We start from the raw sequence: 144,179 nt of genomic DNA, 5'->3' as shown, positions 1-144,179 counted from the left end.
CACTTTTTCCCTTTCTTCTTCAACGCGAAAGGTTACTATGAAGAAACCCTTCGAGCATAGGTGGATCTGGCAGTTTGTTGTCCAGGCCATGTGGATCCATTGATACAAAGCATCCGCCTTAGGCCAGAAACCGTTAAATCTACAAATAACGGCCTGTTTTTGTAGATCTGAGAATATGCACTTTACCTCTGGGATATCCAGCGGAATGGAGGGGCTCTCTGGTACTTCATCCACGATATACTGCCCTGGAGGTATATTAACAACTGCATGTTCTTTCCCCTTTTGAGGTTCTTTCCCTTTTGCTGCGTCGCGGTAGGATCCTGTAGGTTTTGATGTAGATCCCTTAGATCCACCTCGCAATCGGTGATTGAGGATAATTGTTGAATCCTTTGCAACCTTGTAATGCTGGATAGTGTGATGTTCCTGCAAGCAGACCCCAGAAAATATTAGGATTTGGAGTGCCACTGGAATTCCCAATCTGTTCTGGATCTCTTTTTTTAGCTCCCAAATACTCATCTGTTCCCAGATCTTCACACAAATGTGTCTGCCTTCTGTAGATCTGATGAAGATTTGTTTCAAATCTGCTGTATCTGCCCTGCTCAAATCCTGTTTTTCAGATTTGTAATCTGGATCTGACAAAATATCATTTTGTTTCTGCCTATCTCTGTCCAGATCTGGTTGATCCATCCCGAACCTACCATGCGGAGCCCTGATCTGCTCTACAGAAGGCGGATGAATCTCAAAACTCTGGAGGGCCAGGTCCATATTCCTTACCCATACTTGATCTAAGATCAGCCCTAGATCGGCAGATCGGATCCATGTTAAAGGCATCAATAGTGTGGCAGATCGGACCCGTAGTATACCAAGAAGGGGCATATGAAAATGCAGCCAGATCTGTTTTCCATTGACGCAGACAGGGCAATCTATCCAGGGTACATCGCCCACGTGGGAGGCTGTTTCAACCGCAGACGGAGTGAGGGTCGAAAGATTTTTAACATAAAACCCCGACCAAAGAAGAGGGGTGCCCAACGGCGCCCTCATGAAAACGCACCGTGCCAAGAAAGGGGTTAAGAGGCCCAATACCTGTTTGTTTTGTTTCGTTCCCTGGTGCACCTTTCCGTCATAATTCCCGGGCCAAGTCCTGTGGCCATCCTTGGGCGCTGTGGATGCTGCGTCCCGGCTCCAAGCCGTTCCTGCATCAAGCGAAACCGTGGGAGCGGCGGCGGCAACAATCTGTCCTGCTGAAACCCTACGCTTGCATACACCAGCCATCGCTCTCCCTCCTTTTCTTCGGTTCTTCAAACTCAATATATCGATGTGTTTTAACTTAATGGAGTAAAAAAATCTCCATGATTTAGAGAGTTGTTAGGGAAAGAAAAATGAAAAGCATAACATAATGGGGAAGATACAAATAAATTTAAAATATATAATGATATTATATGAATTTTCCTCAAATTATTTAAAGAAAATGATATTTTTAAAATAAATAAAATAATTGATTATCAAATATAATTGATTATATATATATATATCTATATATATATATATATATATATATATATATATATATATATATATATATATATATATATATATATATAGAAAAGTGGAAGCTGGGCATAGCAGGACTCGAACCTGCGACCATTAGGTTAAAAGCCCTAATGCTCTACCGCTGAGCTACATGCCCCGAATGATTCTGAATTAGTCCGAGCCTGCTTACGCATCCTTTTAGACCATTTATTAGGTCTACGCTGGTACCCCAGCTTGGGTGTATAAAGTAGCCGTAAAACGCACGCAAATAGCCTTTAAAACAAAATTCCACGGGGCTCTCGATGCATGCATCTGGGAAATATATCTATATATATATATATATATATATATATATATTTTTTTTTTTTTTTCATACAAATTAATTAATTTACACCCATAAATAAATAAAATCTTATCTCTATTTTTATATTTTCAGATGTCACAAAATATCAAAGGTTAGGTTGTATGTCGATTGTAGAGGCCACTGGATGAGCCCCTTCTTTAGTTGGCCCATTCATATCTTCAGAGCCCTTTCTAGTTTAGTAAGGCTTCTTTAGTTGAGATCTCCCTGTGACATCAACTTGGGGACATTTGGTCCCATGTACTTCCTTCAATAACACTCATTGTATTAACCACTACCTTCGTATTTCAAGCAGATATGTATATGAGACTCTTTTATATCATTGTATTACTTTCTAGCCCATTGATGCATGCACATAATGTATCATGTACTATTTTTCTCACACCCAAATTGTTGGATGCACTATTATTATTGTACTGAGTTATCTTAGTCGGTATGAGTATGCCTCCCTTGCCTCATTGAGGTCATGTACAAATAATAAAGGAGAATTTTCTTTGACCAATAAGTTTTGCCTCCTCCAGTTATATTTCTTCCCTATGCTGCAATGGTTCTCTCATTCTTTCTCCATTTGACTCCCCCTTTGGTTTTTGGTGAATGTGAATGTACAATGAATTTTGGTCATACGATGTGCTCCTAACAGTCATACATTGGGGAACTATCTGTTATCACCTTTAAAGTGACCAACTAGCCATTTTCCACTAGGATGATCGAAATACACCATGTACTATGAGTTTTACACATTAAACCCACTTTCACCTTCAGAAATAATTTAGAGAACCATTTTTCCTAAAAAGTTGTCTTTAGTACAACTTTTTGGACTTTTCAGTGCCAAAATCTAGCGAACAATTTGAAGTGAAATTTTGATTTGTGTTATTTAATTTGATTTTCTAACTGTATATATGGATTCAACACCTTGAAAAACCCCTAGGGAACTTCGATTGTACAGGGATTACCCATCAAGCTTGTGATTTCAATAAATTCCTGCCATATTTTAGAGAAACTAGAACCGAAAAACCCAGCGGAAAGACTCCCAAAAAGTCACACTAAAGACAACTCCAATTATTTTTGCTTAACCACTTGAAAATAACCGAGGAATCCAAATTGTTTTTGCTTAACCACTTGAAAATAATTGAGGAACGAATTCAATTAATTTCATGTTATTCTCATATTTACCTATTTTTGTGAAAATAATTAACATATTTTCACCCATGGAAAGGAATATTTATTTTATTTTATGTTTAGCATTGATGAGGTTATTATCATATTTACCTATTTTTGTGAAAATAATTAACAATTTTCACCCATCGAAAGAAATATTTATTTTATTTTATGTTTAGCATTGATGAGGCTGCATTATGTCCATGTCCAAGAATAACACCTGAATAGGGTGGGGAATTGAACTAGTAATTTAACATCTAGGAGTGTCTTAAAAATGCACTCGATCGCCGTCTATCTAAGACCCCGTGGATATCCATAGGAATGATTAAATAAACCAATGTTTATTTATTATTCCTTAAACATTTAACCTTTATCCCTTGAAATAACTATTAAATAATTATTTCTAACACATTTTGACGGCATTACCCATAAATAATTAAATAAATATTATTTATTTATTATTCCTCATTTCTTCGTGAAATAATTATTAAATGATTATTTAATAATTATTTCTAACTTGCTTTGACCATATCTTCTTAAAGTAATTAATAAGTCATTTTTATATATTAATTACTTTAACAACTTTTCTTAATTAACTTAATTAATCATTATTTTTTTAGTCTCTTCAATAAATAAAGGTTTTTCACCATTTCATCAATATTTTCCTATCCTAAATATACTGATAAATCTTGATTTGGTCTAATAATATTCTATTATTTGATTAGATCTAGATCCATCCTAGCATTTTATTATAAATAGAGAAGTTTCCCTTCACTCTCTACATATGATCATTATCATCATCGTTAATCTAATATTTTTACTTTCGAGCTCCCCTCCATGAGTTCAACTTCCATTCTCAAGAGAGAGAAATAGCCAACTAAAGTGTAGGGATATCAAAAGAACCCTCTTGTGGATGAGGGCTTTAGAGACCCATGTCTACATTCTTCTTCCTATGTGAATATTATTAATAAAAAATGTTCCTTTCCATTGGGTGTTATATATGCAACTTTGGTATAGAGATCTTTTGATCTTGCTGTGGATGAGGGCTTTAGAGACCTGTGTCTACATTCTTCTTCTTATGTGAATATTATTAATAAAAAAAGATCCTTTCCATTGGGTGTTATATATGCAACTTTGCTATATAGATCTATTGATCTTCTTAGTTTCTTTTGCAAGTTTATAAGTGTTTTATGCAGATCTAAGGATTGAAGCTGAAGATTATATGGTTTTAACATCTTTTTCTACTCTTTTCTTCTTGTTAGGAGAATACATCACCAACCATATAAAATTATATTTTTTACTCTTCTGCTTAGATTTACATCGAACAATCCAAGAGGAAAAAGTGTCTATAAAATAAATCCATAACCTTCATAGCTTTCATAAGGTAATGGTAAGTGATAGAGATCCAAAGTTCACAGGAATTTTTTCTCATACTCAATCACAAACTCTAAGTCTTAGAGCAGAGAACTAAAATAATTACATGAAAATTGCAGTATGAGAAAATCCACGAGGGAAAGCCTTTTGAGCACAATAAATTGAACATCTCGATGATGTTTAGCCCACATATGGTGTGTGTATCTATATATATATATATATATAGATACTGCCATGTTTAACAACAAAAGAGTGGAAAGAGACTGCCCACACTAGGGAAACCAGTCCAAAACTATAAGAGTTTGCTGCCCACGCAGGGGTAATAGCCTGTAGTGCCAGAGTGGAACATTTTTTTGAACAATCATCAAAATTAACAACATTGCATAAAAAAAACACCATAATAGACCCATAGTATTAGGAGCCGGGAACCCAAAACCTGAAAAACATTGACCAGCTAGGTGTCGTTAGGAGGAGAAGGTTCTTCCACTATTAGACACCTGTACGCCTCCATGTCATCTTCTGCATCATGTTTGTCTCTCGGAGTTTCTTCCATGTTCTTGAAGCGGCCTGGATTGGTGCGTCCCTTTGCTGTTTCTGTGCGTCCCTGAGCTGCTTTTAGGTGCTTTTCTCTTGCTGGTGGTGTTCTGCGCCTGAGTATTGTGGGCTGGGTCTTCAGAGTTTTGTGGCTCCTCTCTAAATGCCACTGAGATAGTCGCTATTATGCAGAGACGTTCCAACGTGTAGCGAAATTGAAATTGTGCAGAATGATTGGGCTGCGAAGATGATATAGAGGCAGCAAGAGGCTGGGGAGCAACATCAACATGCCAAGGACCTGAAGTCTGAGCCCACCCCCGACCGCTGCGAGTGGCTGGGTAGCGTCCAGAGAAATGAGCCCTCGAAGGGGAGGATGAGTCAGAGGGGGACAAGTCAGAGAGGGACAAGGAAGGGGGTGATCTTCCTCTGCTACTACCCCTCCTGCAACGCATTCGATGATGTAGACGAGGCATGCTCACTTGGGCAAAATTGAGTGGAAGAGGACGAGAAGGAGCAGTGCCAAAGAATGAGTGGTCAATGGGAACAGAAGGACCTGTAATCAGTGGTTCAGAGCAGAGATTCAAGATTGAAGAACCAGTGCCTAAGATTTAAGACCGAAGAACTAGTCTGTAGACAACATAGAAGACTCTGCGATAAATGTGCACCATCCACCATCTCAATGCAGCACAGAACTTAGCAGCGTCTCCCCGTTGTCATGCGCGAGCTCGGCTCTGCAGCAGCAGGGAGACAATTGCAGTTCAGAGGAGGCGGAGCGGGGGGAAGACGGTTTGAAGAGGCCATCTTAAAAACCAAATTGATGAAGCCTTGACCCGCGCAGTTCATTAATGTGCCATTAATATCGGCGGTGGCTTTCTGTATATGCTTCTGAGTGGAAGCGTGGGTGGCTAGGTGGCCTCGCCACTTGCCAACCCAAGGTCGCTGCATAGTACCTGCGTGCCTAAACACCCGCATCCAGGAGTTGAATTCTATTACATTAATATACATAGGTAAATGAAAATGTATTTGTTATTAAAAAAGAAGAAGGTATTAGCGAGGGTCTTTACTTGTGTTTTAATGAAATAATGGGTGAATGCTAGTAAATAATACTGAGATTTTTTATGCTAATTTCTTGTTCTGAATGACATATGAATTCCTGATTGTTATGTGCTAATAGATGGCCTAAATGGTCTGAATTTGAAAGGGTCGTTAAATCCCTGTTTGAATATAAATAACTATCAGAATCTACCATGAATATATTGATACTAGGTCTTGGTATCACGTGTAAGAGATTTGGAAGGATGACCAAGGCTGAGCTACAAACCTGTTAATTTTCATTTATATGTACATGTCAACATGGTCGAAAGCTTAGAATAAATTCACACTATGTTCATATTAATAATTTTATTAATAGTAAACAAAAATTACACCTCCATACTCCATATGCCATTAACACTACTGTGGTTACTGTAATCCATATAGAGATGTCAAAGGGTATTTCCTTCTCCCACTTTCCATTATTTTCATACCAAACATTTCATCAAAAGTCACCAAAGTCTTCAAGGTTTTGATCCTTATTGAGTAATATTTGTCGAGATAACCACCTATATGGTTCAAAGTTTAAACCGTGACTTCATAATTGTTTTTAATTATGAATAAACAAACTCGAATGTTTTAGTATATATATATATATATATTATTAATTTATTAATTTTATATTGGAATATATATATTTTTAACTCTCTGTTAAAACATTATCTAATATTTAAATATAATTGTTGAATATTATTCATTTTTTTAATAACCATATTAAATTTATTTTTAATTATATATTTACAAATATTCAATTCTTATTATATTAATTTAACTAATTTAAATTCAATATTATTTTAATTAAAAATATTAATAAACTAAAATAAAACATAACAAAATAATAATAAATATATTCAACTAATTTTTAACGACTAATTCCTAAAAGCCAATTCTTAACAGGTAACTCTAGAACCATATGCATTCTTGCTATTTAAACATTCTGACTAAGTGATTTTTTCTCTTTTGTCTTTAGGATAAACCATGGTTCAAAACATCGACCAAAAACTCATGATGTGATTAATCCAAAAGAATTTATCAAAATCAGTATGAATCACAAAAGTCTAAAATCAAACATGTTTTAGGTTTATTAACCGTAAATTATGATTCAAAATAAAATATAACAAAATAATAAAAAAATTAATATGCATTTTAAAATTTACTTTCACGTGATAAAATGAAAATTTAATATTTATTTTATTTAACATAGTTATCTAGTTAATTTATCTTAAAATTCAATCTATTTTATTTATATTTCTTTTTTAACATATTTATATTAACATTTAATTTATTATTTAGGATAAACTAGAAGTCTAACACTAATGTTTGCAGACATTTGTTTTATGCATTTAAGTTTACAGGTAGTTTTAATTGTTTTTTAAATTTATTATCAAATTCCGTTTTATATCAAATAAATGTATATGTAATTTATTATTCAATTCTTTCAATATCAAGGTGGTTGGGGCAATACATTATTAGAATAGATAATTTCTTTTTTAATTGTTTCAATTTTATTTTAATTAATATAAAAAATTGATCACAATTTTTGTATGAAATAATATCTACTTTCCCATGTATTAACATGGTACTAGAAATGATCATGGTTTCGTAGCAAGTCTCCAATTTGCTACAAATTTTCTTGCATGTGGTTTGGAAGCTACCAATTGAAGTGTAAATGACATGTGATAGAACAACTTCTATGCAAATAAGTCCATTCTTGTTTGAATCTCATGAGGCTGACACATTTCATTAAATGGAGAGTGAATGAACTATTATTATGAAGGATGGGTTGCAACTTTGTTGTTGTTTGATACAAACTTTGTTTGTTATACAAACGTCACTACCATCACCATTATTTTGGTTTACATAGAGATAGAAATATGTGTAACCCAATTAACTTCTAGAGCATGGGGCTATTATCATTGTAACATGTCAAAAATATAAAATGTGTCATTTACCATGATGTTTCTGACTCATTGGAAGATTATGTTTATATATTATAAATAAAGTTAAATTAGATCACCAAATTCCTTATGCATTTGTTCGTTTGGTTCCAAAATATATTGTTGTAGCTGAAAAGTAATATGATAATATTATTCAAATCAATTAGCTATAGTATTACAAGTAACTATTATTAGTATTAGCCACAATAATATAGTATAATGTAACATTTAACTTTTATTGCCAAATCCATGACAAAAATGTTTCTTCACATTCCATAATTTTTGTGTAATCATAGTGTTTTTATTTATTTGAATGCAAAATATAACCTCAATGTATTGAGACATGTTAACATAATGGAGTACAAAATCTCCATGATTTAGAGAGTTGTTATGGAAAGAGAAATGAAAAGTAAAACGAACTTGGACATACAAATAAATTTAAAATAATAATGATATTATATGATTTTTTCTCAAATTATTTAATGAAGATGATAATTTAAAAATAAATAAAATAATTGCTCATCAAATATATATATATATTTTTAATGTTTCATATATATATATATATATATATATATATATATATATATATTATTTTTTTCATACAAATTAATTAATTTACACCCATAAATAAATAAAATCTTATCTCTATTTTTATATTTTTAGATGTCATCAAATCACCTTCGAAATTTATATGCCCCTCATAGGAGTTCATAAAAATGAACTTTGATGGCGTATCCAAAGGTAACCCTCGAGAGGTGGGATTCAGAGGCATCTTTAGAGACTACCAGGGCCAGGTAGTCCGATTGTTTGCATCAAACTATGGCATTGTGATTAACAATGAGGTGGAATTCAATGCAATTAAACATGGATTATTAATCGCAATAAGGGAACAAATACAAAAACTGGTCATTGAAGGAGATTCCACCCTGGTGATAGACACCATAAAAAAGCTTCATCAAGGAGCATACTAGGAAAATATAAGTAAGAGTTGGAGAACAATGAGGTTAATCCAGGAAATAGGAGACATTATCTCAGACGTAGAATACATCATTCTTGTACATGTACGATGCTCAATTAATGTAGCTATTGATTTTCTGGCTAATTGGGGGTGCAATAACTCTAGAAAGGATCTGGACGTCTCCGGGGATGGGGAAACCCAAGATGAAGGGATGGCGACCTTGCTGGAGATTCTGAAAAGAGACATGAGTGACAATCAGGGCCCCCGATTGGGGTGTGACGGGAGGAAAGACCCTCCCAAGGATCGAAGTAATAATTGAATGGTTGTGGGGCAGGGCAACTGGGCGACCCACCCAACGCCTCCACACACTCAAGGTATTAAAGGACATGACGTCCCGTAACCAAGTGGCAGATCAAACCTCGGGCATGGTAATATTAGTTTTACAAGTGGTGAGTCTGGCCTTTCGCATGCAAACGTTATTGGGGTTTCACCTCTGGAGCTGTTGAGCGGTGGTAAAAGTTTCTCATGGGATTGGAAACCTGGGACACAGCCTGAGCACCCAAGGTGACGTTAACAACACGATGACAAGGCATGGCTACATGTATGTATCTTAGGCCTTCTTAATTCATGAAATGGCAGTCTTGCTGCAAGGAGTGAAGCCATAATGGTAGGGTTTGGTGATGTTATTGCATGGGCTAATTGGGATTGGGTTAAGTCTATCATTGTTAACATATGGTATGTCGATTTTAGTCTTTTATGGAAATCTACTAGCCCGGATGGGCATGTATGGGGAGTCGGGGTCTGTAACTAGTACTCTGTTTGTAAATTCTGTTAATGAATCATTTAACTCTAGGCATCTGAGGCTTGGATGGGTTTGGGGTCGATTAGAGAGTCTGAAGTTTTTTGGAAATATTCTGGCCCAGAGGGGCATGTATGGGGAGTCAGGGTCAGCAACTAGCGTCCGATTTGTCAATTCTATAAATGCTTGATTTAATTCTTGGTGTTTGAGGCTTGGATGGGCCTAGGGTCTATTAGAGAGTCTAGGCGACGTAATGTATCTGAGCCATTTCAATGATATGGTGAAAGTCGAGTCTTCTTCCATACCAAAGGCAAAGGCCGAGGGTGGCGGGGTTCTAAGTGTCTTCGTTCCTCAGAATAGGAAATGTGGAACCAAAATTGTCACCCACAGGAAATATATGGACGGTAAAGTTTGCATTTGGCTGAAATATTTGAATCAACCATCTATGTGCACCACCATTTCAGGTTTACCTAAACTTCAAACTCCTCCAACTCCTGCACTGCTGGTCCTCTCTAAGGTGAGGGTGCAAGAGGTGCTGCAGTCGTTGGGAGACCTAGTCTAAGACAACATGGTGAAGGTAGATCCTAGCGCGTGGGCACTGTCGCGACAACAATCAGAATAGTAGCAAAGGGAAAGCGTCACTGACTTCATCTAGTAAACCCCAACATAGAAGAGGTAGGAAAACAGGGGAGGAGAACATGGAAAATCTCTTGCATGCTTACAGTGTTGGATCCTCGATGCAAGTGAAGTCCGAAATTTCGAAATGATAGGCAGAATTGAATTCCAAGGCGGCAGAATAACCGATTCCAATAGAGGAATGGGCACCTTTGATAATGGACCTTGGACACACCCGTGAAAGGCTGACTCTATTCAAACAATCATTCCAACTATATTGGGTAATGAAGAGCTTACTAGTGAGAGCCATATTGGAAACCTAGAACTTGGAAGGCCCCCACCAAACCCAACAAGTTGAGCCGAGTCTCAAGGACATTCAATGGGAAATACAATAAGTACAGGTCCAATTGTACCATCAGAATGTTCGCCTTGGCAGCATGGAAAAACAACTACAAAGTCTGCAAAAAAATGAAATTCTAGGGACGAGTGCAAAGGACCCTACCCTGGTAGCATCGTCTGATGATTGACTACCGGGAAGTCATGATATTTCTTAAAGTTTCTTATGTCTTTTGTTTTTATGATCTCGTCAGATAACATTTACATTTTCAGTAGTAAATATAGATGGGTGATAGATATGGTAGCTTATAAATATTGGATGGACATACTCAAATTTTTTATGTTTTGGATGGCTTTTGATGTTGATCGGTGGCCAACAGACCTAGTTTCCTTTGGGTAGGTTGAGGCCATCGGCCATATACTTTGTAACATGCTTTACATATGATTAATATAAAGGTACTCCCAAGCTTACAAAAAAATATATTTTCAGATGTCATGAAATATCAAAGGTTGTATGCCAATCTCAGAGCTCACTGCACAAGCCCCTCCTTCAGGTGGCCCATTCATATCTTCAGAGCCCTTTCTAGTTCAGTAGGGCTTCTTTAGTTGAGATCTCCCCCTGACATCAACTTGGGGACATTTGGTCCCATGCACTCCATTCAATAACACTCATTCTATTAGCCATGGACTTCGTATTTCAAGCACGTATGTATATGGGACTCGTTTGTATCATTGTATTACTTTCTAGCTCATTGATGCATGCACATAATGTATCATGTACTATATTTCTCTCACACACATTTTTGGATGCACTATTATTATTTGTACTGAGTTATCTCAGTGGGTATGAGTATGCCTCCCCCGCCTCATTGAGGTCATGTACAAATAATAAATGAGACTTTCTCTGGCCAATAGGTTTTTCCTCCTCTGGTTATATTTTTTCCCTATGCTACAATGGTTCTCTCATTCTTTCTCCATTTGACTACCCCTTTGGTTTCTTGTGAATGTGAATGTACAATGTATTTTGGTCATACGATGTTCTCCTAACACTCGTACACTGGGGAACTATCTGTTATCACCTTTAAAGTGATCAACTAGCCATTTTCCACTAGGATGATTGAAATACGCCATGTAGTATGGGTTTTACACATTAAAACCCACTTTCACCGTCATAAATAATTTAGAGAACCACTTTTCCTAAATTATTTTTGCTTAACCACTTGAAAGTAACAAATGAACCCATTTAATTAATTTCATGTTATTCTCATATTTACCTATTTTTGTGAAAATAATTAACATATTTTCATCCATCCAAAGGATTTATTTTATTTTATGTTTGGCATTCATGTGGCTACATTATGTCCATGTCCAAGAATAATACGCAAATAGGGCAGGGAATTGAACCCATGATTTAACATCTAGGAGTGTCTTAACAATGCATTCGATCACCGTCTATCTAAGACCTTGTGGATATCCATAGGAATGATTAAATAAACCAATATTTATTTATTATTGCTGAATCATTTGACCTTTATCCTAATTATTAAATTATTATTTATTAATTATTTCTAACACAATTTTTTTTTTTTTTTTTTACTGAAACGGGTATATTTTATTATAAGGGGTTTGGTTGGGCTAGAGCCTAAACAACCAACGCTACACAACATTTCCATACATCTTAATTCAGCTTAATCTACTCTTTAACTTGAATTGAGGAATGCATGATAAGATAGGGCTATTGTCGTTAATATTGAGATCTCTCGATGCTAGGAGGTATCCTTTGTTTGCCATTACATCCACTTCACTATTCAAGCTTCTGAGAATGTGGAAAATTTTGAAGGAAGTGAAGTCCTGCAAAATGATGTTTAGCCTTTTTAGAGACTTGTTGAGGATGGTGTTGTTGAACTGGTCCTTCGAGTTGATCTTCTTGATGAGAATTTCTAAATCTTCGAACGCTTGACATTCTTTAATGCCTCTATCATAGACAATTTGGCAGGCTTTTTTGAGTCCAAGAAGTTCTGCCTTGCTGTTTGTACGAGGACCAAACCCCCAACAGAAGCAGTCTTTTCTAGAGTTGTCGGGGAGTAGATAACTCCACCAGCCCCTGCAGCCCCAAGGTTACCCTTGGAGGCACCGTCAAAGAAGATAGTAGTTTTATTTTGGGACCTCCACCATACTTGAAAGGTATCATCCGGTTCTCTAATTCTCCAAGGTGGATTGGGAAGGGGAAGGATCTGGGCATTGCCTTTAGGGTGAGAGCTATGGAGATTCAGCCAGTTATTTTCAAAGGGGGGGAGAGAGGAGTCTGATTTATGAGATTGCAGTAGAACATATTCAAGGAGAAGTGATTTTTCCTTGGTAGTTGATTTTGCAGGATTACAAGGAGAGTTGTTGAAGGTCAAGACGTTCCGGGCGATCCAGATTTCCCAACACACAAATTTGGGGATGGAGTGCCAAATGTGGTACCAGAGTGAATTGATGGGAATATTATGAGGATAGCTTTGGAACCAAGAGGAGTAGAGATCAACCACGGAGCTATGCTGGGGATGGTGAACCTGCAATCTGAGAAGAATTAAATTCCAAATCTCTTTGGCAAAATCACAATCTATGAACAAATGAGAGGTTGTTTCTCCAACATTTTTGCACATCACGCATCTGTGTGGTCCTGTTATGTTTCTTTTTAACAAATTATCTCCTTTTAGCTATTTGTTGTGCATGAGGATCCAATTTTTTTTTTGTTTTTGTTTTTTATAACTTTGGGAAGCCCGGTGATGTTCCAAACCTATTTCCAAATGGTGGGAGAGCAAATGGTGGGAGGGCAATATATCCCATTGCTAAGGTGTAAGAGCTGGAGCCGCCCCATCCCCATTTGTCTGGGATATCACGATGAACAGGGGCAACGTTCATGAGAAGCGGTTTGAGCAATTCAAGTTGACTGTGTAGATGCCCTGGCACGATTGGGAAGTCCCAATCAAATTAATTCCCACTGTTGTCCCACACAGAGATGTTAAACGACTTACAAAATCCTGCACTGAGGATCTAGCCACTTAGCTCTCGGATCTCGTCATGGGAATTGAGAGGAGCACAATTCATTATGCGGTCTTCCCACAGTAAATTTTTTTGCCATTACTAGGTATGTGGTACAGATGATTCCTGAAGCTGCTGATATTATTTCTGCAAAGATTCCATGTTTGAGTGCCTGTGGGGGTATTGTCCGCTGATAAATGCCTGAGAGAGATCCCCTGCGCATATTTGGTCCTGAGTGTTTCGCTGATAGGATGTGAAGGGTCAGAGTATATTTTCCAAAGGAGCTTGTAGCCAAATGCTAGATTAGAGAGGGATGGGTCCCTGATCTGGAGTCCTTCGTCCACTGTTGGGCGCTTAACAAGATCCCAATTTGCCAAATGCAGTTTTCTGTGATTTCCTTTGCCTCCTTTCCAAAGAAAATCTCTCAAAAGACCAGAAATTTGTTGAATGATATGTTTCAGTGCAAGAAGGAATGAGGCTTGGTAGATGGGGAGGGCAGATAAAACTGATTTTAATAATATAGTTTTCCCTCCCTTGGTAAGCCAATAACCACCCCAAGAGATGATCATGGCTTTAATCTTGTTGATGATGCCATGCCAAAGAGTTCTATTGTTGACTCCAGATGTGAGAGGTAAGCCAAGATATTTGATGCTGTCCCAATGGGCAAAAAACTCAAAGCCAAGAATCTGGGCTATGTTGTTAAGACTATGTTGGTTCAAATTCCATTCGTAGATATAACTCTTTCTATCATTTATCAGTGCTCCTGAGGCTTTGCAGTAACTTTTTGGAACCGTGTCAAAGGAGGTAACTATTCTGATAGAGGCTCCGCCTAATAGGAGAGAGTCATCTGCAAAGAGTGCATGGTTTATAAGCTTTAGAACATTCGAAGTTCAAATTCCAGGGAGTCCACCAATGTTCATTTTTGCAGCAAGATTCCTGCTAAGAGAATCTGCCACAAGAATATACAGGAATGGGGATAACGGGCAACCTTGCCTCAAGCCACGATAGAATTGGAAGAAGGATGCTGGGCGACCATTGACCAGGGGAGAAATCCAAGGATTTGTGATGCAGGCTTTGATGAGATTGATAAATTGAGCAGGGAAGTCGAAGGATCAGAGAACTTGGAGGAGGAAGGAGTGATTGACCCTATCGAAGGCATTGGCCACGTTGAGCTTGATCAACATCCCATTTTCTTTCCTTTGTTTACTGGAATGGATAGCTTCCTAAACTTGAATGACGTTATCCAAGATGTGTCTACCTTTGAGGAACCCCCCTTGGGGACTAGATATTAATTTGTCTAGCAGGGGTTTGATTCTGTTTGCAAGGATTTTGGCCAAGATTTTGTAGGAGGCATTACATAGGGAGATAGGCTTGAACCTGCCAAAAGTTTCTGGATTGACCTCTTTTGGGATTAATGCTAGGAAGGTTGAGTTGATGCCTCCCCCAACCTTAGCTTTACTAAAAAATCCATGTATCATTTTCAGTAGATCCGTTTTGATGATCTTCCAACAGATTTTGTAGAAGTGAATTGTGAAGCCATCTGGCTTGGGTGCCTTGTCTGATTCCATTGCCCATATAACTTTGATGATTTGTTCTTTAGATAGAGGTTTCAAGAGAGTTTTATTACCCTCTTGATTGATGAGATGGGGGATGTTGGAGAGGAGATCTTTGGTGTCTTCTAAATTGCCTTCATTCCCAAGCCCATAAAGATTTTTGAAATGATTTTCAGCTGCTATTTTAATTTGATCAATCTTATTGCAGATCTGTCCTTCTTCATTCTTGATCTCAGAGATAGGGTTTCGAGATAGGCGGGCTTTTTACTGGCGATGGAAGAATGAAGTGTTTTGATCTCCTGCCTTGAGCCACAAACTATGGGATTTGAGTTTCCAAAACTCTTCTTCCCGTTTGAATGAGTGGTGGGCATTTCTTTAGTGAGCAGACTCTTTATTTAGAATTTCAGGGGTGATGTAAAGACCTTCCATTCCCATTTGCGTAGTTTACAATAGCTGAACTTCTTCATTTCTCTGATGGGAGAGGGATTTGGGGAGGTTTCTTAGCCACTCTTTTAAGGCTTTTTTGGTTGCTTTTAATTTTTGCTCCCAAACATAGCTTGGGGATCCATTGATAGGGGTGTCCCATGTAGATTGAATTGTGTCTAGAAGGCCTTCTTTTTCAATCCAAAGAGGACTGAATTTAAAGGGGATTGGTCCAAGATCATCCTTAGGAGCCATGAGGAGTAGATTTGGCTGATGGTCCGAGGTGAGTTTGGGAAGAATTTTTGTAGAGACAAGAAGATTTTCCAGTAACAAGGAGCTTTGTAGTAGGAATCTATCCAACCGGGCAGATATGTGGTTAGTCCCAGTTCTATTATTGGTCCAAGTATATTTGCCCCTTACTGGGGAAAAATCTAGAAGGTTCCTTTGCTGCATTAAATCTTCCACCAAAGGTAGCAGTTGGCCTCTGGTTTTGTTTCCCCCCTTTTTTCGTTTGGCTTCATGACTATGTTGAGATCTCCACCCAGGATGATGTTTTTGGGGGAGTGGAGGTCTAAAAATTTGGAGAGAGAGTTCCTGCATTCTCGTTTTTCAACATAAATGACAGGAACATAGAGATTGAATAGGGCTATAGTTAACTTACTTTCTAGATGCTTGAGCTCGGTAAAGATCCAATGTTGGGTCTCATGAGAGTTAAGCAGGTGGAAGTGATCTTCAGACCAGAGAGTTGCAACACCTCCTGAAGTTCCCCTCGAGCTGACTGCTTTGCCTGCATTCTTCTTCCATTTAGATTTGCTGATATCCATAAGGGCTTGCCCTTCGATTTTAGTCTCTTAGAGTAGGAGGATATATGAGGGCTCTATTTTTAAAAGATTTTGAGGGCTTTTATTTTTGGTTGGGTCCCCAAACCTCTGCAGTTCCAAGAGACTATACGCATTATTTACCTGGCGAGGGATTCATCCCTTGGAAGGTCTTTCTTTAGTGTTTCTCCCGAGTGTCATTTCTATTGTGGATTAGCTGCCTTTCATTTTTAGGCGTTCCGCCTCCTCTTCCATGACTACTTTGTGAGGCTTCCTGCCTACTCTCTTCGAGGGCCTCTCATAGATCTCTTCCTTTGAGGTGTCAGAGGGTTCTGCCACTTTTTTCTTTGTTATATCTGCATACGAGGGGATAGAGGGGCTACCATGAGAGGCACTAGGTGTGGCAGCTCCACCTCCATCTTTGTTAGCTTGAGGATCTTCAATTTGAGCCGAAGTAACCAGATTTGCTTCTGGAGGATTTGGTGAAGAGCTTCCTTTGGGATTTGGGTTCTCATCCGGGGCCTGGGGGTTCCTTTTTTCATGTCCATGTTCTTCTGAGTTGTTCCCCTTGTTGGGTCCTTTTCCAGCTGCTTTTGCATGTCCATTTTTTTGAACTAAGGTCCACTGTTCTCCCTTTGATTTATCACTCTGTTCTTCAGATTTTTTCTTGCAATATAGCGCAAAGTGTCCATAGCCATGGCAGTGTCTACATTTAAAAGTAATCTACTCATAGTCCAGCTCTTGAATGTGAGACCATCCGACGACCGTGAGTTTTATTGCTTCTAGTAGTCCTTCTTCCAGATCTACTTCGATGCACATTCAGGCACAAGAGTACTGGTCTTTCCTGGCAGCCTAATCGATGTATTTACCAAGGGAGTTGCCAATGATCTGGAGAGATTTCTTATTCCAACAGTGCAGGGGAAGGTGGGGAAGGCACACTCATACTGGGACCGCAGTGGGAACATCCTGGGTCAGATCAAAGTTTGGAGACCATTTGTTTAGATATAAGCCTTGTAGCCCCATGAAATAGGGCCCGTTCCTGAAGATGAGGCTCCGATCCTTGGCAGATTCAAACACGAACACGAAGAAGCCTTTGCCTACAAAATAAGATTTGATACCTTCCTTGATCAACAGGGACCAGTTTCTCTTGATCCAATCTTCAGCTAATTTGGGCAAGGGCCAGAGGCCATTAAACTACCCTATGAGGCCTCGATCAGCAAGATTTAGTGCTGAGCGACAAGTTTGTTCCACAGGGAGGGCCACCATGGGAATGCAGTCCTTCTTTTTTACAAATTTTTGTTGCTGTGTAAAGGGGGCCGTTTGCCACATGCAGCCACCATCTTCTGGAAATCGAGGAATTCAGGAGGGGGGGGGGGGTTCCGAGCCCCCATCGTTGGTCATGGCTGTCTGGGAGGGCGCACAGCTGCTCAGTTGTGGGCATGCGTAGTGCTAGCGCAACGCGGTAGCTCGAGGGAGCTAGTTACGATATGATATATCAATATTCAGATTGATTGACTATTTCTAGCACATTTTGACCGCATTACCCAGAACTAATTAAATAAACTATTACTTATTTATTATTCCTTAATGTTTACGCATTTCTTCGTGAACTAATTATCAAATCATTATTTAATAATTATTTCTAACTTGCTTTGACCATATCTTCTTAAAGTAATTAGTAAGTCATTTTTATCTATTAGTTAGTTTAACAACTTTTCTTAATTAACTTAATTAATCAATATATTTTTAGTTTGTTCACTAAATAAAGGTTTTTTACCATTTCATCAATCTTTTCCTATCCTAAATATAATAAAATACTCATAGCCGATAGACCTTGATTTGGTCTAATAATATTTTATTATTTGATTAAATCTAGACCCACCCTAGCATTTTATTATAAATAGAAAAGTTTTCCTTCACTCTCTACATATGATCATTCATTATCATCATCGTTAATCTAATATTTTTACTTTCTAGCTGTCATGTTTAGCTTCCATTGTCTTTTTCTATAATCAAGAGAGAGAAATAGCCCAATAAAGTGTAGGGATATCAAAAGAACGCTCTCGTGGATGAGAGCTTTAGAGACCCGTGTCTACATTCTTCTTCTTAGGTGAATATTATTAATAAAAAAATTTCCTTTCCATTGGGTGTTATATATGCAACTTTGGTATATAGATAAAATAAAGCCATAACCTTCATGGCTTTCCTAGGGTAATAGTAAGTGATAAAGATCCAAAGTTCACAAGAATTTTTTCTCATAATCAGTCACAAACTCTAAGTTTGAGAGCAGAGAAGTAAAATAGTTACATGAAAATTGCAGTCTGAGAAATCCATGGGAAAAAGTCTTTCGAGAACCATAAATTGAACATCCCAATGATGTTTAGCCCACATATTTTCCATACTTTTTTGTAATGCCCCGGGATAAATGTAAATATTTGACTTTATTGTGGTAAAAGAAAAACTGAATATGGTATCATTATCTGTTTGAAATTTAATAATATTTTTTTAAAAAAAGATAAGAAATGTTTTCTTTTAAGAGCTGGCAACTTCTCAAGGAGGAAGTTGGGGAAAAAGATAGTTGCTGTGATTGCAACCCTAACTACCTCCCCTAAATGGAAGGGCTTCTAGAGAAAAAGAGGGAAAGGGGGGAAAAATCTGTGCTATAGGGACAGGCAGAAGAAAAAAACAAAAAATGGCTAAGTCTGGTGATGACCAGATAGCCAAGCACTAAGTGCAAGCGTCTTGCTGCGGACAGTGGTCCTACAAGAGAGCTAGGGCGGAGATTTTGGTCCCAAAAGACGAATCTCAAGGATGGGTGGTCACTCTGATTCTCATATCCATACCAGTGAAGCAATGACGTCCCAATAGAAGAATGGGCTCGAATGCCTTGTAACATAGAATATCAGGTTCTTATAATAGATGTGGTTTGTGTACTTGGAAGGGAATTGATAGTCTGCAACATTTTTTTTTAATAATATTTTTTAGTTATGAATGGATCATCATGGCTGTGTCATATTTCTTGTTTGGGGAGAAGAATCTCATGAAATCCTCCTTCAAGGAGGACCCCCCACCTACACACACACACACACACACATATATATATATATATATATATGCACAATATAAGGCGTGACAAAATATTTTTCCAAATTACTTGAGAGAAATGCATTACAACATTATGTAAACCCCAACACACAATTATATATATATATAAATATACAGATATACATATAAGCAATATAAGAGACAAAATAATTTTTAAAATTAGTTGAAAGAACCACATTATAACATTAGATAAAGATGAATGAATTGCCACATTGAAGAAAATAGAGAGAGGTCTGTACTTGAAACATGGGTCGTTTCATTAATTGAAAGGGAGTGTTGATCTTCAACTTTATTTTATTTTTTATAATCTTCTTGAATTCTCACCAGACCATTGTGACTCTCTCCCCAAACAATTCTTTTAGCAAATCATCCCTCCATTTCTTCTCCATTTAGCCATTGAGATTTGCTACAAAGCCACTCTTAATACCTTCATAATACTATAAACACATGGCTATTACTAGCCCTCCTCCATCCCACACTCATTCAATTCCCTTCCAGGGCTCAATGGGGTTGTCATTGTGTCGTAGTGGCAACAACCACCCTCCAAATTTTTTCCTTAGCTTCGTTTTGGAGCCTCGCTACCAACCTTTCACAATACCTTGTCTTGATTTGATAAGTACACAAGCTTCAGTGTTTTTCTAGTACAAAGAGAGCCTGTCGATCAAAGCTTGATGTGTTCCCCTCACAGGTTGTTCATTCGGACTTGGTCCAGCTGAAGGTTGAGCACCTCCCCCAAGAAATTGCACAATTCTGGAGGGAAACAAGCCTTCCCTCTAGAAATTGTGTTCTTCTATTTGGAAGCCTGTTGGGCTCCAGAATTGCGCAATCCTGCTAGTTACACTTCACCCAAAAAACTACGCAATCCTTCCTAGCATGCCTGCTCAGCCCATGAATTGCGCAATCCTAGGTAACAGTCATATGCTCTGCCCAGAAATTGTGAAAATCTCCTAGGCAGCTAGCCCAACTCCCATCCAAAAATGCACATTTTCTCCCAGCAGTTGAGCAACCTCATGCATGAGGAGTTGGGTTGACCAGCTCCACTCGAGACCAAGGAAACTTGACTTGCATGCATGGCTTTCTTTTTATTGGAATAGCAAAAGGCAACATGCAAAATGCATCCCTTGATTCAGGGAGCTATTTTTAGAAGCCGAAGGTTACATGAAAAGTTCATTTTAGAAACTTTCCTCCAAGTGTCACTTTTTCCTAGATTTGTGGCATGCGCGTCATGAGCTCAAACTTATTTATTCGACACATCAGAGCTCATTCTTTCACATCGATCTTGGAGCTCTGACATCCCACAACACATCCAAGACTCTTCAACACATCTAACTCAGTTATTCATGGGTAAGTGGTCTCAACTTGTCTTTTTCAACATTTCTGTCACTTTTTGTGTTTTTGCTTGTGTGAGTGTTGTTTTCTTGATTTCTTTGAATGCTTGCTGTCGTTTACATGCATACTATCTTGTACTAGCACCGTTTCAGTTTTCGTTGCTATCTCACTATTGTCACATGCATGAAACTATTTTGCACGAATGGTTGCCAATTCAGCGACTTGCTTCACCCACATGCATGTTGATTTATTTACTGAATCTTTCATTCAATGTTTGAATTCACGATCAATAAATTTTGCTTTCACTTAGTGTCACCATGCATTCACTTTCAGATTTGCTTTCAGTTGCTTGTTAGTGGATCTAGGCAGCCTTGGCCTGGATTCTACCTCACCATACAACATTGCACAACCTGGAGAAGGAAGGCTCTGTCTTCCTCTCTAGAAATGCACATTTTTTCCAAGACACTATCCTCTATGAATGTTTTGAACATTTATGAAGGACAATGACTACTGGCCCAAAAAATTGTGAAATGCAGTCCCTAAGCCTGTAGTCATTGCCAGCTGGAATTGCGCATTGTGCAATCCCAGCAGTCAGTAGTCAACCTGGATTGTGCATTGTGCAAATCCAGCAGCCAGTCTTGCCTCCCAGACAACCCAGACTTCCTTTTGCACAGTGTTACACTAAAAAATGTCACCATGGCTATTTACAGTTGGTATGGCTCTATCAACAGTCATACTACCCTCTTCAGCAAGTCTTATGCCTCTGCTATCCATGTCAAACTCCAAGAAAGAGAGAAAGTCTTTATAAAACATGTTTATCTCTGGGTACGCAGGTTCTCTCAAGCCTTGCCTGCGGGTACGCACCTTTTGTTCATAAGGTCTGCGTCCAAGGACGCTCTGTATCTAAAGGGGCAGGTGCGTCCCTCTGAAAAGGTTAAAATGCGCAAGTTTTATCTTCAAAAACTTACTTGTGGTCATTTCTAGAGCATTCTAGAAGGTTGTTTGATGTGTATTGAGCGCCTCCAGATGGTTCATGCACTCCTATCAAAGAGGAACTTATCCCATCAATAAGGGAGTGATCCCATCCAAAGAGGGGACTATCCCATTGATGGTGGACCTGATTAACTTCCTCTTGAGCACTATAAAAAGAGGCATTGAGCCAGAAGGAAGAAGGTTGAAAGCTATAGATTTCTAAGGGTAAATGCTGCAGGAATTAGGACTCCCATTTAGAAGCTTGTGAGGAGAGATTGTCATCTTTACTTGTTCTATTTGGAAGTGGGTGAGCTTTGTCAAAGTAGAGGAAGACTCTTGTGGACCCTGGAAGGAGCTTGCACAACACCAAGGCTCAGGTTGTAATGGTTCCTTTTGATTACCTTTAATGCAAATTGGTCCATTCTTCTCAATAGCTTGTTGTTAATGGGTTATTTCATGTACTTCTTGGTCTATGTGTTGAATATGCTTTGTTTTATGTTATAATCAGGTGCTATTTAATTGTTTGACTGTTGGTGATTGCAGGTTTTGGAGAAAGGGAGGAGCTCATCCGGATCAACAAAGTTTGGACTTCTACAACAGCGTTTGGACAAAGGTAAGAACGAAACACTTGATTTCTCATATCATAACGTATGTTTAGAGAAGGATAGCTCCAGTTTGTTTTGTTTGTCATTAGAATGTCTTAGACTTCTAGGAAGGTCAGCTGTGTCCGCACCCTTGACTGATTCCGTGTGACACACAGTTATGGCAGCCAGTCACCCAGCCTCCCAGAAGAAATTGTGCAATCTTTGCCTATCATTCCCCAAGTATGTGTTAAGTCATTCCCCAAATTTGATTTGGTTTTTGCTGATTGATTTATTGCCATGCATGTTACTTTATATCCAGATTTTTCAGGTGTTCATTCACCTCTTAGCAGGACATGATCAATGGCCTCCAAGAGAGTATGATAAAAGGACATAGACGGAAGTGCAACTAGAGCAGTAGTTGATCAGGTTTCCACGTGTCTAATAATCTATGAAGATACCAAGCTATTTCTAGACAAGGACATCAAGCTGAAATGGCAAGAGGTCAAAAGAATTTGCAGGCACTTTTGCAGAAGAACTCGAAGATGGTCAAGTGTATGTGAACATTCACAAGTCTGCCTTGTACCAGATTGCATGCAGATATCCCGCGTTCCCATGTGCAGACATAATACACTAGATTGTCTCGTACACTGATCCCGAGACGATGACTCTAAGAAGTGTCAGCAGGAAAAAGCTTGCCACCTTATGGGCACATGATTATGATGAGATGTATCGGATGTCAAAGCCGTGACTAACATGGAGACTCCTTTCAGCTTACCCAGCGGTAGTTCCAATTCCAGGGACATTTTGAAGAACTAGGTAAAGGATTCGACTAGATTCAGGACGAAACCCAACCAAATCTATAAGTCGAAGATACTGCGGAAGGTGTATTAATACTTGGTCATATTTTCATGTCGACTATGTGGCCAAGAAAGCACGAAAACCTTTCCTCAGACTTGGGTGATCATGCTGGACCAACTGGCCAGAGAGGGTAAACCATGTAACTGGTCCGGCATGTTGGCTCATCAGTTGAAGGAATAGGTACTAAAGGCTCGAAAATCACCTAGAGGAATGAAAGTAGAGATCAACATGTCCACCTACATCTTAGATGCAATCTATGCCCGACAGGAGTTCCCGGGCTTAGAGTGGGCATGGTCACCGATGGAGATTGCTGTGAACACATATTGTAAGTTGTTGCCTGAATGCAACTTTAGAGGAGTAATCACATAGTTGTCTGATCATTTTGTTACGCCAGTTTGCAAGATGATATTCAAACAATATCCACCCTGCATGTTGAAGGAAGCAATGGAGGCACTGATAAACATCGCTAATTGGTTTGCCTCACCGTCCAACACCTTCATACGAATGTTCAGCGCAGAGAAGTCTCCGCATGTGCTACCGAAGTTTGCCTTAGACATACTCGTCATGCAGGAAGTAACATATCACACCTCGATAGGATTGACTGCTAGATTGCACTGGAAGAAGAAGGAACCTTGGCCCTCTCTTCCATTGCAGATTGGGTTATACGAGATCTGAAGTATCAGGCAAGCGGATGTCGAATCAGAACTGATGAATAAGTATCCATTCGACCTCCGAAGCTACAATCCGTATGACCCACATTGTATTGTGAAATATCATTGCACGAGAGTGCTATTTAGTTGGATCCATGGGGCATTTCATTGGGTCGAGGAGACCCCATGGATATATTGCTATAGTTTCTCGAGACCCAATGAACAAGTCGGCTTCGCTGTGGAGTGGTTAGCGAAGCAACATGAAGCAACATACTAAAGAGCATAAACACTAGCAGTAGTAGCAGCAGAGGCAAGCATACCAATGTGCAAAAAGGGCAAGAGGAAGATTGTCGATCGCATGGAGGAAGAGAAAAGTTGCAAGTTCCGAGCAAATCCACTTGTGGAGAAAGCAACTATGGCTATAGAGGCTAAGAGGCAACAACACGACAAGTGAATCGTGCAAAGACAAAGGGATAAGAGAATAATGGAAGAAGCAGAGAAGGAGTTGCACGAGTTGAAGGGGCAACTCTGAAAGGAAAAATAGCTGCATAAGCAGGAGAGGGAAGCGCAACATAAATAGGTACAACAAGGGGTGAAACATGTGCAAACAAATGAAACAATGCTCGTACAGGTAGTGGATTCATCAGAACAGCTGGCATCAGGCAGACATGGTGAACCATCGCAGGAGCAGGACTTCGCCTATGAGATAGAACAAGCACTTCAAAAGTTGGATACGGATATGGAGCAACGGGAATTGGAATAGGACATCGATCTCATGCCTCACTAGCAAGGGGTCGACTTACCCACTTCACCGCATCCAGATGATGAGCAAGTCTCAAGTGACCAAGGAGGCACTGAGCTCCTTGGATATTGGCCGGAAAGAGAGATGCACAACATCTAATTCGATGAGTCTCAAGATAGAGTTGTTCAGTCTCACAGAGTGTCAACTTTAGAGGATCATACATCTCCTGTGCAAGTTGAGGAACGAGTGAACCTGTCTGATGTGCATAAACATCCAACAACATTGGCCGATGCAACTAGAGTGTATGTCGAAGCCACTAGCTCAAGTGTTCACTTTCTGATAGCTGAAAATGAGCGAATGGATAAAGAACTTCAGACGACCAAGCAAGGAGGAGAGTTGATGATATCGTCCGCCTGAGCTGAACTAAAGAAGGAAATACTAGATGAAGTATTGTCCCTTGACACAATTATGCGAGCATTGTAATCCAAGTTTGGCACCTTGCATAAGGAAGTCTTCCATCTCAATGAATGGCAATAGTGATGTGCTAGAAGAGCACGTCTCTTGACAAACTTGCATGCTGTTGTTGATTACATGCAAACATGGATGATGAGATACAAGGGAGCCCCGCTTCAATTGGCTAAGATGATGAAGGCCAATGCGGTTGAGCTGAAGGCACGTATTCAGAGTCAGATCCAGAACTATGAAGAGCTCTTGCAGCTCATCACTAGTATACAGGCTTCCCATGCATGTGTGTTTAAGAGTATGGATGTTGTGGTGCGCGCACATGTGATCCCATCTATTGGGACTCTCACCCAAGAAAAGATAAAGTGTTATGAAACCAACTCACAAAAAGATAGAAAATATAGATGAACGCCTTAGAAATAAGCCTCTTCGAGGGAGCACAACCATTTTTTTTGCAGAACTTGGGAGATTGAACGGCAGCGGAGTTGGCTCGAATTTTAGGGTTTAGGTCTTCAAGCCTGCAGAACCAGGATTGGAACTGGAAGTGCACAGAATCATAATAGCAGAACTGCACAGAAGAGGACAAGGATTGACCCAACAAATGGTAAACGGGGGGTCCATTGGGACCCCATCCTTCAGACAAATAGTCATGTAGAAACAAGCAACGCAGGAGGGAGTGAAGATAATAGGGTATGGAAAGCTTCAGCAAGAAGACGGTACAGGCAAGGAGAAGAAACAAAAGGAGAACAGGGAGGAAACCAGAAACCCAAGAATGAAAGGAAAAGAGAGCACTGGAAAGGCGAACAGCGAGAAGAAGGAAAACGTAGGGCAGAAACACACAATCCAAAAAGATAAACAAGCAGAGGAGGAAGGGGAATGAGAGGAAGGGAATCAACCAAAATAAGAAGAGGAAAAGGGGATCGAACCAAACCCCAGCAATGATAGAGTAGCACAAGGAGCATGCAAACCCAAAAAAGCAGAAGCCCTAAGAATAGTGTTCACGATCTAGAGATACAAGCCTACAGAGAACATATGTCCAAACATGTATTTATCTGCAAGTTCATGGGACTGTGGCCAACAGAAAGAGCGTTATGTCAATGGATCAAGTAGCAATGGAAACCCAAAGGTGATGTTAAAATACACCTAGAAGCGAAAGGTTTTTTTACTGTTGTTTTTACGAAGTTAGAGGACAAGGATAGAGTATTTGATGGGGGATCCTTCTTCTTCGCCTCAGTAGGTCTCTACATGAGACCTTGGAAACCCAACTTCATGCCAGAAAGAGAGACTTTCACACAGGTCCCAGTGTGGATCCGCCTTTTCTCCCTTCCAATAGACTACTGGGGCTTTTCAGCTCTAAAGCAGATAGGGGATCAACTAGGAACTTTCATCAAAGCCTCGGAAGCCACGCTGCAAAGAAGATACACTTCTTGTGCGAGGATATGTGTGGAGATGGATGTTTCAGGAGCTTTACACGAAGGATTGTGGTTGGAATACAGGGATGAAGACTATTTCCAAGCCATTGACTATGAGCAAATCCCTTTCCGCTGTAGAAAGTGTCACGAACATGGACATTTAGTAAGAGAATGTCCATTAAACAAGACAGGGGAAGAGCCTAAGAAAGAGCAAGCAGTAAAGAGCAAGGATGCCTTCATAAGACCAAAAGCAAGACAAAGGGAAAATAGAAAAAGAACAAGCAGAACAGGTTTAGCACAAGGCAATACCAGCAATGCCTTTGAAATCTTAGAAACAGATACGGAATCAGAAGAACAAAATAAGGAATCAAATACTAATGAAGGGAACAAAGAAACAACAGATCATACAACCAAAGAAGGGGAGGAACATCCTCTCAATGCAGTAGTTCAGATGCAGGGGCCAACAGAAGAGCTAGATGAAGATGCAGATATGCTAACCAGTGATGGTGGAAGTGAGGAGATGGAGCTAAATGAGGTTTTAGAGCAGGAAGGGGTTAACTTACCAGTCATGGCAGAAAACTGGAAAACTCAAGGAATAGAAAACATTTCGGAAGAGGAGATTAAAAAGATCAATGAACTATTCATTGCAAGGTAGAAAGCAGAGCTGGACAGGCAAAATAAGAAATTAGGCATAGCGAAAGGAATAGGCAGCCATTCAAAGAGCCTTTTATGCACTTCAACCAGCTCGAAACAGAGAAGGAAGAGAGGCCGCAGAACAAACAGTGAAGTACTGCAGGAACTGGGTATTTTAATGTTAAACTTTGGTAAGATGAAAGCTCTGGAAGCTTTCCCTCCTTACCAATAATTTGTCTAGTTCAAAATGAAAGTTATATCATGGAATGCAAGAGGGCTTAATAGCCAAGCGAAACAAAGACTCCTAAAGAGAAAATTCCAAAAAGAGAAACCAGATATCATGTTTGTACAGGAAACCAAGTGTGCTAGCAACAACATGGTGAATATTAGCAAAAGGCTTGGCAAACACATAGAATATATGGAAGTCGCCAGTCAAGGTTGGGAGGGAGGTTTAGTAACTCTATGGGACTCCCGTGTGATAAATATCCTCTCAACAGAAGCAACAAGATCGTTTATATCCATGGAAACCCAAATGATAGGTAACACTGAAACTTATTTATGCACAAATGTTTATGGGCCTCAAAAGCTAGAAGAAAAATTCTCATTTCTCCACTCTCTTTTAAATCTAAAGCTCAGATATCCCAGCACGAAGATCATCATGGGTGGAGATTTTAATATGATAACCTCACTTTTGGAAAAGAAAGGAGGGATTAGAAAACTCAATAAGGATGCTGAGGTCTTCGCTGATTTCATTGGTTCTGCCAAACTAGTGGACATCCAGCCAAAGGGTGGAACTTTCACATGGACTAATAGAAGAGGAGGTGAGAAACATATAGCCTCTCGTTTAGATAGATTTCTTATTTCTGAAAGCATACTACTAGAAGGAATAATAGTGGAATCTGACATTCTTCCAAGTGGAGGATCGGATCATTGGCCAATCTCTCTGGTAGCTGCCATCCAAGGAACCCCCAGAAACAAGCCTTTCAGATTTGAGAAATTTTGGTTGAATCACCCTAATTTTATTCAACTGGTGGAGAAATGGTGGCACGAACCAATGGACATAAGAGGAACCAAAATGTATAAACTTCAAAGCAAATTAAGAAACATCAAAAACAAAATCAAAGAGTGGAATGCAACTGAGTTTGGGAACATATTCAAGGAGAAAACCATAATAGAGGAAAAGTTAGAACAGATTCACAAGGATTGGACTAGTGGGAATAGCAACCAGGACTCAGCAGAACAGGAAAAAGTCTTGATGCAACAGTGGCAGCTCCGCTGTCAACAGGAAGAGACTTTGTGGAAACAAAAGTCCCGGATACAATGGCTAAAGGAAGGGGAACAGAACACCAAGTTTTTTCATAGGTCAGCGCTGGATTACAGAGGGGCCAATAAAATTCTCTGTCTCAACAATGAAAAGGGGGAAACTCTCCAAAGTCATCAAGAAGTAGCAACTCTGCTCACAAAGCACTTAAATAATATAGCTTAGGAGCCGAGAGTAGACAGAACTGAAGCAATTGAGGAACTAACTCAGGCCATTCCTAAAATAATCACCAATGAGCAAAACCTAGCTCTTAGTAGGGAAATCTCATTGGATGAAGTGGAAGAAGCTGTTAGGAGCATGCCGAATGACAAGGCACCTGGGCCTGATGGTTTCACCATCAACTTTTATAAAGCCTGCTGGAGTTTTGTTAAGACTGAAATATGGGAAGTAGTGGAAGATTCCAGGTGCTCCAGCTCCATCCTTAAGTCGCTAAATTCTACCTTCCTCGCTCTAGTTCCGAAAGAAGAAGAGGCCAACTCCCCAGAGAAATTTAGACCTATAGCCTTATGCAATGTGATATATAAAATTATATCTAAAGTTATCGCCAACAGATTGAAACCCATTCTTCCTGGCCTTATCTCGGAAGAGCAGTCGGGGTATGTTGAAGGAAGACAAATTTTGGACAATATTTTACTAGCCCAGGAAATGGTTCACACTCTTCAGACCAGGAAAATAGCAGGAATGTTGATGCAACTAGACCTATCTAAAGCCTATGATAAGGTCAACTGGAACTACCTTGAAGCCATATTGAACGCTTTTGGCTTTGATAAACATTGGATTAAATGGATACTGGCCCTGATTAAATCCACTAAATTTTCTATCCTGGTCAACGGCTCCCCTTCCGACCCTTTCTCTCCCTCCCGTGGAATCAGACAAGGAGACCCTCTATCTCCTTTCCTTTTTGTTATCCTAATGGAAGGTCTGAGCAGACTCATCCGCAAAGCAAAAGATGAAGGAAAAATCAAAGGATTACAGCCCCTACTTTCAATTCCAGCGACTACTCACCAGCAATTTGTGGATGACACAATGCTGCATGGGACGCCGACTGTCAAAGAAGCCATGGGATTTAAAAAAATTCTAAATCTCTTCAGTGAGGCCTCAGGTATGGAAATTAATCTTTTGAAATCTACTATATTTTTTTTCAATACACATTTGGCCATTCAAAAACATTTATCTAGCATTCTAGGCTTCTGTAGAGGTAGCCTCCCCTCAAAGTATCTAGGTGCTCCCCTTACGGATAAACCCTGGCAAAAGAAACATTGGGAGAAGATTCTGGCTAAAATGGAGAAGAGATGTCAGCACTGGACTCACAGAGCCCTCAATTTCGCTGGGAGATTAGTCCTCACCAAAGCAGTATTGCAAGCCATTCCGCAATACTTTCTCTCTATTATCCCTGCCCCAAAAGGAGTCTTACAACAGATAAGAGTGATCCAAAGATCTTTTGTTTGGACTGGCAATGCAGAAAAAAAAATGGGCACTAGTGGCATGGAATAAACTTTGCAAATCTAAAGATTTAGGAGGCTTAAATCTAGTGGACCCTTCTACGATCAACATGACTTGTGGGGCCAAGCTTTGGTGGAGATGGTTGAAGGAACCCAATCTCCCGTGGGCTAGACACTGGAAGGAAAAGTATGCCCCAAAGTGCAACATTTAGGATCTAATTAGGTTGCAGGAGGTTCCTGAAGGATCTCCTATTTGGAACTTAGCAAGAAAAAATCGCGACATTGTGCAGGATCACAGCTTTTGGGAAATTCGAAATGGGGAAACAACTTTATTCTGGGAGGATGCTTGGCAGCAATTCCTGAAGCTTGAAGGACCAGAGTTTGCAACCCTTCAGAGACAATGTCAGGAGAGGGGAAGAAACACTTTCCATCAGTACTGGAATCACAGTAGTAGGGACCAGGAATGGAGAGATTGGATGTTCAACGACACTGAGAGTTCAATTGAGGGAAATAACAAAATAAGAGATCTGCTCAACCTGCTAAACAAAAGGAAGATAAGGAAAGCTGATGAAAAAGACCAGCTAAGATGGGGCATGAAAGGTAGTGGCAACTTCACACTCAGGGAAGCCAGGGATCATCTCAAAAATCCAGAGCAGATGGAGGTGGTTCAATGGAGCAATAAGGTTTGGGATTCTCTGTTTTGGCCTAAGATTAAGACCTTCCTCTGGCTCTTGATGCGAAGGAAAACCCTCACTTGGGAGAATCTCTGCAAGAAAGGGTTTCATGGCCCATCTAGATGCCCCATGTGCAATTTGGATGAAGAAACGATGAATCATCTCTTCAATACTTGCGATTGGGCTTGTCACCTATGGAACTGGGCGGAAAACATTATGCAAAAGACAGATAGAACCAGGGACTCTATCCAGGACACCATCATGAATTGGCAGAGCAATTATTCAAGTAATTCAAGAATTAATAGCATATGGAAAACCTTGCCAGGATTTATAACCTGGACCATTTGGAAGGAACGGAATAGAAGAATTTTTCAGAATGAATATAGAGACATAAATCATTCTCTAGATACAATTACCCAAAATGTAAGACAATTAATCCTGGTAAGATGCAGAGCAGAACCAGATAACCAAGCTTCGGTTAGAGACTTACACATTTTAAAAGCTTTCAAATTGGACGTCGGCAGAAGCATGGTCACTACGAACTGCCAACAGGAACCGAACACCGCGTCAATTGGCTGGAAGTGTCCACCTTTAGGCTTTCTCAAGCTGAATTTCGACGGAGCGTCCAGAGGTAATCCAGGTTTGGCGGGCATCAGGGGCATCATAAGGGACAGTGCAGGGGAGATTCAACACATCTACAGTAGAGCCTTAGGGGAAGGAACAAATAACGAGATGGAGTTTGCTGCCATGGAACAAGGACTCAGAATCCTCAGAAATGCACAAGTTGGCGCAGCGATGGTTGATGGAGATTCAGAGCTGGCAAGCACAGCGGCAAGAAAGTTTTATGTGGGAGCTAAAGCAAGCAAGGTTACTAAACATTGGAGACTTTCCAAGGTTACAAAAAACATCGCAGTTTTTTCTGGGGGAGATGAAAGGTCTGATTTTTCAGGCTGTGCGACGAAAAGCTAATATGGTTGCGGACCATCTGGCGAACTATGGAATTGAGCACCCAAATACTATGTGAGACAGCTGTTGGTAGAATGTAGCCTGCCCGGAATTAAAAGAAAAGTGCACCTAGCTCTCCAGGCAAGATTTGGGTGACGATGAATGAGAATGATATGTGGGAAGGCTATAACGACGTCATACTATGATGAGACATGTTGGCAATGCAGGCACCATTAAAGATTGGCAGAGGAAAGAAGGACAAGCGAATCCGGCGCATTCATGGCGTGAGAAGAAGAAAGATGGTTTATTATCAGGTATGATTAATAAGGATATGCGCCGCCGACGCCATGTCAAGGAGTGGGACACTTGGCAGACGCTGAAGTAGGAGAGAAAAAGTGACCGTAAGGGAAAGAATACGAGCCACTACCAAAACAATTCTCCATCACGCAGAAGTAATTATGATATGACCTACAAGTTGCAAAGGAAAAGGCGGTCTTCAGCCGGTAATCTCCCAGGAAACTTCTATTTAGTAACAACCAAAGGCGGGGGCAAAAGCATTGTTTTATCGTGTTATAGGCTAGAACCCCTCTCTTTTGCTGAAAGTACTCAGAACTATACAGTGAATGAAAGCACGATCATGGCAGGGGAAGGTAGTCGTAACGCCTCTGCTAATAGAGATCTTAAGATGGCCAGAGAGATGTATGAAACTCGCACGTCGCAGAGGAATAAGCGAAAGATTAACGACCTAGAAGCTATGGTAACTGAGGAAGAAAAGAAGCTGAAAGAGAAAGAAATGGAAGAGGAAGTAGACTGGCTCCAGGATCCAGGAACTGTCACCACGCGGGCTATCCAATTTGTGAGGACACAAGCTGAAATCTGGAGAATGAAAAAACTGTTAGCAAAAGCCTTAAGCATGCAGGGCAACTATGCAGAGCAAATGCGTAAGGTCCAACACATCACTGAGGCTAAGTCTGAGGAACACATAGCGATTTTGGAGAGCCTGGAATTCAAGATAAGCGCGCTGGAGCAACAAGTAGATATCATTACAAAGAAGCTCACGGTGTTAATCAAACTCTTAAGGCAAACCATTGGTCAGGATGCAAGGCAGGTCGAAAACCAAAAGGAAGAACCGACGGGCGATTATCAAAGCAATCATCCCAAGCCTGCGCAGGCATGAGTCTTGATGTCTGAATTAGCTCCGGAAGCATCCAGGAATTATTTTGTGCTCAAGATGTAATGGAGCTGGTTTTTGCCTCAGCTGGTTTTTGGGTACATTCGGCTGGTCTGTTATGGTCCTTTATGCTCTGCCGGTTAGTTGGTCTGTCGCTGCTGATGTCTGTCTGCTGCCTCAGTTAGGTAGGTGTTTAGTTGTTTGTTTTAGTAAAGCACTTTTGCTTTTCCACCTTGAGTGGTGTGCTCGTGGTAGTATGGATGTCTCTTTTGGTCAATTTTGGGGTTGGGCTGGCAGTCTGGCAACCCTCTGTCTGCAGGAGTAGACTTTTTGTACTACAAATACTTCTTTTTAATATAACAAGCTGACTTACACAAAAAAAAGCCTCTTCGAGGGGGCAACCTCCTTTACATTACACAAATGAACAATTATTAGATGATACAAATGACAAGGCCTCCTTTCTATATGTAGGAGTCTAAGGGGTCATAATATAATAAGAGCCGACATAACAATAATAATGTAAGGGCACAATAATAACAATAGTGGGCTTCTATGGGGCACAATAATAACAATATGGGGACTACATGGGCACAACAATATAATAAAGGGGTTGTACTAATAACAATAAGGGGTTACACTAGTAGTATAGAGACCTAACATGCCCCTCTCCTTCAAAAAGTGTTGTCCTCAACGCTTGAGTAGTTCTTGATGCTTCTGTATAAAATTCTTGTCCTCCAGGTTCTAATATGATTTTTCCTTACTCGACAAGTTATGGCAATATTGTTTGAATTGGGATCTTCTGCAACTTTTAAATGAGTGGCCACACTTCTTTGTCCTTCTTCCATTCATCCCTTGCATCGTTTATCCAATCTGGTTGGATAATAGAAATAGCACAAAAAAATGCTTCCATGTCCTCATCCTTTCTTGAGAGTGCATATGCAACAACATTTTTCTTCTCTTTTTTGTAGATGATTTCAAAGTCATAACCCAACATATTTTTGACCCATTTTTTCTGTTCCTTTAAAGATAATCTTTGTTCTAAAAAGTATTTAAGACTATCATGATCCATTTTTACCTTGAAGTGTCTTCCCATTAGGCAAGGTCGCCATTTCTTAAGTGCATATAGTATTGCCAACATTTCCTTCTCATAAATAACTTGCTTAATATGTAGCGGTAAAAATACCCAATTGCCTACATCAAAACTTCTTTCACTGTGGTCTTGATTTGCCTATTGTTTCATTCGATTCTGCACCAAAGTAGTGTTATCCTTTAAAAGTTGGAGAACTCGTTGTTGATGCTTGATGTGATCTTTCATTGCTTGAATCTTTTTCTTCTTGATATGTCCTTCTATCTTGAGAGTTTGAGGAGTGATAATTTCTTCCAATGCATTACAAGATATGGTCGGATTCATTTCTTGATGATCGATGTGATCTTTCACTTCTTGAACATTTTTCTTCTTGATATGTCCTTCTATCTTGATAGTTTGAGGAGTGGTAATTCCGGCCAATGCATTACAAGATATGGTCGGATTCATTTCTTCTTTCTCGATGTGATCTTTCACTTCTTGAACCTTTTTCTTCTTGATATGTCCTTCTATCTTGAGAGTTTGAGGAGTGGTAAATATTGCCAATGCTTTACAAGGTATGGTCGGATTCATTTCTTCTTTCTCTGGGGTTGGTTCCCGGTGTATATCCTCTTCTTTTTATGTTTCTTGATCATTTTCTTCCTCCTCTTCACAATCAATGTAAAATAATTTCTTCTCAACACACTTATGACCTTTAATGTATTTGTTATCATAATTGTAACAAAGTCCTTTTGTTTTTTTTTTCTTCCAATTGTTGTGGTGTCACCCTTGTAGGTTGTGGAATGCTAGGAGAAACAACACTTCCATCTTTATAGTTGTGGGGGGTAGAATTCCTTGTTTCCATAATTTCGGTTTTAATTTTTCTTGCCAACCTAAATGCCTTCTCCAATGAATTAGGTTCCCAAAGACGAAACTCATGTTGAATGTTATCCTTTAAAGTCCCTATGAAGACATCATTCCTTTGCTTCTCTGGAATATCATTTACCCTTATATTCAAGTTTTGAAAGTCCTCAATGTGCTTTTCCATTGAACCCTTTTGTTTGAGATTTATCAATAGGCTAAAGAAGGTGTTTCTCTTTGTATCCTCATAATGTGCTATCATTTCCTTCGTGAAAATTGACCACGTGACAAGTGGTTTACAAGAATAAAGCCCTTTATACCATAAAAATTGATTTGGTTCTAAATAATTAGATGCAATACATACCTTTTGTAATAGTGGTACACCATGTCGATCAGAATATTTCTCCATCTGTAGTATCCAATTTACCGGATCCTTGCCATCAAACTTCCTCATCTCACTTTTTCTTGATTTTGGGAGCTCGATTTTGAAATGACTGTAACTTTGTAATATCTGATCTTCTAGTTCTAAAATCATGACCTGAATTAGCCCTCTGTGTCCTCCTTCCAACGCCACCAGTCTATCGAAATTGAATTCTCCAAGAAGGAGTTATACACAATCTCCCAAGATGACCTGATTATATACATTTTCAAAAGAGTGAACTTGTATGACTTCCACGTGTCACTGTTTTGACCTTTTGATCTGAAAAATATACATAGAAAACTACAGTTTGTCCTATTTCTATAACTTCTTATGATATTTCAATCTGATGCTCAGAGAGATAGTTATGACAATTTTCCCTAGGTCCCTTGTTTAGGATGTAATTCGGGTGTCTTCCAAAATCCTAACTTCCTTAGATCATATATTTTCAAATATAGTGAGAAAAGATGTGAAATTCGGGCCCGAGATTTAGATCGATGTCTTCTCAAATGGGTTTCTTTTTTAGCTTCTGAAACTTCGTATCAACAAATTTATATCGCAAATTCAACGATGACCTGTTTTAGATGAAATTTTGGAACTTGGAAAAACCCTAACTTCCTCAGATCATATCTCCAAAAATATAGCGAGACAAGATCTGAAATTTGGACCCAAGGTTCAGTGCAATTTCACCTCAAATGGGTTTTTTTTAAAGTTTCTGAAAGGTTGCAGAAAAATAGTTATAGTGAAAAGGCCACAATGACCTGTTTGGAGCAGCGAAACCATAGAATCCAAAGCTCTAATACCAAATGTTCTGAAACCAGCTTACAAAAAGATAGGAAAGATAGATGAATGACTTAGAAATAAGCCTCCTCGAGGGGTCAACCTCCTTTACCTTACACAAATGTAAAATTCGTGGATGATACAAATGACAAGGCCTCCTTTCTATATGTAGGAGTCTAAGGGGTCATAATATAATTAGAGCCGACATAACAATAATAATGTAAGGGCACAATAATAACAATAGTGGGATTCTATGGGGCACAATAATAAAAATATGGGGACTACATGGGCACAACAATATAATAAGGGGGTTGTACTAATAACAATAAGGGGTTACACTAGTAGTATAGGGATCTAACATAAACGCACAGGTCTAAATAGAGCTTGACTCATACTTCAATGAGTTGATGCACATTGCTATCAGCCTAGACTTGCCCATCAATGCAGACATCATGCACAAGTATGTTATTGGTCCGGCTGCATTGAAGACAATGATGTGCATGCTTATAGACGAGTTGGACAGAGGAGCCTAGTCAATGTACCTGGATGCTATGGAGGCAAGATTCAAGTTCCAGAAAGATGTCACCTTGGAGCACAAGGATAACATCGTGGACTACTGATCTTGGCATCAATATGTTACTGTTGATTAGCGCAAGGATGTTGAGGAGTTGGACTTCCATGGTTTTCTAAGTCATAGTGATGTCTAGCATGGCTTGCTCAAGCCATTTCTCTCACATGGGTACATGTGAATTGTAATGTAATGTCTTGGCAAGTGTAAGTCAAGTGTTGATAGTGGGATGTAAAAGTAATAGAGTAGATGAAGACTCATGAGGGTAGTTGAATTGTCACAAAGGGGAATGTTAAGGGTCACCCGACCCCTTGCTATAAATAGTCTCTCATAACTCATTGTAGAGGCTTTTGGTCAGACAAGCTTCCGATAAGACTATCTTGGAGAGAGCTTAGACAGTATTGTAACGAGCTTTGGCTTCTCCACTGTGTAGAGCTAGTACATCTCTTTGGAGGAGCAGGCGGTTGTAGTTGTAACGTTCCACTATCGGACCTAGTGGTTGGACATGGATGTATTGTATGGCCGGAACTTGCACTTCTAAATATAAAAAGAGCCAACACGTTTCATGCATATGTTGTATTGCATTCTATGCTATCTGGTTTACTCTAAATGATATATGTATTAGTTTGCTTACACATGCATGTATAGCTATCTGTGTATGTATGTATGTACGAATCATTCTGAAATGTGTTGTTGGTTTAACCATCACTTTGGATTGCTTGCTAACTATCCTTCCATGTTGTGATGTATCTTTGCTTGTGTGTTCCCTTCTCATTTGCATGCTATCATAGGTTTCCAAGGGGTGCACTCACCTCAACCCCGTGTGTTAGAACCTCTCATGTACCTTCCTTGGCTCGCTACAATTGTCACACCCTTGCTACCAACAGAGTTATCTTACTTACCTCTATGTGAAATCACGGTCAAGGCATTACAATACGACCCACTGCTGGGACTCCTACACTAAACAGTTTGAGGTCAAATTGGGACTTCTTACTGGGGAGATCCCCTGACATGTTGGCAGGTCTAGCACTGTCAACATTTCTAGTGCTAGAAGGAGGGCCCGATGATGAGATGTGTCCTCTCATATTGTTTTGAACCTTTTCATTTCTATCATGGATTCTTTCACTCTTCTCCCTCCATGTTGTTTTTTGAATCATGAAGATGTCACCATCACAAGGGAGTTCTTTGATCTCTTGTCCACTTACATGTATGATGGTGAAGGCGAAGTGGCCTGGCCTGAGTTCTTACATGACTTTATTTCCATGCTTGATGAGGAATATGGGTATTTTGATGAACATGCCAGCTTGCTGCTTGCATACACACTTCACAAATCTCCACTTCGATGGCTGTGCAGCCTACTGGCTAACAACGTGCACTCACTTGAGCACTTTTGTGATCTTATTGAAGAAACTTTCTATCATTTTGATCCAGACCATCTTGACCAAAAACTGTTACAACAACGGAAGGCTCCTCATGAATCAACTATGGATTTTTGGCAGCGCTTCCGTGACTTGTAGTTTGAAGCTCCGAAGAACCAACTGAAATTTTTCTATCTTTGCGACTCGTTCGAGTATTCTGTTAAGAAATCTGCTCATACAAAGAAGAAGTTTGAAATCAAGCCTCGTTCAACATTCTTCAGTGATGGAGCTAGGCAATCCCAGACAGAGATGGTCACTGTCACAAGTGACTGTCTACCATCCCCTCATCAAACAGCTCCACCACTGCAAAGTGATGTTGAGGATCATGCTCACACACTTGTTCAGCTGTCACATCCTCCCAACATCACTTCACTTAATTTTCGCGAAGATTTGGTTGTGAGTTCATCGAGTTGTCACATGCATTTTGTTCCACAACCTCCATCTTCGCACTCGGTTGTTCCTCCGGATGATATTGTCTTGTGTTCTTCCATTCCGGACTCTACACTTATTGTGAACAAGGAAGAAGCCACTAACGGAGTTGGTGTTTCATAACCAACATGCGTTGTCGTTCATGAAGAATGTGAGTGGGATCTTGAGCATCAACACTCGTGAAGGATGACTCCCTTCTGATTGAGCCCCCTCCATTATTTCCTGACATCTTTGGTGAACCTACCATCCATGATTTCGCATGTGTATCTTCATCCACGGATGTAACCATTGTTGATCAGTCGCAAGACACATTGGATGTCAGTCCATCATTCGACAATGGAGAGGATAAGTTATTCATTGAAAATCCACTTGATCTTTCATTTGTCTTTTTCAGAAATACAGAGGATGATTTTGTCTGCTTTTCATCTACCCCTTTGTTTGATTCATTAGATCATGAGGATACCAATGAAATCATTGATTTTCCTGATCATGGTTGTCGTGATCCATTTACCCCTATATTCGATCACAATCATGATCCTATCGCAGTTGATTTTTCGAAGCCACTGATCTATGATGATCTATCTGACGATGAAGTTGAAACACCCAAACTTTCGAGGTACTTCAGCGCAAGCTAATGGTTATGTTAGGTCCTTGCTCTCTTGAGGTTAGTCTTACTTTCGATCAGGAAACTGTTCAACCACCCACGACTCCTCATCACTCATTTGTATGCATTGAAGATTAATCTCACACACAGATCATACTTCCTCCACTCGAACTACATGATCCTATTGCTCATGCATTGGAGGAATCCTACATTGTAAGAACACGTGCATGACGCTAGTTGTATTTGTTTATTTCGTTTACTTGAATGGCAAAGTCAAGAGTGTGCATATGCCTCAAAGCTGCACGTACTGTCACATAGCACCATGATAAGTCCACGGATTGCTTGTCATGCGCTTGCACTCACTTATGTCCTGTGGGCACTTTGAAACATGAAGTGTGTTTGTCTTCATTGTTATATATTTCTTTCTTGCTGGTTCGCACAACTGGGTTGCTCGCAGACCAAGCCTTCACCAACATGGCTCAACCAATGCGCTAGTGGCAACATTGGAAATATCACTTCACGTGATCAGGCCCATGCATCGTTAGTTTAGGAGTAGGAGTAGTGTTTGCTTTCAGCTGGTTTTATTTCATGCTTGTTTTCTTACTTGCTTTGTTTGTTGGTTTGTCTCCTTGCTTGTTTTCTTACTTGCTTTGTTTTCGCTTTCACTTCTGCTTCTTCTTTGCTTTGTTGTTTATTGTTTGCTTGTCTCCTTCGTAGGTTAGTTTTGCATGAAACCATGTATGACTCTTGAAACAAGCTGGGTAAAGTGCAAGAGGCCTCGTACAACTATCAATACTTGGTTATCTATCATCCTACCTCTGTATGAAGAACTTTTTACTCTTAGTCCATGATACATTGATGGAAAATATGTACTGTTTGAAGTGAACCTTGGTGAAAACACAACACTTGCGTGCTAATTAGTGTCACCTACTCTAGTCGGTTGTTTTTGGGTTAACCCTTGTTAGCTCAGTCAAGTAGGGTAAGGTGAGGGGGAAAACCTTCACAGGCACGTCAAAGATATAATAAACTAATTCTCTGCTAGAACAACCTCTTCTACTCTCAATAATTTAGGATCCCTCTTCTGCTTATGAAATGAATAAGTGCTATGCATAATTGAAAATATGAAAAATGAAAAAATGAAAAGGGAAAAAAATCAAAATAAAAAATGAATAAGGCGAAAGAAGAGAAAGGATTCTTGCATAGAGAGGTGATGCAAGTAAATCCACCGTGGTACTGACTAGTCTCGCTGACAGGAGAGCCATGCTTGTGTTCCTATGTGACTCCGTCAGGGTACTGTTTAGACCTGCTGGCAGCGGAGCAACACCAGATATGAAACTAGGACTTTGACGACTATACTACTTGTGCACCAATATACCCCTCAACCCCAATCGAAACAACTGTGTTGCCTTAGCTTGGAATGTTTGTCAATCGACCAAGAACTTGACATATGCTACATCTTACAATCAAGCTAGTGTGAAACCAAGATGAATTGAGAACTGAACAATACTTCCGAAGGTGTTATACTTGCTTTTCACGAACAAGGTCCATTTAGAGAGTTGGAGTTCTGCCAGTGTGTCACCAAGTGTTGTAGTGGCTACAGCCACCCTCCAAAATTTTGCCTTAACTTTGTTTTGGAGCCTCCCTACCAACGTTTCACAGCGCCTTGTCTTGATTCATCAAGTACACAAGCTTCAATGTTTTTCTGGTACAAAGATAGCATGTCAATCAAAGCTTGATGCATTCGTGTCACAAGCTTTTCATCCGGAATTGGTCCAACTGCAGACTGAGTAGCTCCCCCAAGAAATTGCGAAATTCTGGAGGGCAACCAACCTTCCCCCCAGAAATTGCGCAATTCTATCTCGCAGCCTACTCGGCTCCAGAATTGCGCAATCCTTCCAGTCAGGCTTCACCCAGAAAACTGCGCAATCCTTCCCAGCAGGCCTGCTCTGCCCAGGAATTATGCAATCTTGGGCAGCAGTTAGCTGCTTTGCCCAGAAATTGTGGAAATCTCCTGGGCAGCCAACCCAACTCCCACTCTGAAATTCACATTTCTCCTAGCAATTGAGCAGCCTCATGCATGAGCAGTTGGGTTGACCAGTTCCACCTGGGACCAAGGAAACTTGACTTGCATGCATGGATTGATTTTTCTGAGAATAGCAAAAGGAAAAATGTAAAAAGCATGCCTTGATTCAGGGAGCTATTTTTAGTAACCAGAGGTTACATGCAGAGTTCGTTTTAGAAACTTTCCTCCAAGTGTCTCTTTTTCCTAGATTTGTGGTAGGCGTGTCATGAGATCAAACTTATTTATTCGACACATCAAAGCTCATTCTTTCATATTGATCATGGAGCTCTGACATCCCACAACACATCCAAGGATCTTTGACACATCTGGCTCATCTATTCACGGGTAAGTGGTCTCAACTTGTCTTTTTCAACATTTTTGTCACTTTTTGTGAGTGTTGTTTGCTTGATTTCTTTGAACACTTGCTGTCATTTACATGCATACTATCTTGTACTAGCACTGTTTCATATTTCGTTGCTATCTCACTGCTGTCACATGCATGAAACTGTTTTGCACGAACGGTCGCCGATTCGGCGACTTGCTTCACCCACACGCATTTTGATCTGTTTACTAAATCTTTCATTCAATGTTTGCATGCATGACCAATCACTTCTACTTTCACTTAGTCTCGCCATGCATTCACTTTCAGATTTGCTTTCAGTTGCCCGTCGGTAGGTCTGGGCAGCCTTGGCCCGGACTCTGCCTCACTATACAACATTGCGCAATCTGGAGAAGGAAAGCTCTTTCTTCCTCTCTAGAAATGTACATTTTTGCATAGACACTCTCCTCCAGGACTGTTTTGCGCATTTCTGAAGGATAGTGACTTATGGCCCAAAAAAATGCGCAATTAAGTCCCTGAGCCTGCAGTCATTGCTAGCTGGAATTATTCTTTGCACAATCCCAGCAGTTAGCCTAGATTGTGTATTGCGCAAATACAACAGCCAGTCTTGCCTCCCAGACAAGCTCAGACTTCATTTTGCGCAGTTCTGGCAGCCAGTTACCCAGCCTCCTAGAAGAAATCTCATAATCTTTGCCTATCATTCCGCATGTATGTGTTAAGCCATTCCCCGAATTTGATTTGGTTTTCACTGACAGATTTCTTACCATGCATGTTGCTTTGTCTCCAGACATTTCAGGTGTTCATCTGCCTCCTAGCAGCATAGGATCAATGGCCTCCAAGAGAGCAGGATCAAAGTACACAGACAAAAGTGCAACTGGAGTAGTAGTTGAGGAGGTGTCCACATGTCTACCAATATATGAAGATACAAAGTTGTTCTAGAGAAGGACATCAAGCTGAAATGGCAAGAGATTAATGAAGCATTTGTAGGCACTTTTGCGGAAGACCTCAAAGACGTTCAGGTGTATGTGAACATTCACAAGTCTGGCTTGTACCAGATTGCATGCGGATACCCCGCGTTCCCATGCGCGAACATGATACATTGGGTAGTCTCGCACACTGATCTTGAGATGATGACTCTAAGCAGTGCGAGCGGGACGAAGCTTGCCACCTTCTGAGCACAGGATTATGATGAGATGTATCAGATGTCGAAACCTGTGACTATCATGGAGACTCCTTTCAGCTTACCCAACAACAGTGCCATTTCCAGGGACATTAAGAAGAATTGGGTAAAAGATCCGGCTAGATTCAAGATGACACCCAACCAGATCTATAAGACGAAGATACTGCAGAAGGCGTATCAATACTTGGTCATATTTGCATGTCTACTATGTGGCCAATAAAGCACGGAAACCTTCCCACAGAATTGGGTGATCACGCTGGACCAATTGGCCAGAGAGGGTAAACCATGTAACTGGTTCAACATGTTGGCTCATCAGCTAAAGGAACATGTATCGAAAGCTTGACAGTCACCCAGAGGTATGCAAAAAAAAATCTACATGTCCTCCTACATCTTAGATGCAATCTGTGCCCAATAGGAGTTCTCGGGCTTGGAGTGGGCATGGTCACCGATGGAGACTGCTATGAACACATATTGTAAGTTGTTGTCTGATTGCAGCTTCAAAGGAGTAATCACACGACTGTCCGATCATTTTGTTACCCAATTTTACAAGATGATATTTGAACATGATGTGCTCTACATGTCGAAGGAAGCAATGGAGGCACTTATAGACATTGTTGATTGGTATGCGTCACCGTTCGACATCTTCATATGAATGTTCAACATGGAGAAGCCTCCGCATGTTCTACCAAAGTTTGCCTTGGACATAGTCATCATGTAGGAAATAGCATATCACATCTTGATGGGATTGATAGCCAGATTGCATCGGAAGAAGAAGGCACCTTGGCCCGCTTTTCCGTTGCGGATTGGGTTATACGAGATTTGGAGTATCAAGCAAGTGAATGTCGAAGCAGAATTGATGAAGAAGTATCCATTCGACCTATGAAGCTACAATCCGTATGACCCACATTGTATTGTGAAAGATCACTACACGAGAGTACAATTCAACTGGATCCACAGGGCATTTCATTGGGTCAAGGAGGACCCATGGAGATATTGCTACAGTATCTCCAGACCTAATGAATAGGTTGGCTTCACTGTGGAGTGGTTAGAGAAGTAACATGAGGCAGCATCTCAGAGAGCACCAAAACCAGCAGCACTAGTAGCAAAGACAAGCATACCAGTGGACGACAAGGGCAACAGGAAGATTGTCGATCGCATGGAGGAAGAGCAATGCTGCAATTTCTGAGCAAATCCACTTGGGGATAAAGAAGCTATGTTTATAGAGGCGAAGAGACAACAACGCGATAAGCGAATCGCACAAAGGCAGAGGGATAATAAAAGAATGGAAGAAGCAGAGGAGGAGTTGCATGAGTTGAAGGATCAACTCTGGAAGGAACAAGAGCTACGCAAAGAGGAGTGAGAAGCTCAGCAACAACAAGTACAACAAGGGGTGCAACATGTGAAAACATATGAAACAATGCCCGTACAAGTAGTGGATTCATCAGAACAACTGGCATCAAGCAAACATGGTGAACCATCGTAGGAGCAGGACTTCGCCCATGAGATAGAAGAATCACTTCAACAGTTGGATACAGATATGGAGCAATGGGAATTGGAACAAGACATCAACCTCATTCCTCACCACTAAGAGGTCGACTTACCCACTTCACCGCATTCAGATGATGAGTAAGTCTCAAGTGACCAAGGAGGCATTGAGATCCTTGGAGATCATCCGGAAAGAGAGATGCACAACATCTCATTTGACGAGTCTCAACATAGGGTTGTGCAGTAGCACAGAGTGTCAACTTTGGAGGATCATACATCTCCTGTGCAAGTTTAGGAATGAGTGATCATGTCTGATGTGTGCAAACATCCAATAGCCTTGGTTGATGCAACTAGGGTGTACGTTGAAGCCACTAGCTCAAGTGTTCAATTTTTGATAGCTGAAAATGAGCAAATGGCTAAAGAACTTTAGACGACCAAGCAAGGAGGAGAGTTGGTGACAACGTCCGCCCGAGCTGAACTGAGGAAGGCAATAATAGATGATGTATTGTCCCTTGACACAGTTATACGAGCATTGTACTCCAAGTTTAGCACTATGCATACGGTAGTTGTCCATCTCAATGGATGGCAACAATGATGTGCTAGAAGAGTACGTATCTTGAAAAACTTGCATGCTGCTATTGATTACATGCAGACATGTACGATGAGATACAAGGGAGCCCCGCTTCACTTGCCTAAGATGATAAAGGGTAATGCAGTCAAGCTAAAGGCACGTATCTAGAGTTTGATCTAGAACTATGAAGAGCTCTCGCAACTCATCACTAGTATACAAGCTTCCCATGCACGTGTGTTCAAGAGTATGGATGTTCTGGTGCTGCACATGCGATCCCATCAGTTGGGAATCTCACCCAGGTGAAGATAAAGGCACAGGTCTGACTAGAGCTTGACTCATTCCTCAATGAGTTGATGTGCATTTCTACTAGCCCAGACTTATCGATTAGTATAGACATCATGCACAAGTATGTTGTTGGTCCGACCACATTGAAGACAATGATGCACATGCTTACAGGTGAGTTGGACAGAGGAGCCCAAGCAGTGTAACGAGATGCTATGGAGGCAAGAGTCAGGTTCTAGAAAGATGCCTCCTTGGAGCACACGGACACGATCGCAGACTACCAATCTCGACATCAGTATGTTACTGTTGATCAATGCGAGGATGTTGAGGAGTTGGACTTCCATGGTTGTCTAAGTCATAGTGATGTCTAGCATGGCTTGCTTAAGCCATTTCTCTCACATGGGTACATGTGCATTGTAATGTAATGTCTTGTCAAGTGTAAGTCAAGTGTCGATAGTAGGATGTTACAGTCATAGAGTAGATGAAGAGTCATGAGGGTAGTTGAACTGTCACAAAGGGGAATGTTAAGGGTCACCGCACCCTTTGCTATAAATAGTCCCTCATAACTCATTATAGAGGCTTTTAGTCAGCCAAGCTTTCGATAAAACTATCTTGGACATAGCTTGGACAGTATTGTAATGAGCCTTGGCTTCTGCACTGCATAGAGCTAGTACATATCTTTAGAGGAGTAGGCGGTTGTGGCTTTAATATTCCGCTATCAGAGTTAGTGGTTGGACATGGATGTATTGTATGACTGGAACTTACACTTCTTAATATAACAAGAGCCAACACATTTCATCCATATGTTGTATTGTATTCTATCCTATCTGGTTTACTCTAAATGAAATATGTATTGGTTTTCTTACACATGAATGTATATCTATCTGTGTATGTATGTATGAATCTTTCTGTAATGTGTTGTTAGTTTAACCATCACTTTGGATTGCTTGCTAACTTTCCTTCCATGTTGTGAGATATCTTTGCTCGTGTGTTCCCTTCTTAACTGCGTGCTATCACAAGTTTTCAAGGAGCGCACTCACCTCAACCCTCGTGTGTTATAACCTCTCATGCACCTTCCTTGGCTCCTTGCAGCTGTCACACCCTTGCTACCAATAGAGTTATCTTACTCCTCTTCTTAGAATCTTTTTACAATTCCTTTGTGTGCGAAATTTATAAATCTCTCTTCACACCTTCCTGTGTGTCGCAAAATTTATATTTGTTTATTGTTTGTCTGATTTAGAATTCAAGATTTACTGCTTAGTATAACTTCTAAGTGTTCACTTTTCTAACAATAAAAAGTCTCTATATTTTTTTACTAAGATCGTTTTGTTTCATTTAGTTTTGGCCTAATTTAGAATTGAAGACTTCCACTTCCACTTCTTAGAGCTTGTTTTTGTGTGCACTTTTCTATTATTAATTTTTTTTAGTGTGTGTTTTTCCTAATTTAGAACTCAAAACATGCCACTTATTAAATCTTTTTTCGTGTCCACTTTTTCTAATTGTGAGAACGCTTTTATATTTTTTATTAAAACGGTTATGATTTTTTCTGAGTTTAGACTTCTGTGATCCATAATGTTTAGAAGAATTTTTTTCTTTTGGAGAGATCACATCGAGTAATTTCTTGGAGCCAACGTTTGGAACCCTCGACTATGGTTCATCATCAGGGCAAAGGTGAAGTATCTTATCTAACATATCAAAATAAAAAGAAATCACACGTTCAAAACAATCGTTATGTATTGAAAAAAATAAAAAAATAAAAAATTATATGGAGAAAATAAAGGAAGTCAAAAGTAGGATCAATACAAATTATTAAAAATGGGATCAATGAAAAAAATAAAGAAAAATAATATAAATAAATAAATGAAAACAAATTATAATAATACAAATAGATGAATAAATAATAAACACCACATATGCATTGAGAAGATGGATAACAATTTGAATAGGTATGAAGGTTGAAAAATTAGCTAGTTTTTTTTGTTTTGGAAATTGCCTATTTCTTTAGTCTCCTTTATATTTAATTTGATTATTTATTCATTTATTTGTATTATTATAATTTACTATTATTATTATTATTAATTTTTTTATTTATTTTTATTGATCCTCTTTTTAGTAATTTGTATTGATCTTGCTTTTGACTTCCTTTATTTTCTTCATATATTTTTGTTTTCATTTTGTTTTTATTTTATATTATTTATTTATTTTTTTCTTCAATACATGAGGATTGTTTTGAACATTTGTTTTCTTTTTACTTTGACTTTATATATAAAAAAAAGTAATTAATTTTTTTTTTACTTTTTGACTTTCTAACAGATGAATTTGTTTTCTTTGAAGCATTTACACCTATATATATATATATATATATATATATATATATATATAGATATTGTTAATGTTAGATCAAATACTCCACTTTTGCCTTGATTATCAACCATAGTAGAGGGTTGGAAACATTGGCTCCAAAAAATTATTTGATGTGATCTCTCAAAAAGAAAAAATATCTTCTAAATGATTATGATTTTTATTTTACCAAATTAATATGTTAAGTTGCATTACTTTAAATAGATATTTTAAATTTTTGATTCAAAAAAAAATATTTATATGAGAAAGCAAGATATTTTAATACTACAATAAATGTTGAAAATGGCAACAAGAAATGCTAAAAATAACATTGCTATAAATAACATTTTAGGATATACTCCAACTCTCTCGGAAATAGCAAAAAATAGAAATGCTAAAAATAGGATTGCTATAAATAGCATTCGGGATTGATTCCTATTTTAGTTAGTCCCTGAACTAAAATAGAGAAGTAAAATTCGAATTTGATCTTAACAGATATTTCTAAAATAATTAATTAATTTATTTTGAGTTAATTAGTTGTAGAAAATCAAACATGAAGTCTATGTGGGGACATGCAACAATTTCTCCATTGATTGAGGAATTTATCCCTCAGTTAAAGAGATAAGGATGAGTTGTAATTAGTTAGATCAGTTAACTGAGTTAAGTCCAGTTAGATTAGTTCCAACAGTTTGTGGAATTAATTGTGAGTTTAGTTAGTTAATGATTGCATGCATGTAACTATTGCTCTCCAGATAACCGAATATTCTCTCATAAATAACTCATGCATGTCAGTTCAGTCAGAGACTCAGTTGAGATCAGAGGAAGGGACAATGTACTATCAGTTGGAGGATTTTTTCTATATAGGAAACTCATCCATGCAGAAGGAATTATCTCCTTCAGGATTGCGTAGTTAGATCAGAGGTTAGTGAGCGTGTGAAGAAGCCAATTCACTCAGGTGGCAACACTGGACCCGAAGGAAAACTGCGCAAGGAAATAGGAGGCTTGGAGGGCAGAGGAGAAGGTTTCTAAGAAGCCTTTGGCTGTCTATGAGCAGCAGTTGGATTGCAGAGAGAGCGGGATAGCTTGTGAGCTGATTCTTTTTGTAATCTGAACATATTTCCACTTGTATGATAATACAGATTGGGGTTTTAGGCTGAGGCTTTCCCCGGGTTATTTCTTCTGCGTTATATGTGATTGAATCTTCTTCTCTGTTATATGTGTTCTATTTGATCTTGCTCAAAATCGATTAAGCTTCTGCAAGTTTGATTGTAGAAGTAGATTAAGAATTTTGCTTTAGTACATTGCATAATCAGTTTAATCTACGGTGAAATTTCTACATGGTATCAAAGCAAAGGTGATCAAGGCGAAGAACAATATACAAGAAGGGAGGAGCTTGAAGTTTAAGGTTCTTGAATATAGAAATCAAGTTCTTATCACATCTCAATTTCACCAATGGCGTTCAACGGTTTAAGACTTGAATATGCTCTTGATGGCAGTTCGAATTATACAACATGGAAGGATCGCATGGAAGCAGTATTATAGGATAACGATCTAAAGGAATTCATTGATCAATAATTCCCCAAGTCGACTGATGCTACTGAATTGGCGGAATGGAAGAAATGTGTGGCTAGAGCAAGGAGAATCCTTCTGGAGGGAGTTCGAGACCACATCGTCTCAAGTTTCCATGGGAATGAGACATCATTTTCGATGTGTAAAACATTGAAAGATCTATATCAGAATAGCAGTGATTAGAGGAAGCTGGTGCTGAAAGACAAGCTTTGGAAAATCAAGTGTGAAAAGGGCAACACGATCTCTACGTATCTGAACAAGCTCACCACCTGCAGGGATGAGTTTGGAAGCGTAGGGATCACGACTGTTGATGATGACATGGTGAGTCTTGCACTCCTCGGTCTTCCTAAGAGCTAGCATAGCTACTAAGGCTCTGTTAATGGAAGAGAAAAATTGATAGATTGGGAACGACTTTGGTCGGATTTGATGTAGGAGGAGATAAGAAGAAGCACCAGAGATGGATCCTCATCAAAGCAAGATGATGAGGAAAATCTAGCCTTAGCGAGTAAGGCGAGGAAAGGAAAAGGGAAGGCGTCCCATCCCAAATTTGGTTCTTCCCATGGTGGGAAGAAGTTTGACAAATCGAAAGTGCGATGCTTTCATTGTCATGAAGTGGGCCATTTTGCTACAAATTATCCACTGAAGAAATCCAATATGGGATCTAAGGAAGGATCTAAAGGTGAGGCATTGACCTCACAGTTTGAGTTGGATTTCACCCTCTTCGTCATGGTTTCATCCATGGTGGGATGTGGTTGGTTTCTTAACAGTGGAGCTTCTTTCCACATGACCGGCGACAAGAGTTTGTTCAGTACCTTAGAGGAGAAAGATCTCCAGACACTCATAGTGATGGGTAATGATGAAAAGTATAGTGTCTTAGGTGTAGGCACGGTTGCTTTTCAGAGGGAGCATGGAGCTTGCATTACCTTGACTGATGTCAAGTATGTACCAAGATTGAAGAGAAATTTGGTGTCGATCGCAATGCTAGAAGACAAAGGCTATGATGTAGTCTTCAGTAAGGGAAAGGTTTTCCTTTGACACATCACCACTAGGCAGGTGAAGCAGATCGGTTCACGAGTTAAGAACTTGTATGCTCTTGAGGTTCAAGATGCATGCAAAGCCTTGAGGAGCAAGGTAATTGTTGGAGACTTGGTGGTTGAGAGGGAGAGTAAATTACCTATCAACATGCAACCACAGAAGAAGTCTCAGACAATTGTGGAGGAGCCACAATTAGTGAAGCAACTTTAGGAGGTTGTGGAGCAGCCACAACTAGAGAAGCTAAGAGGTGATCAAGTGGAGGCATCTACTCATGCAAAGACCTCCAGTAGGGGGAAATTTCGAGCCAAGTGGGCAAAGGGATGACATATATCCATACCTCCAAGTCGGAGGTGGGGCAATGTGGAGTGGCAGTCCCAAGAAGGTTGGAATAAGGGCAGGATCATTGAGATACCCAACCTTTTTGATTAGACCTTGCTACGGGAGCCCCGACGAGGAGTAGCAGGACTGGCTGATTGGGTAGAGACGAATGCGGATGGAGTGGAAGAGAGAGCTACAGTGCAGGAGTCCTAAGACAGTGCAGAGCTAGCAGGCTGCAGTAATGTGAGAGGCACATGAGTGTTTCACTAGTGCAGGATGACATAAAGAGGTGTGCAACGATGCGAGATGCAGGAGTTGTTGCAGCAGCGCAAAGGTCAGAGAGGGAGCACTTTTCAGTGACAGAGGGAGCTTCAGCATCAGAGGGTGTTTCTAGCCAAACATGGAGGTTAATTGGTAGATCAATTACTTACTTCTCAGTAACTGAGTTGCAGTGCAGCAGTGAGCATCACAATGCAACATGATGAGAGGAGGTGCAGTGCGGATGCAGTGGTGGGAGATAGGACCAACAACAACACAAATGCAGTAGGAGGAATCAATGTGATTGATGCAGTCAGAGATCAAAGTGACAAAGGCTAGAGCAGTCAGATACTGAAGATCACAAAGGTGCAGAGTTTTCAGTCGACAGAAGCAATAACAGTAAGAGACTTTGATGACAGAGGCATCATTCTGATTCAGGTTGGATATTTTTTGTTTCTAGAGTTGCTGGAGCAACAAAACTGGAGAAAAGTGTTGGATGTAGAACATTCCAAAGGTTCAGGATCAGGTTTGAGTTGAATGCATTTCTTGTTGAGAGGGAGTGTTGAAAATGGAAACAAGAAATGCTAAAAATAGCATTTCAGGGTATACACCAACTCTGTTGGAAATAGAAAAAAATAGAAATGTTAAAAATAGCATTGCTATAAATAGAATTTCAGGATGGATTCCTATTTTAGTTAGTCCTTGAACTAAAATAGAGAAGTAAAATTTGATCTTAGCAGCTGTTTGTAAAATAATTAATTACTTCATCTTGAGTTAATTAGTTGTAGAAAATCAAACATGAAGTCTATGTGGGGACATGCAACCATTTCTCCATTGATTGAGGAATTTATCCCTCAATTAAAGAGATAAGGATGAGTTGTAATTTGAGTTGTAATTAGTTAGATCAGTTAACTGAGTTAAGTCCAGTTAGATTAGTTCCAACAGTTTGTGGAATTAATTGTGAGTTTAGTTAGTTAATGCTTGCATGCATGTAACTACTTCTCTCCAGATAACTGAATATTCTCTCATAAATAAATCATGCATGTCAGTTCAGTCAGAGACCCAGTTGAGATCAGAGGAAGAGACAATGTACTATCAGTTGGATGATTTTTCCTATATAGGAAACTCATCAATGCAGAAGGAATTATGTTAGGCCCCTATACTACTAGTGTAACCCCTTATTGTTATTAGTACAACCCACTTATTATATTTATGTACCCATGTAGTGCCCATATTGTTACTATTGTGCCCCATAGAAGCTCACTATTGTTATTATTGTGCCCTTACATTATTATTGTTATGTCGGCTCTGATTATGTTATGACCCCTTAGACTCCTATATATAGAAATGAGGTCTTTTCATTTGTATCATCGAAGAATTGTTCAATTATGTTATGTAAAGGAGGTTTCCCCCTCGAAGAGGCTGAATTCTAAGGCGTTGATCTTTTTTTCTATCTTTTCTTGAGCTGGTTTCATAACATTTGGTATCAGAGCTTTGGGTTCTAGGGTTTCGCTGCTCCAAACAGGTCATTTTGGCATTTTTGTTATAATTTTTTTTCTGCGACGTTTCAGAAGCTAAAAAAAAAACCCATTTGAGAAGAAATCGCGCTGAATCTCGGATCCAAATTTCAAAGCTTTTCGCTCTATATTTTCAGAGATATGATCTGAGGAAGTTGGTCTTTTTGTAGACTCCTGAATTACATTCCAAACAGGTGACCTGGGGAAAATCATCATAACTTTCTCTTTGAGCATCGGATTGAAATTTTGTAAGAAGGTACAGAAAGAGGAAAGAATGTAGTTTCTTGTATATATTTTTCAGTGCCAAAGGTCAAAACAATGACATGTGGCACTTCATACAAGTTTGCTCTTCTGGAAAGGTCTATAATCAGGTCATCTTGGGAGATTGTGCATAACTCTTTCTTGGAGAATCCAATTTGGATCAGACTTGTGGCATTGGAAAGAGCACATAGAGAGCTACTACAGATCACAATTTTAGAACTTAAAGATCCGAAATTACAGAGTTATAGTCGTTTCAAGATCGAGCTCCTAAAATCAAGAAAAAGCAAGATGAGGAAGTTTGATGGCAAGGATCCGGTAAATTGGATACTTCAAATGGAGCAATATTTTGATCTACATGGTGTACCACTATTACAAAAGGTATGTATTACATCTTCATATTTAGAACCAGATCAATTTTTATGGTATGAAGGGCTTTGTTCTCATAAACAACTTGTTACGTGGTCAATTTTCACGGAGGAAATGGTAGCACATTATGAGGATACAAAGAGCAACACCTTCTTTAGAGCAACACCTTCTTTAGAGCAACACCACAACAATTGGAAATGGTAAAAGGGCTTTGTGACATAGTGGAAAGAAAAATTATGGAAACCAGGAAGCATACCCCTCACAACTATAAAGATGGAAGTGTTGTTTCTCCTAGCCTTCCACAACCTACAAGGGTTACACCACAACAATTGGAAGAAAAAAGAGAAAAAAGGCTTTGTTACAATTGTGATAGCAAATGCACTAAAGGTCATAAGTGTGCTGAGAAGAAATCATTTTACATAGAATATGAAGAGGAGGAAGAAAAGGGTAAAGAAACATCAAAAGAAGATGATATACGCCAGGACCCCACCCCAGAGAAAAAAGAAATGAATCAGACCATATCTTGTAAAGCATTGGCAAGAATTACCACTCCTCAAACTCTCAAGAGAGAAAGACATACCAAGAAGAAAAATGTGCAAGAAGTGAAAGATCACATCGAAAAAGAAGAAATAAATCCAACCATATCTTGTAATTCATTGGTTGAAATTACCACTCCTCAAGCTATCAAGATAGAAGGACATATCAAGAAGAAAAATGTTCAAGAAGTGAAAGATCACATCGAGCATCAAGAAATGAATCCGACCATATCTTGTAAAGGATTGGAAGAAATTGTCACTCCTCAAACTCTAGAGATAGAAGGACATATCAAGAAGAAAAAGGTTCAAGCAGTGAAAGATCACATCGAGCATCAACAACAAGTTCTCCAACTTTTAGAGGATAACGCCACTTCGATGCAAAATCAAATGAAACAACAGGTAGATCAACATCGTAGTGAAAAATATTTTGATGTAGGTGATTGAGTATTTTTACTGCTACTTCTCAAGCAAGTTATTTATGAGAAAGAAATGTTGGCAATACTACATGAACTTAAAAAATGGCGACCTTATCGAATGGGAAGACTCTTCAAGGATGAGGATGTGGAAGCATTGTTTTGTACTATTTCTATTATCCAACCATATTGGATAAACGAAGCAAGGGATGAATGGAAGAAGGATGAAGAAGTATGGCCACTTATTCAAAAGTTGCAAAAGATCCCAATTCAAATAATATTGCCAGAAATTGAAGAGGAAGGAAAAATCATATTGGAACCTGGAGCAGTCACAGAAACAAGAACCCGACAGCTACGAAATCGATCAATTTCAGAGTATCTCATCAAGTGGAAGAACTTACCCACTGAAGATTCCATATGGGAGGACAAGAATTTTATACAGAAGCATCAAGAACTACTCAAGCGTTGAGGACAACGCTTTTTGAAGGAGAGGGGCATGTTAGGCCCCTATACTACTAGTGTAACCCCTTATTGTTATTAGTACAACCCACTTATTATATTGATGTACCCATGTAGTGCCCATATTGTTACTATTGTGCCCCATAGAAGCCCACTATTGTTATTATTGTGCCCTTGCATTATTATTGTTATGTCGGCTCTGATTATGTTATGACCCCTTAGACTCCTATATATAGAAAGGAGGCCTTTTCATTTGTATCATCGAAGAATTGTTCAATTATGTAATGTAAAGGAGGTTTCCCCCTCGAAAAGGCTGAATTCTAAGGCGTTGATATATCTTTTCTATCTTTTCTTGAGCTAGTTTCATAACAAATTATCTCCTTCAGGATTGCGCAGTTAGATTAGAGGTTAGTGAGTGTGTGAAGAGGCCAATTCACACAAGTGACAACACTGGACCCCAAGGAAAACTGTGCAAGGAAATAGGAGGCTTTGAGGGCAGAGGAGAAGGTTTCTGAGAAACCTTTGACTGTCTATAAGCAGCAGTTGGATTGCAACAGGATAGCTTGTGAGCTGATTCTTTTTGTAATCTGAACATATTTCCACTTGTATGATAATACAGAGATTGGGGTTTTACGCTGAGGCTTTCCCTGGGTTATTTCTTCTGTGTTATGTGTGATTGAATCTTCTTTTTTGTTATATGTGTTCTATTTGATCTTGCTCAAAATCAATTAAACTTCCGCAAGTTTGATTGTAGAAGTAGATTAAGTATTTTGCTTTAGTACATTGCATAATCCGTTTAATCTACGATGAAATTTCTACATAAAATAATATTTTCTTAAATTAAATATAATTGATTTATATACTATTATTATTTATATTATGATAATTAAAATTATATTAATAATTTATTGAATTATTATTAAAATAATATTTATTAATATATATAAAATTAAAGTTAAAATTTAAATATTATTTATAGATACATATTATTAGTTTTTAGTGGACGAAAATATAAACAAACTTCAAAACTGAAATTAACCATTAATTTAATGATTAAATGTTTATTTTTAAATAACATTAACCGCTTTTCAATTAACCAAAAAAATAATAATAGCTTTTCTGTTCAAAAAAGCATCTATAATCTATTTTTGCATATTAAAATTAATTTATACCTTTACATGCATTGGTGTATTAAAGTGATTGTTCCCTGTTTATATATAAAAATTAAATAACTTCCGGTTCGTCTAGATTTTATACCCTCCTTTTGCGTATCTATTACCATAAGTTTTATTAAAAAAAATTAACTTATTTATATTAACATTTAATTTATTACTAGCGAAAAACAACAAGTTTAAGTCAAAGTCAAACACTATGTCAATGTTGGCACGTATCTGTTTTGGGCATTTAAGTTTATAAGTAGTTTTAGTTGTTTTTAAAATTTATTATCAAATTTTATTATAAAATAAATCTATATCTAATTTATTACTAATTCTTCTATATCAAGTTGGTAGATCAATAAATTATTATTTTTTTACTAATGGAATCAATAATTTTTTTTTTTTAATTATTTCAATTTTATTTTTAATAAATTTAAAAGTTCAACACAATTTTGGTATGCAATAATATCTATTTTCCTATATCAACATATTATATTAACATGATACTAGAAATGATAATGGTTTCGTAGCAAGTCTCCAATTTGTTACAATTTTTTGTGCAAGTGGTTTGGAAGCTATCAATTGAAGTGTAAATGACATTTGATCGAACAACTTCTATGCAAATAAGTTATTTGTTGTTTGAATCTCATGACGCCGACACATTTCATTAAATGGAGAATGAATGAACTGTTATTATGAAGGATGAGTTGTAGTTTTGTTGTTGTTTGATACAAACCTTACTCCCACCACCATTGTTGTGGTTTACATAGAGATAGAAATATGTGCAACTCAATTGACTTCTAGAGCATGGGGCTATTATCATTGTAAGATGTCAAAGATATAAAATGTGTCATTTACCATGATATTTTTGGCTTATTCGAGGATTATGTTTATAAATTATAAATATAGTTAAATTAGATCACCAAATTCCTTATGCATTTATTGGTGTGGTTCCAAAAAATATTGTTATAGGTGAAAAATAATATGATGATATTATTTAAATCAGTTGGCTATAATATTGCAAATAACTATTATTAATACTAGCCGCAATAATACAGTATAATGTAACATTTAACTTTTATCGTTAAATCTATGACAAAAATGTGTCTTCACAGTCCATATTTTTTGTGTAATCATAGCATTTTTATTTATTTGAATGCAAAATATAACTTCAATGTGTCAAGGTGTTTTAAATTAATGTAGTAAAAATATTCTCCATGATTTAGAGAGTTGTTATAGAAAGAAAAATAAAAAATAAAACATAATTGTGGACATACAAATAAATTTAAAATATATAATGATATTATATTACTTTTTCTCAAATTATTTAACGAACATGATATTTTTAAAGTAAATAAAATAATTGGTTATCAAATATATTTATCATACAAATTAATTAATTTACTTCCATAAATAAATATTATCTCTATTTTTATATTTTTAGACGTCATGAAATATCAAAGGTTGTATGATGATCACAGAACCCACTGCATGAGCCCCTTCCTCAGTTGGCCCATTCATATCTTCAGAGCCCTTTCTAGTTCAGTAGGGATTCTTTAGTTGAGATCTCCCCTGACATCAACTTGGGGACATTTGGTCCCATGTACTTCATTCAATAACACTCATTATATTTGCCATGGCCTTCGTATTTCAAGCATGTATGTATATGGGACTCTTTTATATCATCGTATTACTTTCTAGCCCATTGATGCATGCACATAATGTATCATGTACTATTTTTCTCACACCCAAATTGTTGGATGCACTATTATTATTTGTACTGAGTTATCTCAATGGGTATGGCTATACCTCCTCCACCTCATTAAGGTCATGTATAAACAAAAAAGGAGACTTTTCTCTGACCAATAAGTTTTGCTTCCTTCGGTTATATTTCTTCCCTATGATGTAGTTCTCTCTCATTCTTTCTCCATTTGACTCCCCCTTTGGTTTTTGATGAATGTGAATGTACAATGTATGTTGGTCATACGATGTGCTCCTAACACTCGTACACTAGGGAACTATCTGTTATCACCTTTAAAGCGATCATGATGCAGGTACAAATAACCATATTTCAAACACACACATCAAACTAAAAACCAAACACGGTAGGTAGGCATATAAACTCATAAATAATTAATTATTAAACAAAATAATTATAGGAGAACTATTGGCCCAATTATTGGCCTCTTCATTGCTCACACTCACTCACACAGTACATGCCTTCATGCCTCATAGGCTCACCTCAATTTATACAAATGGATTAGAATCCAAGTAGGTTCTAGAGACCTAAACTAACTCCCAAAATATCTCTCATGATCCCTAACATCTCTTATCTAATCTCTTATCCCTAGATAAGAGCTAACTAATCCATAATCTTCTCAAACCTTCCACATTAATATCGAATCTTCTCCTATTTACAATAATCATCATTATCTCTTAAAACTATTAGAAAAATAAATTAATTAATTAAATCCTAACTTCACAAACTAACTCCCCTAATAAGCGATTGACCCAGGTTAGATGCGTCTGCATCAGATTCCCTAGGTAAAAAGAATTCATGGTCTCCTGACCATAACTTGTTATAAGATGATAAAAAATCCTCATGGAGCCCAAACTTTAGTTTGTCGCTGATCATGCACTTTGTTATGTTGTTGATGTGTTCTGTGGCTGTCCTTCCTTGTCTTCCAGAATTCCAAACTTTAAGTTTCAATTATCCCTTCTCCTTGCTGATATATGCTTGTTCTGTTGTTATCAACAAGCTTCTGCAATCTTCTTTTCTTCGTGCAATATGTCTCTTTTGGGACACTTTCACCATCAATCTTCTAATCTCTTCAATTTCCATGTCCATCATATCTTATTGATGGTAAAAATCACCGATTCTTTGTTGAAAATGACTCTCGTCCTCCATGAATTCACTAGGATACCATTCATCTTCTATCATTCTATGCCTCTTCTGTTGGAAGTCGTCATCATTGCTGTCACTTTGCTATTGGATTTTATTCATTGAAACCTCGTCCTCATCCTCTATGAAATTGTTGTAGTCCACCATCATTTCATTTGCTTCACAACTGTTCTTTGGATTGTCCAACCAATCCTCTAAAAAATTCATTTTTGCTGCAAAAAACTCCATATCTATGCCTTTGTAGACTTGCATAGGTTCCTCCAATGGTTCATGAGTATCCTTAATTTCCAGTGTACTCTCAGTTTATTGTGATTCTCCACTACTTGCAAACATAAAACAAGTATTAGTTTCAAAATCATGAGACTTGGAGGTCTCTCTTATGCCTTCCAGCATCCCTTCCTTATGTAGCATACAATCCTTCAAGTTGTCCATTGACTCTTCCTCATATTTTCAATTTGCTTCTTGGTTTCCATATCCATACATTCATCATACTTAGGTTGTTCTGGCCTCTTTTCAATCTGCACAATAATTTTCAATCGTTGTTTTTTCAGAATAATTTATGGTTCCATTTATGGGAATCGAATCCACATTCATTTCATCATCGCTGTCACCAAGCAATGATCCTTTCTCTGGTTCACAAATATATATATATATATATATATATTTGTCTGGAGTTTCTCTGATTCCAAAACTTTCAGTTTACACTTCTGTCTTCTTTCCATCAATTGTTTAATTGGTCATTTAACTGATCGTTTTATTACCCATCCATGTATTTGTCTTTGTAATAGCTTTAGCAACACATCAAGCCATACCTTGAATTCAAAAATCTGTTTCTTATCATCACGAATGCCAATTGCTATGGCATCATTGTGGCTTTTCATTGGAATCTACATCTTCATATGCTTCTCCTTTCATGAACTTCACCTTGTTCACTATAATCTGCAATTGAATCACTTTACCAAGTTATCTCTTTTGAACTTGGAAAATGGTTCACTTCACTTGAACATTACTCTTGAACACTTCTTGCTCATTTTTGCTGCAACAACAACTGTAACTCTTCAAATCGTCTTTACAATGACCCGACATTGGGTGTCAGGCTCCGCTGATCATGCACCCATTACAATCAATGACACTTTTGACTCCAAAATTTTAATTAACTTTTACATCAATGGACCTTGGTGTACTTTGACTCTTTTTACTTCATTACCTATAGACCCACCATAAAAATCCACTTTAATAAAGCACTTATTCCTAGTAAGCACTCATAACATCAAAGATTGAGATTTTTGTTTACTCCTCTTGGAAAATTTTTCTACAACTACATGAAATAATACAATCTCCAATTTTCATGGAAAATTAAATTCCTACTTACTACCAATATACTGATATATTTTCAATTATTTAAAGAAAAAATTCATTAAGTCGGTTTCTTCTCTTTCGACAGATCGACTGCTCGTTAGGTTCTATCTTGCTTCTTAAACTTCATATTCTCTAGTTCCCTGTTTGGCCTTCTGTTGTAGATGTTTCTTTAATGTGGTAGTTTCAATCTACAAGCCTGACACAGTTTACGATGATAGAGAAGATAAAGCTCAAGGACTCATTATTGTCCTCCTCTCAGTCTCCGTCAGTGATGTGAAGCAACAAAGTCTCACACACACTTTCTCTGAGCGTGCAATGAGATGGAAAATGTGTCACGCTTATAAAGGCAAGGATATTGAGGTGATCTCAAACTATCGCTATAAAAAGATATGAAGCCTGCAAGCGATCTCAGTAATAACGCTTCCAACGTTCAATTGGGCATAGACAAAACCAAGAGAAAGGATATCAAACAATGAGTTGGCCAATAACCTATGTGGTTATTCGCAACATATAAATACCATGCAACGCGTGTCTGTTATTACTTCCTTCTCGACATATATTTTTAGATCAACCTGATTTCCTCCAAATTGTGATACAGGAAACACAATTGCACAAGGATGGCGATGTTGTGTAATGACACGTATCCAGAACAATCTTTGCTAGAGTGACTGGACGTCCAATAAACAAGATTCTTGTTTATGCACACACAACAAAGAATTGGCTAAAAAATAGATCTTGGACAACAACGAATCATTGGGATCTTAATCTAGTCACGCTTTTAAATAACCCCATGGCTCTTAACACGCAGGCATATTCCCTCGACGATCTTTGAATAGATGAACAACGATTTCCTGGTAATGATTTTCCCATGATTCAAACACTGCTCATTCATTTCCAGCTAGCGAAGGCGCAATTGAGTGCCAACAACTTTAACCTCCTCTTCAGAATTTTTTTTTTGGAAAATATCAAGCGATAATAGTCAACTAAAGGCTCAAATTGAAGGCCTCGAGCTTCTCTGCTGATCTACAACAACCTCAGATTCGGTGCACTTAATTTGATTTTCAATCTCCTTTGTCACGATCCTATCACAGTCCTTTGGCTAGGAGAACTATTGGTCTCTCTACAAACCCTGACATAGAATCTCTATCTATGAACAACTCCATCCGACACGATCTCATAGCCTTTAAGCGATTTCGTGAGATTCATATTAAATGCATCTTCATTTCCGGAATACGTTGAAAGGATTTTCTTCAAATATATGAATTATCATATCACTGGAATATGATAAATTCAAACAATCAATCCCACATGTGATATGCGAGTTTTGATCCCAGAATTATTTGCACAATTATCACATCCATTCGATATGCAACAATGTGATGCGCACAACTCGCAGTTATCCATACGAACAATCACGCCATCAAATCTCTGAGCTTCATAACTCTCTTTGATACCAAAGTTATGATGCAGGTACAAATAACCATATTTCAAACACACATCAAACTGAAAACCAAACTACCAAACAAAGTAGGTAGGCATATAAACTTAAAAATAATTAATTAATAAACAAAATAATATGATGCAGGTACAAATAACCATATTTCAAACACACATCAAACTGAAAACCAAACTACCAAACAAAGTAGGTAGGCATATAAACTTAAAAATAATTAATTAATAAACAAAATAATAATGTCTCTTCATTCTTCACACTCACTCACATAATACATGCCTCATAGGTGGGTTCTAGATCCCTAAACTGACTCCCAAAATATCTCTCATGATCCCTAACATTTCTCATTTAATCTCTTATCCCTAGATAAGAGCTAACTAATCCACAATCTTCTCCAACCTTCCACAATATTATCGAATCTTCTCCTATTTACAATAATCATCATTCTCTCTTAAAACTATTAGAAAAATACATTAATTAATTAAATCCTAACTTTACAAACTAACTCCTCTAATAAACAACTGACCCAGGTTAGATGCACCCGCATCAGATTAGCTAGCTATTTTCCACTAGGATGATCGAAATACATCATGTAGTATGTGTTTTACACATTAAAACCCACTTTCACATTCAGAAATAATTCCATGCCTCATAGGTGGGTTCTAGATCCCTAAACTAACTTCTTCATTCTTCACACTCACTCACATAATACATGCCTCATAGGTGGGTTCTAGATCCCTAAACTAACTCCCAAAATATCTCTCATGATCCCTAACATTTCTCATTTAATCTCTTATCCCTAGATAAGAGCTAACTAATGCATAATCTTCTCCAACCTTCCACAATATTATCGAATCTTATCCTATTTACAATAATCATCATTCTCTCTTAAAACTATTAGAAAAATACATTAATTAATTAAATCCTAACTTTACAAACTAACTCCTCTAATAAACAATTGACCCAGGTTAGATGCACCCGCATCAGATTAGCTAGCTATTTTCCACTAGGATAATCGAAATACATCATGTAGTATGTGTTTTACACATTAAAACCCACTTTCACATTCGGAAATAATTTAGAGAACCACTTTTCCTAAAAAATTTTTGCTTAACCACTTGAAAATAACCGAGGAACCCATTTAATTAATTTCATGTTTATGTATTCAGGGTTCTATGATCCATAATGAATTAAGCAAAGTTTTTCAGTAGAAATCACATAAGAGAAATTTTTGGTGATACGTTTCGAACCAACGACTGTGGTTCATCATCAAGGATCACATAATGAATTAAGCAAATTTTTTTCAGTAGAAATCACATAAGAGAAATTTCTGGTGATACGTTTCGAACCAACGACTGTGGTTCATCATCAAGACCAGATGAAGAAGTAGACTATGGCAAAGGCTAGCAATGTGGAAACAATTTTTTTTCAAGTAACGACTATATTTGAACAATAATATTTAAATTATGATATTAATTTATTAATATATTAAAAACAAATATTATTAAGTAACGATTATATTAAATGGTTAATTTTTGAAAAATAATATTTAAATTATGATATTAGTTTATTAATTTATTAAAAACAAATATTAATAAGTAACGGGTATATTAATCGGCTAGTTTTTGAATAAATAATATTTAAATTATGATATTAGTTTATTAATTTATTAAAAACAAATATTAATAAGTAAAGGCTATATTAAACGACTAGTTTGTCAAAAATAATATTTAAATTATGATATTAGTTTATTAATTTATTAAAAACAAATAATATTTAAATTATGATATTAGTTTATTATTTTATTAAAAACAAATATTAATAAGTAACGACTATATTAAACAACTAGTTTTTGAAAAATAATATTTAAATTATGATATTAGTTTATTAATTATTAAAAACAAATACTAATAAGTAACGGCTATATTAAACGACTAATTTTTGAAAAATAATATTTAAATTAATTTATTAAATCAAATATTAAAAACAATCAGAGTCCATATAAAAAGGGAAGTCAAGAATTATAAAAATGAATTAAAAAGACATGATCATTTAATAAATAAAAATAATTAATGGAAATAAAATAAAACAAAAATATACACAAGTAAAAATAAATAATATATATATATATATATATATATATATATATATTAAAAGGAGTTAAGAATAAATCACATGATAAAATTCTTAAGAAAACAGGTAGGGTCAAGAAAACAAACTCTAATGAAGAATAAATCAACAACAAATACTATAAAAAGGACACCAATACCTACATAGATAAACAAGTAAATAAAATAAATACAAAAAAAAAAAAAAAAAACTAAAAAACTAGGAGGACATGAGAGGGACCCAACTTCTAGTAATATTCCAACCATTGTCTCTATTCAAATTATTGGTCTTTTTTCAATTTCTAAGACTTCCCTCAATTTACAATGATGGAAATGACTAACCCTAGCAACGACTTGGGCCTCATCAATACAGATGTGATGCTTAGATTTATCTGCGAGCTCTGCCAAAGCAGAGGAATGGATCCTGCCATGCTTGGTAGATTTAGAGCTAAGATGGATCTAAGTTGATTTTAACATTCACAACACTGTTATCAACACCTTTCACATTCTTCATAACACTTTTGATACTGTTTTCTAATTCACTAAGTTGATTTTAACATTCACATCGCTATTATCAACACCTCTCACATTCTTCATAACACTTTTAATACTCTTTTCTAATCCACTATAGTTAGCTCTGTCCTTAATGATGGATAATGGTTCCCCCATAATATTATATAATTCTAAATTTACACAATAATCATGACGTTTCCACAACGAATTAGAAGGTGGGGCTGGAATGAATTCCTCTGCTCTGAAAATTTTGAGGAGCTTATCCATTTTCCAAACCCTTAAATCCATCCTCCCATTTGTGTTGCCGCCGCCTACTAGACACACCTCATTTTCATGCTCTGCAATACACACTGGAGCGGACAACTCGTAGCGCACCGTGATTGGCTCCAACCACGCCTCTTCTTCCAAGTCAAACAGCAGCACCATGTATGGAATGGACCAAATCTGCACACAGTCCATCACCCAACACAATAGACGCCCATTCACAATTTGACCGTTACAATCTAAGGGTGGGCCAATTTTTAACTTACTACTAATTTCCCTTGACTCTTTGAAGTTGTAAACATAAGTGGTTCTTTCAGAATGATAATCGAACGGAATCGACTTCTAGCACAGGACGAGCTTGGGTACAACGTTTTTCTGATCGAACGCGATTCCGGCAATCTCCGAGAGACTTCCCCCGCTGCAGTCATTGTCCGGCGCCGTCACCATCCATCGATCGTTGTGAGAGAGAGGATTGAACACCAGAAATATCCTCTCAGTTGTTGAAGGTCGTAGGAAAGTCTGGTAGCACAAGAACCCGTCGTCGTAAGCAGTTAACGTCCACAGATGGCCGATAACGCCAAACTGCCAGAACGTGCGTCTGGTTTGGCGGTAGAAGGGCGTGTGAGATGGGCGGTTTTTCTCACACTGAGTTAGAAACTCTAAATATGAGAGAAAGGCTTTTGAGCACCATAAGTTGAACATCCTTGGGAGAAAGGCTTTTGAGCACCATAAGTTGAACATCCCAATGAAGTTTAGCCCACGTATTTTCCATGCTTTCTCTTGCTCCTACTCTTCTTCTGAATATATTTTTACATCCTTCCCTTGTGTGCAGAATTTATAAATTTCTCCCCACACCTTCATGTGTGTCGCAGAATTTATATGTGGCGTACCATGTTCGTTTTGTTTATTTATTGTTTAATTTAGAATTCAAGACTTACTGTTCAGTGTGAGCTCTTCTTGTCAAAGATTGGGGTTCTTAGTACCCTTGCTACTCGGGCCCTGAGGATCTCGGACAAGAAGAGCTTTGAGAAGGAAAAATCCCATTTGCTGGATGTCTTTGTGGAGAATGGTTACAGTAGATACATGGGTCATAGGGCTTTCCTTAAAGCTTCCAAGAATTCTCTGGTGAAAAGAGAGCCAAAAGATCGTGTTCCTGGTGTCCTTCTACCTTATGTTCAAGGGACCACTGATAGAATTGGTAGGATTCTCAAGAGACATAGTATCCCGGTGTCCTTCAGGCCCCTGAACACCATTCGTTCGTCTCTCAGATTAGTGAAGGATCCCATCGACCCTAAAGATATGAAAGGTGTTTATTTGATCCCTTGTTCTTGTGGGACCCCCTATATTGGGGAGACTGGTCGTTCCATTAATCAGAGGATTAGTGAGCACGCAGCGGATCTGAAGCATAGGAGATTTAAGTCTTCCGCTTTGGCTGAACATGCGGAGAAAACCAATCATCATGTTTGTATCGAAGAAGCGAGTGTTATTGCTAAGGTTCCGCATTTCCATCATCGAAAATTCAGGGAAGCGCTGGAGATCGAAAAGAGACCTAGCAATCTCAATAGAGAGGATGGTTGGAAAGTCAGTGGGTGTTGGGTCCCAGCCCTCTCCTCCTAGTCGTTTTTTCCGTCTCTTCAGATTGAGAATGTCCATATAGAATTTATGAATACCTCCCTAGTTAAGCAGGAGTGTTGAAAAATGTGTGAAGCAAGAAAAGGAACGAGGTGAGTTAGCTTCAAGTTTAGAGTGTTACCTCAAAGACAATCTCTTTGGTTTTTATTGTTATTTTCACTTATTTATTTATTTTATTGTCATTATTATTTATTTATATTTTTCTAATCGCCTTTCCTATTTTTTTGATTATTTTATTTAAGGGCCTCAGTGTAACTTATTTCCTTTCTGCTTATATTGTTTTTCTGTATTACCTCTATTATTTAACACACAATTTTTATGTTATTTAGCTGTATACATTACTCTATACATCTAATTTTTTCCCTTTTATTTTTATTCTTATTTAGTTATTTTATTTATTATTATTATTATTAATTAATTAATTAATTAATTTTAATTAATTTTATTTTTATTCTTAGTTTTATTTTATTTTTTATTTTTATTATTTTTATTTATTTTATTCATTTATTCATTTATTAATTATTATTATTATTTTTATTCATTTAGTTATGTTTTATTCCTATTTAGTTATTCAATTTTATTTATTTATTATTTTAATTATTACTATTTTATTTCATTTTTATTTTTTATTATTATTTCGTGTTTTATTATTATTTTATTTTTATTCAGTTAGTTATTTTTATTCACTTTTAACTATTATTATTATTAGTATTATTATTAATTATTAATTTTTATCAATTAATTAATTAATTAATTTATTATTACTTTATTTTTATTTTTTTTTATTTTTTATTTTATTATTGTTATTATTGTTATTCTTTTTATTTTATTATTTATTTTTATTTTTACTTTTATTATTATTATTATTATTATTTATTTATTTTTTCTTCACGTTTAACTCTTATTCATATCTAGTTATTTATTTTTATTATTATTATTTTATTTCATTTTTATTTTATTTATTTTTATTTTATTTGTTTGTGTATTTATTTTATTATTTTTATTTCGGGTTTTTTATATCTATTTATTTATTTAATTTGTTATTATTATTTTATTTTTATTCAGTTAGTTATTTCATTCACTTTTAACTCTTATTCTCACTTAATTTATTCGTAGAAGCGGTCCGTTGCAACTAATTTTCTTTTAAAAATAATTGATCTTTAAGTTTTGATTATTTATTAATAAACTATTATTTTGATCCTGGTCCTTTGGTCAATATTAGCGGTTGGTCAAACTAGCCGTTGGAGGCTCTGCTCGGTCTATATAACATGCTAAGCTAGATCTGTTTCTTCAACTTGTCCTGACGATGAACCACACTGGTTGGTTCGAAACGCGTCGACAAATGACATTCCATGTGATTTTCGCCGAAATCTTTCTCTAACCTAATATGGATCACAGAAGCCTAAACTCTATTAATAAATTTATCATTTATTTTATAATTTATCTTTACATGATAAAATACAAATTTACTGTTTATTTTATTTAACATAAGTATCTTAAACTTCAATACAAATTTAATATTTATTTTATTTAACATAGTTATTTTAAACTTCAATATATTACTAGTTAGTTTATTTTAAACTAAGTTTTATTAAAAAAAATTTAATATATTTATATTAATATTTAATCTATTACTAGTGAGAAACAAGAAGTCTAAGTCTAACACTATGTCAATGTTTATAGGGATTTGTTTTAAATATTTAAATTTATAGGTAGTTTAGTTGTTTTTTAAATTTATTACCAAATTTTATTTTATATTAAATAAATGTATATCTAATTTATTACTTAATTTTTCTATATCAAGTTGGTAGGATTAATAAATTAAAAGATCAACACAATTTTGGTATGCCATAATATCTACTTTCCTATGTCTTAACATGTTAGATTAACACGGTACTAGAAATGATCATGGTTTCATAGCAAGTACAATTTTTCTTGCAACTAATTTGGAAGCTATCAATTGAAATGTAAATGACATGTGATCAAACAACTTCTATGCAAATAAGCCATTTCATGGTTGAATCTCATGAGATTAACACATTTCATTAAATGGAGAGTAAATGAACTGTTATTATGAAGGATGAGTTGTAGATTTGTTCTTGTTTGATACAAACTTTGTTTGTGATACAAACCTCTCTGCCACCACCATTGTTTTAGTTTACATAGAGATAGAAATATGTGCAACCCAATTGAATTCTAGAGCATGGGGCTATTATCATTGTAACATGTTAAAAATATAAAATGTGTCATTTGCCATGTGGTTTTTGGCTGATTCGAGGTTATGTTTATATATTATAAATATAGTTAAATTACATCACCAAATTCCTTATGCATTTGTTGGTGTCGTTTCAAAAGATATTGTTATAAGCGAGAAATAATATGATGATATTATTTAAATCAATTGGCTATAATATTGCAAATAACTATTATTAATATTAGCTGCAGTAATATAGCATAATGTAACATTTAATTTTTATCGCTAAATCTTTGACAAAAATAATTCCATAAAAAATTATGTAATCATAGCATTTTTATGTATTTGAATGCAAATTATAAACTCAATATATCTAGGTGGTGTTTTAACTTAATGGAGTAAAAAAATCTCCATGATTTAGAGAGTTGTTATGGAAAGAAAAATGAACTTTTTTATGTAATCATAACATTTTTACGTATTTGAATGCAAAATATAAACTCAATATATCGATGTGTTTTAACTTAATGGAGTAAAAAAATCTCCATGATTTAGAGAGTTGTTAGGGAAAGAAAAATGAAAAGTATAACATAATGGCGGAGATACAAATAAATTTAAAATATATAATGATATTATATGAATTTTCCTCAAATTATTTACAGAAAATGATATTTTTAAAATAAATAAAATAATTGATTATCAAATATAATTGTTCTTTCATATATATATATCATACAAATTAATTAATTTACACCCATAAATAAATAAAATCTTATCTCAATTCGCTAAGTAAGCTTTCTGCGAGATCCGCAATCTGCGCGCACTGAAACCTGCAGGATCCGCTTTCTGCAGGTTCTGAAACCTGCGCGCGCATTTGCTGAAGGCTTTGGTGCAGGCCGCGGCCGGCCCGGCTAGGTCTGCTAGCCCACCATGGAGGTGCTGACTCCCCCATAGGGGCCTCCCTCTCCTCCTCCGCCTTCTGCCGCTGAGGCCTTCAAAACCTTGCTGGCCTCTCTGCCCAAGAAGAAATGCATGGAAGCTGCAAAGTTTGTGAAAAAACTAGAAGATATCCTCGAGATCGCTCTTCTGCCAGAAGGACTGATCCAAGTAGCCTTGTCTCTGGCAAATCGAGCTCTGGTTGGTCAGTTTACAGCACTTTGGCCTTCCCCGAAATCAACTGAGAACTGGGTTGCCAGGAACTGGGCACCTTTGATAAAAGACAAGGTAGCCTCTTACTTCCTCAGAAGAGGATATTTTTTGTTTGAGTTCTCTGCAAAAGAGGACAACAATCTCATTTTTCGGAATGGCCCTTACTTCATGGGCTCCCAAGGTCTGTATTTAAACAAATGGACGCCAGACTTCGATCCGGCGGTGGATGTGCCTACAACGGTACCGGTGTGGGTGAGACTCCCCAACCTTCCAGTTCACTGCTGGAACTGGGACTCTCTGAAGCACATAGGACATACCCTTGGCAAATTTATAGACAAGGCTAATAGCAAAGATCAGTATGACTGTGCCAAAATCTGTGTGGAGGTAGATTTGGAGGTCGGACTACCGGAAGTCCTCAAAATAATTGTAGGTCCCTGGATTCATTTACAGAAACTGGATTATGAACAACTGCCATTTAAATGCCGGAAGTGCCACATCTATGGACACTTTGCCATAGACTGCCCGTCCAAAGGGGTGGAAGAAAAAGGGAGGGAAGATGGATGGAATCAGGCAAAGCACTCCAAAACTTCTCACAAGAAGAATTCAAATGTAAAAGCTAAAGCTCCTCAAGCAGATCTTACCCAGAAACCACCCATGGAAGGCCAAGGGAATAAATTCAAGATTCTTGGATCTGAAATCATGACCACTCAGGAGACAAAAATTCCAAAGGAGGCCTCTCCAGCTAAAGCCTCCCCCCTCACCAAAAGTGCATCAGAGAGATCCAAAGGGAGGATATCAGAAGAGGAGGAGGAAACCCAAGAGTCCGAGGAATTGGAGGAAGAAGGGGAAATAGGTGGATCACAGTCTTTTCCTAGAAGATCTACAAGGGGACACAAGTCTGCTAAGGAAAAAGAAAACAATAAACTTATAAGGACAAGCTTCAGGGCAGCCAGCCAACGTTAGAGAAACTCCTGGCAAAAACCCTGAAGATGACGAGGATTCAATCCCGGGCTCCAAGGGAGCTCACCATAGCAAAAATAAATGATGAAGATAGTCTCCTGCAATTGTAGGGGAATGGGCACCACAACTAAGGAAGAAGCAATGAATAGTTTAATAAGATTGGAAGCCCTAGATATCCTCTTCATCCAGGAGACTAAATTGGAGGACACAAATTTCCTCCAAGCAAGCAAAAAATTTTGGAATAAAAGTGGAGCGCATGAAATTTCTGCCCATGGAGCATAGGGAGGGCTTGGGTTTCTCTGGAACACCAATAAGTTTTCATTAATCTCTGAGTCCTTGAATACCCATTGGATTTTTTAAAAATGCAGCATTTAGAATCTAAGGAGATTATTTGTCTATTCAATGTGTATGCTCCTAACAATGCAGGTGAGAAAAAAAACTGCTGGGACTCCATCAAAAGCCTGGCAGATCTAGAGAATCTGGAAAACATAATCATAGCCAGAGATCTAAACCTCACCCTCCTCTCAACAGAAAAAAGAGGAGGTAGCATCGTTAGAGATCCGGCAAGAGAATGGGTGGAAGACCTCATGCAAGACTGGGACCTGCTAGATATCAAGCCGATTACTGGCACGTTCACATGGTCAAATAAGAGAGTTGGGCTGGGTCACATAGCGGCAAGACTTGATACATTTTTTGTTCAAAGTTCCTTCCTGCTTCTTGGGTTAGAGGCAAGAATGCGTATTCTCCATAGCAATGTATTAGATCACAAGCCCATTAGCCTAGAGCTGTTGACTTCTAAAGACCTGGGGCCTATCCCTTTCAGATTTAGCTCTCTATGGACTAAAGAGACAGACTTCATGCAAAAGGTCAGAGATTGTTGGAAAGATCCAGTCAAGGGCTCCCCTTTTTTTGTTTGGGAGGAAAAACTTCGAAGAGTAAAAGCTATGTTGAAAGGCTGGGTTAAGACCTTACCTAATCCTGCTGATGAAAGAAAAAAAATTCAAAGCGTTCTAGAAAAGCAACACCTCCATCTAGAAGCTGTTGAAATCACCAAAGAAGAGCTGGACAAGGAGTATCAGTTACAACATAAATTCCATAAGGCTTGTCTGGCAGAAGAAGAATTCTGGAGGCTCAAGTCCAAGAGTTTATGGCTCAAAGCTGGCGATAGAAACTCTTATTTTTTCCACAAGCAAGCTCAAGCCAAGAAAACCCGAAATTCTATCTCTAAAATCAAAAAAGATAACTGCACCTTAAAGGATTTTGGAAACATTAAGAAGGTAGCTTCAAATCAATTTGAGAAGATGTACAACGAAGACATGGAGGCTAGCCAAAATGACAATCTGCTAGATGTTGTTCCCAACCTCATCACCACTAAAATGAATCAGGCCCTTGAAGGCAAAATCAGCAAAAATGAAGTTAGGGAAGCCCTCTTTGCAATGGATCCTGACAAAGCCCCGAGACCTGATGGTTTCACACCCAGATTTCTTCAGACCTGCTGGCAGATCATCGAGAAGGAGCTCTTTAAAATGATCCAGAAGTCCCAAGAGTGTCAAAAAATTGGAGGTTGCATAAACTCAGCTTTTCTCGCCCTCATTCTTGAAGAAAAAGGTGCAAAATCATTTAATATATTTTGCCCTATATCCTTATGTAACATTGGATATAAAGTGATTACCAAGGTAATAGCAAACAGGCTGAGGAAAATTCTCCCCAAAATCATCTCGGAGAATCAAGGTGGATTTATACATGGCAGACAGCTAGTAGATAATTTCATCCTGGTCCAAGAGGCAATCCATTACAGCCTCCATCGAAAATAAAAAGGTATGGTTATTAAAATAGATCTAGCTAATGCATTTGATCGTGTAAGACATAACTTTCTGTTTGATGTTTTGCACAAGCTTGGGTTTGGTCAAAATTTTATCAAGTGGATCAGAGCTTTCGGAACCCTGGATTGCTCCTTTAGTGAATGGCAAGGCTGCTGACTTCTTCAAAGCGTCCAGAGGGCTGAGGCAGGGGTGCCCCCTCTCACCACTCCTCTTTGTGCTGCAGGCTTCTGTCCTCAACTTCTATTTAGATAAGAAGCAACAAGACCAAGATATAGCTGGCCTATGCATAGCAAGAGGGGTTAAGAGTATCAACCACGCCCTCTTTGCAGATGACACCTTGCTGTTGGGGGCTGCAACTCATCCTTCTACAATAAAATTTAAAGAAGTGCTGGAGGACTACTGTAAAGTTTTGGGTAGTGAATTAAACAAGAGTAAATGTCATATATACTTCAGGAATATCTCTGCTGCTTCTGCAAGTTCTATAGCCAGATGTCTAGGCTTTGTAGCTTCTGCATCTTGGAACTCCTTTAAATACCTTGGGCTGCCTATTTTTCATAAGAGGGCTTTGAGCAAGGATTGACTTCCACAGATAGAATAATTTAAAGAAAAAATGTAGGCCTGGGGATCCTCCTGGCTAAACATTGCTGGAAAATTAGTGCTCATCAAATCCGTGCTTAGCAGCCTGCCGTTATTCCAATTCTCTATTCTTTTGGTGCCTGCGGGAATCATTAAGAGGATGGAGGAGCTAATTAGGAAATTTTTCTGGAAAGGAGGTAAACATAATGAGATGAGAATTCCTCTTATCGATTGGGAAATAGTCTCCAGACCGCTTCAGGAGGGAGGATTGAACTTCAAAAATATTAGTATGCAAAACTTAGCTATGGGAGCCAAATTGATTTGGAAAATCATAGTTCCAAATCCATGATGGTTTCAATTAGCTCTGTGGAGGAAATATTACAGAGGAAAAAGACTCCGGTGTCTGGAGGAGCCCAAAAATCAAATCAGAACCCCCTTTAGCACTCTAAGCATTAAAATTTGCCCTCTTATAAGAAACCACACTTACTTGATACCAAGAAATGGTAAAAACATCAGTCTGTGGGATGATAGCATCATGAACAGGCTTCCGCTGGTAGACTCGGGTCTCAGGATCAAGCTGAGGACGTGGATGGACAAAGCCAATATCAAAATGCTCTGGGACATATCGAACTAGAGTGGAGACAGCTGGTCGGGCTGGAAACAGATCGCAGTCCCACCTGCGTTGCACTCAGAGTTTGATGCACTGTTAATGATGTTGCATGGGCTGGCTCCGTCGCACGCAAGAAGGAAAGATACGAGAGGCTGGGGACAGAAACAGATAGGCTATACGGTGGCTCAGGGCTATGCCAAATGCATGGAGAGACCTCACGTGCCTCCTAATCCTGCCCCCTGGATTGGCATTTGGAAGTTCCCTACTATTCCAAAAATTGACCACTTCTGCTGGCTGCTATGCCATCAAAAAATTCTAACAGACGACAGGCTACAGAAAAGGGGCATTCTAGGGCCATCAAGATGCACACTATGTAAGGAAAGTTCGGAATCCGCTCTTCATCTCACGTTGGAATGCAAATTCACAGGTCTAATCTGGCATGAGCTTCTTGGATCATCGAATTTTATGTTCACCTTCCCCCACTCTGTCCCGGACCTGTTTGCTGGGTGGATGGCCAGGTATCCAGGCCCAAATCCAAAAAACAAGATAGTTAAGGCAGCATGGACTGCTCTGCCTAAATTCATCAGCTGGCAAACCTGGTTGGAGAGGAATAGAAGGATTTTCAGAAATAAGGAACAAGACTTTAGACTAGTAGCAAATACAGTGAAAGGTCAGTTAAATGAGTGGATAAGAGACAAAAGTGATGACACAAATCTAAGCCAGCAGGATATTGAGTTGCGAGTAACCCTCAATCTCAATTTTCAAAAACCTCATCTATATCTCTCCAAAATTGGAAAATCAAGAAAAACGAAGAAGAATTCCAATCTTGGATGTCCAAACAAACACTCCCTTCTCTCTTCTTTGACGGGGCAGCCAAAGGAAATCCAGGAATGGCTGGCACAGGAGGGCTCATTATAAATACAAAAAAAACATCAATACATAGATTTGTGTGGGGACTGGGCCACTCCTCAAGCATACAAGCTGAAGCGATGGCCCTTTTTCAAGGGATCAAACTGCTCAAAGAGCTGGGACACATAGAGGCAATAGTTTTCGGTGATTCCCAGGTCATCATCAAAGCAATGGCGACCAACGCATCTTTAGCAGATCTACGACTTGCAAGGACAATCACAAGAATTAAAGGCATGACAAAGCTCCTAAATTTGAAAATTTTTCATATCTTGAGAAACAACAACAAAGAAGCAGGCATAGAGGCAAATAAGGCAGTCTAGTTAGCTTCCAAAACAATTCTCAGAGATAATGAAACCTCTTGGGACCCAATTCCCTAAACTTCTATGTTCTTCTGCTTTTTATTGAATCAATTTGTATGCATTCATAAGCTCGGGAAATCAGCAGCAAGAGTTCATTTGATAAATTGTAAAAAGAGGCGATTCACAAGCATAGATGCTATGTCCCACTTGTTAAAGAGATGCCTAGAAACAAGCTTTGCTATTTGTAACCAGAATTATGGATTTTTGCCAAACATTTAATGAAATATCATAACCGTTTCTGTAAAAAAATAAAAAATAAAATCTTATCTCTATTTTTATATTTCCAAATGTCACGAAATACCAAAGGTTAGGTTGTATGTCGATCGTAGAGGCCACTGCATGAGCCCATTTTAGTTGGCCCATTCATATCTTTAGAGCCCTTTATAGTTTAGTAAGGCTTCTTTAGTTGAGATCTCCCCATACAAATTAATTAATTTACACCCATAAATAAATAAAATCTTATCTCTATTTTTATATTTTCAGATGTCACAAAATATCAAAGGTTAGGTTGTATGTCGATCGTAGAGGCCACTGCATGAGGCCCTTCTTTAGTTGGCCCATTCATATCTTCAGAGGCCTTTTTAGTTTAGTAAGGCTTCTTTAGTTGAGATCTCCCTGTGACATCAACTTGGGGACATTTGGTCCCATGTACTCCCTTCAATAACACTCATTGTATTAGCCATGACCTTTGTATTTCAAGCACATATGTATATGAGACTCTTTTATATCATTGTATTACTTTCTAGCCCATTGATGCATGCACATAATGTATCATGTACTATTTTTCTCGCACCCAAATTGTTGGACGCACTATTATTATTGTACTGAGTTATCTTAGGCGGTATGAGTATGCCTCCCTTGCCTCATTGAGGTCACGTACAAATAATAAAGGAGAATTTTCTTTGACCAATACATTTTGCTTCCTCTGGTTATATTTCTTCCCTATGAAACAATGGTTCTCTCATTCTTTCTCCATTTGACTCCCCCTTTGGTTTCTGGTGAATGTGAATGTACAATGTATTTTGGTCATACGATGTGCTCCTAACACTCGTACATTGGGGAACTATCTGTTATCACCTTTAAAGTGACCAACTAGCCATTTTCCACTAGGATGATCCAAATACACCATGTACTATGAGTTTTACGCATTAAACCCACTTTCACCTTCAGAAATAATATAGAGAACCATTTTTCCTAAAAATTTGTCTTTAGTACGACTTTTTGGACTTTCCAGTGCCAAAATTTGGCGGAACAATTTTGAAGTGAAATTTTGATTTGTGTTATTTAATCTGATTTTTTAACTATATATATGGATTCAACACCTTGAAAAACCCCTAGGGAACTTCGATTGTACAGGGATTACCCATCAAGCTTGTGATTTCAATAAATTCCTGCCATATTTTAGAGAAACTAGAACGGAAAAACCCAGCAGAAAGACTCCCAAAAAGTCGCACTAAAGACAACTCCAATTATTTTTGCTTAACCACTTGAAAATAACTTAGGGACCCAAATTATATTTTCTTAACCACTTGAAAATAATTGAGGAATGAATTTAATTAATTTCATTTTATTCTCATATTTACCTATTTTTGTGAAAATAATTAACATATTTTCACCCATACAAAGGAATATTTATTTTATTTTATGTTTAGCATTGATGAGGCTGCATTATGTCCATGTCCAAGAATAATACCCGAATATGGTATGGAATTGAATCACTGATTTAACATCTAGGAGTGTCTTAAAAATGCACCCGATCGCCGTCTATCTAAGACCCCGTGGATATCCATAGGAATGACTAAATAAACCAATGTTTATTTATTATTCCTTAAACATTTGACCTTTATCCCTTGAAATAATTATTAAATAATTATTTATTAATTATTTCTAACACATTTTGACCACATTACTCATAAATAATTAAATTAAATATTATTTATTTATTATTCTTCATTTCTTCGTGAAATAATTATTAAATGATTATTTAATAATTATTTCTAACTTGCTTTGACCATATCTTCTTAAAGTAATTAATAAGTCATTTTTATTTATTAATTACTTTAACAACTTTTCTTAATTAACTTAATTAATCATCATTTTTTTAGTTTCTTCAATAAATAAAGGTTTTTCACCATTTCATCAATATTTTCCTATCCTAAATATACTGATAAATCTTGATTTGGTCGAATAATATTCTATTATTTGATTAAATCTAGACCCATCCTAGCATTTTATTATAAATAGAGAAGTTTTCCTTCACTCTCTACATATGATCATTATCATCATCATTAATCTAATATTTTTACTTTCGAGCTCCCCTCCATGAGTTCAACTTCCATTTTCAAGAGAGAGAAATAGCCAACTAAAGTGTAGGGATATCAAAAGAACCCTCTTGTGGATGAGGGCTTTAGAGACCCGTGTCTACATTCTTCTTTTTTATGTGAATATTATTAATAAAAAAGGTTCCATTAGGTGTTATATATGCAACTTTGGTATATAGATCTTTTGATCTTCCTGTGGATGAGGGCTTTAGAGACCCGTGTCTACATTCTTCTTCCTATGTGAATGTTATTAATAAAAAAAGTTCCTTTCCATTGGGTGTTATATATGCAACTTTGCTATATAGATCTTTTGATCTTCTTAGTTTCTTTTGCAAGTTTATAAGTGTTTTATGCAGATCTAAGGATTGAAGCTAAAGATTATACGATTTTAACATATTTTTCTACTCTTTTCTTCTTGTTAGGAGAATACATCACCAACCATATAAAATTATATTTTTTACTCTTCTGCCTAGAAATTTACATCGAACAATACAAGTGGAAGAAGTGTTTATAAAATAAAGCCATAACCTTCATGGCTTTCATAAGGTAATGGTAAGTGATAGAGATCCAAAGTTCACAGGAATTTTTTCTCATACTGAGTAAACTCTAAGTCTTAGAGCAGAGAACTAAAATAATTACATGAAAATTGCAGTCTGAGAAAATCCGCGAGGGAAAGCCTTTTGAGCACAATAAATTGAACATCTCGATGATGTTTAGCCCACATATGGTGTGTGTGTGTGTGTATATATATATATATATATATATATATATGTTGAATTCTATAATAATTTTTTTTCTTTTCTAAATTGGACTAATTCTATTAATGTAACAAAAGTAGTACAAGGAGGCATCGACCTCTGCAGAGCAAGCCCCAAATTATGCCATGTTTAACAACAGAAGATTGGAAAGAGACTGTCTGCACTAGGGAAACCAGTCCAAAACTATAAGAGTTTGCTGCCCATGTAGGGGTAACAGCCTATAGTGTTAGAGTGGAATAGTTTTTTGAACAATCATCAAAATTAATAACATTATATAAAAAAAACACCAGAATAGACCCATAGTAGGGAGCCAGGAACCCAGAACCTGAAAAACATTGACCAGCTAGGTGTCGTTAGGAGGAGGAGGTTCTTCCACTATCAGACACCTGTATGCCTCCATGTCATCTTCTGCATCTTGTTTGTCTCTCAGAGTTTCTTCCATGTTCTTGAAGCAGCCTGGATTGGTGCGTCCCTTCGTTGCTTTTGTGCGTCCCTTCGTTGTTTCGTTGCTTCTGTGCATCCTTGAGCTACTTCGAAGGGCTTTTCTCTTGCTGGTGGTGTTCTGCGCCTGAGTATTGTGGGCTGGGTCTTCAGAGTTTTGTGGCTCCTCTCTAAATGCCACCAAGATAGTCGCTATTATGCAGGGACGTTCCAGCGTGTAGCGAAATTGAAATTGTGCAGAATGACTGGGCTGCAGAGATGATACAGAGGCAACATGAGGCTGGGGAGTAGCGTCAATAGGCTGAGGACCTGCAGTCTGAGCCCACCCTCGACCGCTGTGAGTGGCTGGGTAGCGTCCAAAGAAATGAGCCGTCGAAGGGGAGGATGAGTCAGAGGGGGACGAGTTAGAGAGGGACAAGGAGGGGGGAGATATTCCTCTACTACTGCCTTTCCTGCAGCACATTCGATGACACAGACGAGGCATGCTCACTTGGGCAAAATTGAGCGAACGAGGACAAGAAGGAGTAGTGCCAAAGAATGAGTGGTCAATGGGAACAGAAGGACCTATAATCAACGGTTCAAAGCAGAGATTCAAGACCGAAGAACCAGTTCCTAAGATTCAAGACTGAAGAACCGGTCTGTAGGCAACATAGAAGACTCTATGATAAGTGTGCACCAACCACCATCTCAGTGCAGCGCAGAACTTGGCAGCGTCTCCCCATTGTCATGCACGAGTTTGGCTTTGCAGCAGCAAGGAGACAATTGTAGTTCAGAGGAGGTGGATCGGGGGGAAGACGGTTTGAAGAGGCCATCTTAAAAACCAAATTGATGAAGCCTCGACTCGCACAGTTCATTAATGTGCCATTAATATCGGCGGTGTCTTTCTGTATATGCTTCTGAGTGGAAGCATGGGTGGCTAGGTGGCCTCGCCACTTGCCAACCCAAGGTCGCTGCATAGTACCTGTGTGCCTAAACAACCACATCCGGGAGTTGAATTCTATAACATTAATATACATAGGTAAATGAAAATGTATTTGTTATTTAAAAAAGAAGAAGGTATTAGAGAGGGTCTTTACTTGTGTTTTAATGAAATAATGGGTGAATGCTAGTAAATAATACTGAGATTTTTTATGCTAATTTCTTTTTTTGAATGGCATATGAATTCCTAATTGTTATGTGCTAGTAGATGGCCTAAATGGTCTGAATTTGAAAAGGTTGTTAAATCCCTGTTTGAATATAAATAACTATCAAAATCTATCATGAATATATTGATACTAGGTCTTGGTATCGTGTGTAAGAGCTCTGGAAGGATGACCAAGGTTGAGCTGCAGATCTGTTAATTTTAATTTATATGTAAATGTCAACATGGTCGAAAGCTTAGAAGAAATTAACACTATGTTCATATACATGCATAGGCATGTATATATATATATATATATATATATATATATATATATATATATATATATATATATATATTGTGAGGCTGAAATCCTTGATAGTTGAAGGACGAGACTTAATCCCATAACCCATGTGGTCAAGCACTATAGTTAAGTGCTAAGGGTAGAGGCCTAACTCTAAATTTATACACACACATATATAATTCCATAGGGATAAATTCTATGGCTATGGAGGAAAAGGGCTTAACCCTCATTAAGCCATATGACTTCACGCTATGACTAGGGTTGAGGAGTGTATGCATGAGCATCGGGAGTGGACCCTTAAATGAATCAGTGGTGGAGGGTTCTCGCTTATTGAAAAATGAAGATCCAATAGAGGAAAACCCCTTGACAAGTTAGCAAGAGGTGGGGGGAGGGAATTCACATTTCAATCACAATCATTGGAATCATGGAGAGCATAGTGGCCATTGATGGGATACTGTGGAACTTGGAGTAGAAATAGTGATAACAGACTCCCCTCTCTAGGTCAACAATGGGAGGGGGTCCACGTTTTGATGAAAACTATTGAATTCCCTAGGTGCATAGGAATGTTGGATTACTTCGAAATAATTAAAATGGGGAAAATCTAAATTGTGTGGGGTTAAAGCCAATGATCGGGTCCGCAACCAACATGGTAATGGTGTGGACCAAAGGTTGACGTGATGTTATTTTGGTGTGACACATGGCACCCAAATTTGACCATTTGAAATGACCAACTAGGACAAAAATGAGTGACAAAGGGCACACTTAGAGGAGGCTACATGACGGGTATGACAACATCTAAACTGAAGTCATGGGCACAATTATGGGAGGGGTCGCACAATTAAATATTCATTGTTGGTTCTTCTTAGTTGTTGATTCTTAATAGATAGGTCATTAGGGAAATGTATTATTTAAAAATTAAAATTTTTATTATTTAAATTTTTTATATAAGATTTTTTAATATTAATTTTCAAATTTTGATTATTAAAATTTAGAAAAATATAATACTTATGATATTTTTAACCTCCATCTTTAACCATTAAAATTTATATATTGATATAAAAAATATATATGAAAAATATAAAAATAAATAAATTATTGATGATGATGATGATGATTATTAACGTCCAGACCTAAGAAACAAATTATTTAGTTTGATTTAAGATTTTATTCCTATACTCAAAAAGCTTGGAGAGAAGCCTTCCGAGCTCACTATAATTTTGATTTCATAAAAGGCTAGGAAGGTCACTATTGGAACAAAGATTATGAAATTGAGATCTAATATGGTTGTAAGCAGGACAATTCTACTGGTTTTATTAAATACAAACTATTTTATGAGGACAAAGCATTTTGTCAGCCATACACAATGCCTTTTCACTTGGGTACCACCACTCCCTGCCCCTTTAACTGGTAGTCAATGCCACCACCCCACCCTGAGGCCCCAAATCTTGTTTTGTTTAGTAACATTGCATTTTTTATTACAACCTATATTTTAAGGTAGTATAATATTTATTTGATTCTTTAAAATATTTATTTAATTTATTGTATCCAGAGGTGTATTTTAATTTTAATATAAGGGAGATGTATAATAATTACTTTAGTTTATAATAGATATGTTTTTTTAAATAAAAATAAATTTTTTAATAAATAAAAAAAAGAAATATGTAGTTTTATAAATAATAAAATTATTTTATTTTCAATAATAAATAAAATATTTCAATATTTATATTAAACAGTATGATTTTTTTATTTAAAAATAAGGTAATTGTGACTTTAATAGAAAAAATACAAATCTTATATTTTTAGTTTAGTGTGTAATTTTTAAATTAAAAAAAAAAATCAATGTTTATATTAAATAATAATAATAAAGATATTTCATTCTCACTTAAAGATAAATATTTAAATTCTAATATTAACAAAAAAATTACATTTTCAATTTGATATAAAAGAGATATATAAATATATATTATTGCTAACTATAAATAAAATATTTCAATATCCATCTCAAATAAAATAATTTTATATCAATCAATTTTTTTTTAAATATAAAACATTTCAAATACTTCCTCATAAAAAATGTGTAATTAGTTCTATTTTTTATGTAATAAAAAAACACTTTAAATAAAATATTTTAATAAACCATATTAAATAATATAAAAAAAATTATAAATAAATTACTTTAATAACTGTGTTGATTTAAACTATGTATATTTGTTTAAAAAAAAGCTAATGATCTTATTAGTAGTAAACAAAAATTACACCTCCATACTCCATATGCCATTAACAGTACTGTGGTTACTGTAATCCATATAAAGATGTCAAAGGGTTCCTTTTCCCACTTTCTGTTATTTTCATACCAAACATTTCATCAAAAGTCACCAAAGCCTGTAAAGAAAATACCAAACATTTGATGAAAAATAATTAAAGTCTTCAAGGTTTTGATCCTTATAGAGTAATATTTGTCGAGATAACCGCCTATATGGTTAAACCGTGAAACGCGCTGGGTTCAAAGTTTAAACCGTGACTCCATAATTGGATAAACAAACTTGAATGTTTTAGTAAATTGTATTATATATATATATATATATATATATATATTTTATTAATTTTTTATTTTTATATTTTTACATTGTAATATATATTTTTTCAACTCTATTAAAACATTATCTAATATTTAAATATAATTGTGAAATATTATTCATTTTTTAATAACCATATTAAATTTATTTTTAATTATATATTTACAAATATTCAATTCTTATTATATTAATCTAAATCATCTAAATTCAATATTATTTTAACTAAAAATATTAATAAACTAAAATAAAACATAACAAAATAATAATAAATATATTCAACTAATTTTAACGACTAATTCCTAAGAGCGAATTTTTAATAGGTAACTCTGGAACCATATGCATTCTTGCTATTTAAATATTCTGACTAAGTGCTTTTTTCTCTTTTGTCTTTAGGATAAACCATGGTTCGAAACATCGACCTAAACTCATTATCAAAATCAGTATGAATCACAAAAGTATAAAATCAAACATACTTTAGGTTTATTAACCGTAAATTATGATTCAAAATAAAATATAACAAAATAATAAAAAAATTAATATGCATTTTAAAAATTCACTTTCACGTGATAAAATGAAAATTTAATATTTATTTTATTTAACATAGTTATCTAGTTAATTTATCTTAAACTTCAATGTATTTTATTTATACTTCTTTTTAAACATATTTATATTAACATTTAATTTATTATTACTGATAAACTAGAAGTCTAACAGTCTAACACTAATGTTTGCAGACATTTGTTTTATGCATTTAAGTTTATAGGTAGTTTTAATTGTTTTTTAAATTTATTATCAAATTCCATTTTATATCAAATAAATGTATATCTAATTTATTATTCAATTCTTCAATATCAAGTTGGTTAGAGCAATACATTATAAGTTGGTTAGAGCAATACATTATTAGAATAGATAATTTATTTTTTAATTATTTCAATTTTATTTTAATTAATATAAAAACTTACCACAATTTTTTTATGAAATAATATCTACTTTCCCATGTATTAACATGTTACATTAACATGATGTTAGAAATGATCATGGTTTCGTAGCAAGTCTCCAATTTGCTACAAATTTTCTTGCATGTGGTTTGGAAGCTACCAATTGAAGTGTAAATGACATGTGATGGAGCAACTTCTATGCAAATAAGTCCATTCTTGTTTGAATCTCATGAGGCTTGACACATTTCATAAAATGGAGAGTGAATGAACTATTATTATGAAGGTTGGGTTGCAACTTTGTTGTTGTTTGATACAAACTTTGTTTGTTATACAAACCTCACTACCGTCACCATTATTATGGTTTACATAGAGACAGAAATATGTACAACCCAATTAACTTCTAGAGCATGGGACTATTATCATTGTAACATACCAATGATATAAAATGTGTCAATTACCATGATGTTTCTGACTCATTGGAAGATTATGTTTATATATTATAAATATAGTTAAATTAGATCACTAAATTCCTTAAGCATTTGTTGGTTTGGTTCCAAAATATATTGTTATAGGTGAAAAATAATATGATAATATTATTCAAATCAATTGGCTATAATATTACAAGTAACTATTATTAGTATTAGCCACAATAATATAGTATAATGTAACATTTAACTTTTATTGCCAAAACCATAACAAAAATGTTTCTTCACATTCCATAATTTTTGTGTAATCATAGTGTTTTTATTTATTTGAACGCAAAATATAACCTCAATGTATTGAGATATGTTAACATAATGGAGTACAAAATCTCCATGATTTAGAGAGTTGTTATGGAAAGAGAAATCAAAAGTAAAACGTACTTGGACATACAAATAAATTTAAAATAATAATGATATTATATGAATTTTTCTCAAATTATTTAATGAAAATGATATTTTAAAAATAAATAAAATAATTGCTTATCAAATATAATTTTTTTTAATTATATATATATATATTATTTTTCATACAAATTAATTAATTTACACCCATAAATAAATAAAATCTTATCTCTATTTTTATATTTTTAGATGTCATCCAATCACCTTCGAAATTTATATGCCCCTCAGAGGAGTTAATAAAAATGAACTTTGATGGCGTATCCAAAGGTAACCCTCGAGAGGTGGGATTCAGAGGTATCTTTAGAGACTACCAGGGCCAGGTAGTCTGACTGTTTGCATCAAACTATGGCATTGTGATTAACAATGAGGCAGAATTCAATGCAATTAATCATGGATTATTAATCGCAAGAAGGGAACAAATACAAAAACTGGTCATTGAAGCAGATTCCACCCTGGTTATAAACACCATAAAAACGCTTCATCAAGGAATACACTAGGAAAAGATAAGTAAGAGTTGGAGAACAATGAGGTTAATCCAGGAAATAGGAGACATTATCTCAGACATAGAATACATCATTCTTGTACATGTACGATGCTCAGTTAATATAGCTGTTGATTTTCTGGCTAACTGGGGGTGCAACAACTCTAGAAAGGATCTAGACGTCTCCGGGGATAGGGAAACCCAAGATGAAGGGATGGCGACCTTGATGGAGATTCTGAAAAGAGACATGAGTGACAATCAAGGCCCCCAATCGGGGTGTGAAGGGAGGAAAGACCCTCCCAAGGATCGAAGTAATAATTGAATGGTTGTGGGGCAAGGCAACTGGGCGACCCACCCAACGCCTCTACACGCTCAAGGCATTAAAGGACCTGACGTCTTGTAACCAAGTGGTAGATCAAACCTCGGGCATGGTAACATTAGTTTTACAAGTGGTGAGTTTGGCTTTTTGCATGCAAACGTTATTGTGGTTTCACCTCTGGAGCTGTTGAGCGGTGGTAAAGGTTTCTCATGGGATTGGAAACCTGGGACACAACCTGAGCATCCAAGGCGACGTTAATGACATGACGACAAGGCATGGCTACATGTATGTATCACATGCCTTCTTAGTTCATGAAATGGCGGTCTTGCTGCAAGTAATGAAGCCATAATGGTAGGGTTTGGTGATGTTATTGCATGGGCTAATTGGGATTGGGTTAAGTTTGTCATTGTTAACATATGGTATGCTGATTTTAGTCTTTTATGGAAATCTACTGGCCCTGATGGGAATGTATGGGGAGTTGGGGTCTATAACTAGTACTCTGTTTGTAAATTCAGTTAATGAATCATTTAACTCTAGGCGTTTGAGGCTTGGAGGGGTCTAGGGTTGATTAGAGAGTCTGACATTTTTTGGAAATATTCCGGCCCAGAGGGGCATGTATGGGGAGTCAGGGTCATCAACTAGCATCCGATCTATCAATTCTATAAATGCTTGATTTAATTCTTGGTGTCTGAGGCTTGGATGGGCCCGGGGTCTATTAGAGAGTCTAGGCGACATAATGTATCTGAGCCATTTCAATGATATGGTGAAAGTCGAGTCTTCTGCCATACCAAAGGAAAAGGTTGAGGGTGGTGGGGTTCTAAGTGTTTTCATTCCTCAGAATAGGAAATGTGGAACCAAAATTTTCACGCACAAGAAATATATGGACAGTAAAGTTTGCATTTGGCTGAAATATTTGAATCAACCATCTGTGTGCACCACCCTTTCAGGTCTACCTAAACTTCAAACTCCTCCAACTCCTACACTGCTAGTCCTCACTATGGTGAGGGCGCAGGAGGTACTACAGCCATTGGAGACTCAGTCTAAGACAACATGGTGAAGGTAGAGCCTGGCGCGTGGGTGTTGTTGTGACAACAATCAGAATAGTAGGAAAGGGAAAGCGTCGATGGCTTCATCTAGTAAACCCAAACATAGAAGAGGCAAGAAAACAGGGGAGGAGAACATGGAAAATCTCTTGCATGCTTATAATGTTGGATCCCCGATGCAAGTGAAGTCCAAAATTTCGAAATGGTAGGCAGAATTGAATGCCAAGGCGGCAGAATAATCGATTCCAACAGAGGAATGGGCACTTTTGGTAATGGACCTTGGACAGACCTGCGGAAGGCTGACTCTATTCAAACAGTCATTCCAACTATATTGGATAATGAAGAGCTTACTAGTGAGAGCCATATTGGAAACCCAGAACTTGGAAGGCCCCCACCAAACCCAACAAGTTGAGCCAAGTATCAAGGACATTTAATGGGAAATACAGTAAGTACAGGTCCAATTGTACCATCAGAATGTTGGCATTGGCCACATGGAAAAACAGCTACAAAGTCTGCAAAAAAATGAAATTCCAGGGATGAGTGCAAAGGACCGTGCTCTGGTAGCATCGTATGATGATTGAATACCGGGAAGTCATGATATTTCTTAAAGTTTCTTATGTCTTTTGTTTTTATGATCTGGTTAGATAACATTTACATTGTCAGTAGTAAATATAGATGGGTGATAGATATGGTAGCTTATAAATATTGGATGGACATACTCAAATTGTTTATGTTTTGGATGGCTTATGATGTTGATTGGTGGTCAATAGACCTAGTTTCCTTTGGGCAGGTTGAGGCCATCGAGCATATACTTTGTAACATCCTTTACATATGATTAATATAAAGGTACTCCCAAGCTTACAAAAACAAATCTTTTCAGATGTCATGAAATATCAAAGGTTGTATGCGAATCGCAGAGCCCACTACACGAGCCCCTCCTTCAGTTGGCCCATTCATATCTTCAGAGCCCCTTCTAGTTCAGTAGGGCTTCTTTAGTTGAGATCTCCCCCTGACATCAACTTGGGGACATTTGGTCCCATGTACTCCGTTCAATAACACTCATTCTATTAGCCATGGACTTCGTATTTCAAGCACGTATGTATATGGGACTCATTTGTATCATTGTATTACTTTCTAACTCATTGATGCATGCACATAATGTATCATGTACTATATTTCTCTCACACACATTTTTGGATGCACTATTATTATTTGTACTGAGTTGTCTCAGTGGGTATGAGTATGCCTCCCCCGCCTCATCGAGGTCATGTACAAATAATAAATGAGACTTTCTCTAGCCAATAGGTTTTTCCTCCTTTGGTTATATTTCTTCCCTATGCTGCAGTGGCTCTCTCATGCTTTCTCCATTTGACTACCCCTTTGGTTTCTTGTGAATGTGAATGTGCAATGTATTTTGGTCATACGATGTGATCTTAACACTCGTACACTGGGGAACTATCTATTATCACCTTTAAAGTGATCAGCTAGCCATTTTCCACTAGGATGTTCGAAATACGCCATGTAGTATGGGTTTTACACATTAAAACCCACTTTCACCGTCATAAATAATTTAGAGAACCACTTTTCCTAAATTATTTTTGCTTAACTACTTGAAATTAACAGAGGAAACTATTTAATTAATTTCATGTTATTCTCATATTTACCTATTTTTGTGAAAATAATTAACATATTTTCATCCATCCAAAGGATTTATTTTATTTTATGTTTGGCATTCATGAGGCTACATTATGTCCATGTCCAAGAATAACATGCGAATAGGGCGGGGGAATTGAACCAGTGATTTAACATCTAGGAGTGTCTTAACAATGCACCCGATCACCATCTATCTAAGACCTTGTGGGTATCCATAGGAATGATTAAATAAATCAATATTTATTTATTATTCCTTAATCATTTAACCTTTATCCCTTGAAATAATTATTAAATTATTATTTATTAATTATTTCTAACACTTTTTTTTTTAATATACTGAAACGGGTATATTTTATTATAAGGGGTTTGGTTGGGCCAGAGCCTAAACAACTAACATTATACAACATTTCCATACATCTTAATTAAGCTTGATCTACTCTTTAACTTGAATTAAGGAATGCATGATAAGATAGGGCTATTGTCGTTAATATTGAGATCTCCCGGTGCTAGGAGGTGTCCTTTGTTTGCCATTACATCCACTTCACTATTCAAGATTCTGAGAATGTGGAAAATTTTGAAGGAAGTGAAGTCCTGCAGAATGATATTTAACCTTTTCAAAGACCTGTTTAGGATGGCGTTGTTGAACTGGTCCTTTGAGTTGATCTTCTTGATGAGAATTTATGAATCTCCGAACACTTGACATTCTTTAATGCCTCTATCACAGACAATTTGGCAGGCTTTTGTGAGTCCAAGAAGTTCTGCCTGGTTGTTTGTACGAGGACCAAGCCCCCAACAGAAGCAGTCTTTTATGGAGTTGTCTAGGGAGTAGATGACTCCACCAGCCCCCGCAGCCCCAGGGTTACCCTTGGAGGCGCCGTCAAAGAAGATAGTAGTTTTATTTTGGGAAGGGGAAGGATCTGGGAATTGCCTTTAGGGTGAGAGCTATGGATATTCAACCAGTTCTTTTCAAAGTGAGGAGAGAGGAGTCTAATTTATGAGATTGCAGTAGAATAGATTCAAGGAGAAGTGCTTTTGCCTTGGTAGCTGATTTTGCAGGATTGCAAGGAGAGTTGTTGAAGGTGAAGTCGTTCCGGGCAAGCCAGATTTCCCAACACATAAATTTGGGGATGGAGAGCTAAATGTGGTACCAGAGTGAATTGATGGGGATATTATGAGGATAGCTTTGGAACCAAGAGGATTAGAGATTAGCCACAGAGCTATGCTGGGGAGGGTGAACTTGCAATCCGAGAAGAATTAAATTCCAAATCTCTTTGGCAAAATCACAATCTATGAACAAATGAGAGGCTGTTTCTCCAGCATTTATCCACATCACGCATCTGTGTGGTCCTGCTATATTTCCTTTTAACAAATTATCTCCTTTTAGCTGTTTGTTGTGCATGAGGATCCAATTTTTTTTTTTTTACTTTGGGAAGCCCGGTGATGTTCCAAACCTGTTTCCAAATGGTGGGAGAGAAAAGTCTGTCTTTTTTTGGCTGTAGGGAAATATATCCCATTGCTGAGGTGTAAGATCTGGAGCCACTCCATCCCCATCAGTCTGGGCTGTCACGATGAACAGGGGAAACGTTGATAAGAAGCGGTTTGAGCAATTCAAGTTGACTGTGTAGATGCCCTGGCACAATTGGGAAGTCCCAGTTAAACCAATTCCCACTGTTGTCCCACGCAGAGATGTTAAACAACTTATGAAAGCATGTGCTGAGGAGCCAGCCACTTAGCTCTCAGTTCTCGTCATGGGAATTGAGAGGAGCATAATTCATTATGCGGTCTTCCCACAGTAATTTTTTTTTTCCATTACCAGGTATGTGGTACAGATGATCCCTGAAGTTGCTAATACTATTTCTGCAAAGATTCCATGTTTGAGTGCCTGTGGGAGTATCTTCCACTGATAAATGCCTCAGAGAGATCCCCTGCGCATATTTGGTCCTGAGCATTTCACTGACAGGATGTGAAGGGTCAGAGTAGATTTTCCAAAGGAGCTTATAGCCAAGTGTGAGATTAGAGAGGGCTAGTTCTCTGATCTAGAGTCCTTCGTCCACTGTTGGGCGCTTAACAGATCCCAATTTGCCAAATGCAGTTTTCTATGATTGCCTTTGCCTCCTTTCCAAAGAAAATCTCTCAAAAGACCAGAAATTTGTTCCATGATATGTTTCGGTGCAAGAAGGAATAAGGCTTGGTAGATGGGGAGGGCAGATAAAACTGATTTTAATAACATAGTTTTCCCTCCCTTGGTAAGCCAATAACCTCCCTAGGAGATGATCTTAGCTTTAATGTTGTTGATGATGCCATGCCACAAATTTCTATTGTTGACTCCAGATGTGAGAGGTAAGCTAAGACATTTGATGCTATCCCAATGAGCAAAACACTCAAATCCAAGAATCTGGGCTATGTTGTTAAGACTGTGTTGGTTCACATTCCATCCGTAGATCGAACTCTTTCTATCATTTATCAGTGCTCCTGAGGCTCTGAAGAATTTTTTTAGAACCATGTCAAAGGAGGTAGCTATTTTGATAGAGGCTCCGCCTAATAGGAGAGAGTCATCTACAAAGAGTGCATGGTTTATAAGCTTTAGAAAATTCGAAGTCCGAATTTTGGGGAGTCCACCAGTGTTCATTTCCACAGCAAACTTCCTACTGGAGAATCCGCCATAAGAATATACAAGAATGGGGATAACAGACAACCTTGCCTCAAGCCAGGTTAGACTTAGAAGAAGGATGCTGGGCGGCCATTGACCAGGGGAGAAATCCAAGGATTTGTGATGCAGGCTTTGATGAGATTGATAAATTGAGAAGGGAAGCCGAAGGATCAGAGAACTTGGAGGAGGAAGGAGTGATTGACCCTGTCGAAGGCATTGACCATTCAAGCTTGATCAACATCCCCTTTTCTTTCCTTTTTTTACATGAATGTATAGCTTCCTGAACTTGAATGACGTTATCCAAGATGTGTCTGTCTTTGACAAACCCCCTTTGGGGACTGGATATTAATTTGTCTAGCAGGGGTTTGATTCTGTTTGCAAGGATTTTGGCTAAGATTTTGTAGGAGGCATTATAGGGAGATAGGCCTAAACCTACCAAAAGTTTCTGGATTGACCTCTTTTGGGATTAATGCTAGGAAGGTTGAGTTGATGCCTCCCCCAACCTTGCTTTGCTAAAAAATCCATGTATCATTTTCAACAGATCTGTTTTGATGATCTTTCAGTAGACTTTGTAGAAGTGAATTGTGAAGCCATCTGGCCTGGGTGCCTTGTCTGATTCCAGTGACCATATAGCTTTGATGATTTCTTCTTCAGATAGAGGTTCAAAGAGAGTTTGATTGTCCTCTTGATTGATGAGATGGTGGATGTTGGAGAGGAGATCTTCGATATCTTCTAAACTGCCTTCATTCCCAAGCCCATATAGATTTTTGAAATGATTTTTAGCTGCTATTTTAATTTAGTCAATCTTATTACAAATCTATCCTTCTTCATTCTTGATCTCAGAGATATGGTTTCATAGGCGGGCTTTGTACTGGCGATGGAAGAACGAAGTGTTTCGACCTCCTGCCTTGAGCCACAGACTACAGGATTTGAGTCTCCAGAACTCTTCTTCTGTCTGAATGAGTGGTGGGTATTTCTTTGTTGAGCGGCCTCTTTATTTAGAATTTCAGGGGTGATGTAAAGACCTTCCATTCCCATTTGCGTAGTTTCCAATAATTGAACTTCTTCATTTCTTTGATGGGAGAGGGATTTGGGGAGGTTTCTTAGCCACTCTTTTAAGGCTTTTTTGGTGGCTTTTATTTTTTTCTCCCAAACAAAGCTTGGGGATCCATTAATAGGGGTGTCCCATGCAGATTGAACTGTGTCTAGAAAGCCTTCTTTTTCAATCCAAAGAGGACTGAATTTAAAGGGGATTGGTCCAAGATCATCCTCAGGAGCCATGAGGAGTAGAATTGGTTGATGGTTCGAGGTGAGTTTGGGAAGAATTTTTGTAGAGATAAGAAGATTTTCCAGTAACAAGGAGCTTTGTAGCATGAATCTATCCAACTGGGCAGATATGCGGTCAATCCCAGTTCTCTTATTGGTCCAAGTATATTTGCCTCTTACAGGGGAAAAATCTAGAAGGTCCCTTTGCTGCATTAAATCTTCCACCAAAGGCAGCAGTTGGTCTTTGGTGTTGTTTCCCCCCTTTTTTCTTTTAGCTTCATGACTATGTTGAGATCTCCACCCAGGATGATGTTGTTGGGGGAGTGGAGGTCTAAAAATTCGGAGAGAGAATTTCGGCATTCTCGTTTTTCAACATAAATGATAGGAACATAGAGATTGAATAGAGCTATAGTTAACTTACTTTCTAGATGCTTGAGCTCGATAAAGATCCAATGCTGGGTCTCATGAGAGTTAAGCAGGTGGAAATGATCTTCAGACTAGAGAGTTGCAACACCTCCTGAAGTTCCCCTCGAGCTGACTGCTTTGCCTGCATTCTTCTTCCATTTAGACTTGCTGATATCCATAAGGGCTTGCCCTTCGATTTTAGTCTCTTGGAGCAAGAGGATATCTGAGGGCTCTATTTTTAGCAGATCTTTGATGGCTTCGACTTTTGGTTGGGTCCCCAAACCTCTGTAGTTCCAAGAGACTATATGCATTATTTACATGGCGAGGGATTTGGGATTCCTCCCTTGCAAGGTCTTGCTCTAGTGTTTCTCCCGATTGTCATTTCTATTGTGGATTGGTTGCCTTGCATTTTTAGGCGTTTTTCCTCCTCTTCCCTGTCTACTTTGTGAGGCTTCCTGCCTACTCTCTTCGAGGGCCTCTCATAGATCTCTTCCTCTGAGGAGTCAGAGGGTTTTGCCACTTTTTTCTTTATTATATCTGCATACGAGGGGATGGAGGGGCTACCCTGAGAGACACCAGGCAAGGCAGCTCCACCTCCATCTTTGTTAGCTTGAGGATCTTCAATATAAGCGGAGTAATCAAATCTGCTTCTGGAGGATTTGGTGAAGAGCTTCCTTTGAGACTTGGGTTCTCATCTAGGGCCTGGGGGTTCCTTCTTTCATTTCCATGTTCTTCCGAGTTGTTCCCCTTGTTGGGTCCTTTCCCAGTTTCTTTTGCATGTCCATTTTTCTGAACTGAGGTCCACTATTCTCCCTTTGATTTATCACTCAGTTATTCAACTTTTTTCTTGCAGTATCACGCAAAGTGTCCATAGCCATGGCAATGTCTACATTTAAAAGGAATCTGCTCGTAGTCCGGCTCTTGAATGTGAGACCATCTGACGACTGTGAGTTTTATTGCTTTTGGTAGTCCTTATTCTAGATCTACTTCCACACATATTCGGGCACAGGAGTACTGGTCTTTCCTGGCAGCCTAATCGATGTATTTACCAAGGGAGTTTCCAATGATCTGGAGAGATTTCTAATTCCAGCAGTGCAGGGGAAGGTGGGGAAGTCGCACTCATACTGGGACTGCAGTGGGAACATCCTGGGTCGGATCAAAGTCTGGAGACCATTTGTTTAGATATAAGCATTGTGGCCCCATGAAATAGGGCCCATTCCTAAAGATGAGGCTCCGATCCTCGGCAGATTCAAACATGAACACGAAGAAGCCCTTGCCTACAAAATAAGATTTGATACCTTCCTTGATCAACGAGGACCAGTTTCTCTTGATCCAGTCTTCAACTGATCTGGGCGAGGGCCAGAGGCCAATAAACTGCCCTATGAGGCCTCGATCAGCAAGATTCAATGATGAGTGGCAAGTTTCTTCCATAGGGAGGGCCACCGTGGGAATGTAGTCCTTCTTTTTTACAAATTTCTGTTGTTGTGCTGAAGGGGGCCGTTTGTCGCATGCAACCACTATCTTATGGAAATCGAGGACTTCAGGAGGGGGGGGGGGTCTCTGAGCCCCCATCGCTGGTAATGGCTACCTGGGAGGGCGCGCAGCTGCTCAACTATGGGCATGTGCAGTGCTAGCGCAACACAGTAGCTCGAGGGAGCTAGGTTCGATATGATATATTGATATTCAGATTGATTGACTATTTCTAACACATTTTGACCGCATTACCCATAAATAATTAAATAAACTATTACTTATTTATTATTCCTTAATGTTTACACATTTCTTTGTGAACTAATTATCAAATCATTATTTAATAATTATTTCTAACTTGCTTTGACCATATCCTCTTAAAATAATTAATAAGTCTTTTTTATTTATTAATTAGTTTAACAACTTTTCTTATTTAACTTAATTAATCAATATTTTTTAGTTTGTTCACTAAGTAAAGGTTTTTTACCATTTCATCAATCTTTTTCTATCCTAAATATAATAAAATACTCATAGCTGATATACCTTGATTTGGTTTAATAATATTTTATTGTTTGATTAAATCTAGACCCACCCTAGCATTTTCTTATAAATAGAAAAGTTTTCCTTCACTCTTTACATATGATCATTCATTATCATCATCGTTAATCTAATATTTTTACTTTCTAGCTGTCATGTTCAGCTTCCATTGTCTTTTTCTATAATCAAGAGAGAAAAATAGCCCAATAAAGTGTAGGGATATCAAAAGAACCCTCTCATGGATGAGGGCTTTAGAGACCCATATTTACATTCTTCTTCTTAGGTGAATATTATTAATAAAAAAAGTTCCTTTTCATTGGGTGTTATATATGCAACTTTGGTATATAGATAAAATAAAAACATAGGTTTCATGGCTTTCCTAAGGTAATAGTAAGTGATAAAGATCCAAAGTTCACAGGTAATTTTTCTCATACTCAGTCACAAACACTAAGTTTGAGAGCAGAGAACTAAAATAGTTACATGGCTAAAATAGTTACATGAAAATTGCAGTCTCAGAAATCCGTGGGAGAAAGTCTTTCGAGAACCATAAATTGAACATCCGTTTAGCCCACATATTTTCCATACTTTTTAGTGTCTGAATCTCTATTCACACTTTCTTTTTTGCGCATAGTTTATATGTGGCATACCAAGGTCATTTTGTTTAGTGTTTACCTAATTTAGAATTCAAGACTTATTATAGATTTTTCATGTACACTTTTCTATTATTAGAATTTTTGCTATATTTTCTAGTATAGTAATTGTGTTGAGTGTTTACTTAATTTAGAATTCTAACACTTATTATAACTTTTCTATATACACTTTTTTTTTTTTTTTTGTAAGCGAGTGCGGGACCTTTACATTTTTCCGAATTATTACATCAATCGCCTGCCTCTGCAGGACTCGAACCTGGGTGGGGGGAGCGACAGCCATCCCCCTACCATTACACCATGCACGTCATGTGCAACTTTTCTATATACACTTTTCTATTGTTAGAAAATTTTTATATTTTTTTAGTAAAAAAACTGTAGTGTCATTTTCATTTTACCAATAAATTAGTTGCATTATTTTAAGAGCTATATTTTATATTTTTATTAGATAAAAATATATTTATAGAAGAAAAGTGAAATCATTTAATACTATAATAAATTAACTTTTTATTATAATAAAAATTTAATTTTTGTTTTTAAATATTTTAACATTTTTTAATTCAAAAAATATATTAAATAAATTTTATACCATAAAAATCATCTGTAATTTATTTTTAAACCTTTAAATTAATTTATACCTTTACATAGAGTGATTATTATCCCCTCTCCCTATAAAAATATAAAAGAACTTCTAGCTAGTTCAGATTTTATGCCTGGCTTTTCCGTATCAAAGACTGCCTGGCTTTTCTATCATTGTTCTTAATTATTGATAAAATGAAAAACTGGAATGTTTTATGTATATTAAACCAAGTATACTTTATATTAAAAAAATAATAATATATTTATCATTTATTTGAAAATTTATTTTTATGTGAAAAGTAAAAAATTCATATTTATTTTATTTAATATAGTTATCTTAAATTTCAATTGAAAAATATTAAATTTATTTAACATATTTATATTAATTTTTATTCTAGTGAAAAACAAGAAGTCTAACACTATGTTAAGGCATGTGTTTTTGGCATTTTAGTTTATAAAAAGTTTAAGTTGTTTTTTAATTTTATTATTAAATTTTGTTTTTGGCGTTTTAGTTTATACGAAGTTTGAGTTGTTTTTTAATTTTATTATTAAATTTTATTTTATATTAAATAAATGTATATTAAATTTGTTGGATCACTAGATTATTATTTTTTACTAATGGAATTAATAATTTTTTTTTATTTGTTTCTATTTTATTTTACATTAATATAAAAATCTCAATACAATTTTGGTGTATAATAATATCTATTTTCTCATGACTTAACATGTTATATTATCATGGTACTAGAAATGATCATAGCCTTGTTCCAAGTCTCCAAATAAAAAAAATTGGTAATCAAATATAAATTTTATTTTAGTAGTATTTTAATATTTATTTTCAAAATTAAATAATGTTGAAACTAAAATTATTTTAATAATAAAATTAAGTTTCACACAAATCAATTAATTAGTTTTAACGTTTGTGGTTCCTTTCTGTATTCAAGCTTCTGTGATCCATAATGAATTAAGCAAAGTCTTGGTTTGAAACGCATCGGCAAAAAAATAATAAATTCTCTTATGCGATTTCTACCGAAAGACTTTGCTTAATTTGTGGTTCCTACTGAAGCCTACAACAAGATCATGAATGCTTATGAGACTGGTTACCCCTCTTCTTGGGGGCACCTATAGTGATATTTTTCAATTTCATGGGCATTTTTGTGAGTAAAATAGTCTAGATACATGGTTACAACATTAGGCCAAAATTTTTCCTTGCATTTTTCTCCATTGATAATCAACATAACCTTGCCCGGAACCTATCTATCTCCCCATTTTCTTCTAGATCCGCAAATCCCTTTTAAGGTCATGAAAACAACATCAGGATTTTTTTTAAACAAAGCTAAGCATTTCTTTCGGCTCTCATAAGTTCAAAACTTGTTATGCTTGCAAAAGTTGTAGAAAACATGCAAATATCCCAAAACCCTAAACTTTATGATGACCTTAAATGAAAATAATCAAGTTGAATTCCATAATATGAAAAACTGACTCAAAAACACTAACAAAATACCATGACATATAGGACTTAAATGGTAGGACTTATGGAAAGGAGCATGAGCACCTCGACCTCTGAACTTCTTGGGATCATAGTGCCTTCGATCAACCACCAGCATAGTCTTGTCATACCTGATAAGGGTATCCTTTATATTCTTCTTCGACTGCTCGTCCATGTATTTTTGGTAGAAGGAAACTAGGGCCTTCGCAATGCTCTGCATAATGGCATAGATCTACAAGTGTGCCCTCCTCATTTCACTCTAATTCTCATATCCACACTAGCGAAGCGATGACGTCCCAATAGAAGAATGGGCTCGAATGCCTTGTAACATAGAATATCAGGTTCTTATAACAGATGTGGTTTGTGTACTTGGAAGGGCATTGATAGTCTGCAACATTTTTTTTTAATAATATTTTCTAGTTATGAATGGATCATCATGACTATGTCATCTTTCTTGTTTGGGGAGAAGAATCTCATGAAATCCTCCTTCAAGGAGGACCCCCAATACCCCCCCGCCCCCCAACACACACACACACATATATATATATGCACAATATAAGGCGTGACAAAATCTTTTTCCAAATTACTTGAGAGAACCGTCAAATTACTTGAGAGAAATGCATTACAACATTATGTGAACCCCAACACACAATTATATATATATATATATATATATATATATAGGCAATATAAGCAACAATATAATTTTTAAGATTACTTGAAAGAACCACATTATAACATTAGATAAAGATGAATGAATTGCCGCATTGAAGAAAATAGAGAGAGGTCTATACTTGAAACATAGGTCGTTTCATTAATTGAAAGGGAGTGTTGATCTTCAACTTTATTTTATTTTTTATAATCTTCTTGAATTCTCACCAGACCATTGTGACTCTCTCCCCAAACAATTCTTTTAGCAAATCATCCCTCCATTTCTTCTCCATTCAGCCATTGAGATTTGCTACAAAGCCACTCTTCATACCTTCATAATACTATAAACACATGGCTATTACTAGCCCTCCTTCATCCCACACTCATTCAATGCCCTTCCAAGGCTCAATGGGGTTGTCATTGTGTCGTAGCGGTAACAACCACCCTCTAAAATTTTTCCTTAGCTTCGTTTTGGAGCCTCCCTACCAACCTTTCACAGGACCTTGTATTGATTCGACAAGTACACAAGCTTCTGTGTTTTTCTAGTACAAAGAGAGCCTGTCGATCAAAGCTTGATGTATTCCCCTCATAGGTTGTTCATCCGAACTTGGTCTAACTGAAGGCTGAGCAGCTCCCCCAATAAATTGTGAAATTATGGAGGGAAACAAGCCTTCCCTCCAGAAATTGCGCAATTCTATCTGGCAGCCTATTGGGCTCCAGAATTGCGCAATCCTGCCAGTGACGCTTCACCTAGAAAACTACGCAATCCTTCCCAGCATGCCTGCTCAGCCTAGGAATTTCACAATCCTAGGTAACAATCATATGCTCTGCTCAGAAATTGTGCAAATCTCTTGGGCAGCTAGCCCAACTCCCATCCAGAAATGTACATTTTCTCCCAGTAGTTGAGCAACCTCATGCATGAGTAGTTGGGTTGACCAACTCCACTCGGGACCAAGGAAAATTGACTTGTATGCATGGCTTTCTTTTTTATTGGAATAGCAAAAGGCAACATGCAAAATGCATCCCTTGATTTAGGGAGCTATTTTTAGCAACCGAAGGTTACATGCAACGTTCATTTTAGAAACTTCCCTTTGAGTGTCACTTTTTCCTAGATTTGTGGCATGTGCGTCATAAGCTCAAACTTATTTATTCGACACATCAAAGCTCATTCTTTCACATCGATCTTGGAGCTCTGAAATCCCAAAACGCATCCAAGACTCTTCAACACATCTGACTCAGCTATTCACGGGTAAGTGGTCTCAACTTGTCTTTTTCAACATTTCTGTCGCTTTTTGTGTTTTCACTTGTGTGGGTGTTGTTTTCTTGATTTCTTTGAATGCTTGCTGTTGTTTACATGCATACTAGCTTGTACTAGCATTGTTTCAGTTTTCGTTGCTATCTCACTATTGTCACATGCATGAAACTATTTTGCACGAATGGTCGCCGATTTGGCGACTTGCTTCACCCACATGCATGTTGATCTGTTTACTGAATCTTTCATTCAATGTTTGAATTCACGATCAATAACTTCTGCTTTCACTTAATGTCACCATGCATGCACTTTCAGATTTTCTTTCAGTTGCCCGCCGACGGGTCTAGGCAGCCTTGGCCTGGACTCTACCTCACCAGACAACATTGCGCAATCTGGAGAAGGAAGGCTCTGTCTTCCTCTCCAAAAATGTGCATTTTTTTTGAGACACTGTCCTCTAGGACTATTTTGCACATTTATGAAGGACAATGACTGCTGACCCAGAAAATTGCGCAATGCAGTCCCTGAGCCTACAGTCATTGCCAGCTGGAATTGCACATTGGGCAATCCCAACAGTCAACAGTCAGCCTGGATTGTACATTGCACAAATCCAATAGCCGGTCTTGCCTCCCAGATAGCCCAGAATTCCTTTTGCATAGTTATGGCAGCCAGTAACCCAACCTCCCATAAGAAATTGTGCAATCTTTACCTATCATTCCCCAAGTATGTGTTAAGTCATTCCCCAAATTCGCTTTGGTTTTCGCTCACGGATTTATTACCATGCATGTTGCTTTATATCCAGATCTTTTAGGTGTTCATCCACCTCTTAGCAGGACATGATCAATGGCCTCCAAGAGAGCATGAGAAAACGACACAGAGGGAAGTGCAACTGGAGTAGTAGTTGAGCAGGTGTCCGCGTGTCTACCAATCTATGAAGATACCAAGCTATTTATAGACAAGGACATCAAGCTGAAATGTTAAGAGGTCAATGAAGCATCTCCAAGCACTTTTTTGGAAGACCTCGAAGACGGTCAAGTGTATGTGAACATTCACAAGTCTGCCTTGTACCAGATTGCATGCAGATACCCCGTGTTCCCATGCGTGGAAATGATACACTAGATTGTCTCGTACACTGATCCTGAGACGATGACTTTAAGAAGTGTCAGCGGGAAGAAGCTTGCCACCTTATGGCACATGATTATGATGAGATGTATCATATGTCAAAGCCATGACTAACATGGAGACTCCTTTCAGCTTACCCAGCAGCGGTGCCAATTCCAGGGATATTCTGAAGAACTAGGTAAAGGAGTTGGCTAGATTCAAGACAACACCCAACCAAATCTATAAGTCGAAGATACTGCGGAAGGCATATTAATACTTGGTCATATTTTAATGTCGACTATGTGGCCAAGAAAGCACGAAAACCTTTCCGCAGACTTGGGTGATCGGGTTGGACCAACTGGCTAGAGAGGGTAAACCATGTAACTGGTCCGGCATGTTGGCTCATCAGCTGAATGAATAGGTACTTAAGGCTCGACAGTCACTTGGAGGAATGAAAGCAGAGATCTACTTGTTTGCCTACATCTTAGATGCAATCTATGCTCGACAGGAGTTCCGAGGCTTGGAGTGGGCATGGTCACTAATAGAGATTGATGTGAACACATATTGTAAATTGTTGTCTGAATGCAACATCAGAGGAGTAATCACATAGTTGCCCGATCATTTTGTTACCCCAGTTTACAAGATGATATTCGAACAATATCCACCCTGCATGTTGAAGGAAGCAATGGAGGCACTGATAGACATTGCTAATTGGTTTGCCTCACCATCCAACGCCTTCATATGAATGTTCAACGCAAAGAAGCCTCCGCATGTGCCACCAAAGTTTGCTTTGGACATACTCGTCATGCAAGAAGTAGCATATCACACCTCGATAGGATTGACAACTAGACTGCACCGGAAGAATAAGGCACCTTGGACTGCTCTTTTTTTGTAGATTGGGTTATATGAGATCCGAAGTATCAAGCAAGTAGATGTCAAATCAAAACTGATGAAGAATTATCCATTCGACCTCCGAAGCTACAATCCGTATGACCCACATTGTATTGTGAAATATCATTGCACGAGAGTGCTATTCAATTGGATCCACGGGGCATTTCATTGGGCCGAGGAGGCCCCATGGATATATTGCTACAGTTTCTCGAGACCCAATGAACAATTCGGCTTCGCTGTGGAGTGGTTAACGAAGCAACATGAACCAACATACTAGAGAGCATCAACACTAGTAGTAGTAGCAGCAGAGGCAAGCATACTAATGCGCAAAAAGGGCAAGAGGAAGATTGTCGATCGCATGGAGGAAGAGAAAAGTTGCAAGTTCTGAGCAGATCCACTTGTGGAGAAAGAAACTATGGCTATAGAGGCTAAGAGGCAACAACACGACAAGTGAATTGCGCAAAGGCAGAGGGATAAGAGAAGAATGGAAGAAGCATAGAAGGAGTTGCATGAGTTGAAGGAGCAACTCTGAAAGGAAAAAGAGATGCACAAGTAGGAGAGGGAAGCGTAACAACAATAGGTACAACAAGGGGTGAAACATGTGCAAACAAATGAAACAACACTCATACAGGTAGTGGATTCATTAGAACATCTGGCATTAGGCAGACATGCTGAACCATCGCAGGAGCAAGACTTTGCCCATGAGATAGAACAAGCACTTCAACAGTTGGATACGGATATGGAGCAATGGGAATTGGAATAGGACATCGACCTCATGCCTCATTACCAAAAGGTCGACTTACCCGCTTCATTGCATCCAGATGATGAGCAAGTCTCAAGTGACCAAGGAGGCACTGAGCTCCTTGGATATTACCCAGAAAGAGAGATGCACAACATCTAATTCGATGAGTCTCAAGATAGAGCTATGCAGTCTCACAGAGTGTCAACTTCGGAGGATCATACATCTCCTGCGCAAGTTGAGGGATGAGTGATCCTGTCTGATGTGCACAAACATCCAATAGCATTGGCCGATGCAATGAGAGTGTATGCCAAAGCCACTAGCTCAAGTGTTCACTTTCTGATAGCTGAAAATGAGTGAATGGGTAAAGAACTTCAGACGACCAAGAAGGAGGAGAGTTGATGATAGCGTCTGCCTGAGCTGAACTGAAGAAGGAAATACTAGATGAAATATTGTCCCTTGACAGAATTATGCGAGTGTTGTAATCCAAGTTTGGCACCTTGCATAAGGTAGTCTTCCATCTCAACGAATGGCAATGATGTGCTAGAAGAGCACATACCTTGACAAACTTTCATGCTGTTGTTGATTACATGCAAACATGGACGATGAGATACAAGGGAGCCCCACTTCACTTTGCTAAGATGATGAAGGCCAATGCGGTCGAGCTGAAAGCATGTATTCAGAGTCAGATCCGGAACTATGAAGAGCTCCCGCTGCTCATCACTAGTATACAGGCTTCCCATGCATGTGTGTTTAAGAGTATGGATGTTGTGGTGCGCGCACATGTGATCCCATATGTTGGGACTCTCACACAGGAAAAGATAAAGCGTTATGAAACCAACTCAAAAAAAGATAGAAAAGATAGATGAACGCCTTAGAAATAAGCCTCTTCGAGGGGGCAACGTCCTTTACATTACACAAATGAACAATTATTAGATGATACAAATGACAAAGCCTCCTTTTTATATGTAGGAGTCTAAGGGGTCATAATATAATCAGATCCGACATAACAATAATAATGTAAGGGCACAATAATAACAATAGTGGGCTTCTATGGGGCACAATAACAACAATATGGGGACTACATGGGCACAACAATATAATAAGGGGGTTGTACTAATAACAATAAGGGGTTACACTAGTAGTATAGGGACCTAACATGCCCCTCTCCTTCAAAAAGTGTTGTCCTCAACACTTGAGTAGTTCTTGATGCTTCTGTATAAAATTCTTGTCCTCCCATGTGGAATATTTAGTGGGCAAGTTCTTCCACTTGATGAGATACTCTAAAATTGATCAATTTCGTAGCTGTCGGGTTCTTGTTCCTGTGACTACTCTAGGTTCCAATATTATTTTTCCTTACTCGTTAAGTTTTGGCAATATTGTTTGAACTGGGATCTTCTGCAACTTTTGAATGAGTGGCCACACTTCTTCGTCCTTCTTCCATTCATCCCTTGCTTCGTTTATCCAATCTGGTTGGATAATAGAAATAGCACAAAAAATGCTTCCATGTCCTCATCCTTTCTTGAGAGTGCATATGCAACAACATTTTTCTTCCCTTTTTTGTAGATGATTTCAAAGTCATAACCCAACATATTTGTGACCCATTTTTTCTGTTCTTCTAAAGATAATCTTTGTTCTAAAAAGTATTTAAGACTATCATGTTCCATTTTTACCTTGAAGTGTCTTCCCATTAGGCAAGGTCGCCATTTCTTAAGTGCATGTAGTATTGCCAACATTTCCTTCTCATAAATAACTTGCTTCAGATGTAGTGGTAAAAATACCCAATCGCCTACATCAAAACTTCTTTCACTGCGATCTTGATTTGCCTGTTGTTTCATTCGATTCTGCACCAAAGTAGTGTTATCCTTTAAAAGTTGGAGAACTTGTTGTTGATACTTGATGTGATCTTTCACTGCTTGAATCTTTTTCTTCTTGATATGTCCTTCTATCTTGAGAGTTTGAGGAGTGAAAATTTCTTCCAATGCATTACAAGATATGGTCGGATTAATTTCTTGATGATTGATGTGATCTTTCACTTCTTGAACATTTTTCTTCTTGATATGTCCTTCTATCTTGATAGTTTGAGGAGTGGTAATTCCGGCCAATGCATTACAAGATATGGTCGAATTTATTTCTTCTTTCTCGATGTGATCTTTCACTTCTTGAACCTTTTTCTTCTTGATATGTCCGTCTATCTTGAGAGTTTGAGGAGTGGTAAATATTTCCAATGCTTTACAAGGTATGGTCGGATTCATTTCTTCTTTCTCCAGGGTTGGTTCCTGGTGTATATCCTCTTCTTTTGATGTTTCTTGATCCTTTTCTTCCTCCTCTTCACAATCAATGTAAAATAATTTCTTCTTAGCACACTTATGACCTTTAATGTATTTGTTATCACAATTGTAACAAAGTCCTTTTGCTCTTTTTTCTTCCAATTGTTGTGGTGTCACCCTTGTAGGTTGTGGAAGGCTAGGAGAAACAACACTTCCATCTTTATAGTTGTGAGGGGTAGAATTCCTTGTTTCCATAATTTCTCTTTCAATTTTTCTTGCCAACCTGAATGCCTTCTCCAATGAATCAGGTTCCCAAAGATGAACTTCATGTTGAATGCTATCGTTTAAAGTCCCTATGAATACATCAATCCTTTGCTTCTTTGGAATATAATTTACCCTTATATTCAATTTTTGAAAGCCCTCAATGTGCTTTGCCATTGAACCCTTTTGTTTGAGATTTATCAATAGGCTAAAGAAGGTGTTTCTCTTTGTATCCTCATAATGTGCTATCATTTCCTCCGTGAAAATTGACCACGTGACAAGTGGTTTATGAGAAAAAAGCCCTTTATACCATAAAAATTGATTTGTTTCTAAATAATTAGATGAAATACATACCTTTTTTAATAGTGGTACACCATGTTGATCAAAATATTTCTCCATCTGTAATATCCAATTTACTGGATCCTTGCCATCAAACTTCCTCATCTCCTTTTATCTTGATTTTCGGAGCTTGATCTTGAAACGATTGTAACTTTGTAATATCTAATCTTCTAGTGCTGAAATCACGACCTGCAGTAGCCCTCTATGTCCTCCTTCCAATGCTACCGGTCTGATTGAAATTGAATTCTCCAAGAAAGAGTTATACACAATCTCCCAAGATGACTTGATTATATGCTTTTTCAAAAGAGTGAACTTGTATGAGTTCCACGTGTCACTGTTTTGACCTTCGGATCTGAAAAATATACACAGAAAACTACAGTCTGTCCTATTTCTATAACTTCTTACGAACTTTCAATCTGATGCTCAGAGAGATAGTTATGACAATTTTCCCTAGGTCACTTGTTTAGGTTGTAATTCAGGCGTCTTCCAAAAGCCTAACTTCCTTAGATCATATATCCGCAAATATAGTGATACATGATGTGAAATTTGGGCCCGAAATTCAGATCGATGTATTCTCAAATGGGTTTCTTTTTTAGCTTCTGAAACTTCGTCTCAACAAATTTATAGCGCAAATTCGACAATGACCTATTTTAGATGAAATTTTGGAACTTGGAAAAACCCTAACTTCCTCAGATCATATCTCCAAAATTATAGCGATACAAGATCTAAAATTTGGACCCAAGGTTCAGTGCGATTTCACCTCAAATGGGTTTTTTTTAGCTTCTGAAACGTTGCAGAAAACCAGTTATAGCAAAAAGGCCACAATGACCTGTTTGGAGCAGCAAAACCGTAGAATCCAAAGCTCTGATAACAAATTTTATAAAACCAGCTCACAAAAAGATAGGAAAGATAGATGAATGCCTTAGAAATAAGCCTCTTCGAGGGGGAAACCTCCTTTACATCACATAGATGAACAATTCTTGGATGATACAAATGACAAGGCCTCCATTCTATATGTAGGAGTCTAAGGGATCATAATATAATTAGAGCTGACATAACAATAATAATGTAAGGGCACAATAATAACAATAGTGGGCTTTTATGGGGCACAATAATAACAATATGGGGACTACATGGGCATAACAATATAATAAGGGGGTTGTCCTAATAACAATAAGGGGTTACACTAGTAGTATAGGGACCTAACATAAAGGCATAGGTCTAAATAGAGCTTGACTCGTACTTCAACGAGTTGATGCGCATTGCTACCAGCCCAGACATGCCCATCAATGCAGACATCATGCACAAGTATGTTGCTGGTCCGACTGCATTGAAGACAATGATGCACATGCTTACATATGAGTTGGACAAAGGAGCCTAATCAATGTACCCAGATGCTATGGAGGCAAGAGTCAGGTTCTAGAAAGATGTCACCTTGGAGCACACGGATAGCATCATGGACTACTGATCTTAGCATCAGTATGTTACTGTTGATTAGCGCGAGGATGTTGAGGAGTTGGACTTCCATGGTTTTCTAAGTCATAGTGATGTATAGCATGGCTTTCTCAAGCCATTTCTCTCACATGGGTACATGTGAATTGTAATGTAATGCCTTGACAAGTGTAAGTCAAGTATCGATAGTGGGATGTAACAGTAATAGAGTAGATGAAGAGTCATGAGGGTAGTTGAATTGTCACAAAGGGGAATGTTAAGGGTCACCTGACCCTTTGCTATAAATAGTCTCTCATAACTCATTATAGAGGCTTTTGGTCAGACAGGCTTCCGATAAGACTATCTTGGAGAGAGCTTGGATAGTATTGTAACGAGCCTTGGCTTCTCCACTATGTAGAGCTAGTACATCTCTTTGGAGGAGCAGGCGGTTGTGGCTCTAACGTTCCGCTATCAGAACTAGTGGTTGGACATGGATGTATTATATGACCGGAACTTACACTTCTTAATATAACAAGAGCCAACACGTTTCATGCATATGTTGTATTGCATTCTATGCTATCTAGTTTACTCTAAATGATATATGTATTGGTTTGCTTACACACGCATGTATAGATATAGATATTTGTGTATGTATGTATGTACGAATCATTTTGAAATGTGTTGTCGGTTTAACCATCACTTTTGATTGCTTGCTAACTATCCTTCCATGTTGTGATGTATCTTTGCTTGTGTGTTCCCTTCTTAATTGCATGCTATCACAGGTTTCCAAGGGGCGCACTCACCTCAACTCTGTGTGTTAGAACCTCTCATGCACTTTCCTTGGCTCGCTACAATTGTCACACCCTTGCTACCAATAGAGTTATCTTACTTACCTCTATGTGAAATCATGGTCAAGGCATTACAATACGACCCACTGCTGGGACTCCTACACCAAACAGTCTGAGGTCAAATTGGGACTTCTTACTGGGGAGATCCCCTGACACGTTGGCAGGTCTAGCACTGTCAACATTTCTAGTGCTATAAGAAGGGCTAGATGATAAGATGTGTCCTCTCATCTTGTTTTGAACCTTTGCATATCTATCATGGATTCTTTCACTCTTCTCCCTCCACGTTGTTTTTTGAATCATGAAGATGTCACCATCACGAGGGAGTTCTTTGATCTCTTGTCCACTTACACGTATGATGGTGAAGGCGAAGTGGCCTGGCTTGAGTTCTTACATGACTTTCTTTCCATGCTTCATGAGGAAGATGGGTGTTTTGACGAACAGGCCAGCTTGTTGCTTGCATACACACTTCACGAATCTCCACTTCGATGGCTGTGCAGCCTACCGGCTGACAACATGCACTCACTTGAGCACTTCTGTGATCTTATTGAAGAAACTTTCTATCATTTGATGCAGACCATCTTGACCAAAAATTGTTACAACAACGGAAGGCTCCTCATGAACCAACTATGGATTTTTGGCAGCACTTCCGTGACTTGCAGTTTCAAGCTCCAAAGAGCCAGTTGAAATTTTTCTATCTTTGCAACTTGTTCGAGTATTGCCTTAAGAAATCTGATCATCCCAAGAAGAAGTTTGAAATCAAGCCTCACTCAACATTCTTCAGTGATGGAGCTGCGCAATCCCAGACAGAGATGGTCACTGTCACAAGTGACTGTCTGCCATCCCCTCATCAAACAGCTCCACCACTGCAAAGTGATGTTGAGGATCATGCTCACACACTTGTTCAGCTGTCACATCCTCCCAACATCACTTCACTTAATTTTTGCGCAGATTTGGTTGTGAGTCCATCGAGTTGTCATATGCATTTTGTTCCACAACCTCCGTCTTCGCACTCGGCTATTCCTATAGATGATATTGTCTTGTGTTCTTCCATTCCGGACTCTACACTTGTTGTGAATGAGGAGCAAGCCACTAACAGATTTGGTGTTGCATAACCAACATGCATTGTCGTTCATGAAGAATGTGAGTGGGAGCTTGAGCATCAACACTCGGTGAAGGATGACTCCCTTCTGTCTGAGCCCCCTCCATTATTTCCTGACATCTTTGGTGAACCTGCCATCCATGATTTCGCATGTGTATCTTCATCCATGGATGTACCCATTGTTGATCAGTCGTAGGACACATTGGATGTCAGTCCATCATTCAACAATGGAGAGGATAAGTTATTCATTGAAAATCCACTTGATCTTTCATCTGTCTTTTTCGGAAACACAGAGGATGATTTTGTCTGCTTTTCATCTACCCCTCTGTTTGATTCATCAGATCATGAGGATGCCAATGAAATCATTGATTATCTTGATCATGGTTGTCGTGATCCATTTACCCCTATATTCGATCATGATCACGATCCTATTGCAATTGATTTTTCGAAGCCACCGGTTTATGATGATTTATCTGACGATGAAGTTGAAACACCCAAGACTTTCGAGGCACTTCAGCGCAAGCTAATGGTTATGTCAAGTCCTTGCTCTCTTGAGATTAGTCTTACTTCCGATCAGGAAACTGTTCAACCACCCACGACTCCTCATCACTCATTTGTATGCATTGAATATCAATTTCACACACAGATCATACTTCCTCCACTCGAACTACACGATCCTATCGCTCATGCATTGGAGGAATCCTACATTGTAAGAACACGTGCGTGACGCTAGTTGTCTTTGTTTATTTCGTTTGCTTGCATGGCACAGTCAAGAGTGTGCATACACCTCAAAGTTGCACGTAGTGTCACATAGCACCATGATAAGTCCACGAACCGCTTCTCATGCGCTTGCACTCACTTATGTCCTGTGGGCACTTTGAAACATGAAGTGTGGTGGGCTCCAGTATTGTAGCAATAATGCTACAACTCCTGGAGCTTCCGATCTCTAATTTTATCAACCCGGTAGTTCGTACAAACTTGGAAGCGACGGTGCTGTATGCACAAGTACTAGCTCTTGTCGCAGCTGTCACTTGGTCAGCTGGCACAAGTCCGCTAGGGCTCAAGCCAACTTCTATAGGCTCACAGAAGAAGCTTTATGAACGATGGACGAAAGCTAACTTAAAGAAGACTAACCTAGTTGCAGAAAGAAACTGAAAGCCAATAAAGCATGAAAACCCTAGTAAACCCTAGTTTGACTAGCTAGACCCTTACAATGCAAAACTGTGAATGAAACTACTACCACTAATGCCATCACTTGTATTGAACTGAAATACATGCATCTAAGCTACTTGCATCTGAAAAGACATGTTTTTGTATTTTTTCATTAAGTGGTTGGAGTTATTGTAATGATGCTTTTGATTAGGGTTTGGTTGTGCAGGAGCAGTTTGAATGGAAGGAAAGCATGGGCAAGTTCAGGATGGCTAGGGGAGGTCCCAGAGGGTCTCTAGCATCAGTCCACAGAAGTCTACCACGTTCGGATGCTCAGCAACCGAGTTTGCAGGCTTCTACAGGAAGTCTGCAGGGGATCCTACAGGAAACTCAGGGGTTTCTACAGGAAGTCTGTGCAATTCTACAGGATGTTTGATCGAGGAAGTTTTGGGAGATGGTGAAGTGTTGGAGTGGTGTGGGAGGATAGGTGAGATGGAGATGGAGTTGGTGATGGCTCAGGAGCAGAGAAATCAGATGGAGGGAGAGTGCATGCAGTGGGTTGATGGCTGGAAGTATAGGATCAACGAAATTTTAAGTAGATGGAGCTAAGTGAATAATGGATGAGTTGGAGGGTAAATGAGTTGGACAGAGGCTGAGTAGGTGGATTGAGGAGAGATCGAGAAGAAGAAGAAGGAAGTGGAATGACAAGGAGCAGCGTAAATGAAACAAATGACATATGCACCAATAAAACGAGAAATTCATTAACCTATGATAACTGTGCCATGAAACCTATGAACAACAATGGGAAACCAAGAAATGAAACTCGTGCATGGAAGTGAAACGTAGAAGTATGGTTCAATGTCAAAAGTGCATGGATGGATCTTCAACGAAAATGTCTATGTTGCAGCCTACATGGAAGTGAGAAGAATTGCGTTTCTTTTTGGTGGTTGGTTATGGACTTCACCCCAATCCCTAACAGAGATGGCAGTGAGCTTTAACAACCTTTTTCTAGAGCTCCAATGACTTATACCTATCCTCTTCTACTCTAAGCAACTGAAAGCAAATTCACCATGAACTAATCCTATGCAATCTCATAAAACGAAATCAACAACCTGTAAATTCAAATTGCATGTCAAAGTTAAAGAACGAAGTGCTGGAACGAAAGGCAAATAACATTACAACACAGAGGAGATCTATTGCTCTCAGGTTGGGCCCTAACCTGAGAGCTATAGCTCCCTTAGAAATTCAGAATGAGATCAAAATCTGCCTTCTTTATTCATAACCAAAAATCTGATGTCATGCCAAAACTGGCTTACAAAAAGAATCAACACCGAGCTGTGCTCAAAAACTACAATAGTAACACGAAAGTTTCAACAACCTATCGAAGGCTACGGCCTCTATATTTATGCAAAAAAGATGATCCAACAGGTGTCCTTGATTTGTGGAGCTCGGCTGTCCAACTGAGGGTTAAACTGCTGATCCTGTAGGACAGTTATGACTGTTGTTCCTGTAGAACAGTTATAACTGCTGTTCCTGTAGAACAGTTGGCTGCCTCTAAGCTCGGTGGGGAGATAGATTGGAGCTCGGAGCTATGGTGGGAATTACGAGGAAGGTCCCCAAGACCGTGGACATCCTCTCCTAAAAACCAGCAGTGCCACCTCACTGTCTCCTTGTCTCCTTTTTCGTGGTCTTTGCTCCCTTTTAATGCCAAAAACCTGAAAGCATCATGCATTAGTCACGTAGATAAAATGTCTACCCTTCTTCCTACAAACAACACGAATAAACCAAGAAATGAATGCATAAGCAATAAAAAATGAATGGTTTGAGCAGAGTAAGTAGGCCAAATGAGCCCAAATTATACCAAAAATTGGGGCTCATCATCACCCCCCAGCTAAACTATTTGCTCATCCTTGAGCAACTTTGCCCTGGCTCCTCGTCTTTGGCCGAGAACTAGAGCCGGGAGCATGCTTTTCCTTTCTTGTTTGTGGTGGCCTTTCGTTTTGTACCGAGGGTGGCACTTCTTCCTTTCCCATTTTTGGCGGACCTACCTTTGCTGCCCCTGGTGGTGACGACGGTGATGCTTCTTCCCCCTTTCCTATTTCCTTGAGCCGGGCTTCAGAAGGCGATTGGCCTATTTTTCGTGTCCATGAAGTTATTTTTGGGCTCCCCTTCTCGGGGGTGGCTGATGTTTTAGAGGGGGTTCTTGCACTGGGTGAAGTAGGGACACCCCCTAAAATGGTTTGGCTGCTGGGTGAAGGCTGTGGCTTGCCCGTGTCTACCCTCTTGCTTCTCCTGGCTTCAGATGGTAAAGGGGTCTCCCTCTCCCTCTTCTCCGCTGGCGTTGGAGGTGTACTGAGTGCAGCCAGCGCTGCTGCTGCCTCCTTTTCGAGGATACCAGCCTTCTCTTTCTTGCGTTTTGCTCTCTCAGAGCTCCTTGTAGAGGGCCCCTCCTTTTCAGATTCCGGGCTTCCTATAGAAGCCCCTGCTTTGCCCACTTCCGGGCTTCCTGTAGAAGATTCTTTCTTTCCCGCTTTTGGGCTTCCTGTAGAAGGCCCTTTCTCTGTCTTCAGGCTTCCTGTAGGAGCCTGTTTCTCAATGACTTTCGGGCTTCCTGTAGGAGGCCCTTTCTCTGTCTTCAGGCTTCCTGTAGGAGCCTGTTTCTCAATGACTTTCGGGCTTCCTGTAGGAGGCCCTTTTTCCAATTTCGGGCTTCTTGTAGAATCCCTTGTCTCTGTCTTCGGGCTTCCTGTAGAAGCCTGTGTCTTCGTTTTCGGGCTTCCTGTAGAAGCCTATTTCTGTGTTTTCGGGCTTCCTATAGAAGCCTGTTTCTGCTTTCCTGTAGGTACAGGTGTCTCCGTCCTTACTTGCTTACCTGCCTGAGTTTTGCTTTTTGCTTTGGTTGCAGGTACTATGGAGGTACTTGGGCTGACGTGGACCACCTCAGCTTTGTCCATTCTGCTCCTCAGCCTCTTTTCTCTTGCTGACAGGATAGGTGTGCCACCTTTTTCTTAGTCCTCCTTTTCCCCATGCTTCTTCCTTCTTTCCTTCTTCTGTACTGTTGTCGGGGTTTCTTGGCCTTCTTCTTCCTGTCCCTCGGCCACTGCTTCTTGTTCCTCACTGCTGGAGGAACCCGTTTCTTCGATCAACATCTTAATGTCCCCATCTTTTGTCAAATTCCGGAAGGATTCCCATGAGAGGGGAACCTTATAAGAATGCAGCGCATCCTCCACAAGAAGCTTGATCAACCCATGGTGGGCTATCTGATCTAGTATTCCCTCCTTCAGCTTTGTAGCACACTCCATTAGAGACTGCAGGAGGTAATAAGGGATGCTCAGTTTTTGTTCTACAGGAAGGTCAATTCGGTGCCTCAACTCAGTGAGCAGCTGAAAGTGATATGCATACACGATGCTGAAACGACCTTCACAAGTAATATATTTCATGATTTGCAAACTGACTTCATTCCAAGGTGGCGATAGGCTCGTTCTTTGCACCCCATTTTTGTCCTCCGAGAATTCTTCCTCAGGTGGAAAGAATTATTTCTTTGCCTGCTGACTCAGCTTTCTCTCCTCTTTATCCCACGGCAGACCCATAGGAAGTTCTGTGATCCGACTGATATGTTCTGGGGTGAGCTTGAGGCTTAGACCTCTGAAGTTCACTGTGGCCAGTGTCTGAGATTTAGGCTTCAGAGCCTACAAGAATTCTTCGGCCACTTCATCATCGTAGCCCTGCAGCTTATCACAAAAAGGCATCCATTGGGCTCTGGTGAAGAGCTCTACCACTGCCGGGTTTTCCCTTAGTTTGGTTGAATCAGTGGGTTCCCGTCTTATAAACCCACCCGGCATAATGAACACGGTTGTTTTAATCAAAGGTGGCAAATGCAAAAGAGATTTGGTCTATTAAGGCAGAACATGCAGATAATCCACGAAATTCAACACAGTCTACCTAAACTGACATCCTGTAGAACGACAGCATAGGCACAACAAACAACAATTCCACCAATATCTTTATAACCAGACTGTAGACGATGGTCTTGCCACTTTTACTAACCAGTTGCATGAGGAGTTCAGGGTTACCTCTTTAATTGGCCACCTTTTTTCGTGAGGCACCCGCTTCCCTGTAGAAGATTGCGTTCCTGTAGACTGCGTTCCTGTAGAACTGCGTTCCTGTAGAACTGTGTTCCTGTAGAACTGCGTTCCTGTAGAACTGTGTTCCTGTAGGAGCAGTGTGCAATTCTCGGGGAGGACTGTAGTTGGCCCGCGTTCAAGGTGTGCTTCACCGGCGTTCTGGTAGCCAACAGCTCGGCGTATCAAAGTGCAGAGGAGATCAGAATAGCCACCCGAGTTTGAAGTGTTGGATGATAAATGCATGCGCATGATCTAGCCGATTAGATTTTGAATCGGCGCAATCAGTGGTGCGGTGGATGAGCTGTCCCCGCCGGACCGTTGGGTGACGTCATCCATCATTCGCCTGCGTATTCACTTGCTTCCGCATTCATTCCCACAGATTTGTCGCCGCCTTTTCCTGTTACTCTCATGCTTCTGACGAGAGTGTTCTCACGTGCATGCCGTTCATTCTCTTTGTCGTGGCCGCCACCCAAACATCCAATTACACTTTAACTAGCCGACGTGGCCAGTCGACTGGCCATACGGCTGCTCAACCATTCAATTTTACGCTATGCAAATGATTTCAAAGTAAGATTCATGCGATTTGATGGAAGGAAGGGTTGAGACACTTACCTGCGTGGCTGCACACAATTTTTCCAGTTCTTGGACAATGGTGAGTGGATCTACCCGCTGCATGCGACTTACACAGACCCGGAGGCTCGTGGTTACAGGCTGCCAATTGATGGAGTGGATGGGTTGCTTGCATGCGCCTGCGTTTTATTTCAGATGGCGGTGCTGTGAATGGTATCCACTCGAGCAGGTTGAACTGTTACAGGATTCCCGCGAGGTGTCTCGTAACAGTCCTTTCTCCTTGGGTGCATGCTGCACGATGGAGGTTTTGGCCTTTCAATCACGTTCCCGGAGCTCTTGATGTCTGCGGTATGAGATCCCAACATTTGTTTAACTTTGAAAATGGCTTTTCCTGCGAGAACTCATCGATCTTCTTTGTTGGTGCAGGGAACTTGGTCGCATGTCGACAAAGATGGTGGAGCAAGGTGACAACAATGTGCAAAGGTGCCAACAGAGGCTTGCATGCATCCAAACCAATCCATAGTCGCTAAATCTCCTTTTAAGATGGATTCTGGGCCGTCCCAAACTTCTACAGGAAGTTTCTTGTAGAACACAGAGCTTCCTGTAGAAAGTTCGGCCTTCCTGTAGAAAGTCTGTACTTTCCTGTAGAAAATCTGCACCTTCCTGTAGAAAGACTGCATCTTCCTGTAGAAAGACAGCATCTCCCTGTAGAAGATTCAAACCATGATAAAATTGCACATACCTTGAAAAAACATGGGTACCCTTGGAGGAGGTGCTGGTGAGGTTCCTTGACAGCATGATAAGGACCCTTGGCTTTGAGTTAGAGGGCTTCCTCTCCTCCATATAACATCTGCAACCTGCATGCAATTTTACCATATTTTGCTTATTGTTTTTTTTCTTTTTTTCTCTTTTTTTTTTCTTTTTTTTTTTGAAAGATAACAGGGGCGCCTCAAAGAGGTTTTCACCCGTGCCATCTGCCCTGAGCGCCTCAGAGAGGTTTTCACTCAAGGATCTTTTTCACCTTTTCTCTTTTTTTTGAAAGACAATAGGGGCGCCTCAATGAGGTTTTCACCCCTACTACCTGCCTTGGGCGCCTCAGAGAGGTTTTCACCCAAGGATCTTTATTTTTTTCCTTTTTTTTTTTTTGTTTTTATATCCCTCAGGGTATGCCAAAAGCAGAGACAGAACCCTTCTCTATGACCAATACAGATTTCTCCATAGTTTTGATGAACTCCTGTCTTGAGAGAGGTCTTCTGTAGATCTTCAAACGATGCCCATTGACAAGCATGGGAATGGCTTCCTCATCAATGGTTCGAATGAGGATAGATCCATTGTCATGGCATTTCTCCACTGCATATGGTCCTAGCCATCTGGTTCTCAACTTCCCCTTGAAATCTTTGTATCTGGAGTCATACAACAAAGCCCAATCTCCTGGCTGAAATTACTTGTCATGGAGATGTTGGTCATGCCACACCTTTCTCTGAAGTTGAACCACTTCTGAGTGAAGGAGGGCCTGCATTCGGTGCTCATCCAGGCCATTCAGCTGCAGTAGCCTTTCTTGTTGTGCATGGCTGAGATCTAGGTCCAGCTGAGCTGCCATCCTCAAGGTGTTGTATTCAAACTCAATGGACAGCAAAGCTTTCTTCCCATAGACCAGCTCATACGGTGTGAAGCCGGTGGTGGTCTTCCAAGTGGTGTTGTAAGCCCATGTGGCTTCATCCAGGCGATCTGCCCAGTCCTTTCTGCTGCTGCTCACCACCTTGGTCAAGATCCCTTCTAATGCTCTATTGGTGACTTCCACCTGCCCATTTGCTTGAGGGTGATAAGGGGTGGAAGTCCTATGCTTGATCTTGTGATGAGCTAGGAGATCTTCAACCAGGTTGGAGGTGAACTGGCTCCCTTGATCAGTGACCAGCTCTCTTGGATAGCCAAACTTATAGAAGATGTTCTCTCTTAGGAACTCGGCCACCTTTTCTTTTGTTGCTGCTTTGATTGCTTTGGTCTCTGCCCACTTTGTCAAATAGTCAGTACACATAATGATGTAAGACCTTTGCCTCGAAGAGGGGTTGATTGGGCCCACAAAGTCCATGCCCCACTTCTCAAATGGCTCAAGAGTCACTTGAGGTTGGAGAGGCATCTCATCCCTTTGGGTCGGTTTCCCCATTATTTGGCATTGGTCACACTGACTGACATATCTTCTGACATCTTGATGGAGTGTGGGCCAATAGTAGCCTACCTGCAGGATTTTGAAGGCAGTTCTCTTTGCTGCAAAATGTCCTCCACAAGGCCCATCATGACAAGTGAGGAGGATATCAAAGACTTCCTCCTCCCTTACACAACGCCTTAAGATCTGATCGGGGCCAAGCTTGAACAGATTGCCCCCGATCCAAGTAAATGAGGCACTTTTTCTGATGATTCTGCTCTTCTCTCTGGAAGATAGGTGTGGAGGGAACTGTGCTAAAACAAGATAGTTTGCTATATCAGCAAACCATGGAGAGAGTACTGAAATAGCAAACAGATGTTCATCGGGCATCTAGTCATCCACTGTTCCATCCTCATCTGCAGACAAATCCAGTCTAGATAAAAAGTCAGCAACAACAATTTATCTACCTGGTTTGTCAACAATGGTCAAATCAAACTGCTGCAATAAAAGTAACCATCTAATAATACGAGCATTCACATCTGGTTTATTCATTAGATATCTAATAGCAGCATGGTCAGTATGTACAAAAGTCTGGTAACCAGTAATATAATGTCGGAACTTGTTTAATGCATGGACCACAGCTAAGAATTCTTTCTCGGTGACAGTGTAATTCAGCTCAGCTTTGGACAAGTTCTTGCTAACAAAGTAAATGGCATATGGAAGTTTTTGCTCAACTTGTCCTAAAGCTGCTCCTATGGCTTTGTTCGAGGCATCAGTGTGGATGTGGAAAGGTAGGGCCCAGTTTGGACCTCTCAGGATTGGAGCTGACACCAACTTGTCCTTCAATTCATTTAAAGCCCTCTGACAATCATCAGTCCATTTAAACTCCACATCTTTTGCCAACAGACCGAACAATGGCGAGGCTAGCTTGCTGAAATCTTTAATGAATCTTCGGTAGTATCCTGCTAATCCCAAGAAACTTCGGACATCCCTTACCTTTTGAGGAGGTGGAACCCTCTTGATGAGAGCAATTTTGTTAGGATCCACCTGCAACCCTTGGCAAGAAATGGTATGGCCTAGCACGGTCCCTTCAGTCATTAGGAATTCACATTTTTCAGGACTAAGGGACAAGTTCATCTCGGTGCATTTGGTTAGGACTTTTCCCAGGTTGGACAATGCTTCCTGGAAGTTGGCCCCATAAGGAGTAAAGTCATCCATATAGATTTCTACTGCATCATGGACCAGCTCTGAGAAGATGCTCAAGACAGCTCTCTGGAAGGTAGCAGGAGCATTGCATAGCCCAAAGGGAAGGACTCGGTAGGCAAAAGTACCCCAAGGACAAGAGAAGGTGGTCTTATCTTGGTCTTCCGGGCTGATTTGGATTTGGTTGTACCCACTAAACCCATCCAGGAAAGAGAAGAACTTCTTTCCTGCCAGTCCATCCAACACTTGATCTATGAAAGGTAGAGGGAAATGGTCTTTCTTGGTAGCTTTGTTCAGTTCTCGGTAATCCACACAGATTCTCCACTTCCCATTTTTCTTGGGAACCAACACTAGAGGGGACACCCATTCACTATCTGAGATGGGGTAGATGAATCCGGCATCCAACAGTTTCTGCAATTCTTCCTTGACAATGTCCTTAAGGGCTGGATTCATTCTCCTCTGAGGTTGCCTTATCGGTTTACAATCCTCTTTGATGTATATATGATGGGTACAGACCGAAGGATGGACTCCTTTCATTTCCTTATAGCTCCAAGCAAAAGCATCTAGGTGGTTGGCCAATAGACTACACAGCTCCTTTTCCTGGGAAGGAGATAGGGAGGAGCTGATATTCAATGCTTTCCCAGGGCCAAACTCCACATTCTTGACTCTGGGAGTAATAGGGTTGGTTGTACAAAGATCCACTAAGGTACTAGCTTGGGCATCCTCCACCAATTTCTCTAAGGGTAGTGCACTGGAAGGTGGATTCTGGATCAAGGTCTCGATCAAGTCATCCTCGGTTGGAGGGTCTCTTCTAGTGGTATCTAGGGTGCACAGAGGTGCTGAGTACACCTCGTCTTCCTCTCCTTCTTCCAACCAGAGTGGTAAGTCATGCTCTAAGGAGGGTTGGGCAGGAGGGTATAGGACTAGTTGCTTGGACATGGGACCATTTTTGATGGTCATGTTTCCTGCACGACAACTTATGTAAGCATCTGCAGTAGCTAACCAAGGCCTTCCAAAAATGAGAGGATATCCAGTAAGCTTTGCCTTTGGTTGCAGAACCAGGAAGTCTGCAGGGTATTCCCAAGAATCAATAGAGACCAAGACATCCTCCACAATCCCTTCGGGAGTCACGGTGGAGCGATCTGCTAATTGCAGTACTGTCAAGGTCTTCCTCAAGGAACCCTGAAGATTGAGTTTAAGCATAGTATCCCTGGTCATCACATTAATGGCAGCCCCCAGATCAATCAAGGTGTGAGGTATAATGGTGCCATTGATGTGAACATCTACTACAAGACTTCCAGGATCTAGGTACTTTGGGCAGATGACTTGCCCTAACATAAGGTCAGACAGTTGTCCTATGACATTGATAGTTGAGGCCTCTTTCTTCCGTCTGCCTGGGTGTTTGAAACACTTCTCCTTAACCAGCTTGTTGTATATTGGCACATCCTTGATGGCTTGGAGAAGTGGTATTTTTACACACAACTGCTTGAGCTCACCCAGAAGCTCATCCTCCTCTGGGTTGGGTTGTGTGGTGGCTGTTAGTCTCTCAGGAAAGGGTGGAATAGCCTTTGGTTCACTTTCCTGTTTATCTTCCTCATCCTCTGGGGGAGGAGGTTGGCGATCTGGTAGAGTCTTTCCAGATCGAAGATTGATCTCCTGGATCTCCACAGCATAGGTAGGGCATGAGGTTTCCCCAGTGTATACCTGCTGGGCCTGTCTATTGTTGGGGTTCGGGTTCGGTTGAGCAGGAATTTGAGGTTGCCTTGGAGGAGCAGGAGGTAATGGCTGAGGTTGAACTGGTGGTGGAGGCAAGATGGCAGGAGGAGTGTTGTATTGGGGCCTCCACCCCGACTGAGGTGCATTCCATTGAGGTTGTGGCTGGGCATGTGAGTGATATGAATGAGAAGTAGGTTGAGTGGGGTACTGAGGTGGATAAGACCATGGAGGAGGCATGGACCATGAAGGATGAGCAGGGGGACCCCAGGAAGGCATAGGAGTCGATTGGTTGGGGCTGTAATAAGCTTGAGATGCCCCTTGCATCCCCTGCTGATAAGGTCTAGATCCCTGTGGCCTCCTTTGGTTAAGGTAATAGAGAGGCTCTGTGGGAGCTTCTGTCCCTTGGTACATGGCTTTAAACCCAGGTAAGGTTGGACACTGATTTGTGGGATGGTCCTCCTCACAAACGAAACACACTTCAACCGAATGTAATGGACATTCGTTCTTAGGGTGTCTCCTTGTGCACCTAGGGCAGAAGACAGCCAAGGCTCTCTCGGCTTCTTCTTTCTTTTGTTGAATCCTGAATGTGTCAAGCTGCATAGCAATGGTATGTCTCACCTCACTCTTAAGATCTTCTAATTGATTTGCAAGCTCATGTTTGGAGAAAGGGACACTAGTTGAGAGGTGGTTTCCTCTACCTCGTTTCCGAGCTGTCCTGGAGTGGTTTCTAAACACAGTCTTGATGTCCTCATAAGGCAGTTGATAAATGTCCCCCCCAGCTAACATGTGAAGGGTATCTAAGAGGTCTTCAGGGACTCCTCGGAGCAGGACCAACTTGAGGGATTCAGGGTCAAGTGTGCACCTGGCCCGCTTATAGCTTAGTTGGAACCTCTCCTCATAATCCTCTAAGGACTCATCATTTCCCATGGACATCCGAAAGATTTCCCCCTTTGTTTCCTTGGACCTACAGTAATCCCGGTACTTGGTGTTGAAAGCTTGCTGCATCTGAGCCCAAGTGGTGATACTATTCCCAGGTAAGCCCATGAACCAGCGTAGTGCTGCATCCTTAAGAGTGGAAGGGAAAAGTTTCAACTTTTGCTCATCTTCAGTATAGTCATAGGTTCTACAAAGGACAACAAACTCAAACAGGAAGGTATCTGGATCTTCAGTGGTCAGCCCATGGAAGTGAAGTAAGGCGGAGGGGCTAATGTTCTTCATTTTCATCTCTCCATTGGTCTCTCGGATGGGAAAGGCACCTTCTATTCTCTCATCTTCTCTTCTATTGTCAGCCATAGCTTCAGATGGAGTGGTCTCTAACTCTTCTTCTACTATAGGGTCTTTGGATATCTTAGGATGTTCACCTATAGGTTCTTCTGGGTCACTGTCACCAAAGAAGAGAGAAGGGTGACTCAGTGATGTGGTGCGGGTGTTTGGTAGGAATTTGCTTGATCTATCTCGGTTCCTACGAGGCATGAAATGGAAAAGACTTTCTTTTTCTTTTGATTGCTTTTGCTTTGCTTTTCTTTTGGTACCTGCAAAACTGAGACAGATTGATCTACAACTAACTATGAAAGATGCGAAATTAAACTAAAAGCAGGAAAGAACTAATCTACGTTGCTCAAAGGAAATTACAAGAATGGAAATGCTAGTCTACGCTTGCAGAAAGGAAATGCTAATCTATGAAAGCAGGAAATGCTAATCTATGAAAGCAGGAAATGTCTATGCTACTTTTGCAGAATGGAAATGAAGTAAACTACTTAGCAGAAGGCAAGAGTAAGAAAGTAGAAGAAAAGCAACAATTACTAATACTCTGATGCTTCCCCGGCAACGACGCCAAAAAGATGGTGGGCTCTAGTATTGTAGCAATAATGCTACAACTCCTGGAGCTTCCGATCTCTAATTTTATCAACCCGGTAGTTCGTACAAACTTGGAAGCGACGGTGCTGTATGCACAAGTACTAGCTCTTGTCGCAGCTGTCACTTGGTCAGCTGGCACAAGTCCGCTAGGGCTCAAGCCAACTTCTATAGGCTCACAGAAGAAGCTTTATGAATGATGGACGAAAGCTAACTTAAAGAAGACTAATCTAGTTGCAGAAAGAAACTGAAAGCCAATAAAGCATGAAAACCCTAGTAAACCCTAGTTTGACTAGCTAGACCCTTACAATGCAAAACTGTGAATGAAACTACTACCACTAATGCCATCACTTGTATTGAACTGAAATACATGCATCTAAGCTACTTGCATCTGAAAAGACATGTTTTTGTATTTTTTCATTAAGTGGTTGGAGTTATTGTAATGATGCTTTTGATTAGGGTTTGGTTGTGCAGGAGCGGTTTGAATGGAAGGAAAGCATGGGCAAGGTCAGGATGGCTAGGGGAGGTCTTAGAGGGTCTCTAGCATCAGTCCATAGAAGTCTACCACGTTCGGATGCTCAGCAACCGAGTTTGCAGGCTTCTACAGGAAGTCTGCAGGGGATCCTACAGGAAACTCAGGGGTTTCTACAGGAAGTCTGTGCAATTCTACAGGATTTTTGATCGAGGAAGTTTTGGGAGATGGTGAAGTGTTGGAGTGGTGTGAGAGGATAGGTGAGATGGAGATGGAGTTGGTGATGGCTCAGGAGCAGAGAAATCAGATGGAGGGAGAGTGCATGCAGTGGGTTGATGGCTGGAAGTATAGATCAACGAAAGTTTAAGTAGATGGAGCTAAGTGAATAATGGATGAGTTGGAGGGTAAATGAGTTGGACAGAGGCTGAGTAGGTGGATTGAGGAGAGATCGAGAAGAAGAATAAGGAAGTGGAATGACAAGGAGCAGCGTAAATGAAACAAATGACTTATGCACCAATAAAATGAGAAATTCATTAACCTATGATAACTGTGCCATGAAACCTATGAACAACAATGGGAAACCAAGAAATGAAACTCGTGCATGGAAGTGAAATGTAGAAGTATGGTTCAATGTCAAAAGTGCATGGATGGATCTTCAACGAAAATGTCTATGTTGCAGCCTGCATGGAAGTGAGAAGAACTGCGTTTCTTTTTGGTGGTTGGTTATGGACTTCACCCCAATCCCTAACAGAGATGGCAGTGAGCTTTAACAACCTTTTTTCTGGAGCTCCAATTACTTATACCTATCCTCTTCTACTCTAAGCAACTGAAAGCAAATTCACCATGAACTAATCCTATGCAATCTCATAAAACGAAATCAACAACCTGTAAATTCAAATTGCATGTCAAAGTTAAAGAACGAAGTGCTGGAACGAAAGGCAAATAACATTACAACACAGAGGAGATCTATTGCTCTAAGGTTGGGCCCTAACCTGAGAGCTATATCTCCCTTAGAAATTCAGAATGAGATCAAAATCTGCCTTCTTTATTCATAACCAAAAATCTGATGTCATGCCAAAACTGGCTTACAAAAAGAACCAACACCGAGCTGTGCTCAAAAACTACAATAGTAACACGAAAGTTTCAACAACCTATCAAAGGCTACGACCTCTATATTTATGCAAAAACGATGATCCAACAGGTGTCCTTGATTTGTGGAGCTCGGCTGTCCAACTGAGGGTTAAACTGCTGATCCTGTAGGACAGTTATGACTGCTGTTCCTGTAGAACAGTTATAACTGCTGTTCCTGTAGAACAGTTGGCTGCCTCTAAGCTCGGTGGGGAGATAGATTGGAGCTCGGAGCTATGGTGGGAATTAGGAGGAAGGTCCCCAAGACCGTGGACATCCTCTCCTAAAAACCAGCAGTGCCACCTCACTGTCTCCTTGTCTCCTTTTTCGTGGTCTTTGCTCCCTTTTAATGCCAAAAACCTAAAAGCATCATGCATTAGTCACGTAGATAAAATGTCTACCCTTCTTCCTACAAACAACACGAATAAACCAAGAAATGAATGCATAAGCAATAAAAAATGAATGGTTTGAGCAGAGCAAGTAGGCCAAATGAGCCCAAATTATACCAAAAATTGGGGCTCATCAAAGTGCGTTTCTATTCATTGTTATATCTTTCTTTCCTGCTGGTTCGCACAACTGGGTTGATCGCGGACCAAGCCTTCACCAACATGGCTCAACCAATGAGCCAGTGGCAACATTGGAAATATCACTTCACGTGATTAGGCCCATGCACCGTTAGTTTAGGAGTAGGAGTAGTGTTTGCTTTCAGCTGGTTTTCTTTCATGCTTGTTTTCTTACTTTCTTTGTTTGTTGGTTTGTTTCCTTGCTTGTTTTCTTACTCGCTTTGTTTTCTCTTTCACTTCTGCTTCTTCTTTGCTTTGTTTTTTATTGTTTACTTGTCTCGTTCGTAGGTTAGTTTCGCATGAAACCATGTATGACTCTTGAAACAAGCTGGGTAAAGTGCAAGAGGCCTTGTACAACTATCAGTATTTGGTTATCTATCATCCTGCCTCTGTATGAAGAACTTGTTACTCTTAGTCCATGATACGTTGATGGAAAATAGGTATTGTTCGAAGTGAACCTTGGTGAAAACACAACACTTGCGCGCTAATTAGTGTGACCTACTCTAGTCGGTTGTTTTTGGGTTAACCCTTGTCAGCTCAGTCAAGTAGAGTAAGGTGAGGGGGAAAAGCTTAATAGGCACGTCAAAGATATAATAAACTAATTCTCTTCTGGAACAACCTCTTCTGCTCTCAATAATTCAAGATCCCTCTTCTGCCTCTAAAATGAATAAGTGCTATGCACAATTGAAAATATGAAAAAAGAAAAAATCAAAAGTGAAAAAAATCAAAATAAAAAATGAATAAGGCGAAAGAAGAGAAAGGATTCTTGTGTAGAGAGGTGATGCGAGTAACTCCACCAGGGTACTAACCAGTCTCGCTGACAGCGGAGCCATGCTTGTGTTCCTATATGACTTCGCCGGGGTACTATCTAGGCCTGCTGGCAGTGGAGCAACACCAAAGATGAAACTAGGACTCCGATGACTATACTGCTTGTGCACCAATATACCCCTCAACCCCAATTGAAACAACTGTGTTGCCTTAGCTCGGAATGTGTGTCAATCAGCCAAGAGCTTGACATATGCTACATCTTACAATCAAACTAGTGTGAAACCAAGATGAACTGAGAACTGAACAATACTTCCGAAGGTGTTAGACTTGCTTTTCATGAACAAGGTCCATTCAGAGAGTTGGAGTTCTGCTAGTGTGTCACCAAGTGTTGTGGTGGCTACAACCAGCCTCAAGAATTTTGCCTTAACTTTGTTTTGGAGCCTCCCTACCAATGTTTCACAACACCTTGTCTTGATTCATCAAGTACATAAGCTTCAATGTTTTTCTGGTACAAAGATAGCATGTCGATCAAAGCTTGATGCATTCCCATCACAAGCTTTTCATCTAGACTTGGTCCAACTGCATACTGAGTAGCTCCCCCAAGAAATTCCGAAATTCTGGAGGGCAACCAACCTTCCCTCTAGAAATTACGCAATTCTGTCTGGTAGCCTACTGGGCTCCAGAATTGCGCAATCCTGCTAGTCAGGCTTCACCCAAAAAACTGCGCAATCCTTCCTAGCAGGCCTGCTCAGCCCAGGAATTGTGCAATCCTGGGCAGCAGTCAGCTGCTTTACCCAGAAATTGTGCAAATCTCCTAGGCAGCCAGCCCAACTCCCACTCTGAAATTCACATTTCTCCCAACAATTGAGCAGCCTCATGCATGAGCAGTTGGGTTGACCAGTTCCACCCGGGACCAAGGAAACTTGACTTGCATGCATGGCTTGATTTTTCCCAGAATAGCAAAAGGCAACATGCAAAAATCATCCCTTGATTCAGGGAGCTATTTTTAGCAGCCAGAGGTTACATGCAAAGTTCATTTTAGAAACTTTCCTCCAAGTGTCTCTTTTTCCTAGATTTGTGGCATGCGCGTCATGAGCTCAAACTTATTTATTCGATGCATCAAAGCTCATTCTTTCACATCAATCTTGGAGCTCTGACATCCCACAACACATCCAAGACTCTTCGACACATCTGGCTCATCTATTCATGGGTAAGTGGTCTCAACTTGTCTTTTTCAACATTTTTGTTGCTTTTTGTGTTTTTGCTTGTGTGAGTGTTGTTTGCTTGATTTCCTTGAACACTTGATGTCATTTACATGCATACTATCTTGTACTAGCACTGTTTCATGTTTTGTTGCTATCTCATTGTTGTCACATGCATGAAACTGTTTTGCACAAACGGTCGCCGATTCGGCGACTTGCTTCACCCACATGCATGTTGATCTGTTTACTAAATATTTCATTCAATGTTTGCATGCATGACCAATCACTTCTACTTTCACTTAGTTTCGCCATGCATTCACTTTCAGATTTGCTTTCAGTTGCTCATCAGCGGGTCTGGGTAGCCTTGGCTCGGACTCTACCTCACCAGACAACATCGCACAATCTGGAGAAGGAAAGCTCTATCTTCCTCTCCAGAAATGTGCATTTTTGCAAAGACACTATCCTCCAAGACTTTTTTGCGCATTTCTGAAGGATAGTGACTTATGGCCCAAAATATTGTGCAATGTAGTCCCTGAGCCTGCAGTCATTGCTAGCTGGAATTACGCTTTGCACAATCCCAACAATCAGCATGGATTGCGTATTGCGCAAATCCAACAACCAGTCTTGCCTCCCAGACAAGCTCAGACTTCCTTTTGCGCAGTTCTGGCAGCTAGTTACCCAGCCTCCCAGAAGAAATTTCACAATCTTTGCCTATCATTCCCCAGGTATGTGTTAAGCCATTCCCTAAATTTGATTTGGTTTTCACTGACAGATTTCTTACCATGCATGTTGCTTTGTCTCTAGAAATTTCAGGTGTTCATCTGCCTCTTAGTAGCATAGGATCAATGGTCTCCAAGAGAGCAGGATCAAAGGACACAGACGGAAGTGCAACTGGAGCAGCAGTTGAGGAGGTGTCCACATGTCTACCAATATATGAAGATACAAAGTTGTTCTAGAGAAAGACATCAAGCTGAAATGGCAAGAGGTCAATGAAGCATTTGCAGGCACTTTTGCATAAGACCTCGAAGATGGTTAGGTGTATGTGAACATTCACAAGTCTGGCTTGTACCAGATTGCATGAGGATACCTCGCGTTCCCATGCGCGAACATGATACACTGGGTAGTCTTGCACACTGATCCTGAGATGATGGCTCTAAGCAGTGCCAGCGGGACAAAGCTTTCCACCTTCTGGGCATAGCATTATGTTGAGATGTATCAGATGTCGAAACTTGTGACTATCATGGAGACTCCTTTTAGCTTACCCAACAGCAGTGCTAATTACAGGGACATTATGAAGAACTGGGTAAAGGAGTTGACTAGATTCAGGATGACACCCAACCAGATCTATAAGAAGAAGATGCTGTGGAAGGTGTATCAATACTTGGTCATATTTTCATGTCGACTATGTGGCCAAGAAAGCATGGAAACCTTCCTGCAGACTTGGGTGATTGCGCTGGACCAACTGGCCAGAAAGTGTAAACCATGTAACTAGTCTGACATGTTGGCTCATCAGCTGAAGGAACATGTATCGGAAGCTCGACAGTCACCCAGAGGTATGCAAAAAAATATACATGTCCTCCTACATCTTAGATGCAATCTGTGCCCAACAGGAGTTCCCGGGCTTGGAGTGGGCATGGTCACCGATGGAGACTGCTATGAACACATATTGTAAGTTTCTATTCGATTGCAGCTTGAGAGGAGTAATTACATGGCTGTCTGATCATTTTGTTATCCCATTTTACAAGATGATATTTGAACAGGATGCGCTCTACATGTCGAAGGAAGCAATGGAGGCACTGATAGACATTGCTGACTGGTATGCATCACCGTTCGACATCTTCATACGAATGTTCAGCATGGAGAAGCCTTCGCATGTTCTACCAAAGTTTGCCTTGGACATAGTAATCATGTAGGAAATAGCATATCACATCTCGATGGGATTGATAGCCAGATTGCACCGGAAGAAGAAGGCACCTTCGCCCACTCTTCCATTGCGGATTGGGTTATACGAGATTTGGAGTATCAAGCAAGCGAATGTCGAAGCAGAACTAATGAAGAAGTATCCATTCGACCTCTGAAGCTACAATCCGTATGACCCACATTATATTGTGAAAGATCACTTCATGAGAGTACAATTCAACTAGATCCACAGGGCATTTCATTGGGTTAAGGAGGACCCATGGAGATATTGCTATAGTTTCTCCAGACCCAATGAACAGGTTGGATTCGCTGTGGAGTGGTTAGCGAAGTAACATGAGGCAACATCTCAGAGAGCACCACCACCAGCAGCACTAGCAGCAGAGACAAGCATACCAGTGCATGACAAGGGCAAGAGGAAGATTTTCGATCGCATGGAGGAAGAACAAAGCTGCAAGTTCCGAGCAGATCCACTTATGGATAAAGAAGCTATGGCTATAGAGGTGAAGAGGCAACAACGCGACAAGCGAATCGTGCAAAGGCAGAGGAATAATAGAAGAATGGAAGAAGCAGAGAAGGAGTTGCATGAGTTGAAGGATCAACTTTGGAAGGAACAAGAGCTGCGCAAAGAGGAGTGAGAAGCTCAACAACAACAAGTACAACAAGGGGCGCAACATGTGCAAACATATGAAACAACGCCCGTACAGGTAGTGGATTCATCAAAACAACTGGCATCAGGCAGACATGGTGAACCATCGTAGGAGCAGGACTTCACCCATGAGATAGAAGAAGCACTTCAACAGTTGGATACGGATATGGAGCAACGGGAATTGGAACAAGACATCGACCTCATTGCTCACCACTAAGAGGTCAACTTACCCGCTTCACCGCATTCAGATGATGAGCAAGTCTCAAGTGACCAAGGAGGCACTGAGATCCTTGGAGATCATCCGGAAAGAGACATGCACAACATCTCATTCGACGAGTCTCAACATAGGGTTGTGCAGTCTCACAGAGTGTCAAATCTGGAGGATCATACATCTCCTGCGCAAGTTTAGGAACGAGTGATCGTGTCTGACGTGTGCAAACATCCAATAGCCTTGGCTGATGCAACTAGAGTGTACGCTGAAGCCACTAGCTCAAGTGTTCACTTTCTGATAGCTGAAAATGAGCGAATGTCTAAAGAACTTCAGATGACCAAGCAAGGAGGAGAGTTGGTGACAACGTTCGCCCGAGCTGAACTGAAGAAGGAAATACTAGATGAAGTATTGTCCCTTGACACAGTGATACGAGCATTGTACTCCAAGTTTAGCACTATGCATAAGGCAGTCGTCCATCTCAATGGATGGCAACAATGATGTGCTAGAAGAGCACGTATCTTGACAAACTTGCATGCTGCTATTGATTACATGCAAACATGTACAATGAGATACAAGGGAGCCCCACTTCACTTGCCTAAGATGATAAAGGCCAATGCAATCAAGCTAAAGGCACATATCTGGAGTTTGATCCAGAACTATGAAGAGCTCCCGCAACTCATCACTAGTAACATTCCGCTATCAGAATTAGTTGTTGGACATGGATGTATTGTATGACTGGAACTTAGACTTCTTAATATAACAAGAGCCAACACGTTTTATGCATATGTTGTATTGTATTCTATCCTATCTGGTTTACTCTAAATGAGATATGTATTGGTTTTCTTATGCATGAATGTATAGCTATCTGTGTATGTACGTATGAATCTTTCTGTAATGTGTTGTTAGTTTAACCATCACTTTGGATTGCTTGCTAACTTTCCTTCCATGTTGTGATGTATCTTTGCTCGTGTGTTCCCTTCTTAATTGCGTGCTATCACAGGTTTTCAAGGAGAGCACTCACCTCAACCCTTGTGTGTTATAACCTTTCATGCACCTTCCTTGGCTCCTTGTAGTTGTCACACCCTTGCTACCAATAGAGTTATCTTACTCCTCTTCTCAGAATCTTTTTACACTTCCTTTGTGTGAAAAATTTATAAATCTCTCTTCACACCTTCTTGTGTGTTGCAAAATTTATATTTGTTTATTGTTTGTCTAATTTAGAATTCAAGACTTACTGCTTAGTATAACTTCTAAGTGTTCACTTTTCTAACAATAAAAAGTTGTTATATTTTTTACTAAGATCGTTTTGTTTTGTTTAGTTTTGGCCTAATCTAGAATTGAAGACTTCCACTTCCACTTCTTAGGGCTTGTTTTTGTGTGCACTTTTCTATTATTAATTTTTTTTAGTGTGCGTTTTTCCTAATTTAAAACTCAAAACATGCCACTTATTATATCTTTTTTCGTGTCCACTTTTTCTAATTGTGAGAACGCTTTTATATTTTTTATTAAAATGATTATGATTTTTTCTGAGTTTAGACTTCTGTGATCCATAATGTTTAGAAGAGATTTTTTCTTTTGGATAGATCACATCGAATAATTTCTTGGAGCCAACGTTTCAAACCCTCTACTGTGGTTCATCATTAGGGCAAATGTGAAGTATCTGATCTAACATTAACAATATATATATATATATATATATATATATATATATATATACATATATACATATATATACATATATACATATATATATATATACATATATATATATACATATATATATACATATATATATACATATATATATATACATATATATATATATATACATATATATACACATACACATATATATATATATATACATATATATACATATATATATATATATACATATATATACATATATATATATACATATATATATATATACATATACATATATATACATATATATATATATACATATACATATATATATATATATATATACATACATATATATATATATATATATATATATTGTTAATGTTAGATCAGATAAACAAATTCATCTGTTAGAAAGTCAAAAAACTAATATATATATATATAAAATCAAAATAAAAAGAAATAATCGTTATGTATTGAAAAAAATAAAAAAATAAAAAAATTATATGGAGAAAATAAAGGAAGTCAAAAGGAGGATCAATACAAATTACTAAAAATGGGATCAATGAAAAAAATAAAGGGAGAGGACCAGAACTCAGATCGCTGCTTCGATGGCTTCTATCTCGGCGAGATCTACGCTGGTTCGAAGTGCACCAGCGCCATCATGGAACAAAAAAGAGATGGGCCGAGAGGAAATGGCAGTGACAGAGACCGCAGATTTCTCCCTGATCGATGCCGCAGAGGAGAGAAGGGGCATAGCATCACCGGATGGATCGAGCGAAGGCAAACAGAGGCATAGCTTTGAGTGGGTTTTGGATCCGTGGGCCACTGCAATGCAGGATGAAGCGATCGAAAATCAAAAGAGCATCAGATCTGTGTTGGATCTGAAATGGCAAAGGAAATCAGAGCAACAAGATCAGAAATCACACTCTGGGTTACCTCTCTCCACAAGCAAAGTATATCGATCCGCCACAAACGCAGTAGGGGTTTCTCTCTCTGGTTGTGTCCCAGAAGCAGATCCACGGACAAATCCGGTGCATGAGGAGATTAACAACTCGCTGTGGGAACCGAGCAACTGAAGGGGAGGAGTGGAGACAGATCTGTGGTACAGCTTGATGGAATGGAGTTTCTTTCTACCAGATCTGAGGTATCCGGTCACTGGATTGCCAGAACGAGGGTTCCGAACAATGGTGATCATGGCAATCAGATCCAGCCCTGTAATAGCCCACATTGGTTGCAGGCAGTCCTTTTTCGTCCGTAGCACTTTAACACCGGCTCGACCTGAGCAAACTGGAGTGCGGCGACTGGATCCCGCCTTCACTAATGCAGATCATGAACGGCTTTTGCAAGGACCTGGAATGATCCCTCTCACTACGAAAGGGAACTTTAATCACAAATCTATTAAGGATCCAAAAGATCTGGCACACAACAGATGGAAGAGCCTGTACCAAAACCAGATTGAGAGGCACATTCACCAACAGTCCCCTTTTGGCCATGGATCGCAGCATGCAGCACAGGTTTGGGGGCATGCAACTGCCATGATATCACCCTGGTATGAACTACAGGCCAAATGTGCTGAAGAAGAACAAAACGGAAAACAAAATGCAGGTGAAAGCCTCAGATACAACATTGATCAAATGGATTTGATGCTCAATAAACAAATCAGGCTACACCAAATCCAGATATAGATGCCTGATAACAAAAAGTCTCCACTCAGCTCTGGATCATAGCCTCATATCATAGAACAGAGCTGGCAACAGAGAGATGTGATGATTGTGCCGGATCAACAAAACATCCCAACATTAGAGCCCGAAGCACTTGCATCGGATATGCTCGAAGGAAGAAAAAGTACTCTCTTTATCAGATCCATGGGAGGGAACACAATATGCATCAAGATAAGGAAATGGGAGGCGACAAAAACACTCAAACAGAGGATACAAGAAAGAACTGGAATCCCACCATGCAAACAACTCCTGCTCTACACAGGGAAAGTACTGTAGGAGGAGCGCAAGCTAAAAGAATACGGTATAGGCAATGACTCAACCATCTGTCTTAGCACAAGACTCCGTGGAGGCTGTTCCGGCACAAGTTCAAAAGGACTTTCTTCCTTCAAAGATGCAATAAAGGAGAAGATGGAACCTCAAGGGAAAATAGAACAACAAGCTACAATCCTAGGGGCCTACATTGTTGAGCAGACAACACAGAACCCTGCATTAATAATCGCCATACCTGAGGTAAATGAAATACATGCTAATTATTTAACTAAAGCAGTGATATGTAGGTTTAATGGTTTTTGGCCCAAACCGGAAGCCCTTCATCAATGGATTTACTCCATGTGGACAGCAAACTGCGATATCCATCTCAGTTCAAAGGGATTTTTTGTTGTCAAATTCAACACCATAAAGGACGAGGAACATGCATTGAACGAGGGACCATGGTTCTGGGGTAATGCTGGCCTTTTTATGACATCATGGTTCCTGGATTTCAACCCAAACAGCATGGTGGTTTCCAAAATGCCAGTGTGGGTAAAATTATATAACTTACCTTTACACTTTTGGCACTACAAAGTATTGGAAGGCATCGACAACACCTTGGGGACATTCTTAAAAGTAAACAATGAACGCCTATCCAAGGATATCTATACTTTTGCCAGGATCTGTGTGGAGGTTGATCTCAGTCAAGGTTTACTGGATCACATTTTATTACTCCATAATGAAAAGCAATGGGCTCAGCCACTTGATTATGAAACATTGCCTTTCGCTGCCGCATATGCCGACAAACTGGTCATCTTCAGAGTGCATGCCCACAAAACAAAAAACATAGGAAAAGAAGACAACCACCAAAGTCAAAAGGATGGCAGTTTTTAGCCACATGGGCAGAGGATATAGAAGAGGAAAAGAACACAGAAACCAACAGTATACTTCAAGAAGCAGAAGATGAAAGAAATAATCCAGAAATCAGCAAAGAAAGCTTTCCAAACAACCTACAAAATGATGAAAATCTGATTGAATATGCAATAGATCCAAAGACAAGCAACCCACAACAGCAATGTGAGAAACATGCCCAAGGGCAAGAAATTGGGGGCAGCAAGCGAGCATACTCTACAACAAGCTCAGATTCTCAAAAAGAAATCCTGGCTGCCACAAACGAAGCACAAATGACTATTGTAACAGCCACACCCAACAATGAAGGCTGGCGGAAAGTGGAAAAAAAGAAATGTAGGAAAGCATAGATAGACAGTTAAATTTTTATTAGATCCTGTTTTCAGCAGGACAAGTTTTGATACAACATATGCTATTACAGCATCTACAACATGTAATTTTACTCAATATGAATAAAATTACGATTTTTCTTGGAAAATAAAAATAAAAATAAAGAAATATAATATAAATAAATAAATAAATAAAAACAAATTATAATAATACAAATAAATGAATAAATAATAAACACCACATATGTATTGAGAAGATGGATAACAATTTGAATAGGTATGAAGGTTGGAAAATTAGCAGCAACTGATCCCTGCTCTCTATTCCTAGTTTTTTTTTTTGGAAATTGCCTATTTCTTTAGTCTCTTTTTTATTTAATTTTATTACTTATTTATTTAATTTGTATTATTATAATTTTTTTTTTCATTGATCCTGTTTTTAGTAATTTGAATTGATCTTGCTTTTGACTTCCTTTATTTTCTCCAAATATTTTTATTTTTATTTTTTAAGTTTTATATTTTATATTTATATTTATTTATTTTATTTTATTTTTTCTTTAATACATAAGGATTGTTTTGAAAATTTGATTTCTTTTTACTTTGACTTTAAATATATTAAAAAAAAAGTAATTAATTTTTTATTTTTTTGACTTTCTAACGGATGAATTTGTTTTCTTGAAGCATTTACACCTATATATATATATATATATATATATATATATATATATATATATATATATATATATATATATATATCTATAATGTTAGATGAGATACTCCACTTTTGCCTTGATTATCAACCACATTAGAGGGTTCGAAACATTGGTTCCAAAAAATTATTTGATGTGATCTCTCAGAAAGAAAAAATCTCTTCTAAATGATTATGATTTTTATTTTACCAAATTAATATGTTAAATTGAATTATTTTAAATTTTTGATTCAATAAAAAAATATTTATATGAGAAAACAAGATATTTTAATACTACAATAAATGTTGAAAATGGCAACAAGAAATGCTAAAAATAGCATTGCTATAAATAGCATTTCAGGATATACTCCAACTCTGTTGGAAATAACAAAAAATAGAAATGGTAAAAACAACATTGCTATAAATAGCATTTCGGGATGGATTCCTATTTTAATTAGTCCCTGAACTAAAATAGAGAAGTAAAATTCGAATTTGATCTTAGCAACTATTTGTAAAATAATTAATTAATTCATCATGAGTTAATTAGTTGTAGAAAATCAAACATGAAGTCTATGTGGGGACATACAACAATTTCTCCATTGATTGAGGAATTTATCCATCAGTTAAAGATATAAGGATGAGTTGTAATTAGTTAGATCAGTTAACTAAGTTAAGTCCAATGAGATTAGTTCCAACAGTTTGTGGAATTAATTGTGAGTTCAGTTAGTTAATGCTTGCATGCATGTAACTGTTGCTCTCCAAATAACTGAATATTCTCTCATAAATAACTCATGCATGTCAGTTCAGTCAGAGACTCAGTTGAGATTAGAGGAAGGGACAATGTACTATCAGTTGGAGGATTTTTCCTATATAGGAAACTCATCCATGCAGAAGGAATTATCTCCTTCAGGATTGCGCAGTTATATCATAGGTTAGTGAGTGTGTGAAGAGGCCAATTCACACAGGTGGCAGCACTGGACCCCAAGGAAAACTGCGCAAGGAAATAGGAGGCTTGGAGGGCAGAGGAGAAGGTTTCTGAGAAGCCTTTGACTGTCTATGAGCAGCAATTGGATTGCAGAGAGAGCAGGATAGCTTGTGAGCTGATTCTTTTTGTAATCTGAACATATTTCCACTTGTATGATAATATCGAGATTGGGGTTTTAGGCTGAGGCTTTCCTCGGGTTATTTCTTCTGTGTTATGTGTGATTGAATCTTCTTCTTTGTTATATGTGTTCTATTTGATCTTGCGCAAAATCGATGAAGCTTCTGCAAGTTTGATTGTAGAAGTAGATTAAATATTTTGCTTTAGTACATTGCATAATCAGTTTAATCTACAGTGAAATTTCTACATGGTATCAAAGAAAAGGTGATCAAGGCGAAGAACAATATACAAGAAGGGAGAAGCTCGAAGTTTGAGGTTCCTGGATATAGAAATCGAGTTCTTATCACATCTCAATTTCACTAATGGCGTTCAACAATTTAAGACTCGAATATGATCTTGATGGTAGTTCGAATTATATAGCCTGGAAGGATCGCATGGAAGCAGTATTATAGGATAACGATCTAAAGGAATTCATTGATCAAGAAGTCCCCAAGCTGACTGATGCTACTGAATTGGCGGAATGGAAGAAATGTGTGGCTAGAGCAAGGAGATCCTTCTAGAGGGAGTTCGAGACCACATAGTCTCAAGTCTCCATGGGAAGGAGACACTGTTTTTGATGTGGAAAACATTGAAAGATCTATATCAGAATAGCAGCGATCAGAGGAATTTGGCGCTGAAAGACAAGCTTTGGAAAATCAAGTGTGAAAAGGGCGACATGATCTCTACGTATCTGAACAAGCTCACCACCTATAGGGATGAGCTTGGAAGCGTAGGGTTCATGACTACTGATGATGACATGGTGAGTCTTGCACTCCTCGGTCTTCCTAAGAGCTAGCATAGCTACTAAGACTCGATTAATGGAAGAGAAAAAATGCCAAATTGGGAACGACTTTGGTCAGATCTAATGTAGGAGGAGATAAGAAGAAGCACCAGAGATGGATCCTCATCAAAGCAAGATGATGAGGAAAATCTAGGCTTAGCGAGTAAGGCGAGGAAAGGAAAAGGGAAGGCGTCCCATCCCAAATTCGGTTCTTCCCATGGTGGGAAGAAGTTTGACAAATCGAAAGTGTGATGCTTTCATTGTCATGAAGTGGGCCATTTCGCTACAAATTTTCGACTGAAGAAATCCAAGATGGGATCCAAGGAAGGATCTAAAGGTGAGGCATTGACCTCATAGTTCGAGTTGGATTTCACCCTCTTCGCATGCATGGTTTCGTCCATGGTGGGATGTGGTTGGTTTCTTGATAGTGGATCTTATTTCCACATGACCGGTGACAAGAGTTTGTTCAGTACCTTGGAGGAGAAATATCTCCAGATACTCATAGCGATGGGTAATGATGAAAAGTATAGTGTCTCAGGTGTAGGCATGGTTGTTTTTCAGAGGGAGCATGGAGCTCGCATTACCTTGACCGATGTTAAGTATGTACCAGGACTGAAGAGAAATTGGGTGTCAATCACAATCCTAGAAGACAAAGGCTATGATGTAGTCTTTAGTAAGGGAAAGGTTTTCCTTCGACACATCACCACTAGACAGGTGAAGCAGATCGGTTCACGAGTCAAGAACCTGTATGCTCTTGAGGTTCAAGATGCATGCAAAGCCTTGAGGAGCAAGGCAACTGTTGGAGACTTGGTGGTTGAGAGGGAGAGTAAATTAACTCTCAACATGCAACCACATAAGAAGTCTCAGACAATTGTGGAGGAGCCACAATTGGTGAAGAAACTTCAAGAGGTTGTGGAGTAGCCACAAAGAGAGGAGATCGAGTGGAGGCATCTACTTATGCAGAGACCTCCAGTAGGGGAAAATTTCGAGCCAAGTGGACATAGGGATCTTATGTATCCATACCTCCAGGTCGGAGGTGGGGCGATGTGGAGTGGCAGTCCCAAGAAGGTTGGAATAGCGGTAGGATCATTGGGGTACCCAACCTCTTTGATTAGACCTTGCTATGGGAGCCCCGACAAGGAGTAGCAGGACTAGCTGATTGGGTAGAGATGAATGCGGATGGAGCGACAGAGAGAGCTACAGTGCAGGAGTCCTAAGACAACGCAGAGCTAGTAGGCTACAGTAATGCGAGAGGCACATGAGTGTTGCACCAGTGTAGTATGGCACAGAGAGGTGTGCAACGGTGCGAGATGCAGGGAGTTGTTGCAACAACACAGAGGTCAGAGAGGGAGCACTTGTTAGCGGCAGAGGGAGCTTTAGTATCAGAGGGTGTTTCTAGCCCAATAAGGAGGTCAGTTGGGAGATCAGTTACTTACTTCTCAGTAACTGAGTTGCAGTGCAGCAGTGGGCGGCACGATGCAACATGATGAGAGGAGGTGCAGTGCAGATGTAGTGTTGGGAGATAGGACCAGCAACAACACGGATGCAACAAGAGGAATCAATGTGATTGATGCAGTCAGAGATCAAAGTGACAGAGGCTAGAACAGTAAGATATTAGAGAGCTACAATGCAGGAGTCCCAAGACAGTGCAGAGCTAGTAGGCTGCAGTAATGCGAGAGGCACAAGAGTGTTGCACCAGTGCAGTATGGCATAGAGAGGTGTGCAACGGTAGAGGGAGCTTCAACATAGAGGGTGTTTCTAGCCCAACAGGGAGGTCAGTTGAGAGATCAGTTACTTACTTCTCAGTAGATGAGTTGTAGTGCAGCAGTGGGCAGCACGATGCAACATGATGAGAGGAGGTGCAGTGCGGATGCAGTGCTGGGAGATAGGACCAGCAATAACACAGATGCAATAGGAGGAATCAGTGTGATTGATGCAGTCAGAGATCAAAGTGACAGAGGCTAGAGTAGTCAGATATTGAAGGGCACAGAGGTGCAGAGTTTTCAGTCGACAGAGGCAATAACAGTCAGAGACTTTGATGACAGAGGCATCATTCTGATTCAGGTTGGATATTTTTTGTTTCTAGAGTTGCTGGAGCAACAACAGTTGAGAAAAGTGTTGCATGCAGAACATTCCAAAGGTTCAGGATCGGGTTGGAGTTGAATGCCTTTCTTGTTGAGAGGGAGAGTTGAAAATGGAAACAAGAAATGATAAAAATATCATTGCTATAAATAGCATTTCAGGATATACACCAACTCTGTTGGAAATAGCAAAAAATAGAAATGTTAAAAATAGCATTGCTATAAATAACATTTCGGGATGGATTCCTATTTTAGTTAGTACTTGAACTAAAATAGAGAAGTAAAATTCGAATTTGATCTTAGCAGCTGTTTGTAAAATAATTAATTAATTCATCATGAGTTAATTAGTTGTAGAAAATCAAACATGAAGTATGTGTGGGGACATGCAATAGTTTCTCCATTGATTGAGGAATTTATCCTTCAGTTAAAGAAATAAGGATGAGTTGTAATTAGTTAGATCAGTTAACTGAGTTAAGTCCAGTTAGATTAGTTCCAATAGTTTGTGGAATTAATTGTGAGTTCAGTTAGTTAATTCTTGCATGCATGTAACTGCTGCTCTCCAAATAACTGAATGTTCTCTCATAAATAACTCATGCATGTTAGTTCAGTCAGAGACTCAGTTGAGATCAGAGGAAGGGACAATGTACTATCAGTTGGATGATTTTTCCTATATAGGAAACTCATCCATGCAGAAGGAATTATCTCCTTCAGGATTGCGCAGTTAGATCAGAGGTTAGTGAGTGTCTGAAGAGGCCAATTCACACAGGTGACAACACTAGACCCCAAGGAAAACTGCGCAAGGAAATAGGAGGCTTGGAGGGTAGAGGAGAAGGTTTCTGAGAAACCTTTGACTGTTTATGAGCAACAGGATAGCTTGTGAGCTGATTTTTTTTGTAATCTAAACATATTTCCACTTGTATGATAATACAGAGATTGGGGTTTTAGGCTGAGGCTTTCCCCGGGTTATTTCTTCTGTGTTATGTGTGATTGAATCTTCTTTTCTGTTATATGTGTTCTATTTGATCTTGCTCAAAATCAATTAAGCTTCTGCAAGTTTTATTGTAGAAGTAGATTAAGTATTTGCTTTAGTAAATTGCATAATCAATTTAATCTACGGTGAAATTTCTACATAAAATAATATTTTCTTAAATTAAATATAATTGGTTTATATACTATTATTATTTAATCTATGGTGAAATTTCTACATAAAATAATATTTTCTTAAATTAAATATAATTGATTTATATAATATTATTATTTATATTGTGATAATTAAAATTATATTTATAATTTATTAAATTATTATTAAAATAATATTTATTTATATATATAAAATTAAAGTTAAAATTTAAATATTATTTATAAATATATATCTAAATTTTTTAAATTTCAATTTAAGTTTAATATTATTAGTTTTTAGTGGACGAAAATATAAACAAACTTCGAAACTGAAATTAACCATTAATTTAATGATTAAATGTTTATTTTTAAATAACATTAACCACTTTTCAATTTAAAACAAAAATAAATAAATAATACCTTTTATATTCCAAAAAAGCATCTATAATCTATTTTTGCATATTAAAATTAATTTATACCTTTACATGCATTGGTATATTAAAGTGATTGTTCCCTCTTTATATATAAAAATAAAATAACTTCCGGTTCGTCTAGATTTTATACCCTCCTTTTGCGTATCTATTACGATAAGTTTTATTAAAAAAAATTAACTTATTAGTCCCTGTCGACAGGCGGTTGGGACTATAATAATCGAAATGGTCTTGTTAGCATTAATCTGGGCTAATCTGTAGGCAAATGTATGACAAATAACCTAAGTGGGCTAATCTCTATAGCAAATAGTCTAAGTTAAACTTACGAAATTTGTTTTACAGTCTTATTTGGCCTCTTCCCGAGGCGCGGGGAGGCTGAAACATATGTTATATTGATGTGTTCCCATCAAATTTTAGAGAAGGTAAGCTAATGCTAGCATTAGTCGAAGAAATTAAATGCTCTTTGAACTGATCTTGGAGGCAATATCACTTAGCTAGGCTGGTATGTGCATGTTGACCACTCGTCACTCGATGTCTTTACCACCAAATCACTAGGTGTCTTTACCAACAAGCTTATGGAAGGCTACACTGCATCTTATTGTTCTGGGTCTTTCAGTAGAAGGAGCATCCACGCAGAGGACGATGAAGAGGCCCTCAAATGGGCTGCTCTTGAGAAGCTCCCAACTTATGATCGAAGTTGCAGAGACCAGGAGTTTCAATAGTGCTGCAGGTGGCCGAAGTGGACAACGAGCGCTTCTGGACGAAGCTCATGCAGAGGATTGACAGGTAAAGCAGAATATCTGACGTCAAGTTTGAGCTTTTTGCAATGATGAAATTATACTAATGTCATGGAATTGCAATGATGGAGGCAATTTTTCAGTTGCACAGAGTTGGGATTGCGATGCCAATGATAGAAGTTCGGTTTGAGCACTTGAACATTGACGTAGATGCCCATGTCGGCGGCAGAGGCCTTCCTACTCTTTTGAATTTTACTGTCAAAATAATCGAGGTGAGGCATACTACACTTGTATGAGTCCCATATACGCATCTTTAATAGCATATCCCGCAGTTTTAGATCTAGATCGTGATTCAGATGTTCGTGATTGATATCCAGATTATAACCTTCGTTATCCAGATCCAGTACCAGCATCAGCTTATCCAACACTACCAGCAGTATCAGTATATAGAGAAGATCCAAAGCTAGTCCCAGCAAAGCCACCAGCATATATAATTCCAGGCTCATACCTTCCATATTGAGATATAGTTCCAATTCTAGTTGTTGATTAAGCCATTCCTCTTACCTTGCTTCTCCAACAAAGTCATCGGCGGAGAAAGCATCCTTGTCCATTATTCTGATGACGAGATCAGAAACCCCTTTTGATACATTAAACATGAATTTCTCGTTCCACTCAGGATTCCTGCCTGCATCTGTAACAATTTCTCAGTGTTAAAGAAATAGCGATATAAGGGAATTCATAGTTTATAACCAAATCCTTTAAAGCAAAAAGCCAGAAACAGAATTGTATAACTGAAAGGGCGGCACAAAATTATGTAACTGACTGGATGCTACGCTGCTCTTTTGTTGCTGAGTTCTGCATTTCATGAGGCAGTAAGGGTCCATTTGACCTGCAGCCACGATGAATTTATCAGCCAAATCGGGGATGCAGATTAATGCACAATAATTCAAATTCAATTAGAAAAATAATGATTGGATCTAGATCCGGCTGAATAGCATAATTATTTTAACATAAGGGAGGGAAGATCTAGGGTTAGCCCAATGTAAATGTTTTCGAGTATTTGACCTAGAAACTGTCCAATTTAATCCTGTGAGGTTGAAAACACTACAGAGTCTAGTTTACTGAGATGCCATACACAAATATAAGAAGAAGGATCCATTAATTCTCAACGAAATTTCTCTGAAAGAAACTTCCACGGTAGTTTTCTAGTTTAAAGAAAAAGAAAAGTCGAGAATATTACAGAGAAAATCAGTGTTCTCCAGCCCCTGGGCACTGACCAGTAGTACCTCCAATGTTCCCTTCGGCATATTTCGATCTTCTGATTTGGGGGTGCGCACAATTTCAAGTACTTCTATCGATCCACTGAGCCCAAAGAAGCGGTTCATAATCTTATTGCAACGTGGGCCAGTTTCATAATCTTATTGCAACGTGGGTTGCATGCAATCAAGGCATGAGCACCCACGAGTCTGAAGTTGGTACACATGTTTCTTCTTTTGGTTTTCTTGTAGCATTCATTCTGATATTTTATGATTAGGCAGAAAATAGATTATGCATTCGCATTGATACCAATGTTATGCTCATATTTTGATCAAGGAGTTGAGTTTCTCTTTATTAATGCGTTTGGAAGTTTTCAGGACATAGGCTTATGGTTGTTGTTTTATATGTATTTTTAGTTGGTATTTTAATTTTATGCATTCGCATTGATACCAATGTTATGCTCATATTTTGATCAAGGAGTTGTGTTTCTCTTTATTAATGCGTTTGGAAGTTTTCAGGACATAGGCTAGTGTTCCTTCTAGGTGCACTGTTGTTCCTATATTCTATGATGTTCATCGAAGTCTTGTCGTGCTCTCTACGTGGATCTGGATCTGGATTTACTGATACTGAATCTTCTGTTTCAACAACGGGGTCTGCTGCTGCGGTTCCAAAAGCCGTTGATGAACGGGAACCAGTAAATGATTCCGCAGAGGAAGGAGTTTCATCCTCAGTGTTGTTTGGAAGGCCATTAAGGCTTCTTCTCATTCTAGTTCTGTAACAAGGAGTTAAAATTGCAGTATGTGTAATTTCACCTAAGAAAGCAGGTACAACACAAAAAAACTTGGACTTATGTTTTCTCAACGATTTGAAGGACGGTAAGGCAAATTTAGGTAAGGCATACTCAGCAGGTGAGATGGGTAAGGCAGGCAGACTCAGGTCAGGCACAAAGAAGCCTGCATTTGTGTTCTCATTAGCACTAGGGAAGCAACCTGCATTTGTGTTCTCATTAGCACTAGGGAAGCCTGCACCGTCAGCCTGCATTTTTGTTCTCATTAGCACTAGGGAAGCCTGCACTGGCCTACATGTGTTAGAAAGCCTGTCAAACACTTTCATAGTCTGTCAAACACTTTCATTAACCTTTGTCTTTTTTGAACATAGCGTTTTGGCAGGGACTTGCTGCTTAGCAGCCTATCTTGTTTATATTAACATTTAATTTATTACTAGCGAAAAACAATAAGTTTAAGTCAAAGTCAAACACTATGTCAATGTTGGCACGGATCTGTTTTGGGCATTTAAGTTTATAAGTAGTTTTAGTTGTTTTTAAAATTTATTATCAAATTTTATTTTATATCAAATAAATGTATATCTAATTTATTACTAATTCTTCTATATCAAGTTGGTAATGGAACCAATAATTTCTTTTTTAATTATTTCAGTTTTATTTTTAATAAATATAAAAGTTCAATACAATTTTGGTATACAATAATATCTACTTTCCTATGTCAACATATTATATTAACATGGTACTAGAAATGATAATGGTTTCGTAGAAAGTCTCCAATTTGTTACAATTTTTTTTGCAAGTGGTTTGGAAGCTATCAATTGTAGTGTAAATGCCATCTGATCAAACAACTTCTATGCAAATAAGTTATTTTTTGTTTGAATCTCATGATGCCGACACATTTCATTAAATGGAGAATGAATGAACTGTTATTATGAAGGATGAGTTGTAGTTTTGTTGTTATTTGATACAAACCTTACTCCCACCACCATTGTTGTGGTTTACATAGAGATAGAAATATGTGCAACCCAATTGACTTCCAGAGCATGGGGCTATTATCATTGTAACATGTCAAAGATATAAAATGTGTCATTTACCATGATATTGTTGGCTTATTCGAGGATTATGTTCATAAATTATAAATATAGTTAAATTAGATCACCAAATTCCTTATGCATTTATTGGTGTGGTTCCAAAAAATATTGTTATAGGTGAAAAATAATACGATGATATTATTTAAATCAGTTGGATATAATATTGCAAATAACTATTACTAATACTAGCTGCAATAATATAGTATAATATAGCATTTAACTTTTATCGTTAAATCTATGACAAAAATGTGTCTTCACAGTCCATATTTTTTGTGTAATCATAGCATTTTTATTTATTTGAATGCAAAATATAACTTCAATGTGTCGAGGTGCTTTAACTTAATGTAGTAAAAATATTCTCCATGATTTAGAGAGTTGTTATGGAAAGAAAAATGAAAAATAAAACATAATTGTGGACATACAAATAAATTTAAAATATATAATGATATTATATGATTTTTTCTCAAATTATTTAACGAAGATGATATTTTTAAAATAAATAAAATAATTGGTTATCAAATATATATATCTATATATATATCTATATATATATATATATATATATATATATATATATATATATATATATATATATATATATATATATAGATATCATACAAATTAATTAATTTACTTCCATAAATAAATAAAATATTATCTCTATTTTTATATGTTTAGACATCATGAAATATCAAAGGCTGTATGCTAATCACAGAACCCACTGCATGAGCCCCTTCTTCAGTTGGCCCATTCATATCTTCAGAGCCCTTTCTAGTTCAGTAGGGATTCTTTAGTTGAGATCTCCCCTGACATCAACTTGGGGACATTTGGTCCCATGTACTTCGTTCAATAACACTCATTATATTTGCCATGGCCTTCGTATTTCAAGCATGTATGTATATGGGACTCTTTTATATCATCGTATTACTTTCTGGCCCATTGATGCATGCACATAATGTATCATGTACTATTTTTCTCACACCCAAATTGTTGGATGCACTATTATTATTTGTACTAAGTTATCTCAATGGGTATGGCTATACCTCCCCCACCTCATTAAGGTCATGTACAAACAATAAAGGAGACTTTTCTCTGACCAATAAGTTTTGCTTCCTTCGGTTATATTTCTTCCCTATGCTGTAGTGCTCTCTCATTCTTTCTCCATTTGACTCCCCCTTTGGTTTTTGATGAATGTGAATGTACAATGTATGTTGGTCATACGATGTGCTCCTAACACTCGTACATTGGGGAACAATCTGTTATCACCTTTAAAGCGATTATGATGCAGGTACAAATAACCATATTTCAAACACACACATCAAACTGAAAACCAAACACGGTAGGTAGGCATATAAACTCATAAATAATTAATTATTAAACAAAATAATTATAGGAGAGCTATTGGCCCAATGATTGGCCTCTTCATTCCTCACACTCACTCACACAATACATGCCTTCATGCCTCATAGGCTCGCCTCAATTTATACAAATGGATTAGAACCCAAGTAGGTTCTAGAGACCTAAACTAACTCCCAAAATATCTCTCATGATCCCTAACATCTCTCATCTAATCTCTTATCCCTAGATAAGAGCTAACTAATCCATAATCTTCTCAAACCTTCCACATTAATCTCGAATCTTCTCCTATTTACAATAATCATCATTATCTCTTAAAACTATTAGAAAAATAGATTAATTAATTAAATCCTAACTTCACAAACTAACTCCTCTAATAAACGATTGACCTAGGTTAGATGCGTCTGCATCAGATTCCCTAGGTAAAAAGAATTCATGGTCTCCTGACCATAACTCATCATAAGATGATAAAAAATCCTCCTGGAGCCCAAACTTTAGTTTGTCGCTGATCATGTACTTTGTTATGTTGTTGATGTCTTCTGTGGCTGTCCTTCCTTGTCTTCCAGGATTCCAAACTTTATGTTTCAATTATCCCTTCTCCTTGCTGATATATGCTTGTTCTGTTGTTATAAAAAAGCTTCCGCAATCTTCTTTTCTTTGTGCAATATGTCTCTTTTGGGACACTTTCACCATCAATCTTCTAATCTCTTCAATTTCCATGTCCAACTTATCTTATTGATGGTAAAAATCACCGATTCTTTGTTGAAAATGACTCTCGTTCTCCATGTATTCACTAGGATACCATTCATCTTCTATCATTCTATGCCTCTTCTGTTGGAAGTCGTCCTCATTGTTGTCACTTTGCTGTTGGATTTTATTCATTGAAACCTCGTCCTCATCCTCTATAAAATTGTTGTAGTCCACCATCATTTCATTTGCTTCACATCTGTTCTTTGGATTGTCTAACCAATCCTCTAAAAAATTCATTTTTGCTGCAAAAAACTCCATATCTATGCCTTTGTAGACTTGCATAGGTTCCTCCAATGGTTCATGAGTATCCTTAATTTCTAGTGTACTCTCAGTTTATTGTGATTCTCCACTACCTGCAAACATAAAACAAGTATTAGTTTCAAAATCATGAGAATCCAAGTAGGTTTTAGATCCCTAAACTAACTCCCAAAATATATCTCATGATCCCTAACATCTCTCATTTAATCTCTTATCCATAGATAAGAGCTAACTAATCCATAATCTTCTCAAACCTTCCACAATATTATCGAATCTTCTCCTATTTACAATAATCATCATTCTCTCTTAAAACTATTAGAAAAATACATTAATTAATTAATCCTAACTTTACAAACTAACTCCTCTAATAAACAATTGACCCAGGTTAGATGCACCTGCATCAGATCAGGTAGCCATTTTCCACTAGGATGATTGAAATACATCATGTAGCATGTATTTTATACATTAAAACCCACTTTCACATTCGAAAATAATTTAGAGAACC

At 38.5% G+C, this 144,179-nt stretch overlaps 3 protein-coding genes and 1 non-coding gene across 4 annotated transcripts; 3 read left to right on the top strand and 1 right to left on the bottom strand.

Annotated features, from left to right (window-relative positions):
• Positions 1-1,614: 1,614 nt before the first annotated feature.
• TRNAK-UUU (transfer RNA lysine (anticodon UUU)) lies at positions 1,615-1,687 on the bottom strand. Its single transcript has one exon. It is a non-coding gene; the product is annotated as a tRNA-Lys (tRNA).
• A 26,236-nt stretch (positions 1,688-27,923) lies between these two features.
• On the top strand, positions 27,924-28,751 carry LOC149215873 (uncharacterized). The gene has a single exon (XM_089389752.1). The coding sequence runs from the start codon at positions 27,924-27,926 to the stop codon at positions 28,749-28,751; it is 828 nt and encodes a 275-aa protein (XP_089245878.1).
• Positions 28,752-68,562: 39,811 nt separating this feature from the next.
• On the top strand, positions 68,563-125,481 carry LOC149215872 (uncharacterized). The gene is made up of 3 exons (XM_089389751.1): positions 68,563-69,445; positions 70,066-71,315; positions 125,314-125,481. The coding sequence occupies exons 1-3, from the start codon at positions 68,563-68,565 to the stop codon at positions 125,479-125,481; spliced, it is 2,301 nt and encodes a 766-aa protein (XP_089245877.1).
• Positions 125,482-130,325: 4,844 nt separating this feature from the next.
• On the top strand, positions 130,326-130,859 carry LOC149215871 (uncharacterized). Its single transcript, XM_089389750.1, has one exon. The coding sequence runs from the start codon at positions 130,326-130,328 to the stop codon at positions 130,857-130,859; it is 534 nt and encodes a 177-aa protein (XP_089245876.1).
• Positions 130,860-144,179: the final 13,320 nt, after the last annotated feature.

This window comes from Pinus tabuliformis, chromosome 1_1 (genome assembly GCF_031772625.1).
Source record: "Pinus tabuliformis cultivar Carrire ecotype Pingquan chromosome 1_1, CPIR1, whole genome shotgun sequence".
NCBI lineage: Eukaryota > Viridiplantae > Streptophyta > Pinopsida > Pinales > Pinaceae > Pinus > Pinus tabuliformis.
The sequence above is the reverse complement of the archived record's forward strand: the minus strand, read 5'-3'. Positions and strand labels throughout refer to the sequence as shown.

Excerpts from the sequence above, each read along its gene's own strand:
- LOC149215873 (XM_089389752.1), top strand. The coding sequence starts at position 27,924 with ATGGGTGGAGATTTTAATATGATAACCTCACTTTTGGAAAAGAAAGGA.
- LOC149215871 (XM_089389750.1), top strand. The coding sequence starts at position 130,326 with ATGTGGACAGCAAACTGCGATATCCATCTCAGTTCAAAGGGATTTTTT.
- LOC149215872 (XM_089389751.1), top strand. The coding sequence starts at position 68,563 with ATGGAAGCTGCAAAGTTTGTGAAAAAACTAGAAGATATCCTCGAGATC. Across the intron at positions 69,446-70,065 it reads AGCCTCCCCCCTCACCAAAA|GTGAGAAAAAAAACTGCTGG; the intron begins GTGCATCAGAGA and ends CTAACAATGCAG. Across the intron at positions 71,316-125,313 it reads GATATAAAGTGATTACCAAG|ATGATATTTGAACAGGATGC; the intron begins GTAATAGCAAAC and ends CCATTTTACAAG.